Source organism: Haemaphysalis longicornis, unplaced genomic scaffold (genome assembly GCF_048455015.1).
Source record: "Haemaphysalis longicornis isolate Haplotype H1 unplaced genomic scaffold, Haemaphysalis longicornis Haplotype H1 scaffold_4, whole genome shotgun sequence".
Lineage (NCBI taxonomy): Eukaryota > Metazoa > Arthropoda > Arachnida > Ixodida > Ixodidae > Haemaphysalis > Haemaphysalis longicornis.
In genome coordinates this window covers 121,459,671-121,603,849 of record NW_027526361.1, presented here as the reverse complement: position 1 = coordinate 121,603,849, position 144,179 = coordinate 121,459,671, and the positions used below count along the sequence as shown (strand labels likewise).

At 47.4% G+C, this 144,179-nt stretch overlaps 3 protein-coding genes across 5 annotated transcripts; 1 reads left to right on the top strand and 2 right to left on the bottom strand.

The window, feature by feature from the left end:
* Positions 1–8,875: 8,875 nt before the first annotated feature.
* Positions 8,876–20,481, bottom strand: LOC144179978 (facilitated trehalose transporter Tret1-like). Its single transcript, XM_077708392.1, has 3 exons — positions 20,111–20,481; positions 11,752–12,428; positions 8,876–9,715 (listed from the first exon to the last, which is right to left on the bottom strand). Exons 1-3 carry the CDS (start codon positions 20,334–20,336, stop codon positions 9,215–9,217), a joined length of 1,404 nt encoding a protein of 467 aa, XP_077564518.1. The 5' UTR covers positions 20,337–20,481; the 3' UTR covers positions 8,876–9,214.
* Positions 20,482–29,800: 9,319 nt separating this feature from the next.
* LOC144179352 (uncharacterized) lies at positions 29,801–121,739 on the top strand. Of its 3 annotated transcripts, none has more exons than XM_077707672.1 (6): positions 29,801–29,960; positions 114,451–114,534; positions 114,822–114,922; positions 116,712–116,807; positions 118,210–118,383; positions 119,437–121,739. In XM_077707672.1, the coding sequence occupies exons 1-6, from the start codon at positions 29,910–29,912 to the stop codon at positions 120,020–120,022; spliced, it is 1,092 nt and encodes a 363-aa protein (XP_077563798.1). In that variant the 5' UTR covers positions 29,801–29,909; the 3' UTR covers positions 120,023–121,739. The 3 variants fall into 3 exon arrangements, with proteins under 3 accessions (XP_077563798.1, XP_077563799.1, XP_077563797.1); XM_077707673.1 differs by lacking the exon at positions 29,801–29,960 and adding an exon at positions 81,489–81,988; XM_077707671.1 differs by lacking the exon at positions 29,801–29,960 and adding an exon at positions 110,495–111,133.
* A 14,352-nt stretch (positions 121,740–136,091) lies between these two features.
* Positions 136,092–141,104, bottom strand: LOC144179977 (endothelin-converting enzyme 1-like). Its single transcript, XM_077708391.1, has 4 exons — positions 140,925–141,104; positions 139,173–139,985; positions 138,088–138,989; positions 136,092–136,239 (listed from the first exon to the last, which is right to left on the bottom strand). Exons 1-4 carry the CDS (start codon positions 141,102–141,104, stop codon positions 136,092–136,094), a joined length of 2,043 nt encoding a protein of 680 aa, XP_077564517.1.
* Positions 141,105–144,179: the final 3,075 nt, after the last annotated feature.

Genomic DNA, 144,179 nt, shown 5'->3' with positions numbered 1-144,179 from the left:
ATCTTGAGCCCACTTGCTTCATTGTGCCGTATTTGCGCGCCACATATCAAGAATTTAAGCTTTGGCCATTACACGCTTCTGTGGCGCCCCATTGCTCGCGACGGAACCTTGTCGGCTTATGCCGCTGTCGTTTGCTAGATTGCGACAGTGTGTGGCTGCAATTTTTTTAGACTACCACATTTACGTTTGCTGCTTCCAAATGCCCTTTTACATGAACCTTATCTTTTCGAGTGTCAGGAATTGAGATATCTCTGTCTAGCTCTTGCGGTAAACAGTTTAATGCTAAGGCCGTAGGACAACGTTGTCATTGCGAATGTCTATAACCAAAAAATGAGGACAGACCGCGCACTAAGTTGCCAGGATCACTGCAAGGGGAGAGGGTGGGGGGAATCACACGCAAAAAGATTAGCCCAGCTTAACTGACTTAACGTTTCGAACGCTGTTATTACCGTATTTACTCGCGTAATGATCGCACTTTTTTTTTCAAAAATATGATGCAAAGTTAGGGATGCGATCATTACGCGAGGTAAATTTTTCGGGAAAAAGTTTCAGCGCAGAAAATGCAAGTTGCAGGTCAGAACGTTTACGAAAAGTCTCATGAACATCATAAACATAACAAATAAAAACATAATAATAACTCCACTGACCACCGAATGACCACTGAGTGATGCAAAATGCAGTTTTTTCATTACGACACGCGCCAGAATTACGGAATTACGGAACACGCCGGAACGAGTTTGCTGTGCAGTGAGAACAGGTCGACCAATAAGTGGTTTCTGCAGTCACAGTGTGGGACATCAAGACACTGCTGCCCACGCAGCAAGCTGAGCGCGTTTTTTTAATGTTTTGTGAGTACATTAAAGGGACACTGAAGTGAATTTGTCATGCTCCCGTTTTTGCTTGCACTACGTAGACTGGCTCAAATTAGCACACTTTTCATCGTTTATCCGGTTGAAAAATCGGTAATTATTTTACAAAGCGCGAAAGAAGAAAAACTACAATGCGCGGTTTGCGGCGGCCGCACCAACTAAGGCTCTGACGTTGGGAGGAGGGGGCACCGTGATTGGACGATGCCCAAGGTTAGCAATCAAACAAGTTTCGGTTTCGGTTCAGTAAAACACAACCAATGGCGTTGTTGGATGGGCATTTTCAATATCTCAGTAATCATCGTACCGCGCTTCTGCCATGTTGTCGGCTGTAAAATGCATAAGATAAGCCTCCCAGGACGGCTTGGAATCGTAGCATTCACTAGCCGAGGCCTACGCAGTGCATGAGCGCCCTCCGCGTCCCCGCAGACGTTCAAATGCCATGCGCTTTTCCCCTATATTTGGAGCTTGCCTCGCTCATGCCTGTATCGTAAAAAGCGTGTTCGCACCAGGCCAAGGGTCTGTTGATTCTGGCCTGTGCCCACTGCCCGCAAGCTGTCGGTGCTTATGGAAACGGCACGCCAACGAGAACTCGCTAGGGCGCCAGTGCCAGCCTGCGTGCGTTCTGTGAACTAGTTCGTGGAGCAATGAACGTTGCGGCCCCAAAAAAAAGGTGAACTCAGTATAGAAAACATCGGCGGAAAACAAAAAAGTTAACTGATAAAAAAAAAAGTACGTACCCGCGGGGATTCGAACTTGTGACTTGCAAAACACTTGCGCTGACATACCTAGCGTTCTAAACAACTCGTCCACGGCCCCTTTTTTTTTTCTTTAATGCATGGAAATGTTAGAAAACTTCAAAAGACGAGACACTTAACACACAATTTAAGCACTAACAGACAGTCGAACAAAGATCAAAACTCAGGCAAGCAAACGCACGCATCCAAAAGAGGCAGCCACTCTGGTGGATCACTCTGCGCAGCATAAACGCTCCGCACCAACGCCGCCCGTTCCCGAAAAATGCACTTGGTCGGCCTAAGGGGTTCCGCATGCCGATCAGTCATACGGCACTTCCACAAGCTAAACAATCCTAGGAGAACGAAAACGTCATATGGCACCCGATTAACATCTTCCAATGGCAGGAAGCGAATGGTGTACGGGGTGATGTCGATGTCCACGGCCCCGCGATGCCGACCTTGGAAATATAAGGTATATAATGTAAAACCAGTTTACACTTTTATTTAGTTTTAACATTCCAAGATGCTTAGGTGAATATTTGTTGTTTTGCGCTCGTGCAGTAATCATCCCCCAAGTTTCCACAATGTCTCGCGTCTAGCAATTGCATTTCTTAGACGGAAAAGCGTTCGCAGATGCGTAGTCGTGCTGCTGGCCGCTGTGCTTGTTCGCCCAGCGCAAAAAAGTGCTTCCCGCACCGTAGTTTTACGCTGTACGGTAAAAATATCGGTTGATTTTATTTCCTTAGTACATATATATTGACTTCGCTGACTTTTCTCCCGCCTTCAAGAGGCCTTATATTTTCCTACTGTCGTACCAGTCAGCAAAGTGTCGCATGTGCGCTTGTGCAGCGCTTGTGTGACGCGACCTTGACTTGAAGCTAGATACAATGTACAAACTAAGTAAGTAAATAAAGGCACATTCTTCCATTCCCAAAGTTGTCCTGGCTTCGTTTCAACTGAGCGAACGAATTGCGACGACCCGTCGGCGGCCAGCGGACGAAACGCTGGGCCGACTGACTTTGTCTGAAAGCCGGGGAGCCGTGCAGTAGAGCAGCCAATTGCGAGCTCGGCTTCTCCCGACGTCACACGAAAACGCCACAGAAAATGGGCGAGCGTAAAGAGAGGAGGACAGGATTTTCGAATTAATTTTTCTACTAAATAAAATCGCGTAAACACGCCCAGAGTGGTCGAAACATGGCCTGGGAACTCCGGACTACAATTTGCGATAGTAATCCCGCACTGTTTACATGTCACTTCAGTGTCCCTTTACGTGCATTTAGTGAGAGTTTCTTCCGCACCAATAATGAGCTCATGCACGCTTTCCGAAATCGCTAATATCATCACGTCCGCGGCAATAACGTAGCCATGTCCGCTTTGAAAGAGGAGGAAACTAACGTAAGCAGGACCATCGTCGTTTACACTTGGCACACAACGACATATGGCTGCGGCAAGTTTAGGGTGCGATCATTGCGGGGGAAATAAAAAAAGTTCATATTTCGACGATGAACTTCAAAGGTACGGTCATTACGTGAGTGCGATCATTATGCGAGTTAATACGGTAACAGCGAAGCCACCTGGCCCTCCGTAATCGCAAGGCTAAGCGTCACAGAACTTCTCAAGCTAGCCGATAGAATGCTGTTCACGCCAATTCATTTTTGCGGTGTCCCACTGCTCGCGCCCTCTATGGGAACATTTTGTTACTTTGGAACTTGCAAACCTGCCACGAGGAGGCGCCGTGAGCTCATTTTCTTTTTTGTTACGGCATATTTTTTTCCTGCCGCAAAAATCAGGCATCCATGTGTTTTAGATGCAGAGCATCTGATTCACTCGCGTTGTCCCTCCGGCGTCGTCGTCATCGTCGTCGGCGTTGACCCCCCCTCCCCCATTCTCCTCGCCGCGCCAGCTGCGCTCTCCGCCGCTCACCCCCTCTCCTCTCCGATAGCGAACACTCTCTCGCGAGGGGCATTGGATTGGATTCGATTAGATTGGCTTGGATTGGAATGAATTGGATTGGATTGGCTTGGATTGGATTGGATTGGATTAAAGTGGATTTTGTTGGATTGTGTTGCGTCATAGCCGCGGCATGTTGCGTCATAGCAGCGGCAGACGCGCTGGGGCCGCCGCATGTGCAGTACTCTCTCTTCCGCGGTTTCCTCTCCTTCGGGCGCACTGCGCATATAACCGGTGTGCCGTTCTCCGGCGAAGCAACATCCACGCTTGGCTCAAACACCTAGAGTCCACGCCGCTTTACAAGTACGCCAACGTCGTCATCGACTAGGACCGGCTTACGCAGTTCCCTCAACGTTATGCGCGCTATAAAACGCGGTCCCTTCGCCGCTCCGCCTATGCGTCGCATCCACACAGGGGTTCCCGCGAGGGGAGGTGGGAGTTTTTTTCATTAAAGGGACAATGCAAATATCTCTTATGTATTTGATGTCTTGCCTCAGATAAGGTTAGTGTTTTTTTTTTGCCCAACAATTTTCACAAATGGAAACATTCCCACAAGATTTAGTAGTTCAGAAAAACTTTGCCTATACACGCATCTTGTTCCCGAATTCTTGAACTAGCTGCATGTGTTCTTCGCGCTTCCTTTTCGGCTCGCTGGCACAAGCTCTCTCCACATCACTCTAACAGCGTTACCACATTTGGTCCCATGGAAGCCTCTACCAAGAACAGCTTCGCTTGGCCCCAGGCAGCGCCTCCTCCTATGATTATCTGATGGCACGCGCCCTTATCTATGTCCGCTAACTATTTGCACCACTCCACTAAGAACTAACAAGCGATTAGATGCTTTCACTCTGCGCAAGCGCACGTGTCGTTGGCTTCATTTTGCATGCGCTTGAAAGTCAGATTGGCCACCTAGCTGAAAGTAAGCTAACCGTTTTCTACATTTGTACACATTGCGTCCGCTTTAAAAATGGCTACCAACGCTACGCTGTTACTGCAAACTATTCGTCACTTCCTCGACCACTACTAAGTTTCACATGAGTACGCGCCAAAAGACTGATGACGCAAATACCAACGTTCCTCATCAACTTCACACCTTCACTACTACGCACGAGGAACAATTGCCACCGCCTCGTACGTATTAGGATGCTAACATATTTAGCATTCCGCAATTATATAAAGTTTCATTTTTATTATATAAAGCACAAACGATGCAATGTACTGTGTCATCGTTTCCAATGAGTGGCAAGTTCAGTTGGCCTTTTTTGTTGTCATTCTTTTCCTAGCTGAAGAAGAAAGCCTGGAAAATATCGATCCATGAAGCTACTTAGAAAACCAAACATCCAAACAGGCGAGGTAGTGTTTTTGTGCATCGTAAGTGGAGTAATTATATAGATCACGAAGCCTGAAATTAATGTTTTATATTGTTCTACATCATTTCGACTCTTCCTTCCACCAGTCGCTACATTACTAGGGGCGCAATTACTGATCCTTGTGGAGCCACCGCAGACGAAGAGTTCAGAATAAGATTAAGTAGGATTCCCCAAAAGACGTTCAATCTCCTCGAGGTTGCGTGTTTTTAGTTTAAGGTACAAACACAAGTATAAGGTTAAAGCCGAATGTGAGGTTAACGCTGTGGTCTCTCTACCTCAGAAAGTGCATAACCGACGCATTACACGAGGAATGCATTCATGCACACTGCGAGGAACCAACGTGGGGTCAAACTATTTGAACACGCTAATGAGACGTGACCGTTGCCATCGTGCCAACTCAACACCGCCTCTATTAGGAAGGTGGAGTAGGGAGCAACCGAGGAATATGCCCAGGGTACGCAGGGAAGACTTTTGTCCCATTTACATGGTTTACATTTACGTACTTCCCTTTAGGTGGAAGGGGTCATAAGGTGCCGCGCAGAGCCAGTGGGCTCAGCGGTCAGGGCAAAATCCGGGGCGGGGCACACCATTGTGTGCGAGCGTATCGCCGTGATGGTTAGATCGGCTCGCAGCAGCGAGGCAGACGCGGTCCGTCTGCTCACAGGCGAGTATACCGCATGGCGTGATCGTCAAATGTTATAACAACACTTGCTGCTGAGTTAGTTGTTACCTGTTTACAAAAAAGCAGAAAACGTGGCGCAAACTAGACGTGGACGAGAGAAGGTACAGAGATACAGGCGCCAGTATCTGTCGTATCTTCTCTCGTCCACGTCTAGTTTGCGCCACGTTTTCTGCTTTTTTGTCAAATGTTAGGTACGGCATATATGTGAGCGTAGGGACGAAGGAGCAACCTAAGGCACGGGCTTATCCGGCGCAACAGAACTGCGACCGGGAAGGTAAGACACCGTGACGTACCTCAGGCGTCCTGAAGGGCGTCTCCCCGAACAGCCCCTCGAGCAGAGCGCGAGTCCCCGGTCCCGGCAAGAGGGAGTTCGGATGCCGTTCAAGATAGCCAAGTAGTTCTAGTAATATGAAACTTTATTTAGCCGTAAATTAGGAGTGGTTCCCTAGTCCGGGAATCCCAGTTATGACCGAGCGAGAGATGCCCGGGATGCTAGAAGTTGCTGGACGTTCAGGTGGTCTCTGGTAATCAGGTTCTCGCACAGCTCAGGGAGGGTGAGGTGGGAAGGAAAGGGTGGGAGTGTCGGGGTTAGATGCGCACTAATAAAATGTGGGCTAGTGTGCCAGGCTTAGAGCAAAAGGTGCAATGGGCGGTAAATTTAGTGGAAAACGTGTTGTTTAATCGAATGGATGGACAAGGGTATTCGCTTGAATGAGGTGAGGTTAACCACGAACGAGGGCAGAGCGGCCGTCAAGCTGACAGTGCTTTATCGCCAGAACGGTCGCTACAGCCTGCACCTCAGGCAGGAGTTCGAGAAGTTGGCTCGGCGCCGAAACGAGCCGGAATTTTGGGGAGAGAGGGGAAAACCGCTGCGCAACGGCACAAACCTATCGATCGCGCAGTTGCTCGGACGCCAGGATCCCCACAACGCTGAACTTCCACTGGTGCACGGCGTGCGACTCTTATTACCACCCAGTAAGCTTGCGTTCTGACCCCTGCTTTCCTTTCGCGTTTTGTAATGCTTGAGAATTTCTATTTGCACTCAACCAATAAACCTGTCCTTCCGTTTTTTAACTCTCGGCTTTTCACAATTTTGCTGCGTAGGAAAATGCTCACGTAATACAACTAAGCTCTTGATGAGAAGTAAATCAGGTGGTTATTAACGAAAATTCACTTACTTGAGATTAGTAGTGTAGTGGGCATGCACCTTGCCCACTACACTATTGGTTCGCTGTCGTAAGGCGCGCAAAGAAAGTCTGGGTCTATCTCGGTGATTAAAAACGTTGTCACGATGTTAAAGCTCCCGACCACAGTCTCCAGCGACGACACTGAGTTACGCACAAGCATGTTGCACTAGATTACCAGGGTATTGGCTGATCCAAGACCAGCCGAGCGCTGTCTGAGACTGTGTCGCTTGGGGCATCGCTTAATCCACACAGCGTGACCTAATTTCGGACGTTCCCTTCTCCCCCCACTAGTGCGAACAGTTATAAATGGCTCCTGACAGTACGAGCTACGCGGTACCGGATGCCGTTGTGCACCACACTATCCACTACCAACGCCGAGAGAAATCGAGCATTTCGGCTGCAAAAGAAACTACGACAAAACGCCAAGGTGGCACGCTGGTACCACCACTGACGGAGGAAAGGGGGACAAAGGGGGTGTTCTAATGCAGCCATACAGTGACGGTACATGGTAAGACGAAATTGGCAACATACACGAGAAGTATAAGCGTGTGATACTGAATTTCACCGTGAGCAAAGAGTCCGCTTGCACGAGAATCAAGCACGACAAATTCCAGTGCGGAATACCAAACGTCTTCAATTGCAAAAAGCTAATTTGATGATGAAGAATTACAGGTAAAACTAAAAAAAAGCCCTATAGTGGTACCGTCAGCAACATACCAACCCCCGTTATCATAAACAACACCCTGAGTACCCGAGTACTAGACGAGCACCCGAGCACCCGAGCACCCGAGTAGTACTACATCAGTACTACTTTAGAGAAACATTTGCGAAGACTTATTCGGAAACTCGGGTAAACTCCGCGACCTGCTTTACCCGAGTCTTTCAGTCCGACGTCACCTAAGCTAATCGAACCGCTTTAACCCGCATCGTCAAGCATTTCCCTACCGAAATCTCCGTAACTTTCTGTGCCCTCCATGTCGGAAGGTTCCGTGTGCGACCACAAAAGTCTGAACTTTTCTCGAAGCAGCAGATTTCTATACCTGCTGCGGTTAGCGCATATCCCGCTCTTAAAAGAAATCAGCGAACGACTTATTCATCTTCGAATCACTTCATTTTTCCTTAGGTGTTATTGCAATGTGGGCATCTCGGTGTTGCCGGCGGTACCGGTGACGCCCCAGATCTCGCTGTAGGTCTTTCCACGACGAATCTCTCGAAAATGAGTGTCGCAAGGCAAGTTCCTGTAGCGAATCCCTTAGCCTTGAGGGGGATCAGCTCGCCAAAGAGCACCCATGGCAGCGGGCTTGGCTTGGCTTGTTCCGGGGACGCTGGGTGGTCACCACGAGGCACGCACCGACGAGCGCTCGGCATTTGCTTGATTTTTCTAACTGCTGGGCGGCCGCTGCAATCTTGGCCAATCTCCTTAAGTGGATATTGTTGGCTTGAAAAACGTGCGCAAGGGACGCTGGGCGGTCGTAGCGAGGCACGCGCACACGGGTGCTATAGGCATTTTCTACGTTTTGTTAACTGCGTGGCGGCCACAGCGAGGACCACGCTGCAGGGTACGAGCTCGTAAATTACTTGGTATTTTTGACTGCGGTCACAAAAAATTACGATTGGCTGAACAGCTTCGCTATTAAAAAGCATTGTTGCTGAGCTTGCTGGTTCACGTCTCCTTAGCGCCCTATTCTTTTTTTCACTGTATATAGTAGAGCTTGTTCAGTATAATTCACGGTGCCTAAGGTTGAAATCACATTCGAGATGTGTCGTCGTGCACTCACTCGCTACGAAAACGTAAGCCTTGAATTTTTCAGTCATCTGTACAGCATAGCATCACAATATGTTCTATTGGCGATACTTGCGTCTACGTTAAGACGCTTCATACGCGCTTCAGTGAAATATTCGTCAAATGACTTTACGCTGAACTCTGTATGCTGACACAAGGCTTCTAGATTTTCTTTAGGTTTGCGTGAAAATACTTATGAAGAAATGCATAATGTTTATCCTGGCGTCCATAGTTATATTGCGATGCAAGCGGGAGAGTACCTAAATGTATGTGTTGTTAGTGGGAAAACTTAGCCTGGGTAATGCAGTTGTTCAACGCTGTTGAGTGCTCTGGATCGCCAAGAAAACACAACGGTGTAGTAGTATCAGTGTTTCTATTGAGTAACAAGGTAAATGTTGCCCCTTCAGTTCTTTAGTTTCTAACCACCTTAGAAAAACAATCGCAAAGATAAATTGTTCCTAAAATTTAATAGATCAATTCGAATGCAACAGAAACTGCTAAGAAGCAACTACCATTCGATGAGAAACAATATAAATGATCAAATGTTCAAGCTGCGTACAGGTTCTGCATCCCTCCGAGTCTTGAACGCCAGCCACTACTTTGAAAGGGCCGAGATTATTATCCTTCTGTTGCAGCACCCTAGACGGGAGAACACCTGGAAGGCGGTTTCCCGAAAAGATATTCAATCTCGTCGAGGTCCCGTCCTTTAGTCTCAGGTACAAACAGCAGGGTAAGAATGAATCCGAGTGCCAGGCTAGCGCTGTACATCCAGTAAGTGGCCGCTGTGCCGATGGCGGCTGTGAGCTCGTTGTATGTCTTCGCCACCACGAAACCCTCGCCAAAAAGCATAGCGGTGCAAATTCCCGTGGCAAATCCTTTGACCTTGAGGGGGATCATCTCGCCCAAGAGCACCCAGGGCAGCGGGCCCAGGCCCATAGAGTAGACGATTATGTAACTGCAGAGGGCGGCGAGTGGCAGCCAGCCGAAGGAATCGGTGAACGTTGCACCGGCGGTTGCCTTCAGGTGAAAGGAGAGACCAAGCACGCCGAGGCTCGCACAAGTCCCCAACGACGAAAACAGTAGGAGGGGCTTGCGCCCTAAGCGGTCGCAAAGTACCGCAGTCAGGCCCACCATGACCACCTAAACAGACGAAATACAAAGAGTATAACGAGACAATGGCAGTTACAACAGTGCCCGAGTGAGATTATACAAGCTGTAATGGTACCACGGGCAATCTTTTTTTTGTTGTTGTTCATCGCTGTTAACATGAGGTCCATTGAAACTTAATCTGTACTACATCTGTTTGAGAAACGAAAGCTTCAGAAAATCGAACAAAACACCAAGACGTTAGGCTATGTTCAGACTACCGGCGCAAAAGCCATATGGTGATCTATGGAAGTAAAAAAAACGGCATGTTACACAGTTCGGTTGGCTGCGACGTGAAATGACGTCATTCTTTAACGTTATTACGACAATTGCAGCAACACTCTGAACCCGGCCTTAGTCTCACTTACGGCTGTAGGCGTTTATCAGCCCTAGACGGTAGTTTGCCATGGGAGATTTGTGTGTTCAGGCCCCAGCAAGCCAAACCAGTAACAATTTTCGGTATGTAACCAAGGCGAAAATACAAAACAGAGTTAGACAGGCAGGCAGAGCCAAAGCTTGCAGACTCCGCGCTTTACGGTGCACTTGCGACCAGAGTTCACTATGTAAAAGAAAATTTCACATCCACTTGAAATTCGGCTACAAAGAAAAAACTAGTAGCTTTTTCAGACTCAGACTCGAACACTGGGCCACCTCCTATCTACGGCAGCCATTCTACCAACTGTGCTATAACCGGGAGGCTAGACGCTTGTAGCGCGAGACCAAATTTATCAACAGCTCGAAGTGCAGACAGATGTTATTCGTCCAGATTTGGGGGAAATCCTCAAGATAGAGTAAGTTCCTGTGAAGGAAACTTTGACATCCACCTGGCACGACCGCATTTCAGGTGGGTGTCAGATTTCCTGTCGCAGAAACTTACTTCATCTTGAGGAGTTTCACGTATATCTGGTCAATCAACAGGATTCATTATGTCTGAAGATATAATTGAAATAAAACAAGTTTCTAGGTGCGTTTGCGAAACTTATTGGCTCGAGAGGACATGCTGTGGTGTCAGACAGGGCGAACCACGGATATTTCTTTTTACGTTATGCTACTTAAAATAGGATGTAGATTAATTCCTGTGAACACCGTAACAAAGGGCAGTAATGAACTAATAATACAGCCCAGAGTAACCACGTAACACGTGTGATAATGTACCTGTGTTCTTATTAACATGGAAACCTGGGCGTCTTGGTACATAATCTGTGCAATACAGTGCGAAAAAAAACACAAGGAGAGATAGAGATACACGACAGGGATTGCGCTGACAGGGACAGCGCAGTCCCTGCCGTGTCTCTCTCTGTCCTTGTCTTTTTTTCTGCGCTGTTTTGCCTAGATTGTGTTCTTATTCCGCGAGCAGTATAGCACGATGCGTGGCGCACCAACACATTGATGACACGTTATAAAGTGTTCTTGCCCATCGGTTATTCGGCATTACTGATAACTACACCGCATTTGCGCTGGCTGCCGCATTAGCGCATGTGATAGCGAATAAGCTGTTATCTGCCTCTGTTCCATTCCACCAATTATTCTATAACACACGGTGCGCCCACGACATCTGAGCGACCTCCCATGGCTGCACCATTTCCTCCATGCCCGTACCCGACCCCACACATTAAAGCGTGGCCGCAGATCTCGCGGCTGGCTTTTGGCTGCAACCCTGCTCCGGTTGCGGCACGCCAAATAAAAGCGAGTCACTCATAGGCCAACTGCCGCGTAGCGGTTGCTGTCTTTTTTCCCCTTATTCCCAGGCTTGCTCTTGAGCCAATAAAATTTTTTACAGAGTGCCCATGTATCCTTTCGAACGGCGGAAATGTCGCCAACCCGACCAGAGCGGACGTCGTCGCTATAGGAGGAGGTTTTGGCATTGTCAAAGAATCGATGTTCCGGAGCCATGGCTACACGCGTGGGTTCTCTGTCACTTGTAAACTCCGAAATATATTCCCCGTACGTGCATGTGTGCATGCGCGCGCGTGTTTATGTGCATCTTTTCAGTGGTGCAGCTCACCACCCAGTAAAACTGCGTTTCTTGCCTGGATCGCGGAGAAAGTAATCGCAGCGTAGTCCGCCGATATGGTCGTGCCGGCCTCCTCGAAGATGTCATGGGCGTATGCGAGGATAGCGTTGATGGCTGACATCTGCTGCATCGTGACGGCCAGCAGAACGCACAACGTGGGTCGGTAGATGTGTGGTAAGGTCAGGTCACGTGCCGTGAAGCCGCCCGCCGCTGCAGGGTCCAACCCGGGCGAAACAACCCTCTCCAGGGAGGCCAAATGGGCTTCGGCGCCAGGGCCCCCGTAGAAGTACAACGCCCTGCTGGCCCGTTGGTGGTGCCCCTTCTTGAGCAGCCAGCGTGGCGACTCATGGCACCAAAACAACGCCACCGTCATGATGGCCGCCGGAATGAGGCAGACGATGGCCAAGCTCCAGAAGTTGAGAAACTTCCCCAGGATGTAGACTAAGAAGATGCCGGATTTGAGGACCAGGTTGGCGCCCGTGTTGAGAAAACCCCGCAGCTCGGGGGGCGATATCTCCGAGATGAAGACACTGACGGCCAGAGCAGCCGTTCCGGTGCCGACGCCAGTCAGCACTCGGCCTAGGAATAGCACCTCCTTCAAAGCGCCAATGGCGAGGCAGAACCAGCCGGTGAGGAACCAGAGCGCCGCGACAATCAGGGCGCCACGCCGCCCGATCGTGTTCAGCACTCGACCTGCACAAAAAGCAAGCGACAGACATTGGGAAATAAGCTTCGTTGCATGGCTCGGTAAAAACTCTAACTGGCATGCCCGCGCGACAAGACGCGATTTACTAGGGGAGTACTTGAAACGCCAGGAGGATTGCGCGGAACGACGACACAAAGAGGAGACAACAGGACGAGCGCAACTAACAACTAATTTATTCAAGGGCTTACGCCCCCAAATATAAGTATTTACCAAATATAAGTACATACCTCCAGGGGAGATGTATGCATAAATTTCACTTTTCATTTATGGCGCATGGCAACACAATATCTCGTGACAAATTTCTTGACAGCAAACTTTCCAGAAATATTAAAAAAAGTTATTAGGAATATTTACAGCCACCAACCCACCCAAAACTTGTTCTGGCCAAGCAAGCCGACGTAACCTATAAATAATAAACTGAACAAGATTAACTTATAAACATTCAGCCGCACTTCACGCTTCATCTGTTTTGATCAAGTATTAGATGACTGCATCAATAACATCTTACTATACATGTATAGGTGCTGTTGGGAATGACGATCCCACCGCTGGCACCACTGTTGGGAAATGACTATCCCAGGGCGGTCGCCTAGGTTGTGACTCGCATCCAGCTCGTCACCGATGGTGGGAATCAGCCATCCCGACGCTGTCTCCGCTGTTGCGACTGGCCACCCGAGCGCAGTCACCGGTGTAGCGATGTTGCCTTGCTCCGTCCGCTATCGACGCGGCGCAGAGCAGAGCGACGAAGTCCTCGAGCCGACGAAGAGTTGAAGTAACATTTATATACAGTATATACAGGGTAAGCAAAAGTTACATCATTCGCACAAAGGCGACAGCACCCTTTCACTCGGTGCTTCCGAAGAGACTGGTGCCGGAGAGAAGCCGCCGAGGAAAGCCGACGATGAGAGCCTCCGGGCTTCTTTTATAGCCTTGGAGTTCGTTGTGGCCCCAAGAAGTTCGAAATGCTCCAATCAGGGCTCTCGCTGCCTGAAGTTTGAATTCCGACGAATGGTAGCGAAGCGGTGAGTCAGCTGCGCCGCCAATGGGGAAAGGGAGAGCGATGCCGCCGCCGTCTCCGTGACCTCGCCTCCGGGCGTAGCGACATGCCCTTGTTTGGGTCGTTCTCCGCTGAGGGATTCAGCCGCGCCGCAGCGTTTCGAGATGCAGGAGTCGGCCGCGCCGCAGCGTTTCGAGATGCAGGAGTCGGCCGCGCCGCAGCGTTTCGAGATGCAGGATTCGGCCGCGCCGCAGCGACAAAGGGAGAGGCGTGACTCAGCCTCGCTGTCGGCGCGTCGCCTCGTGCAACGCCTTTGGGCCAGGCGCTCTGGCACAACAGCACCCCCGCCGCCAGACAATGCGCCGTGAAGACGAGCTGCCTCCACGTGGCTCGGATGCCGGGCGCGCTCGTTCGCCAGGCTCATCCAGGTACACCTCCAGTGCCCCAGGAAAAGGGCGGCTCCACCAAGTTCCTCTCCATGAACGGGTACCGCCCGCCAGGTCCGGATCACAGGTACCTCGCCGTGCTGCCCAGGTGTCTCCACCAGCTTCGTCCGGCTCTTCCTGTCTGTCCTCAGCACCGGTTGCTCATCGTTCTGGAGCTTGCAAAGAACCGACCGACAACAGGCACCACCCAGCGCAAGCAAGCACCCTCTGTCCTCCGTCAGAACACCAGACTCCAAAGCGTGACAAACTCTCCTAGCTAAGTGTCTATCCCCAATTTGGACCCTTTACACCAAGAGGCCCATGCGGGACGTAAAACTCTTAAAAGAAGAACTCGCACTAAGTGTCAAACGTAACACACGAACTTAAATGATAACTAAGGTGGATTGCTTGAAATCACGCAGTGCGGAAATAATCAACTGAGGCAGCAAATGAGGGCAATAATTTTGCTCCCATCTACCTGCTACGCTAAAATCTGCTCACGAAGAAACGAAACGAAAGACACGGGGAGGACGAACGCAGCCTTACTTAGAACGCACGGCTTAGTGCGTCTGAGTTAGCGGTTCCGGCTACATAGCATGCAAACTTCTGCACTGCTCACACGACGCAGCCACATTCCTTTACGGAAGTACTGTAAGCCTCTTCCCGACAAGTTAGCTTGCGACTTACAAACTGGTCGTTCCCGGCCGTTCGCATCCTCGGGGCATAGTACAGCTTCCATGCCACGATCGCTCGATCGCACTGAATAACGAACCTTTCGAAAAGTCGGGGACCGTTAGAACTGGCTCCTCGCTCAGGCTCGTTACAGCGCTTAAAACGCGTCCTCCTACTTTGTGTCCTTTCCACCTTAACTGGCTGACTCGTTGTAAGAGCATCACTAACGGACTAGCCAGTGTGGAGTAATCTTTAACTTAAGTCTAGCCCTATCCAGTCAAACTCTAGAAGTCCTTACCTCTGACTTAGTCGTTGGTCAGCGATAGCTTACGACTGCGGCCACTTAACGACTGACGGTCTTCGTCGGCCGCGCTACCACAACCACCTGCCTTAGTTACGTCACTTCGGCGCAACCTATGTGACACTGACTGTTTGACTGATAGTCCTGCTTCTTTGCGTCTGCTCAGCACGACTCGTGAGTGCTCTACTTGCTCCTACCCAGCGCGTACTAGAAAAGCTGGCGCCATCGTCGAGGTAATGGAGCGCGCACTACGACAGGCCACAAAACACCCTATGCGTTAGTTTCAAAAAGCAATACGGCTCGTGTTTAGTCCAAAACTGAACATAACGGGACGGACTGTCCGATCGGGGAAACGAAGAACGCAGCGTTACAACTAGCTCTTCCCCACGGGCTAGTTTCGTTATTCGAAACGCGTTCTCTTTCCGCGGTCATATACAAGCCTCGCAAAGCTGACACCCGTAATCTCGCGCGGAGCTGATTTCAAGGCCAACATAGCGGCCGGCACGCATGCCTCCCAATCGCGTTTCCGCTCAAAGCAGAAAGCTCTCAACTCCCGCTTTCGCCCTGAGCGCCTTCGTTCCACTGGCTTGGAATGCGGGTGAAAGTGCCCCACCTTGCTTTCAAGCAAGCCATCGAGAACTGGGGACAACGGAGAGTTCGCCTCGCAACGCGCGGCCACCAGGGTTTCCCCGCCGATGGGGATGGCGCAACCCGCTTCGGCCGACGGCGGCTCGACTAAGCTACTGCCGGAGCTTTCGGTCCGCTCGCCGCTCGGCCTTCGTTGCTCGCGCGTCTCTCGTGTCCCGTTCGCAGGCTTTGCCACAACATCGCCCGAGTTAGAGCTCGCACCCGAAAGAACACCTTCTGTTTCCGGGGGCTCTAGCGGCTTCGTCTGGCTAGCCTCGCCGTCCAAAGTTTCTTGCGAAACCTCGCCATTTCGCGCACTGTGCGCGATCCTGTTGGAAGCCGTCTCTGAGGCCTCCTTTGATTCTGAGCGTTCTGCCGAGATCGTTGAACCCGAGACCGACACATTAACGCGATCAGCGGACCCGCACGGCCCTCTATCGGACGTCTCAGCAAGTGCGTTATCTACTCCAGGTGCGCCATTGCTCTCCGAGACGGCGGTACAGTCTCTGTCAACTTCATTCGCTACGAGTCGACTGGATTTCTCTCTCGGCAGCGCTTCGACCTTGAGCTCGTCTTCGCGTAACGGCTGATCGGAAAACCGTGGTAACGTACTCTCCGTGTCGCCCGGCTGCGTTTCTCCACCGAAGGGTTTCACGCAACCCGCCTCAGCCGCTGGCGGTTCGACTAACCTACCGCGAGAGTTTTCGTTCGGCTCGCAGTTCGAGCTACGTTGCTCGGCGTCCTTTCGCGTCTCGCTCGCTGGGGAAGAGTCAACACTCTCCGAGAGCTTCCCCGCTTGCGAACTCGCAAGTGCCATGCACTGGCCACTGCTCGCGGACTGCGCGCGCGTTTCGAAATCTTTATTTCGAAGCGGCTTCTCTGCCTCCGCGCCGTTCTCGCTTTCCTGGCTCGCTTCTCTGTCCAAGAATACGAGTGCGGTCGCTTCGCGTTTGCCCTCGGACGCTCCGTCTTCCGGCCCTGACATCTGAACAACGAACGGCGGCCGTTGGTCGTGACTTCTCGGACCGCTCGCCTGAAACGTTGGACAAGTCACGCTAGGCGCCGGCGAACCCTGCCGGAACTCCGACTCTAGCCTCATCAACTCGAGCCACTCGAGCTGCCTTTTGGCTTCCCGTTCCTGCCTTTCAGCTTCCTCCCTCCGTTCCTGCCTTTCGGCTTGCTCTCTCCGTTTCTGCCTTTCGGCATCCTCGCGCTCACGGCGCTCTTTCTTTTCGGCGTCCTCGCGCTCACGGCGCTCTTTCTTTTCGGCCTCCTCGCGCTCACGGCGCGTTTTGATTTCAGCCCTGGCCTCATTGACCTCCTCAGCCGTTACGTTCTCCTTCCGCATGATCTCAAGGATCGCATGCTTTCGTTTCGCACGGCCTAAGTCAAGGCCCAGCTCCTCGCAAATTTCGATGAGTTCCTTCACTTTAAGGTCCTCCATCGTTTGCACAGGCCTCTTGCTGCTTACCCGCGTTAGAATTCCCTTGCCGCTCCTATACTATCGAGCTACTAGTAAGGCACGCGCAAGTAATTCTCTACGCTCCTTTGTTTACCTCTCGGCACTAGCTCTGGTTTCAAAACACTTGCTCTAGGCTTGAAACACTCAAAGCTATACACAGTGCTTCACCCAGCCCTTCTCTAAACTACCATAACCTGTGCTAGAGAAGTCTGGTGAACTGAGAGAAAACGTCGAGCGCTTACCACATCAGGTAGTAGCCGTTGCCGGTCGATCCCGCAGCTGCCATCCAATGTTGGGAATGACCATCCCAGGGCCGTTGCCAGGTTGTGACTCGCATCCAGCTCGTCACCGAAGTTGGAAATCGGCCATCCCACCGCTGCCACCACTGTTGGGAATGACGATCCCACCGCTGGCACCACTGTTGGGAAATGACTATCCCAGGGCGGTCGCCTAGGTTGTGACTCGCATCCAGCTCGTCACCGATGGTGGGAATCAGCCATCCCGACGCTGTCTCCGCTGTTGCGACTGGCCACCCGAGCGCAGTCACCGGTGTAGCGATGTTGCCTTGCTCCGTCCGCTATCGACGCGGCGCAGAGCAGAGCGACGAAGTCCTCGAGCCGACGAAGAGTTGAAGTAACATTTATATACAGTATATACAGGGTAAGCAAAAGTTACATCATTCGCACAAAGGCGACAGCACCCTTTCACTCGGTGCTTCCGAAGAGACTGGTGCCGGAGAGAAGCCGCCGAGGAAAGCCGACGATGAGAGCCTCCGGGCTTCTTTTATAGCCTTGGAGTTCGTTGTGGCCCCAAGAAGTTCGAAATGCTCCAATCAGGGCTCTCGCTGCCTGAAGTTTGAATTCCGACGAATGGTAGCGAAGCGGTGAGTCAGCTGCGCCGCCAATGGGGAAAGGGAGAGCGATGCCGCCGCCGTCTCCGTGACCTCGCCTCCGGGCGTAGCGACATGCCCTTGTTTGGGTCGTTCTCCGCTGAGGGATTCAGCCGCGCCGCAGCGTTTCGAGATGCAGGAGTCGGCCGCGCCGCAGCGTTTCGAGATGCAGGAGTCGGCCGCGCCGCAGCGTTTCGAGATGCAGGATTCGGCCGCGCCGCAGCGACAAAGGGAGAGGCGTGACTCAGCCTCGCTGTCGGCGCGTCGCCTCGTGCAACGCCTTTGGGCCAGGCGCTCTGGCACAACAGTGCATGATCGTTCAAAATTAACCCCAGTAGTCGCTGACCTTTCCCTCTGCATCAAGGCGAATGGTATACACAAGGTCCATTTATTACTAACGCTGCAGAATTAACAAACTTTCTGGAAATAACTGGACATAACCTTGGAGCAGGGCAAAATTAAATTATTTACGGGATTTAAATCCCATTTTGTAGGTTTTGTACCTGAAATACTGTCGCATTCCTATAACTGGTTTGCTCTTTTGATTTTTTTTATTTATGTAGTGATATCTACGTTGTCCCTTGCACTGTATATAGCAGAGTACTACGAACAGATCGACAATGTTGCTTTAACCCTTTCGTATTACACACAGCTCTGTCTCGCCCGTGTATTGCCTTAAATTTTAAAAGGCGAGTCTTTTATTTGTCTGAGTTCCAATTACAAGGCTGTAGCGTAAAAACAGAATTCTCAAGTATTTTTATTTCACGTGGAACAATATTGTTACTTGGAATCGAATACTGTTTTCTTTATCTCCTTTTCTACAAAAACTCAGTTACATAACCCTTCTAACCTCCCTACAAATTCCTCAGGAGAATTAATTGTTGTCCAACATATTTGAATATTCGTTGGCGAGCAAATGTTTTTGGTGACCCCGAACATGAAATGAAGTAAACTGAGATTCAATTGTCTGGTATCTCCCGCCCTGCCCAATGAAAGGCAGCTCTGGAAAATGCCACCATTGTTGCGAAATCTGAAATTTCAAGCAACTGCTGTGCATAAAAATGTACATCGGTCTGTGTTAAAATACAGCACTCGAGAGGTTTTAGACTGCTTTGTTTTACTCTACTTTGTAGGCCGAACATTGTCAAAAATACATCGAGTTAGGCGGGACTGTGAATATCGAAGGATATAGACCCATAAGGTCGGAGCATTCGTTTAGGGTACGAACGTATGGTACGATAAGACAGCTTTCAAATTTTACAGAAACATCCCGTATGAATTTCAAACTACTATAGGTTTTTTTGAGGGAGTATTCTGACTGAAAAATATAAAAAGCATCGAAGTCACTCGGTTGGTCGCCAACAGCATGAACAGATATCGCATCCGGATTAGTGTGAAAATCAACTTGCAGCTCCATAGTTTCCTCAAATGCAGTAGATTCTTCGACACTACCTAATAATGCCCACCAAAAGGTAGCAAAAGAAGCCTGACGACGTTTAAGAACTACTTAGAAATTCAGTATGCGAAAGCGCTAATGTCCATTTGAACACCAGAGACCTTCCCTTCAGCCCCGAGTTTTCGAAAGGCCTCGTCCGCTTCGCGACCTTCCTCCCCTTAAGTTGTCGACCAAAACCACACCAGACCAGATTGACCAGAGCGTATTCCAGACGATTTCTGGAAAGAAAAGCCGCTGTTTTTTGCCATTTTGCTTATTTCTATTGTAATTTGCTGAGGAGGGTTCCTTATTTGTATTAAATCCTACATATATAGTAAGCAATAATATGTGTTGGAATAAAAATTTGCCCTGTTATGTAGGCGTGTGGGCAGTCCGCCGACATTTCATTCTTTTTCAGCAATTCGAATAAAACAGGATTTACAGTTGTCTTCTGCAACTACATTTTTCCGGCACTAGCCCATGTACAGACACCAGACAGGAAATCCGGAGTGTCTGCAACATCGTGCGAGCATAATTATTAGAATTAAATGAAATGTCACGCGCTTTGTGCACTCAAAACGTAACGTGTTATTTGATTTTAATCACTTGTTACATTCAGTACAAGTAAATATAGTCGTCTTAGCCTCATTCCAGGTTGCATTTTCGTGAATACACGTGCATCAGATTGAGAGCCGCAGAGCATTGTACAAAAATTCGGTTGAGCCGCGAGGCGTTGGGTGTGTACGGAGGGCGGACCGGATTGAGCTATTATAAGGTAGTGGTGTAAAACTTCACTACGAAAGCAAGCTGCAAAATTTGGCGAATGAAAAAGAAAGACACTCCAGCGGTAGATCACCTTACCTCCCGTCAAACCGCCGACTATGGCCCCCAGCGGGACGAGGGAGGCGAACCAGCCACTGTCGCTCTTGCTGAACGCCATGGATTTCCGTAAACCCGGCAAAGCTGGTGCACTGTAACCCAGGGCAAATCCAAATGACAAAGACGCCAAGTAAGTTATCGCCACTGCCACGTAGAGCCGCTTGTGGGCATCCGCCACGGTTCCACACTGCTGTAGTGCGGGGAGCATCGCAATTTCAGCTTCTGCCGGTTCCGGGGCTGGAGACACCGTATTCGCGCGTGTGGCGCCCTTGGGAGAAGATTCCGTCAGTCCCGGGGTCTTGCCTTCCGCCCCTTCTGCGGTTGCGTTCACTTTTATGTTCGCAGAGCTGTTATCCTGAGCACCGTCCATCACTTTCATGAGTGAAGGCCCAGGCGTGGGGACGTCGTCGGATATTGGCTTTAGCAGCATGGAGTCCACGGTAGCACTACTCGCCGCACTCGCCGAGTTATTGGGAAGGGTTCCAGCCAGACCTTCGTTGCGTGCACTTGCCGACGCAACCTCGACTAGGGTATTCCTGTTGTTCGTCGAACCGTTTACGTCCTGGCAGTAGGCCGCCTTGGGGTCACCTTCGTGGTTATCCATTGCGTAAACGTAAATGGCGTCCAGGACGGGTTAAGGTAGTTTAATCGCGCCGCTGACAAGTGCTAAGTCAGTTTTGAAGGCTGCTTCTGGCACTGAGGTAGTATTGGGTTCGTAGGCAGAACCGTCTTTCCCGGTGGTTTCCCGGTTTTTAGACACTGGTTTCGGCAGGGTAACAGCTGCAGCTGCGGCACAACGACCAATGCGCATTCACGTGTTAAGCATCGGTCACTGTCAAAAGCAATAAAGCGGGCGCTGCCAAAGCTATGCATCTGCAACTTTAATTCTCCACGGTGGAAATGTTCCAAGCATGCAATGGTAAAGAAAACCATGCTCGCAAATTCTTAACACCCCTCAATGTATTCGCACAACAAAGTCCCACTTACCTACACAAAGGTTGCTGTGAGGACTGAGACATCAGGGAATCGTGAAAGGCGCAGGGCACGGGATCTTACCTGTGTGTTTTGCCTTCCGGAACTCCAACGTAGCCCGACAGAGGAGGTGCAGTGCCTTCTAGCAGGTGCAACTAATGGCCCCGGATTGTGCCCGGTGGGGAGGTTCTGTTTCCATGCCCTGGTGGGAAACGTGAGTATGGCGCCCCGCAACTGTGTAATACAATTTTGCAGCGGTTCCTTCCCGCCTCACCCCAAGGGAAAGCTAAAGCGCCTGAGTAGTCCACAATTGACGATTATGATGATGGGCCATGGGTAACGGCACATACCCACTGAGGGAGATTGCCAAAGAAGAATTGGTTTAATCAGTGAATACAATTAGACAAGAAGAAAACAGGACAGCGGAATAAAAGCTTTAGTCCGATTAGTAAAGAAAAATAAAAGAACAGGCTCGGGAATGGAAGAAAACAAAAGCCAGCCTGACTGGAATAGCTCTAGGACAGCGCATGAGTCATCTCCGAAATGAATGAGTTGGTGGCGTGGCCAGTCATCCTGGGCCATGGCAGTGGCCCAGCTTTGTGCTTAGAAGTGCAAAAGCGCGGAAAGAGACAATGACAATCCCAGGGGCCGCACAGTAGTCTCCAGCGGTTTTCTTAGTGGAGTAGGTAAACGGAGGCAGTAAAGGAAGAAATTTTCATAGGATTCAATTTCTCGGCATAAGTGGCACAAGAATGGCTTGTCGGACTACCGATGCAGATATATATTACGGGAAAGGACAAACGCCACAGAAAAGTAGGACACGGCACCCAAGTGCACTTGACAGCAACTTTTCTTCCAGCAACACATGAGGTGCTCATACTCAGGACACCTGTGCAAGCCGTGATCGAAGGCATCTTGGGCAAGCACGTATTAGTAACAACGGACCAGCAGCACACAAGGCAAAAGAGGAAATAATTGAATACCGATAGCGCAAATGGCATTCTAGCCAGAGTATCAGCAGCCTAATTAAAGGGACAATTAGCTATGTTCAAGCAGACGTGCAAGCCGAATTTCTTCGCACATGAGGGACGTTAGAATAAGAGTTTTTGAGCACAGGAGAAGCTTTCACGGAAACAGCCATGCACACGGAAAAACGAGCCCTGAGAAGATACGCCAAGAGCTGCGCTAAGTCAAGTTTCCGAATGACAAAAGAAGAGCACTAAATTCGGCGCATAAAACGCGGACATAATCTTGTAGACGCAAAAAAGACCAATTCAATTCCAGAGATAAGATACCCACTCTTATTTTCTTATCCTTTCGCGAGGCCTTGGTTGCAGTGACCACATGGGATCGCTATCCATTCCGATGCGCTAGGGGAATCCCGGGAACAGTGCAGCAGTGGCAGATATCTTTTTTTTACGTTTTTTGCCCTTCAGGGCATTGCGCGAAGACAGCAGATCCCCGTAATTCTTCAACAAATGGCCCATTAACACATGGGACAGCACCCATGGGTAGAGGTTATGCGCACTACGCGCGCCTGATTTGCGCACCAGTCCGTACCCCGCCGTGGTACTTTGAAGTCTCAAGCATCTACATCCATGGCGGCCACAACGTCGTCAGCATCGAAAGGTGGCTGTTCGTGCCAATACACTGAAATAAATCTAGTAAACATTTCTCCAAAGTTGGAGGAGAACTCAGCAGAGTTCATTTCGACAACCCTGCTGTCACGTTCACAACTCATAAAAACTACTCACGTGTTGTCTGATTTTTGTGAGGATAACTGGAGTCTGTCGTGCAAACTTGCCTTTTAACACAAACTGACAGGGGCACGACATTGGTTTCAGAGCCATCTTACACACCTCATCAAACGCTTATGGGGAATTGGTTTTGGTCAAGACTGTTATGGCACAGTAGCAAAATTTCTTGCTTATTAGTAGCATGGCATTTCAAGTAGCAAGGCACCATAATTAGCGAAGCATTGTAAGTAGCAAATTTGTTCCTTATTTTGAGTTCTTTTCTGCTTCTCTACTGAAGAAACTTTTGTTTACTGCACAGAGAACTCCAAACGTGTCAGTGTAAATCCCTAATGACCACAATAAACGGTTGTCAAACGGCTTATTTGTTTAGTAGCGCGACCATTAATGCATGTAGACAGTTTCATCAGCGCTTCCTTGAAAGGAGATGAGAGCGATACCGAAAGAGGATAAAAAGTAACAAAGCAAATAAAAAAGAAAAGACCGAAGCCGAAAACACGGACAGTTCCAACTTCAATATATATCGCTCCAAAATGCTGTGAGCGCGCTCTACATCAGCTCTCGATCGTTCTATTTATTTTTTTGTTTTTCTAAGGAACATTGCGAAATGTTTGATTATGGGAGTGAAAGCAGCATGGCAGCAGTAGCAGCTTGGCATGTAGCTTGCGGCTGCAAAATATTTATCAGCGCTCTTTGTTTATGATAAGTAGCTGCTGTTTAAGATAGCTGCTATTTGAACAAAAGTAGCTGCAGAGAAGGCGAGGAGGGCTGATATCCGAAAGATTTCACGGCGTCCGCCGGTTCCTTCGGCGTTCGCGTGCCCCGGCGAGCTGATCAGCTGCTATTTGAACGGGAGTCGTGGCGGAGAAGGCGAGGCGCAGCAGAGGAGAATGAGTAAGCATAGCGGGCTCCTTGGAGAATCCAAGATGGCGGAGCGCGGCTTCCCAAAACGTGAAGCCAGGGCCTCTCCTCGGTGTTATTATTTCCCCCTTGCTGCCGACAACTAAGGTTCATTCCTCTGGAGGCGGTCGTGGGCAAATGAGACGTCGGTGATGGTTGTCTAAGCAATCTTTACCGAGGCTGGAACTTACGGTCATCAGCTTCTGGATTGCGTGAAAGGAGCGTGGACTTTCGTTGAACTACATCGCCTTTAACAATTGAAATGCCGAGAGGCACCCGTCCGCGCAGTCAACGACCAGTTTCTAAAGCGAAAGCCTTCGAAACCGTTTCATATCACGAGGCGCTGTTCTGTTGCGCGAGCTGCAAAGTCGACAGCAACGATAAGAACCTCTGAAGAGAGAGAGAGAGAAATCTTTCACTGCCCCAAGGGAAAATTCAAGGGGGGTGGGAGGGAGGGTTATCGAGGAAGGAAGGCCCCCGGTGACATTGGCCGTTCTTACACCGCCGAATCCGAGCTTCTCAAAGCCCTCGCCCAGTGCTCATCATCTCGATATGGGGGGAACGGGTTATGGGGGCGTTGCCAGAAGAGGTGATCCATGCTTTGGACCACCCCACAAGCGGCGCAGCGGGGTGAGGAGTACAGAGCGAGGCACATGCGGGGCTGAACCTCCTCCGGAAGCGTTCCACAGCACTGGCCCTACGCGTTCTCTAGTGCCAGCTTGAACTCGACAGTTGCGAGAGGTCCACGTCATTAAACCGCAGATGTAGAGAACGGAAGAAGGCAGCCGAATGAGAGAATAGAGAAGCTCACCATCGTCGTCAACTCTCCAATACGCGGGGGCAGAAACGAGCAGTGGCGCGACACGTTGGAGACAAATCGAAGCCATTCGAAAGCATTAAGGCGGGACTTCAACGAGAAGTGACTGGAGCGGCAAGATCACAAAGCGCTTCGACAACGTGAAGTGAAAGCACGGCCGCCCAGGCATTCAACTGGACATTTATGCTTTTGCATTCACATCTCATGAGAAGTGCTTAGGTGTCCTCGGAGTTTTAACCGATGCCACTTTTAGGTTGGTTGGTTGGAAAACGTTCATTCAGAAAAAGGGAGAGAGGAGGGGAAAGAAAGAGTTAGGAGCGGTGGGTGGCCATCCTATTCCGGTAGGCCACGCAGGGTCGCCGGCTCATTTTATTTTCTGTGGGTGATAGCCGCCCGCTATCAGCCACGCTCACCAAGATTCTGGGGAAATATGTTATCGCTGCCAACCGGAAACTACGACAGTGGCAGCCAGGTGCGTTGGTTCCCCTGAATGTGGAATACGGCGCAGGGAAACTGGAGTGTGGGAAGGAGCATAGAGTTTCTTACAATATACTCTAGAGAGGAATCTGGCGCTACCGTCTATGCGGCTGACATCAAGGCGGTCATGAACCGCCATTGTATCATGCGCTCGCCTTGGTTTCATCATTGGCTTCGATTGAGAATTTTTAGTGACCGAAAATTTAAACAAAGTGCCACCAAAACGCGAAGAATAGTGTGCAACTATGTATGAGGAAAATAAAAACAAGCTGTATTAAAACTAAGTAAAAAGGAAGTAAAGCGTATTTTTACCGGAACGGTTGTTCCTGCTATGCCGCACGCCAAGGTTGTAGCTACGAACAATGTTAATATTTGGGGGGGAAACTCATTTAAGCCTCTCATTATATTATTTTGCCATTATTTCAAATAATAAGTTGTTTGAAGAGTTTGGAAAGTTTTTGAGAGTGCCTATGAAAACGTCGCCTTCGTGGTGAACCGGTGAACCAACCGCCAGCTACATTTTAACAAAACTTGCTGCTGAGCAAGTTGGTTTCTACGTGAGGAAAAAGAAAACGTGGCTCTAAACAGTCGTCGACGATGGCAAGATAGGACGGATACAGACGCCCGTATCTGTCGAATCTGGTATTCGTCGAAATACTTTTAAGGTGCGGAGCACCGTAGGACCGCACAATGTCCGTCCGCATCCGTGCGCATAGCATTTACAATCGCAAAAAATCACACAGGCACCGGCAGGATTCTAGCCTGTGTCTCGTAGACCAGACAGAGTAGGTGTCAGTCGTCTTACCCATTGTGCTAAACCCAAGCCAAAAAGGGGGGTCTTCCCATGAACCCCCACGACGACATGGCTTACGAGGCGCAGCTTCCTCTCTAGTTTACTTACTAAGAAACTCTATGGGAACGAGGACAATGATAGACGGCCGAGACGAACGAAATGATACGTGATCTCAGCAGGTGCCGCGCATACGCTATGAAGATCGTTGTACTCCCTGTCGGTAGTAGCATTCGCGGCAGACAAGGTGGTCAGCCGTGCCCGCAAGGGACGGCATCTCAGCAACGTTTTTCTCCCAGCGGAACTGATACCGGCCTTGTGTCGCCTAGGGGGACAAAAGATTAACGATAGTCTCTCAAAAACCAATAACGGCCTGGAACATTACCAGGCAATAACTCAATATGTCCTAATAAGAAATACATCCCAATGTGTACCCTGTAATTTAACGCTATATTTTTAAAAGCAATTTTCAAATTACTTTTGGACTTTCCCGCGGCTTTTTCACCTCCGCAAGCTCTGTCTGTCCAACGATGGATAAAAATCAGGATGTCATACCAGGGAACATTCGCGTAAGAATTCTCAGCATGGCTTAGCAAGAAGCGGCACAGACGATCTAACAATCGCCAAAATACAGAAAACGTTTTACCAGTTGGTGCCACCTTGTAAAATGCCTAACCAGGGGTAGAGCAGGAATAAGAGATGAAGAAGCGATAAATTTCATGCAGACACTGGTCACAAGCCATAGATACCAAAGTCTGCTGCCCCACTAACTTACTGGCACTGAAGAAAACCAAACGAACGCCATCACCATAACGGCATATGACGCAGCCCTCAACATTCCATACTTAGGCTAACGGAAAAGGTCCTCAAATTGGGTCTTTATATATATATATATATATATATATATATATATATATATATATATATATATATATATATATATATATATATATATATATATATATATATATATATATATATATATATATATATATATATATATATATATATTTATATATATATATATATACTAACACCTTCGAAGAATTCCGTGACGCCACTCTCTAAGCAAAAACCAAACTGCTGGGAAGAAAATCGCGGCTGGCCATCATATGGAAGATAAGCACCCCTCCGAAACAAAAACGACTGGATGGATATGTCACCGATCCAGAGACCGCCCATGAAAACTCTCCCCTACCGATAAACACGGATCGAAATTTACACAAAGAATGGCGACAGAGCCAAGTGAAATTCCTTCGAGGAAAGTTGCAAAATTAAAAAACAGTGCACACCGACACCGGAATGTGCAAATGTACGAAGACAACTGTCGTAGTGAGCTACCTTGGCAATCTTTGTGATCCCAACAACTCCCTAAACAGGAACTGGTGAAGATGAAAATGGGGGCTCTTTCTTGACAATCCAACTAGCTGAACTATCAAAGGAACCACAAAAAGTCACTCCAGACAGTCAAAGGGCCCTTATACTGTTGGCTGCAGGTAGAATGCCGAGACGCTTGGGAAAATTCTCTCATGCACTATGGAGAAAGTTCACAACATCACACATACTGGGCCTGGAAGGGAACGAGGAACTCGACCAACAACCACACGACCTACATACGTTCTCCTTACGACCACGCCTATCGTACTCTCTTCCTCGAAAAATATGAAAAATGTTTCCTCTTCCATTGCCAAGGAACACGATCCGTCCCCGTGCCAAAACGCCGAAGGACCCTGAACCCTGCGCAGGAACCAACACATATATCCACAAATCTATATGGGTGAACTTGTTAGGTGAGCAAGATAACACATTAACTTCAAACTGTGCTAAATTTAGGAACACTACACCTTCTTTACACATCCTGACCATGTCCAGGGATGGGCTCAAAGGAGAACAACTCAACTCTCCATATTACACGTCTGTCCAGACATGGGAGGAAGCTTTGACCCGCTCGTTACCTCGAGATCAGCGTGAGCTCAATGAGAGGGCAAAGGAAGGAGTTGCTTCCTCGAGGGCCATGGACTTAAGGTCCCGTCTTTGACCTTTCTACCATCATTTTTCTTTTTTTCACACATTTTCTGTATTTCTTATTTATCAAAAGTCCTCGCTTCCTCTCTATCTTAGTATACAACTGAAATGTTCTGTCCGGTCCCGACATTAAAGAACACACACCTTCTCGATCAAACTGACCAACACCACGCAACCGAAGCCTTTCAAGCCTACACCTTAAAGAACGCAAACGTACATGGCCCCTGTTTTCTTGGTGCCATGGAGCTTAAAACATTTGCGGCTGATAGTGCTCCCTCCGCGAACGTTCAGTGTTTAAAAAGACTAAATCGCGAATGCAGGAACTCTCTTCCACAACGCTTTGTCGCCATCGATGCAACGCAATCGCATCGTACATCCTAAGACCTGAGCATAAGTGTTATCCGCAACTCTTTGTTTAATGTTGCTGTTATAGCTCTTCGAAGTTCACACGTATCGTTCTTTCGCGAGCCTATGCTTCTATCTATATATTATTCTAACATTTGAAGTATCCATTCAACACCTACGCTTTGGTTGGAATGCGACAAATGGTTCGGCGAGTTTGGACGATGCATTACACTACGGCGTTATCTGTGTTGGGGCGCAGTATGTGACCAAGGTGTACAAATATTACGCTGTTAAAAACAACTTTAAATACCCAGACCCTGTTTTAAACTCTCACTGTTGTTCGCGGATATTAAGGGCTTGTTATTTTCCCTCGGTTATACTCTTTCCTGGGAATCCTTACGGCAGTAGCGTTCAAACGGCAGCAATTGCATTCGGAACCGCTGCGGTGGCTCAGTGGCTATGGTATTGTGCGGCTGAGTCCAAAGACGCAGGTTTGATTCCGGCCGGGGTGGATGCATCTCTCAGGGTGGCGAAAAGCGAAAACACCCGTCTGTCGATATTTCCGTGCGCGTTAAAGATCCCCAGGTGGTTAAATTAATTTAGAGCTCTCCACTGTAGCGTGCCTCATTGCCTAGATGTGGCTTCGGCGTATCAGTGCCCCAAATCAATCAAATAAACCAATTGGATTTGGATCATATGCAAAAAGGTGTTTTCAGAGCAAATAAACTCCATGCACAAGCCTAATTCTTCCGCACTGTTCTCCGAGAGTGTATATGATAACCATTTACAATTGCAGGGTGATGAAAAGCATCTGTTGCATGACCTTCCGTGCCCGCTATAACAGCGTGTCTTCTCCAGGCATTTCTAAATTTCCCATAAGGTCACTGCAAGTCGTTATGATTGATTTGATTGATTGATTGTGGGTTTTAACGCGCCGACGCAACGCAGGCGATGAGGCGCGCCGTAGTGGAGGGCTCCGGATTAATTTTGACCACCTGGGGATCTTTAACGTGCGCCGAAATCTCGTACACACGGGCGTTTTTGCTTTTCGCCTCCATCAGAAAAGCGGCCGCCGCGGCCGGGAATCGAACCCGCGACCTCGTGCTCAGCAGCGCAACGCCTTAGCCACTGAGCCACCGCGGCGGGTTGCAAGTCGTTATGCGAACCAACTTACAAGCATGTGGACTCCGACTATCTATCGCATCGATCATTCTGAAACGAACGACCCCAAAATGCTGGATATCTAGGAAACTCAACGCACGTGACCCGTAACTTTGGAATCCCGTGAGGCACCCAGCCGAGTCGTTGACAATCACTTTTTTTTTTTTATCTTTCTAAGTACTCGATTTAGGCGATAAGTGGTCCCGCCCTCAAGTCGGTCAGCCGCGATTACACTCTCCCGCGCGCATTGTTCACTGCGACGCACGCCCCTACGCCGTATCAACTGTCACCCCGGAGACACAGTCGCAGTTAGTTTCACGCTGACGTAAGCACTCGCGACCAGCTGCTCGGTCACGCGGTCTGACAAACGCTGTCCTTTTCTTTCTGCTACTGTCCCTCTATCTCTCTCTCTATCCGGAGCTGCTCGAACCCTCTGCCACCCAGAAGCGTAGCGCGTTTCCCTTATTTTGTGCGCCACGGTGTACTCCGCGGACATTCAACCGCGAACTTTGGTAAACAAGCTAAGCGGAGTGAAAAGAAATGTTGTTCGAGGCTTCCGGACTTCACAGCTGCGATGCGCTGGGAGAAACTGTAAGTGCTTTGATTTTGTAAGTTATCGCTTTTCGAACTTGATTCGGTTCGTAGGTTTCACGCGGAATTTGTGGCACGTGCCTGGCTTGAAAGTGTCCTAGCGGCGAGCGATTTTCCTGCGGAATACTGTCCTGCGCGTGTTATGCTGTTGAGCACTCGTTTTAACGTGATAAGTGGCGTGATCGTGCATTTTTGTCGATTCGGCCTTCAAAGGACCGTGACGTTTGGAAGCCAGCAGTACATTTGGTAGCTTTCGCGAGATTTTAAGATCACGTTTAAGCGGATTGCCCACGCGGCCCTGTTAAAAGCCTACGTACAAAGAAACCTTCCATTACGAAAACATCTCCAACTGAAAAGATTGATAGTCTTGTGAGAAATTAATAAAACACCAGAGCTCGAAGGCTATTGTGAAGGCACCTTTAAGCATAAGTAATATATTTTTAAGGAAATAATCGCTTTACGAACAATTGTCGTACATAGTTTGTCTGCTGTTACTATGTAAATGTTAAATAATTGCATCTTTTCGTCCCTTCGCATGTTAACCACAATTGCATGACGGTGTCGGACAGTCTCGGTGAATGAATGGGCAGCGCGCACGCACACGTGCATAGCGACCGCATCATTAGTGAAATCATTCAGAAACTGCGCATTATATTTCAGGCATTTCAAATCCAAAGTCAATGAAACAGGATGTGAGTCAGCATCCTGTTTGATTCTCCAAAGCTCAATTCAAATAAAGGCTTGCCCTTGAGTTGCAAGCTCGTTTCGGTGGTCTTTCCGATGTGATCCCTTAAAATGGATACATCTTTCAGCTTACCTGTGTGTATATGCAGGGATTGCGAAGAAAGACCAGGCGGGTTTGAATTATTTTCGGCAATACAAGAAGCGGTAAAATGACATCTCAAGCATCTTTGCCGCGATTTTCTTTATGTTTGATGTCGTAGTTTATTAGTCGTTGCATTTGATTTTTGAGAACACCATGTGCTACCTCGTTTAAAATTTTGATTTTTCGGTTTTGGGCTGGTATTTTAATCATCAATGAATACTTTTTTTTTTGTTTTCACCAAGCAATTTGCTTCTTACTTTAGATATGTGCAAACGATACTGTAAAACGGCCAGATTCTTCTTGCTTCGAATACAAAGTGCTGCAACATTATGGCATGTGAGCAACATTTTAATCTACAAGAATGCCGCTTTGATGCTGTGTTGAAGTGGCATATCATGCCCAAAGAATGTTCTTTTATCCGGAGTATTATCATGTGTGAACCAGCGGATTTAAAAGGTCCTAATAATAAACGGAATACCCGGGAACGCTGGAGGTGCCATAAGCACGTACCATGACACCCAAAATGACACAATCACAAGACGTTTGGTGCATCGTTGTTTATGTTATTTATTGACCTTACAAAAACTAGAAAGAACGGCTCAAAGTGAGCAGGCTATTTATGAAAATATAATAATAATAATATTAATAATAATAATGGGATTTTATCTGTTTCTAGAAATGCAGACACAAAAAAGTAACTGCGGAAAAAGTTGTCGAAGACGTACAGCTTGAAAATGCCGCAACACCCTTTCTGCTCATGAGCAGCGTAGCGACAATTCGAACACAATCATAACAAAAACAACCAGAAGAACAAGTATCGCTAAACAAACAGAACCAACGTATCAGCTGTACTCTCACGTGCAGAAAAACTGAAGTGTTCGCGTGTACGCAAAGCACAGAAGCCCAAACCAAAACCCTGCCGCAAACACAACCGCGAGAACAGTAGAATTGGTGCGGCGCTAAGACATCAATGTCAATAATGTCATACAGCTGATCAGTTGCCAGGGCAACCAGGCTTCAAAAGTGAGCAAGTCGGGGCGAATTCTTACGCAAACAGTGAAATGTAACATCATGGGAGGAAAGAACGTGCTACCACTGAAGCAACGCTGATCCAAAGACAGCCATACTTTGCGCGGGAATTTTGGCTACAAACGTGTTCAGGCTGCTTCTCGCGCATTTCGGGAAGGTAGCCTCCCCTCCCCCGAAAAAGAAAACGCAGCGTTGCTCAAGCCTTTCATGCTGATTGAGTGGTCGCGGGGAGAAAAGGTTAGCTGACAAGGAAGGTGGCGGAACCCGACGGGTATGAGGGCTGCTCAATGCTGATTGGTCAATGGCTTCTCCTATGGATTAGACGTCACCTGTCGGAGCTCGCTGCTGATTTCGTAAGTTATAAAACAGGTGGTTCGGTGTGACGCCACTTATACGAGGTGAGGTATGACTATCTGGGCGCCGCGACATTCCATTACTGGTGAAGCAAAGGTCACATGCCATGTGCAAACAGATAAGGAATGCCTCGAGCATCAACGCCAAGCCACGAAGGAGATATGGGCTACACAGCGAGCGTCCATAGAGTTGTGTCCGTGCTTGGTGTACTTCCCGCTCGTAAAAAAAACAGCAATCGCATTTGAATGAAATGCCGTCGGCGTCTTTGTTCAGTCACGAGTGGGTTGACACTTGGTTGGGGTGTTGCAAGGTACAAATCATTCTCGCGCGCGACGCCACTGCCCAGCCAGTTGCCATACATTTTTTTCCCTCATTTCGTTTTCCAAAACTTTAAGTCTTCTGTTAAGTCAACGGTGAAGGGACCACCCTTACGTATTTGACATATCAAAGCCTCTAGTCCTTGATAACTCGGTCAACTCGCGTTCAAACCACAAAGGGTGTGGTTTTCAATTCCCAAAATATCCCAGACACTGAAAAACTGTCAAATTTCCAGCCTCACGATGTCAGCAGTTATGTCATGGCGGAGGCACTAGAAGAAAGTAATCTGTTCATTAAACTTACGCTATCCTTCAAGAGGTGCGATCAAACGGAGCCAACGCGCAATCATGTTTACCTGCGGTATCTTTCTTCGGTGTCCTACAATTGCATACACTGCTTCCTGTGAGACCAAAGCGGCACTACGGAAAAACCACGATGAAATTGCCATGCTCTCATCGGCTTTCAATTTTACCTAGCTGAATTGTTCGAAGTTTCCAGTAAAGTTTACGCGATTGTTATTCGTAAGTGACATTTCAAATGTGGCAAGCTACTAAGTTATCTCTATGTTCTCTTTATGCAACGAGGTGAGGCCCTTTTTGTTTCGCGGATGCGTCCGCACGCTGAATTTTCTGCTACTTCCGAGGCTACAATCAAGCGCTACGCTGAGGCAATATTTGTACAGCTCCACGAGGTCGTCTTACAGAGTACGTTGTGCGAGAAGTCTAGAGCCTGTAGGACGAACAGGGCACGCCGTAGTAAAGCTACCCAGGAGGATTTTCTAAACAGTGCCGCCATCACATCAGAGAGGCTTGACGTCATTTCGTGTACAGAAGCTCCTCTTAAATCGGACTTCTGAGACAAACCCCCCATATTTTGTGTAAAAAACGTCGTGAACTGCTTTCAGACAACGCGGGTTACTGGTTTTGCGCGAAATTGGCGTTTCCTGCGAAATCATTCGGCTGAAATTTTATTTATCACCCACTATGACAGCATCCATTGACCTCGTGTGAACCCTAATAACATCCGGAAAGTCACATGGTCCGACCCTTATTAACAGCACCTTCGAGTGTTTGATGTGTTTACCGAGGCAATGATTTTTTTTTTCTAGCTTCATGTATTCCGTTCCAAAGCGGTTAAAATAAGCTTAGGTCCAAAATAGAAATTGAAGGGCAAATATAAACTTAGGGCAGTACAATAAAAAAGCTAACTTTATCGAGTGAGCTGTAAAAACTCAAGTGGCACTGTAATGGCTGCCCGTTGGTTATGGTGTTCGGTTGATCCAGTATAGCGCCAGTGGTTCGTTTGCTACCTACGGTAGCTGTTCCTGTTTGGAAAGATGAAAGCAAAAATGACAATGTGTGCGACATTTCGGCGAACGTTAAACGAAATCAGGCTCTCTCAAATATAAGGCACCATTTCTGTGTCCACGTGTTTCTAAGGCGCATCAACCCTGATTTCAAATCTTGGAGGAGAAACTTCTTCAGTAAAGTTCTCTATTGGGCGGAGATAAAAACCTACGAATCAAGTTTTCTGACTTGTACTAGTGACCTAAAGAGGCTCTACTACTACGCCCTTTGTGATGAAACTGGCAGATATGACTCGTATCTTAAAATGTCATTCAGCACAAATGCGACCATTATGCTGCTACACTATATTTTTTCATAGCCTTCGGCTCAAATATCTATCGAACCGAACCATCGTCGCGGAGTGCACTAGAGCGTGTTAAAATCAAGTGCCTTGAGCGACGAATTTGCGAACGCGCGCCCCAAAGTTTTCACGTTACTTTCCTAAACCTGAATATCTGGAACAAAGTACAGTAAAATTTTGTTAATGCGAACTCGGGCAATTCGAACATACAGTTAATGCGAACTGGTGCACTCGTCCGGGCACAGCCCTGTATATGTCAATGGGGGAAAACTTCAATAATTCGAGCGCGTCGCTATCCAGAACGGTTAATTCGAACTGGAATCCTCTGGTTTCCATCGCTCCTCGCAGAACAAGTCGGCCCAGATTGATTACAGTGTGTTGCAAATCCAAAACAAAGCAAATTTACAAATGATGCAAAGCAGCGAAACAAAAAAACAAAGGCGTAGCGCGCGCTACGCTGCTGCGACAGCTTATTTTTCGCTTCCGCAGCGGGCGCCACACAGCCGGCGCCGGTACTCCTGCCACAAACGTCCCACAAACCAGCCACAAACGTGTATTCGCGATAACGAGTCCAGAGGTGGCTCCTTTGTGTTCTGCCCGCGCAGTGTGGTGTGATGTCCATTCATTCTAGCGCCAGCCTGCTAATTCGAACTCCGCTGAATTCGAACAATTTTATGGTCCCCTTCGAGTTCGAACTAAGGAGCTTTTGCTGTGTAGAGGTACTATAAACAATTTTTCTACAAGTGTATCCGGTAAGTTTTAACGTCGTTGCAAGATTTATTGACAATCTCGATCCTTGAAATTTGGAGAGCAAACATTTTGAGAGCGATTCGCGACATGTAAGAAGACGACGTCGGGGACGCCTAATCAGCACCGAGTGTCAGTTGCAAGTGCGAAAACATAGATGTCCAATTTAATGCCGCAGAAGTCAACTGCGTAAGTCGACGTTGCAGCAGGATTGGAATTGTGAAATCGGTTGCGATACTCTGCTGAGAGCTGTTCATTATCCGATTCTCCTAGTGTTGGTATGGAAGTGTTGGGGGTGGGTATGCTGACATTGCGGTCAAATGTGAATTGATAAAACCGTCGTGCGCTTCTGGAGGCTGCTGGCATCGTTATTGCGCAATCCACCTGAATGTGTATATTGTGATGCTCATATTCATCATTAACGGGTGGTCAGTACGACTGTTGAGCCCGCCGACTTGCCAAGCAAGTCGAACTCATTGTACGTGGAGACGAGTTTCACAATTTTCGGCGTTTTCGACGCCGAAGACCACAACACATTCACTATGTCCACTTTTCACCGGCTAAGCCACGAAATCGTCGTTGTTCCGGAGTACGTGCTCGACCTGAATTCCGTAGACCCTTCGTTCGACTCCCATCCAACTAAAATTTTCCTAATTTCCGGTTCCACTCAATTAGTTTACTTTTGCTCTCCTTGCGCCGTCGTCCATTATCGTAGCAGTTTGGACGCTACGGACGCCTGCTTACGGCTTTTTTACTCAAACGACCACATATTTTTTTCTGTGTATTCAATACCGCAAACGTATGCTCCAAACAAATTCCAATTATAAAAGCCAATGGTTGCATTACAGATATTACCTCTGGTTTCAAAGGTCGACCAACAGTACGGAACACATTCCTCTGTGCAAATTTAAGGTTAAAGCCTGGCAATACCTATTAACAACTTCTTTACTGATACACTGTAGTTGCGTTTCTTCGTCTTTTGGCGCGATTCAACCGGCTTCGATTGACTTCGAATGGTTTCTTTTGTGCTTCGCCGTGTATGCGTCTCCTTTATCGCTTTCATTTCTTCGTCGTACGGCGGGAATAATGTCAGCAAGCGGAATGGCACACGCCACAGCTTTTGTAGAATCAGGGATCTTCATGGCTGGTGCGCCCCTGTTCTACTCACTTGCACTCACGTTCAGATGTCAAGGGACACGCACTTTTCTACAACTTTTACGTCCCCAACTTATAGTTTCGTTATTTCTGGGGAACGGGTAAATTACCCCTCAAACCTCTAGATTTCTTGCCAGTAGCCCAGCTGGGTATGTGGCACGAAGAATGGAACAACAGCTTTTGTTCTGTCGCTGTCGACGAAGCTTTTAGGGCTAGTTTTAGGTGCAATAAAGAAAAAAGGCGCGGAGGTAGCGCAACGGGTTGCCACTGTGGAGATCAAAGTTCGATTCTCATTGCATCTCGCAGGAGTTTTTTATTTAATTTTCACAGCGAAGGCCATTTTCTTGACCGGAAAACAACAACACCGTTTTTTTTTTTCTTCTCAGAATGGAACACTTAACGCTTTCCCCTTAACACAACTTGATGGCAGCATCGCCATCGCAGCATTACGAATGTATGTTCTGCCACCGAATTATCTTGGAACACGGTGGATTCCACATTTCATTCGAAGCTCCGCATTCTATTCCAATGAAATACGGTTCGAATGCGCTAAAATAGCACTGGAGCATGGGTGGATAGTGGAGCACGGATATTAGTTTTACGAGGCTCGTGCCTCTGCGTGGCCAAAGACGCGATTAACGGCATCCGGGGCATAATAGAAGCGTATGGCTTGGCTTCGCGTGCGTTCACAATGTCCACATCAAGCTAAATACCACTCAAACATGGTGTCTCCCCAATATGGCTCACCTATAGTTCATCTCAACGAGGGCTGCATTGTTCCAAACAACCCACCCGCAACAGCGCGTCTAACCATGTCATTCTACGATGGCCGACCGAAGAAAAATGACACTACGCAGTGTGACCAAGTCGTTACAAAGATGCCACCGTTCGTTTTTGCGAGATTTCATGCGGCAACCGATGTTCCTCCTGACATTTATATGCAGTAGTTTTAGCACACACAAGATACGTGTTCCTCGACTATGCATATTTCGAACCTGTGAATTGTTCACTTTTACTTCAGTGTTTACACTTACTTGACACTTTTCTAAAGCGAAAGCTTTCCCAGTGGCAACAAAGGCGTTCTGTCAGAAAACTAATACATTTCCCCATAGACCGGCTGGTCGACCGAAAATCTCTGATAAGATCTCCGGACACACGGCACGTGCGTGGAACCGGGCTTTTACTGTGTCGGAACGGCTGCTTGAAAATCTCGACGGAAGCGAAACGGCTATCGGTAAGACAATACATGCATCCAGGTCACGGGTTCGATTCCCGGCCGCGGCGGCCGCTTTTCTGGTGGAGGCGAAAAGCAAAAATGCCCGTGTGTTCGAGATTTCAGCGTACGTTAAAGATCCCAGGTGGTCAAAATTAATCGGGAGCTCTCCACTATACGGCGTGCCTCATCGCCTGCGTTGCGTCGGTACGATAAACCCTTACAATCAATCACATCAATCAATACATTCATCGATAACGAAGATGGACTACAATAGTATACCTTTATCTCATAAACCACGCATCCGTATAGATTTAGAGCGTTTGTAGGTGCGCCTGCTTAGTGCGCGAAAATCGTCGCATGGGTTCGTTCTACGTTTGCGATTGGGGTCTTTGAAGTTTTGGCGATCGATTGGATGCACCGTCAGAGAAGGTTTTGGCGTACTTTTATCGAAGGTTCTGGTGCCTTTTTGACGCAGTTTTGATTTCAGGAAGCTTCCGTGCTTCCCTCAACTTTCTTTAGGAAGGGATGGTAAAGTTTTCGCCCAGTTCGGAATTTTTTTGCCTGACTAGTATCGCTGTCAGTGCAACTCGGGAACGGTCAATAACCTGCGTCCTGTTTGCGCAGACTGGGAAACGCGTAGTTCGCTTGAATTTGTTCAATTCATTAATTTAACCGCCCTCGCGCAAAACTTATTCGATAAACTGAGCAAATCGCAACTGCTTCGTTGGTTTCTAAATGAGGCTTTTATTATTTTTTTTTTAATTTTTAAAATGTCGGCTAAATTGAAGAACGTTGCTGTATGCATGGAGGAAGAAAAAGTTATGAGATGGCTCCACTTCAGAAGCGTGAAGCCTAGTCATGAAAAGTAAAATCAAAGCCAGCCCAGACGTCACTATACCACGTGAACCTGCCGCGTGACCGCGTGCGGTACGATGTATTCACCTCCGCACGCTTGGCGCACTGCTAAGCTGAACGCGCATGCTGGTCTCTGGGAGAAAGTACCTGATCCTGAACCACTTTGGCCAGTAATCATTTCTCCTTTATCCTCTTTTGTGAACCAGGTAAAATATATCGCAAACCGCGCATACGCCCGCACGCAGGCACGCGCGCACAAGAAAGCGCCGAGCAGGCGAATACAAAGAGGTCTGTAAAACCTACCTCCAACCAACCAGCACCAGACATGAAGGTACAAGAAAAAAAAAAGAAATTGGCGCAGCTTGCACTAATCGTGCAAGGCTGCGGAAACAGCAGAGATGGCGTCTCTCGTTCCTTCGTCGGAGACCCGGCTGTTGCGCCTCACATGGATTTCCGAACTTGCCGCTGGACGTTCTCCATGACTGACAGGCCAGGATCGTTTTGTATGCGGGATTTCACATATCTCCAAAAGTTGACCGCTTTAGCACGCGCTAGAACCCGCGACAACCGGCTTCGCGAACTCGGTGTCTGTAGCTCGAACTCAGCGTCTGTGATCCCCACTTCAGGCGTGAACGCACGTGAACTGGCGAGGATAACAGCGCGGGAGAGATGGCGCCACGAAACGCAATCGCATAGAACCCTGTTTCACAACGCGAGGGACGCAGGTTATATCCCGACCACGGGAAGCGTTTTTCTCCTGGTTCGTCTCTTTTTGTTCCATGCGGCGGCGGTGGTCTATTCATTCTCTTCTGCTGTGCTTAATTTGCCGGGCTATGTTAACACTGTTTTCGCTATCTTTTTATTTCTTTCCAACCTCCCAAACGCATTGGTGCATCTCCCTTCCCGCCCTGTAGTGAGGCGGCCTGCGAAGGCGAGATGGAATGGTTTTTGCACGATATGGGTGCCGAAATTCATTGTGAGCTCTATTTAGTCTTTTTCGCTTCTAAATTAACCCATTTGGCTTCACTACTTGTATAATTTTACATATGGCCTTTTTCCTTGTATAGGTGTTGCGCACTGCGTGTATGCCAACACAACCTTTTTTTTCTTTCTTTCCGATTGGCTGCACATGTTATTGTTGAGACGCCGCTGCTAACCCCGTACTTCTCGGGCCTTTGTGGTTGCCCATTGGTTCGCTTGCCGGTTTTGTGACGTAAAGGTCTTGGGTGCGTTTCCCGGGTCCTCCCTAACCACATTTTTTTTTCTCGAGGCGCGCACTCCCAACACCTGCTCGTGGGCTCCTTGCCTCCTCGCCACTTTCGCTCAGACTTCTTGTCCCAGCATTCTCACCCTCTCCGCTTCCCAGATGATGATAGCTTTCTGGTAACGCTCTTTGGCGGAACTAAAACCTTAAAAAGCTCTATTGTTTAAAAAATATTATGGGTCACGTGCTGGGCCCGCTCAGGCGGCTCTGGAAAGGGAAACAGTCGATGTAATGGTTTTAACATACGTGAGCTTGCGAAGGCTGACTGCGTGACGTCATTTCATCACCTTACTTTTTTCTTCCATCTAGTGCCATCTAAATGCCATCTAAAAGGGCTCCCACCATGATGGCCAGGATGTTGTGGAAGATTGTAACGTGCCCCTATACGAATAACATATGCCCAACAGCGCTTTTATGTTTTGAGGAGGGTGTCGAACCGGAACCGCATCGAACCGAAAACCGGAACCGAAACGCTATTTTTGCCGGAACTGAACCCGAACGCGCACCGTTGTTTTTCAAACACGCTCAACCCAAACTCGAAAGTTTGCTTTGAAATTGCAGCACTTGTCACTGGGAAGCAGCAGCATTTCGAATTCTTGTTTGTATTTTTATTTGACTGTAGTTTTAAAATACGATTTTTTTTTCTCATTTAACTGATAATGCAACCCACCGACCCGGTTCGCGAACCGGTGCAAGGTTCCGAACCGTTTCGCAAACCGTTTCGGTGCGTGATTTCGTCAAACCGGAACTAAACCGCAACGAAATTTAATGAATTTGACTGAACCCTAACGGTAAACGAACCAGAATTTTGTTCGGCTCCACACACTGGTTTTGAGGGTGACAAGAATAACCCGATTCTATGTTTCTTCGGTGAGCCTAAATTGTGATGCACGCTCAAAAACAGTGGTTGGTAATTTAGGTTAAAGTTTTACTTCAATATCGTTGAATGGGGCTAAATGTTGAAACCTTAATAGTTGTCTTAATCGGTTTCCTTTTACCTTTTTTACATTCTGTATTTCCACCAAAAATCTACATTGCAGTTATGGCGTAGCATATATTTTTGAGATTTGTGGAACCCAAAATTCGATACTGGCATTCCGGGGCCTCCAACGCGTTTAGAGCCTGTTTAAGCGAATTATAGTGATAGCAGCGAATTATAGCAGCGTATTATAATGATTGCGGCGCAATGATTTGTAAGCAGCTAAACGTGGATACGAAGCTTTCAAACAATGTAACGCCAGCTATCGCCCACGGGACGAAGTAGGCGTTGTTCACGTCGCTATCGACAGGTGGCACCGGTGTACAACGCGAAAGCATCCGCGCGGGCTCTAAATGAGAAATGTGGCTCAGTCTTCCGGGCGAGGGTCACATGCAGAACCGTTGCTGACATAGTCGTTCTTGGCCTAGTTTAAAGTAATTGGTCACTGACTGTCTGTCTACAGGCGGCACTTTTATGTTTATTCTATAGCTCTTTACCTTTCTGTCTGTCTATCACTCACATCAGTCGGAACTGTCACAAGTGGATGGTATGTGGGTCACTGGCTCACTGACAACTGGGATGGTGAAGGTTAACTAACCGCCACTCTATCTGACCAGTGACTCACTACCTGAGTCACTACCAGCGGGTGACGTCATTTACTAGTGGGTCAGAGATAAGTAACCTGTGACACACAAATTACTAGTGGCCCTACAATGACCAACGAGTGACATACGCAGTGGCTTACGTGTTCACGGGGCGACGCGATTCATTGTTGGGCCACTTGACGGGTAAGGAGGTGAAGGCGAGAGGAGCGGTGGGTGTATGAGGAAGTGGAGGGTTGGAGTGGGAGGGTAGGAGAGGGGGTTAGAAGAAAGTAGGAGTATGTAGGAGGTGTTGAGGGTAGCGTAAGGGAGGATGTAATAAGAGAAAATGCAGAAGGGAAAATGTGAATAGGTAGGGAAATTGTAGGATGCAGACGGGGTGTGCGGGAAAGGGGGGGGGGGGGGGCGGTGGAAGTGGAGGAGAGGGAGGGGCATTACCTGGAAGAGCAAGCAAAAACCACTACCGTCCTATGAAGTTGTTTGCAGCTGACCAAGCATATGTGCGTTCAGTTTTTCAGAGTGGGTTAGCTCGTTAGCATTGATTATTATTATTATTATTATTATTATTATAACTCCTTTCGTTTATCCTATCCTTTCGTTTTTTTTTTGTATTTTGTATTTTATTTTGTATTTGAAAGATGTGTACATTATGTTTCGTGTGTTTCTGTTTCCGTGCGCCAGCACAAAGGCCGACCCCGGCTGTTCCTGGGCACGCAAATAAATGATTGATTGATTGATTGATTATTATTATTATTATTATTATTATTATTATTATTATTATTATTATTATTATTATTATTATTATTATTATTATTATTATTATTATATTTAAGTCTGGTGATAAGTCAGCCGTTACCAACTATCGCCCAATCTCACTCCTTTGTGTCGCCTCAAAACTCTTTGAGTCAGCTCTGCACAACGTTCTTGCTGCCTGCGTCAAGAACGTTGTGATACCAAATCAGCACGGCTTTTTCTCGGGTCGATCGACGGTTACAAATCTTGCAAGCTTCATGACTCAGGCTTCGGCTGCAGTTTGTGAAAACGGCCAGTTGGATGTTATTTATTTTGACCTCAGTAAGGCGTTTGATGTAGTGAACCATAAATTATTAATTAACAAGCTTACTATGTCCGGTGTTGATGCAAGTCTTGTTGCCTTGTTGTCCAACTATCTCCTTGACCGGTCCTTTTACGTAGATGTAAACTTCAAAAGGTCTAGTGTTTACACTGCAACGAGTGGTGTACCTCAGGGTTCTGTGCTGGGTCCACTATTGTTTTCTATCTTTATCAATGATGTGTCAACAGTGTTAACAAAATCTTCATTTCTTCTCTATGCTGATGATGTCAAGCTATTTAGGCACATTAGCAGTTTTCAGGACTGCTGTGCCTTGCAGAGGGATGTGTCGGAATTATCGGTCTGGTGCAGCAAGAACTGTCTAATTTTAAATCCAGCTAAAACAAAGGTTGTCACGTACAGCCAGAAAACCCATCGTCTACTGTTTTCCTACAGTATAGCGGGAGCTCCTTTGCAAAGGGTTGAGGAGATTAGGGACCTCGGGGTTCTTTTCGACAGTACCCTCTCTTTTTCTTCTCATATTAGGCTCATCACCCGGCGAGCGCTCCGAAGTCTTGGAAATGTGTGTCGGATTACAAAGGAATTCTCTTCTCCAGATGCATTTCTAATGCTATACAATGCAATATGTATCCCCCAGTTAGAATATGCTTCTGTTGCCTGGAACGGCATCTCCAAATCTAGTAGTGAATTAATAGAACGTGTGCAGAAGAAGTTTTTATCCATATTTAAGCACCGTCATCACAATCACAGTTTTCATCCTGATTCTGACTTACCCATAGTTACTTCCATCCCTTCGTTGACCTGCAGACGTATGCGTGCAGACCTTACATTTCTTCACAAAATTGTTCATGGTGACTTTTCTTGCGCAGACCTGCTTAACTGTTTAGAGTTTAGTGTTCCACAGAGGCCCACCAGGTCGCATCGCCCTTTCTTGACCGCTGCGCGCAACTCCAATCATTCTCCAGTGCGCAGAATACAGAATTGCTACAACCGCTTCTCTGAACGCCTTGACATCTTTCAAAGCTCCTTTACGATTTACCGTAGTGCGCTGTTGAACACAGTATGTTAAACATCTATGATATCTCTGTCGTTCGTTTTTCTTTTTATTATTGCTGAAATTTGGTTTCTCTGTGGTTTTGTTTAACCAATATAGTTGCCTGTTTTTGAAACTGTTTACTTATCATGCTTGTCTTATCATTTGTCTCTATACTCTTGTCATTGTTTTTGTCGTCTTACTGTTAAACTTTGTTCTCTGCTTGTTGTGTATTCATTACAATAAGCTGAGCCACAAAGGCATCTTCTTTTTCTTTTTTACCTGTACCCAGGCTCTGCCTGTACTTTATTTCTGTAATTTTCGCTACTTCAATTTGTGTTTCTTGTCGCTTGTTTGTTTCTTCCAATATGTTTCTTGTATTTGGTTTTCATGTAACTATCCGTGCGCCAGCACTCAGGCCTCTGGCTGTTCCTGGGCACGTAAATAAACATGATTGATTGATTGATTGATTGATTGATTGATTGATTGATTGATTATTATTATTATTATTATTATTGTCTTGTGCCCTGTGTGCCGACTGCAATGCACGTACAATCGGTACTCGGATTACCTTGATATATTTAATGATTGTCCTACTCTGTTTCGCAAACCTGTCTGTGAGTTTGTATTGGCGTAACTGCCAACTTTTCTTATTCTGCATTTGTCTTTTATCCTTGAGTTCATGCACTTAAATTACTTTCATTCCGTAACTTCAACATAAGCTATCCTTTCGTTTTTTTTTTTGTATTTTGTATTTTATTTTGTATTTCAAAGATGTGTACATTATGTTTCGTGTGTTTCTGTTTCCGTGCGCCAGCACAAAGGCCCCCCCGGCTGTTCCTGGGCACGCAAATAAATGATTGATTGATTGATTGATTATTATTATTAAGCGCCGAAGCCGGGCATGTGTGGGTGCGTCAGACACATCTGGACTGGTCGTCGTTTCGCAGCCGAAGCGCCCCAAAGCTATGTTTGTTTCCAAGCTTTCTCCGACCACCACCCCTGCCAGTCTCAATGCTCATCTGTCAACTTTAGGTGTCTCGCCCTTGAGCTGCCGACGACTGAAGACTAAATTCGACACCTATGCATCCTTTTATATTTCCTTGAATGAAGAGTGTTTCGAGCGCCTAAATGACCCCGCTGTTTGGCCGAAAGACTGCCTCTTTAAGGAGTTTCGAGGCATGTTTCGCGAAGGCATGCTTCACAGCTCTGAGCGCATCACGTAAGAAAAACAACCATGACTAGTTTAGATGTTTTTTATCAGAATGTGCGAGGTCTTCGAACTAAGGCGACTGAATTTTTTGGTAACGTTCTGGCTTCTTGCTTTCCGTTAATAGCTATATCTGAAACTTGGTTGTGCCCTGATATCCTATCCAGTGATTATTTTCCTCAAAATTACCATGTATATCGTAATGATCGTGCTTTAACGGGATGCAAACAAAAAGGGGGCGGGGTCCTTCTCGCCGTTGACAAATCTCTCCCGTGTGTGCTACGTAGCGATATTGATAACGCAGATGAGTCTTTATGGGTCGAAATTCATTTCTCTAAAACTGAAAAACTTCTAGTTGGTGTTTTTTACATTCCTCCTGATGTAGCTCCTGAGGCGTTCAATAAGTTAATCTCCTCCATTGAACAGGTGCTTATCACTCATGACAACCGCAAAGTCCTCCTGCTTGGAGATTTTAATGCTCCTGGCGTGGAGTGGAGCCAGCTAACTTGTTCCCACTACAACCACACATTGAACAGAAGGGTAATAGGTTGCTAGATTTTTTGGCTTTCACTTCTATGGCACAGTGTAATCGCATAAAAAATTGCAGTGGAAATATTCTGGACCTGTGCTTTTCGAACTTTGATGGCGTTAGTGTGTTGCACTCTGATTGTTCTTTAGTAATACCGGACAGATTTCATCCTCCTCTTTCTATTTCCTGTTGCCTCCCTTCATTGCTCCACCGTTCCGTAAATTCCAACAACACGCAACCTCATTACGCTTTCGCCAGGGGAGATTATGCTGGGCTGTATGGCTATTTTTCCGCTGCCCCTTGGTCGACCGTCATTGACCACACTGATGTCAATGAACAAGTCGACCGTTTCACAGAGATTGTGCTTTCGGGTATGAAGGAATACATCCCGCAATATTTACCGAGGAGGTTCAAGTTTCCACACTGGTTTTCTTCTGAATTGCGGGATGCCCTGAAACTCAAGGAACGTGCGCACAGAAAGATGAAGCGCTCTGGTGCCAACCAGTTTGCTCAGGAATTCCGGCGCCTACGTGCCCTATGTAAAATATTGCACAAACGTGATCATACTTCGTACCTGGCGTCGGTAGAAACTAAAGCAACTCACCAACCGGGAGCCTTCTGGAAATACATTCATTCTAGATCTAGTACAACTAAAGATTCTATTCGTCTTCTAGACTCCAACGGCGATGAGGTTGTCAAGGTGGCCGACTGCTTTGCTCGTCAATTTTCTTCTTTTTTTGGGGATTAGCGGTGGTAGTGACAACAGCAGCGCCCCTTGTCACCAGGGCGAGAACTCCGGTTGTTTACAACTGTACGAAAACATCATTCGGACCAGCATCAAGCGGCTCAAGCCCTCGCTTTCTTGTGGGCCAGATGGTATTCCTGCTGCAATCCTAAAAACATATGCAAATATATTCGTTCCTGTGTTCACTTCAATATTTAATAACTGTCTCCGGTCGGGAATGTTTCCTCGCTCATGGAAAATCTCTCGCGTATTCCCTGTTTTCAAGTCAGGCCTAAAAACTGATGCTATAAACTATAGGCCTGTCTCGCTGCTTTGTCCTGCCTCTAGAATTTTCGAGTTATCTCTTCATACGGTCTTGTCTTTCTCATTTAAACATGTCCTCATTCCTAATCAACATGGATTTATGCGTGGTCGTTCAACTTCCACGAACCTTGTATGCTTCATGGAGCAGGCTGTCCCAGCAATCGTTGGTAGAAGCCAACTGGATGTGGTCTACTGTGACATGAGCAAAGCCTTTGATGTTGTCAACCACTCGTTATTGCTTGCAAAGCTCACTCTGTTAGATGTACACGCTTCTTTGGTGGGTCTTATACGTTGTTATCTCAAGGAGCGATATTGTTATGTAAGTGTTAACGGTCAAACATCATTTAGGTACAAAGCAACCAGTGGTGTACCCCAAGGCTCCGTTCTGGGTCCCCTTCTTTTTTCCATTTTCATTAACGATGTTGCTTCTGCCATTCAAAATTCTTCTTTTTTGTTGTACGCTGATGATATAAAAATCTTTAGAGAAGTGCGTAGTGTTCAGGACTGTAATTCTCTTCAGGTTGATATTGTGTCATTCCATCGTTGGTGCACCAAAAACGACCTTATTTTGAACCCTTCAAAAACTAAAGTTGTCTCCTATAGTAGAAAAACTCAACAGCTGCAATACCCTTATGAAATTGCAGGCACCACACTGCCGAGGGTGACCCAAATTCAGGACTTGGGAGTACTTTTTGATTCTCCTCTGACTTTCTCTTCCCACATTGCACAAATTACCCGTCGGTCTCTTCGTTGTCTGGGTGCTGTTTGCAGGTATTCTAGAGAGTTTAAAGGTCCGCTTCCTTTCTTAAAGTTGTATTCGGCTCTCTGCTTACCTCTTCTTGAATACGGGTCTGTTGTCTGGAATGGAACTTGCAAGTCCAATAGTGACCGTATCGAAAGGGTTCAAAATAAGTTCCTTTCTATCTTTAAGCACCGCTTCCGTCATGTGCAAGACGACGCAAACGGCATCATGTCTCTTCTGAAAAGCATTCCTTCCCTTCGGTGTCGACGAATGCGAGCTGATATTATCTTTCTCTATAAACTTCTTTATGGTAATATTTTGTGTGACGATTTGGTTACACTTATCAATGTCAATTTGCCAAATAAACTTTTCAGAAAATTTCCAGCTTTTAGACCAGTTGCTTTAAATAGCCGACGCTCGTCCATCTGCCGAATACAATGTGCATATAATGAATATTCCGTTCGGCTTGATATATTCCAGAGCTCCTTTACTTTGTTCTATAATGAGTTAAAAACTGTTGTAGCTTAAGTCCTTTATGTAATTCCAAATTTATGTACCCTATGTATTATGTGCAAACTGTTCTTGCTTGCTTTTCACTTTTTCTTGTTTTGTGTTGCTTGAATATTTGTACGTTTTAGTGTCAGTGTTGGTAATGCTGAAGCTTTTCCCCCTTTTTTTTTGGAACTTCCTAATATGTTGTTAGAAAACCTTGGTTATATACGTATACTCTATGTCATGTTGATTCAATATTTGCTTGTATAGTTCCTATTTTTCACATCTACTGAACGTTTCGCTGGCCGAGTGGCATGGCTTGCAACACTAAGCCTGCCTTTTCTTTTTTGACTTTCTGTTCTTTTTTTTTTCCTTTTTTGCTTTTTTGCTTTCTAAGATTTCTGTAACTATTTTTACTTTATTGTTTATGTCATACATATAGTTTTTGTGTGTTGTCTTGTCTTAATTGTAGTGTTTTTTTTTGTATGGCGTGCCAGTACCAAGACCCTAGGGTTGTTCCTGGGCACCGAAAATAAAGGTTGATTGATTGATTGATTGATTATTATTATTATTATTATGGTTGTTGTTGTTGTTGTGTTGTTGTTATTATTATTATTATTATTATTATTATTATTCGCCGTATTCTCCCTATAAGCCATTTTGAATGTTTTCTGTAAATACATATTTCTCGAATTCATTTCTGCCGCGGTCGCTCGCGACTTATTTTAGGCAAGTGGCCGTGTGCTGCGTCGCCTTAAGTCATCAAAATAATTTCGAAACACGCATGCAAGTTGCAACCCCGAGAGAATTTTTGGTCCTTTCAACGTCACCAAATGTCATTTGCAGATAGTATTGCTGCAAATTGCGTGTGTACCTCGTGTCACGTAATGTTCAAGGACACCCACAGGCATAAATAGTGCGAAATCATTTATGTCCCACGATGCGAAAAACCCGACGCTGTGAGCGGAGAATTAGACTAGCCCTCCACGTTCCCTCAGTATTTAATAGTAATAAAAATAAATCCGCCCTTCCACTCACTGAAGGTCCAGCAGCGAAACTGTGGGACGTCTTACCAAAACCGACATATCTATGCACGAAAAAAAAACACATTTCTTTGTAATTTGCTATTGACCATACTTCCTAGTTAATTAGCTGTGTGAAAGTTGGAAATATTGTAGATGTATTCTAGCGGATAAACATGGGGCTGTTCATTTCCCTCCTTTGGAAGCCCGTGCATTAGAGCAAACGGGAATTCCACAACATTTACGACTTCGCTGTGAAGTATGCAAATATTAAAACTGAATGAAACTTGAAGTTTTGTTAGTTTTCTCAGCGGCTATTCGTCAATTTATCTATTTCGGGATGTTCGATTCCCGGCCGCGGCGGCCTCTTTTCTGATGGAGGCGAAAAGCGAAAACGCCCGTGTGTTCGAGATTTCGGCGCACGTTTAGAGATCCCCGCGTAGTAAAATTAATCCGGAGCCCTCCACTACGGCGCTCCTCGTCGTCTGTGTAGCTTCGGCGCGTTAAACCCCACAATCAATCAATGACTCAATCAATCAATCAATTTCTTTGGGAATAGTTTTGACAAAACAAGAGTTACAGTCGCTTTCGGCACCCATACTTCCTCCGTAGACGGCCATGCAGCGACAGCTAACGGCGAATCAGTAACGTCTGCAACTTCCCTGTTAACTAATTATGACAAATAAATGACAACCGGCGTAATTGGTCGTCTAAGCTGGCAATTTGAATATTACATTTTTCCAGGATACCTACATTATATTGCAGGCTACATGGCATTCGAGAGAAACCGCATAAAGCGGAAGGGAGCTGTGTCCAGACAATAGGCCTAGTTCGGGCCGGTGTGCTTCACACGACGGCCAGGATGTATAGACTCCTAACGGCGTTTTCGGCCCTCTGGACGTGCCACTGCTGAATGTTGGGGTCCTCGTTGTGCAACAGACGAAAGCTTTTTAGTGTGGACAAGGTGCATAGACGCATAGGCGGATGGACATCGAACATCACCGGAGAGTATCTATAAACAGCTTCGCTGCAAAAAAGTAAAGGAAACAATCGTGAACACGAATGACCTATGTTAGTGGCGACCCATCGTCGGCCAATGGCCGTGGGCCTGTGAAGTCGACTTTGTGAAAGATTGCCTCTTCTTACATGGTGTTAGCTCCGTACGAATGTAGGCGTCCCGTGCAGTTGTCTTCCACTTGCGTTCTGTTGTAGTTTCACCCAGTGCATATCCAGATGAAGGAGCACCTACTAGCCCAATTTGCATCCTTTTAAACATAAATGTAGATGGTCTTTTATTACCTCTGACCTTGGTGGTGTCGCGATCGTTCTCGACAACAATGACGTCAGTGGTGTCAGCCGAAACAATAAAAAAACAACCTTCACAAGACCATGTGACGAGGGCTCCGCGTCTTATCCTCGGCTTTCGTCGGCACCAACGGAGAGGTGCCGACGTTTATTAAATACGGCAGGAAAACAAGGCGATACTTATATAACTCTAGAGAAGGTGCTGTAAGAAGTGCCGTTGCATAAGCGCGCGCGAGGGGCAACATTAGAAGAACAATACGAGCTGTGTAGGTTAAACAGTATGTTCTCAGATTCTCTAGACACCGCAAAGCAGAGGTCATTATGTTTACTTGGCCGCTGTGCACGTACTGGTAAGGTAATAGGTGCGGCTTAAGGGAAACAAGGGAGAGCCCGTCTTCTGTCTGCTCTTTCATTGGGCCGTTCTCGTCTGTTATACGCTCTAGTCCCGAATAAAAAGCGGATAACGGTGCGACTCGCCGATGCGATAATTTACATGCGGTGGAGATGTTGGCAATAAGCGTTAACGAAGGGAGCACTTCCACCCTCCTAGTTCTTCCCACCCTAACAGAGATTTGATGGCTAGTCCTTGAAGTTAAATGTGGATTGCAATTTTGCGAGTGGAACAGAGACCCACCGCGTTGGCTCAGTGGCTAAGGCGATGTGCTAGTGAGCCCAAGGACGCGGGTTCGATATCCGGCGGCAGCGGTCTTTTTTGTGAAGTTGGCGAAAAGAAAAAAACGCCCGTCTCGCCCTAGGTGCCACTCGATGACTTGACACCATGTTATTCACGGCTATGTGTAAACCGCCTGACAGCCGGGCCAGCCGAATGTATACATATCGACAAAGTGAAACAAAGTCGCATTGTGTGTTTATTTGTTACACTCTCGCTTGTATCCGGGCAGCGCGCCCTTTCTAGTGGAGGGCTGCCTACTACACAGGGGAATCGAAGTTGGTCCGACACAACAGTCTTGAACCTCGTTCGATTGAACACAACAGAGGTTTGGTAGCACTGACAGATGATGACAACACGAGTGGACACACACAGGGTGCTACCGCTCTGTCTGTCTTTATACGCTTGGCCCTTGTCTGTGTTAGCGCTACCAAACTTTTGTAATGTCCTACCAACAGGCCTAAACCAGCACTGATTAAACATCCCTTTTGCAATGTCATGTCTTCGCAAAGAAAGCGTATGTGTTCTTTATTAAAACTTCGAAAGACACATATGACGAAATACTGAGTGCAGTGTGCATTATGTAGGGGAATGTAACGGGTGGAGGGTAGCATTTTGTTTTGAGGACAAAAAAACATGTATTATGTGAGTGTTTTTTGCAGAAAAGACTCAGGGCTCCGAGAACAGTGGAACATCCGTAAATCAAAAAGTTTAAATCCGCCCATCTAGCTTTCCCTTGGCACTGTCTTTTACTTCGTTGTTTGTGGGCTGAAATTACCGCTTGAAAGTAATGTATATCATACACGAACACTGCGGTTTCCCCTAAGAAATAAGCCACCGCTTTTGCTTGGAATAGGGACCTCGTGCTAACAATGGTTGAATCAAACAAAGCTCATCAAGCTATAGTTTCTATGGTATTCCCCCAGACAACAACGTCGCGCCTTTTATGGCTAGTTCGTGGTAATATCGTTCTAGTCCTTAAACTAAGCCTAATAAAACGGTCCCGTCCTTTCTTTTACCTCTATCGCGTCTCCTCTTCTCACTTCTCCAAAGTTCGCTTTGAAGCTGATAGCAGCTGAGGTTATCGTCTTCGCTAGAACCGACAACCTTGTTTTAACTTATCAGCGATGGCCTGCGGCAGGCCGCGTGATGTAAGTGGGTGCACGCGGAAACTGTTACGGAAGCCTTCCATGGGAAGTACACCATGCACGCTAAGCACCCCGAAACATATAGTTTCTCACTGTATATACACTAGATAGGAATCTGGCGCTAGCGTCTATGCGGCTCACGTCAAGGACATCTGTGTCGACATGGGCCGCCATTATAACATGCGCTCGCCTTAGTTTTGTCCTTGACTTGAATTGAAACGTTTTAGTGACCGTATATTTGATCAAAAGGCCACAAAAACGCAAAGAATGGGGTATTATTATATAAGTGGAAAATAAAACAGGCTTTTTTAGAGCTAAGGAAAAAGGAAGTAAAGCGTATTTTTGCCGGAACGGTTTTGCCTGCTATTTTGCAGGTCGAGCTGCTAGTTAACAACAATTTGTTAATATTTTAAGAGATGCTCATTAGAGACTCTCATTTTATTACTTTTACCATTATTTCAAATAATAAGTTGTTTGAAAAGCGTGGAAATGTTTTTGAGCGTGCCTAATAAACATCGCCTTCGTGGTGAACCGGTGCACGTACCGTCAACTGCAGTTTAACAAAACGTGTTGCTGAGCGAGTTGGTTTATACTTGATGAAAAAGGAAAACGTGGTGTTAAACAGCCGTGAGCGAAGACAAGATATGCACGGCCGCAGGCGCCCGTATCTGTCGTATCTGGTCTTCGTCGAAGTACATTTGGTTTCTGTGTTTTTTTTTTTGTCAGCTACAACTTTCGCGGCGGCATGTTACCCGCTCAGTCATACCTTCCTTCGACTCCGGCATGACCAACGTAAGGTATACGATCACACATTGCCTCCTCTTTCACCGAACGTGCAGTTGCCACGGCTCACGGCCACCATAGAACAGGGCGTACTTCGGCTACCTCGTAGCTCGTAGACGTGTTAATGCATAGTAAAAAAAGCAATTCCAAAAAACCGCTGATGAATCCAGTTGTCATGCCAAACCCAAGCGAGAAGCGGGGGTCTTCCCATAACCCCCCACGACGACATGGATTCCCAGGTGCCGTTTCCCCTCTAGTATACTTACTAAGAAACTCTATAACCCGAGAGGTCGATGCCGTGAAATGTGCCCGATCTTGCAGGGCACGTAAAGTTTTCTCCAGTGTATGCACCTCAAAAGTGACAGAAGTTTCCATATGCACAGTGACTGTTTTCATTAAATGACATCTCAACAACGTAGTGGTGTGACCAATTGACATTATGGCAGATCGTTTACTTACCAGAGCTCACTGCGTTTGGCAAAGAAAGATGGGAACTTTCACGTTCAGTGGCAAGAAGGGGTGCATTACAAAGGTAGCTGAAGGGCCATTAAATGTAACAAAACGATGTCTCGTCTTTTTTTCTCGAGCCACCCCTACGCTCTAACCTCTACGCTCTAACTCGGCTAGAACAACTTCCGTGGAGCGTTTGCCGTATACCATCTGTTCATTCGCTGATGATCATTATTCTGGGGTTTAATACGCCCAAGCTACACCTTGGCTACGATGTGTGCAGTAGTGGAGGACTTTGGATTAATTTTGACTTTGACCCTCTGGGTTCTTTAACTTGCGACAAAAACTTGACACGTGGGCGTTTTCGCTCTTCCCCTGTATCACAAAAGCGGCCGCCCGGGCAGGGATCAAACCCGCGTCTTTGGGCTGAGCAGCCCAACGTCTTAGCAACTAAGCCACCGCGGCGGGCAGCTGTCCATTCGCACCCGAACCACACAAAGCAGTCTGCTCCCTCTCACTTTCTCTCGTCCTCTCACTCTTTTCTCTATATCGCTCAATCACTCCCTCTTTACGAGTCTCACGATCTCTGTCCCCCCTATTCCCTGCGTACTGGCACAGGGAAAAACCCAATAACGACAATTCTTCCCTGTGTTTCGTTCGCCGAGAATAACATGTCATTTACGTATGTCTAGCAAGTTATTCAGCTCTGAATACATTGTGATATTTGGCCCTTTTTATTCATAAGACGCTCAAGCAATAAAAAAGTGACGTATATATGAACCCTGCAGTTGTCTTGAAACGATAAAAACCAAATCTTCGTGTGAAAAAACAAAACTGCAATCTATTGAGCCATTCTACTTCATTAAGCTGCGCAATGTTGCAATGCTGAGGTAAATGGTGACTTCCTCCGGTACTCTAAAAACGCGTTTTTAAGTAATTAGCAAAGCCGAAAAGCTCACGTGGCTAGAGATCGCAAGTAGCCCTGTCCAGGATGAGGGTCCTACCCCAAAGGGGTCAACTAACATTTATGGGCACAGTCCCTACAGAAAGGTACCAAGGCGCATATATAACAAGAATTGTTTGGAACTCCGTTCGTAATTTCTTCTTCAAAAATTTTATCAGTTGCTGATGATTTTTTTGTAACCATTAGCCGGCTAACCAAGGCAGCTTAATATTTCTTTTTTTTTTTCTTTTTGTTAACAGCGGAGCTGTTTAGCAAATCGTACTTTTTCTTGTCTGCAGTTAACAATACCAAGAAAATGCCGAGCGCGCACGTGAGCGTGGGCCTCGCGGCGACCGCCCCGCGTCCCCGGCGCACGTCTGCCAAGCCAAGCGTATCCACTTAGGCAGATTGGCCAAGATTGCGGCGACCGCTCGGCAGTTAACAAAACCAACAAAATGCCTAGTGCTCGTATTTGCGTGCCTCGCGACTACCGCCCAGCGTCCCGGGTGCATGTATTTCAAGCCTTAGCATACCCACTTAGGGATATTGGCCAAGTTTGGCAAAAAAGACTCCAGCGTTTACCGTGGTCGTGACAACACTTTTTCGGAGCTAGAAAGACGCGTCATAGCTTACGCCCGGCCAAGGTGATATCCAATGATTATCACCTCGAAAAAATGAAATGAGCTCACACTCATAGCAACACTGATGGAGTAAAGCTGGTTCCGGCAGCGAAGAAGAACGACATCGTCTGCAATCGTGGACTTGAACCCTAGTGGTGGTCGTGAAGGTTGCGCACAGCTTCGATACCTTCAAGGCTTACGCGTTAGCATGAGCTTCCTTCATTTTCTTGAACGCATTCCTCGATTCCTCATAACATTCTCCAGTAGCTTAGGGTCGCCTCCTTCTCAAAACAAGTGCATCCGACGTTCTAATTGGGGGAAACGAAAAGCTCGCCTCAAAACGCCCGCAAAGCGATATGGAACCGACGCCGAAACGCGCTACACGGAAATCGCCCATACTCCCAGCTGTTCACACACCGCCCTCGTCAGCCTAGACTCTACCGGTCACCTCGCCACTGCAGCCACCTACAAGCAACAACCAGATCCCGCAGCAGAGGCCCTCACGCCGTCACTGACACCACCACCACCCACCCAAAAACAGCCCTACTTAACAATCACCACCGACTCTCAGCAAGCGTGCCGATAGTATCAAACTGGCCTGGCACCCCGTCAAGCTCTTCCCTTTCCACACCGCCTTCCCGCAGAAACCAAAGCGAGAATCCTCTAGGCGCCGGCCCGCTCTGGTCTTGCTGGAAGCGGTTCACACCGCAGCCCGTGCTCTCCACAACCGGGAACTCTGCTCGGCAAGGCTAGAAACCGTCGGGCGTCCGGACTCCACTAGCACCGCTTTGACGCTGCTCCAATCTACCTACAGCTTCACCCTTTCCCAATACACAAACAACAGAAGACGATACCCTCCTTCCCATTCATCCCTTACCCCACATCAAGTCGGTCTATCGCTGCCTTCAGACAGACTCTATAATCACCCCTTCTCTCACACACCACCCCATCCCTTTTACCCATAACTGCGAAGCTTGTGACCTTCTCCTTACCTCCAACCACGCAGTTTTCTCCTTCCCGAATTCCCCAACCCCCCTTCACTCCCCTACCGCTGAGCAGTAGAAGTCAGCTCCGACCAGCTCGGTACTTGTGCAACAACTCGTCCTTGTGAAACGAGCACTGGGATCGGCCCGGGCTCGCGGTCTGTCGGAAATGGGAGGGTGACTATTTCCCCTTCCTATTCCCCTGAAGCTCAAGTAAAATGTTTAACCACCAATTCTTTTCATATACTGGCATTGTCGAGTCCGCTCGTCGCTTTATTCTCGTCGTATGCTCGTCCTTTCGATTCGGCTCATAAGCCGTATTTTCAAAATATGTTCTTTGTTACGTATCTGTAGATATCTCGCAAAGACATTATCATCTACCGACGGCTCCAGAAAAACACATCTCCACATGGTACATTACTACACTTCATACACCCGACTTTATACACATAGAACTGTCAATTCTGCCTTGACCATGTACTCTCTAAGAGACCACATAGTGTGACAGTGCCGCCACACACCATCCCTTTTTTCCAAATTTCAACCCCCCATTTCAGCCGTGAGAGGGTCGGTTGGCAAGCTCCAACCGGTATCTCCAAGAACACCTGGTAGAGCTAGTGAGACATAGTGAGACAGTCAGCCCACACCCAGTGCTTCCTAGACTGGCGGTCGACCCAACAACACTGACTGCTCAATTAGTTTATTCCTTTTCCTCAGTGATGTGTCGTGGCAGTCCATTTTTAGATGCAGAGCATCTGATTCCCTCGCCTTGTCCCTCCGGCGTCGTCGTCGTCGTCGGCGTTGTCCGCCCCTCCCCCATTCTCCTCGCCGCGCCAGCTGCGCTCTCCGCCGCTCACCCCCTCTCCTCTCCGATAGCGAACACTCTCGCGCGAGTGGCATTGGATTGGATTCTATTGGCTTGGATTGGATTAGATTGGCTTGGCTTGGCTTGGATTGGATTAAAGTGGATTGTGTTGCGTCATAGCCGCGGCACGTTGCGTCATAGCCGCGGCAGACGCGCTGGGACCGGCGCATGTGCAGTACTCTCTCTTCCGCGGTTTCCTCTCCTTCGGGCGCGCTGCGCATATAACCGGTGTGCCGTTCTCCGGCGAAGCAACATCCACGCTTGGCGCAAACACCTAGAGTCCACGCCGCTTTACAAGTACGCCAACGTCGTCATCGACTTTGACCGGCTTACGCAGTCCCCTCAACGTTATGCGCGCTATAAAGCGCGGTCCCTTCGCCGCTCCGCCTATGCGTCGCGGGGTTCCCGCGAAGGGAGGTGGGAGTTTTTTAAGAGAAAGCTTTTGGCAGGGGAAGAACCTATTTTTTTTTTTAGTGACACGTTGATCAAGTATACAGGTGCTCCTAGCTATGTACCAGCTAATGTTTCCCGCGAATATCAAGTTATAAATCAGGCGTTTGGTGTACGTATTGGGTTTGCAGCCATACGTTAGCTAGGAGCCACCAAAAGGGTGTCTTCATCCGGTTTGCTCCACAAATAGTCGGAAATGGCGTGATTGCGTTTGAAGGCTTCAGCTACTGCACTGAGGCCAAGTTTTCCTTCTATGCCAGTTTCGTGAAAATTCAATGGCAAACATTGTTACTAGGTGACGTATTGGGGTGGAAGGTGCTAGATGGGCGACAGCCAGTTCAAGTGATCTAGGCCAGCAGTAACAAAAAAGCTTTAGCCCAATTATTACTTAGAGTCCCCTGACGTTGGGAATTTTATCGATGCTACTGCATCAACAGCATGCTCTGCGGTCGCATGCAAGCAAGCGCCGTCTGAAACAATTCGTAACATATATCTCGCCTAACTCGGTTGCGCCGCCCCAAAGCCACCTTATTGCACGAGGAAATTATTTGTCATACTTGTCCACGCGATAGGTGGCAGGTGTATGCGAAAGACAATTATTCAAAAATATAAAAAGGGATAGGTTATGGCTTCGTCGGTGTGCTGTCTCTTCTTCAATAACTCACAGCTTATCGTCACCATTAACGCTTAAAATAGTACTATCAGTGCATTACTTTATCACGTGTGAAATACTAGAGCATAAATTACCCCATTACTTGAAAATACAGCTTCATCGTATACACCTACTGCTCTGCATATGCGACGAAAGATTGTTTGTGGGGGCTTCCGTGATAACCCTGTATAAATATTGCGCGTGGTCTGCCACAGTGAAACCTGTGGGTGGTGATTTACCGGAAGGGGCTGTGTTTCTCAAGCAGCGTTCGGCAAACTGTTTTATTTGATGCGCGAGGCGTCTCAATATTCAGCGCAGAAATTTGGGCTAGTTGGTGATGGGACTTCGACATGTTAAAAAGCGCACTAAAACGAGGACACAAGAAAAGGCCCGTGTCACCGCCTTTTCTTGTGTCCTCGTTTTAGTGCGCTTTTTAACATGTCGAAGGCCAATATTCAGCGATTCAGAGTCATCTATTCAGGTGTTACAGACGTGCGTAAAAGGCATGTCGGCGATCTCTCGGTCTCAAGCGCATCACCCATGATGATTTCACCGTTGTAGTGAATACCCTATCATCTTTTCTGACGGTGAGACGGTCATGCGGCTGCCAAATGTTACTAAAACAAAGCTATGCGATATTTTCAAACTGTGGCATCATACCGCATTAACCTGCAGTGATGAAGGGCCGGAGAATACACGAAGCCTGTTTACCCCATGGTGTAAGAACAGCCTCAGCGCGTACACCAGCTCGGAAGCTTCATCCCCTTTGTGCCACTCTTCAAGTGTACCTGGTGGCATTGATCCCTTTACTACGAACTTATCCAACCATAGCCTGAAGTGACCGACCTTTTTCGGGACCTCATAATGAGTAACACATGATGCAACAGAGGACATCAGTTTTACTAAGGGCCACTGGATCGTATCAATAGACGTGCCCTCTTCGGTAGTTAGCTGCAAGATGGATTGGAATCTGTAGACAGAGCACGCGAACTCATCTACTGTCTTTAGGTACTACCTTCCGTTGCAGACAAGAAAATACCGACCTTTTTGCCGTTGCATCCTGTAGCACACGTCGTATCAGTTTTCCGCAAGCGAATTTCAACCATCTCTCAACAGCAGATCCAGTCCACACATTGATCTCAAAGCTGCATAATTCAATTGTCGTCGTGCAGACGCGCGACAAAGTTCGCCGTCTTCTTTTATATGCATTGAATATGGTCGCTCTGCACTTAAAAGGCCCCAGAAACGATTTCACCAGGAGGGTTGCAAGCTGGACTAGTTGCAAAGACATTCTTGGATGAAACCAGCGCGAACCTAAACAAAGACGACAGAAGTGGAACACAAGGACCTTTGGGAACCTGCAAAAAAAGTTCGTGACATTTCCAAACCTTTTTCACTCATCCGCAGTGTTTTTTTATTGTTTTCTATTGTTTGTGTTAAGTATTTATATTACACTTCTTGATATTAAACTTTAGTTGTTAGACCAGCGGCTGTCCTTGAGTTCCACTTCCTTCGTCTTTGTTTAAGTTCGCGCTGTTTTCATTCTAGAAGATTTCACCACTTGACCTCGACGCACACCCGCATGCGGCCACATTCACAGTCACCCATACGCGATACACGCATGAACCCGTACTCACAAGCATAGACACATAGAGAGAGGGAGAGAGAGAAATGTAGTCTATGCCGAAACCTTGCCACGAGCCTGTGCCGACTGCAGCCTCTAAAACTTATCGTGATTCGGTTCTGTCCGACGCACTATCGGCACGCTACGCGGGGAACTCCGGTCCATGGATGCTTCTCGACCAGTCTCGAAAGTAGGTCACTGGGGCACAGGAACGGCACTCCAGTCAGCCTCTGACGTGCCCCCAACAAAGGCTGTTGTGTCATCGACGCGCTCTGCCAGTGATTAGCCACCCAGGCACCCTGAGCTTCGAGAGGTCACGGACTAAAGCAGCGATAATCTTAATGCACGAACTCTACACGAGGCACCATGACCGGAAGTAAAGGCATATGTAGATAAACGTAGAATATAGGGCAAGAGACGTACCTCTAGGCAATCAAATAATTTACTTTGGAATCGTAGAATTTTCAAGGAACTTCGATTGAACAGCGCATTTTTATTTCTTCTATCATTTCGACAGAATCAAGCTGAATATAACTTTGGATAGGTGTCAAATTTAGCTGCTAGTATGTTCCTTAAAAGAGCTCCATGCGATACACTGAACGTTTTTATTTCCTTTATTGGCTAACTACAAATAGTACTTTGACCTTTTCCCGGTGCCCTTTATGTTTGTTTAGCTCGAATTAAGGTGTTAGCGGGAAAAGGGTGTTCAGGCCAATTTTTCGGGTGTTGCGCAAATGGTGCAGTGTATTACATGCGAGCTGTAGTATCGATTCTTAAAGTTACGTACTTATACGTTAAACACTCCCAACAGACTCGCTACAAGTCCTCATTTGAAGTAAGCAAGCAAGAGCGAGTGCATATGAACGTTGCCTTGCTGAGTTCTGGCACTTCCTGCTTGCAACCAGCAGACCTTTTCTTGCTTTTGTAGCCAGCAATAACATTTATATCGCTAATTCTGATACTAGGTATGCGAAAAGTAGTAAATAAATCTGAGTACACCAGTTTGCCAGAACTGTTTAATAGAAAAGGAGAAGTTTGAATTTTGCTTGAAATAACTTTCTATCGCGTGCAACAACACGCAGCCATACCACACCATTAAGCGCCCTATAAAAATCGAAAGTTTTCTGTCAGTATATCAGCACCCACTTCGCTAGGTAGAACAACAAATAACGGCGTTGGCACCGTATTACGGCGAATTTAATAACCTTAGAACGCCCTGCTCCTGCGCATTGAACACCTTTTAGAGGCGAACCACCTTAGGACCTCGCTCTGTCCGGAGCTTGGCAGCCGTGTACACAGTGTTGCGCATGCGCGAGGAGCATTGGATTGGATTGCATTGGATTGAAGTGGATTGGATTGAATTGGATAGGACTGAAATGGATTGGATTGGATTTGATTAAATTGAATTGTATCGGGTTGGATTGCATTGGAATTGTATGTACTGTACACACGCGTTGTCACTCATTTACATGCGCCAGTGGGCTATGCCACGGGTGATTTACGGTAAGAACGATCCCCAGTGCTCTTGCCCACTCATCATGATTCCCTTCGTGGAGAGGCATGAATTTATTTTTATACAATTGAGCGTGCAAGAATAGCGACAGGGATACCTCGTTGTCCTATTTGAGACTTCACTGTGTGGTTTAACCAGAGTCTTTCAATATTTGACTATTTAGCCTGAATTTCAAGCTTCAGTACCTCTGTAATAATTGGCAGTAAATAAAAAACTATGTGCCTATCGTGACCACCCCAGCAACTACAGTAATTACGCCACATTCCTCTTCAAGTGTTGAAAAGAAAACGGTGCATTCGAAAACATTTTCCATGCTACAAATGGACGTGAATTCCACGGAACATCTCGAAACGGGGCCTATGCATTGTGTACATAATTGTGATGAGGCATTAAACAGGTTTACCAGTAGCTTTAGTGTCCATTTGAAAACTGTTCAAGACTGGCAGGCATAAGGCTGCGCTGTCTCTGATGCACGGTTGTTTGAGCAGCAGGAGGATAGCTGAAGCGCAAACGCATTTCCTGCTGGCCACTCTGAAGAAAGGGAGTCCTCTCCCTGAAACGTCAGTAAACCTATTTCTATGTTTTACGTTTTTCTCGTTTGTCTGTCTCTACTAACCTTATTTTTTTCGCGCTCTGTGTGAGTTTTTATCTTTTTAGACTATATATATATATATATATATATATATATATATATATATATATATATATATATATATATATATATATATATATATATATATATATATATATACACACGATAGAGAAGTAGATTATGTTTTTCAGTTTGACTTCTCTATCTTACACCTAACCTCATAGCCAGGAACCTTTTCTCTTAACTATATATATATATACAGGGTGTCCCAGCTATCATGCACCAAGATTTAAAAAGAGTAAAGGCGTAACTCGAAGAAAACCTAGTGCATAATGTTCGCAGTACTGTGAAGAAGCGGAGAGTAATTTTTTCGTTAACGAGACTTAATTAACTAATTGTAATTAATTATCTAACTCGAGAAATACTGTCCTAATCACTAAAGTGTCAATGAGGCACTTGTAGGTAACCACGAGGGGCATCTAACTGCGGTATTTTCAGCGATGAACTAATTGCGTACACATTTATTCTGCCTGATAAAGAAAACCCGCGAAATATGAAAAATACCACGTGACGGCGCCTCCGCGCGCACCGTAAAGCAACGCCCTCAAACAGGCTGCCTCTGAGTTAGCCAGAATGAAATAGACAAAAGAAAGAAAGAAGAAATCGCGACCGAGTTTGTTCCTTATCTGCACACGCGTCCCACGAATCTTGCTGCTGCTGCTCCTTCCATGCATGCTATTATCAAGGTGATGCGCTGTCTCTTCGGGCGGGTAACACGCCAAGCAGTTGCTTTCAATCAGCTTTGCTTGGGGACGCTGCTTCACAATGCGCGCGTAAGCGTCGTCACGTGGTATTTTTCATATTTCGCGGGTTTCCTTTATCAGTCAGAATAAATGAGTACGCAGTTAGTTCGTCGCTGAAAATAGCGCAGTTAGATGCCCCTCATGGTTACCTACAAATGCCTCATTGACACTTTAGTGATTAGGACAGTATTTTTCGAGTTAGATATTTAATTACAATTAATTAATTAAGTCTCATTAACGAAAAAATTACTCTCCGCTTCTTCACAGTACTGCAAACATTATGCACTAGGTTTTCTTCGAGTTACGCGACTTCTCTTTTTTTAAATCTTGGTGCATGATAGCTGGGACACCCTGAATATATATATATATATATATATATATATATATATATATATATATATATATATATATATATATATATATATATATACACGTTCACGACAAGCGTACCGCTTCACGTGGCACGTTCACGTTTAACAACGTTTTTAACGGACACAACACAAAATCGTTCTCTGTACCTTCGTATATTGCGTGCCTTTCCAGCAGAAGTCCTGTTTCCTTCAGGAGGCGGGAAGTGTAATTAAGAGGATTTAGATAGCCAATCGGTGTTATCTCATTTAGGTAAGAAGAGGGAAAAACTTACCTTGATTCACAAGCAACAAAAAAGTTTGGAGCGTTCATAAACCCTGGCGCGAGATGTGGTAGATAGCATTAATTTGAACCGTTCTCAACCGCATCAAAACTCCGGCACGCCGGTTTTGTTGCCCTTTTATCCGTTATATATACAGGGTCCTTTGTTAAGCAGCTCGTCAAGTAGCCCATAATGTACCAACACGATGGCTTGCCCAGTATGTGTCTCCCATAAGGCTTCAATCGTCCTTCAGAAGCTCAGTACCCGCGTTCCGGACATCTTATTGGGCGATGTCTAGGCTACACTGCGAAAGCCATTCAGCTGATTACGCTTTAATTGTTCCTTATTATCGCCCCTTTTCTTTTGCTCAGAAAATTCCTTGACAAAGAGGACGCAAAAGCAGCGGATATTCTGCTTAACCCTGTTTTGTTTGGAACGCCAATTCCAGGAGCCAAAAGAAGAACAGGCCTGTAGATTGTTCTGCTTTTACTCGTTTCGTTCGGAGTGAACCGGCTAAGACTTGTCGATGAGTCGAAACGCCAGTTTTCACTGAACTCCAAATCAGTTGCAGAGGGGTAAATCTAATCGGGGATTCCACTAACTACGATTCAGTCCTCAATGAAACAAATAAGACCGACGCCTATGGAAGTAACATAATTCTTACGATAAAGTGAATTCCTTTCAACGTGTCCTTTTTTTTTCGTTTTATGATCTCCAAGAATGTGGCACGGCACCATTCATCAGCACCGTATTTCGCTCGTTTTTATCAGTTTGTCTGGCAGGTGCGAGACCCAACTCGATCGCTGTTTGCGTCGCATCTGTCTCGTGGGCGAATCGCTACGGCATACCATCGAATATCGTGTCCGCCTTTCTCCTGGTGTTTCTGTGTGATTGTTTTTCTCGAGAACATTTTTTTTTCTAATCAAACAGAAAACAACGGCAGTCATCGCACTGTAATCGGTGCACGTGTTAAAGTTCTGCTTTTTACCTATCTCCGGCACGTGCGCGGCCTATACTAGGGCCAACAATAGGAGGAAAACAGGATTTATTGTCTCTTTTCCCTGCCTTTTCACTTCTCGCACGGTTCCCGGTAAGAGGATAGTTGAAACACTGCTTTCTTTGTTCTCATCACTATGGGGCGATGTTGAGGACATTGTATACTTGGGCGCGCTTATCCGCTCAGCGGCAGCAGCAGGCTGGCCGTTCTGCTGCACCGGCAAATTTCGTCCGTGCCGAGAGTGGGGCTTGTCGACCGGGTGGTGCCTTTTAGAGATAAAATTGCACTTATAAGTGCCTAATGCGTCATCGAACTTTCGTACGCATGTGCGCGCTCACGTGTGGGCACACTTTCGGCACATGTCGGGAAAATAAAAACACAGTCACAAGTCGTTACACGGATATCGTTTAGCGCTACCGACACAATCACCTTATCTACACCTAACCTCATCCATCTCTCAACACCAACTACGCACGCCTTTGGCGACGACTACAAACCCAGAACTACGACGACACCACAACTCTACGTAACATATCACCAACCATGTACCCCCACGGATGCGCATCCTGTAAAATCCCCAACACCACATGCCACCTTGTCTGGGCTTGCCCCTACCACCTAAATACCATCGCTTCTCCCTCCTTGGAGCAGTGAAAGCGCGAGCGGACCAGCTGCCTGCTAGAGGCGCCGGTTAGCCTTGCGTCGCGAATAAGAGCGGCTGTCAACACTCGCGGCTATCCGGACTAGGAAGGCCACCCACAATAGCATCTTCCGTTCTAATAAACGTTTATCGACATCAATAACCTGTCAGCACAAGGGATCGAACCCAATATCGAGGGGTATAAAGCGGGAAGCGTAACCGCTATACTTTTCAGATAAGAAAATAAATTCGAACGTTTTATGTGTAAGCTTTAACGCTAATGAGCTCCAGGATGCCGAATAAATTTTCCTCGCGGTGCTTGTAAAGTAACTCAACTGTAACCCATCCACCAAAAGACAGGCATTCGCAACAAAAAATGTCGGAGCAAATCTGATGTCAAAAGAAACCCGTAACCACTTATGACGCATGCCCCCGTTGGTGTTTAACATGAATATTCAGGCCGATCGATCGATGCCTCTAAGCTTGTTCTCTCGCTCAGACGGGCATCCTTCAAATCACCGACTCAACCAGGCTTGCTCCGTCAGGTGGAAAACTGATTATGTAAGTTTTTTTAAAGGAGCCACGAAGGGAAAACACAAGTTTGGTTCATTCAAAAGATTGCCTCGTTAGAACCATAACGACACCACTTATAACGCAAACTTCGCTCAAATAAGCTACATAATTAGGAAAAAAGGAAATTACCATGCGACCCACCAGCTCATTTTCCGCAACAGAACCTATGATGTCACTCGAGAATGCTCTGCGATTGGCGGAGGCCGGCAAAAGCAAACGCATGTTAGGCAGGGCTTTGCATAGCGAGCTAAATGCCCGTGAAACATACTGCACATTCTTTTTATGACAAAGAACGGTGGAGTAAACGGTTGAAGTTCCGAACGAACACGCAAGCGTGTGCGCCAATGCGTACGAAACAACCGCCTGGCCGAGCTCGACATCTCGCCGTCGCGCAGACGAATTTTCGGGTTCGAGGCGCTCTGACCTTGGAGGAAAAATGCCGTAAACACCGCGCATTGACGCTCGTATCTTTCTGGTCGAAGCAGAGAGCTCGCGCGAACGGCTTTCCATACACGACACCGGCCAACTGGCATAAGCGATACTGCTACTGAAGTTGAACTATTATTAACCGTAATAAAAATACGGCACATACGTACCAGTCTGTATTCGTCCGTGTCGACGGCGCTGACGAGGCAGCGGTGCCGACGGCAGGGCGTTCGTCTGTTGTGGCTATCGCGGAATGGTCGCTTTTCCGTCCACCGCGTATCCCACAACTCTTGCCGCTCGTGCACTTAGAAGTGTTGAGCGTTCAAGTGGTGTGAGGTTGTTAAATGCAAGCCCGAGCTCCTCGGCGAGAGTTTTGTTCTCCGGATCAGGCGATTCCATGACTAGGGCTGCGGGTGCACTAGGTTTTACTAGCATTTTTAAAATGGCGCCGTCTCGATCGACTCCCGCGTGTGGGTGCTATATGGAGTCGACATACTAAGTATCTGTTTCATGGACCGGCTCGTATGACGCCATTGTTCACGTCACGGAATGTGCACATTTAGCGGGAGATTTAAAATTTTGGCTTAAATTGCCTTATTTCTCAGTGAATAAAGCATCATTTGCTTCCGGGAAAGCGCTTGGGGTACTATGAAACACCTAATCTTTCGAATAAAACAAACTTTTGTTTTCTCTTCCTGGCTCCTTTAAATAACCGGACACGTCAGGGTCATGACAGTTGCGTTAAAGATATACCGTAAGATTCAACATTCTTCATTACGAAAACGAATGCGCATAATTGAGCTAATAGAACCTTTTACGGCAAAAAAAAAATCACGGATCGTGGAAAAAAAGTGACATTTCTCGGGCTCGAACTCAAGCGTTCACTCCGAACGAAGCACACGATTCTACCTCTAGGCTACTGAGGCCACACAGCGGAGTTCTGCTAGCAGTTTCTTAAAACAAAAGGAGTGTTATAAGAGAACTAGTAAATGGAGCTGGCAGCGCACACGCAGTGCCACGGCTTCTACCCACGAAGGAACGGAATCTCGCTACCCATTAACTGTTGTCATACTAACATTTCGTTAGTTACGCAACATAAACATCTGTGCTGCGCTGACAGATCTGGACCTTCTTATTTCTGTTTAGGCGGCGCAAGGCATGGTACAGGAACCTGTATAATGCCCCAAAAATCATTGTTCACAAAAACATTCATATCTTTCGGCATTAACGCAAAGCTCCTGTTGTCAGATATTCGCGCTGCAAGCAAAACCGCTCGTACACAACTTCGAGTCAATATTGACTGGCGCGACATTTCTGTTGCATTTAAAAGATGGCTGGGTGCAACCTTTGGCGAAACTTTCCAGCGCCTGTTCGTGAAATTGCGTCTTCGTCAGCTCCTGCCATCGCTGTCTTTCACCGCAGATTGAAACTGATTTGTCATCGCAAAAGGAGGCGGGGTAGCAGCTCAAATGTTGGTGTACTTCATCTCTGTCCTGCAAAGCGTGTGGGTTGATAATATAGGAATAAATTCGCAACTCCAGACCACCTCCCATTTAATGCCATTATTCATACAATATTTTTGAAACCTCATTATCTTGGTAAACTTCTAGCTCACAATAGTTCGTTCTTAAAGTGGCTCTGCAACACTTGCAATAGCGCTTTCACTCTTTCCTTCGCGTCTGGAAGCATTGTCAAATCTATATTTACCATCACCACGGAGCGGCGCTGCGTGGTTTGCTCGTTGCAATAGAACTATCCGCGTCCCGTTTCTGCATGCTTATTGTCGTTTTTTTCTCAAGTGGGTTTTTAATGCGTTTATGGCTGCAACAGACAGAAAGATGCCAATAGCCGCTACGTTGCTGTAATTACGTAATTCGAGCGTTTAGAAAACTTTAAACATCGGAAAAGAAAAAAAATCTTTTGTGCAGTTTTCATGGTATTTGATGGGCATACAGGAGTAATTTTTGGCTGAGGTACTTTGTGGCCATTATTCTAAGTACTGGACATGGTTGTTGACTGTGTTTTCGAAAGCATTTAACAATAAGCAAAAAAATGAACGAAAGTGTTGCAGAGTCCACATCGGATACTGTGACATTCTGATCTTTCCCAACACACGTTCATTTTGACCATTTATTTATTAACGCTCCGCGATGGATCACTGGTGCATAACATTACTTTTATTACAAACAGCATCTTTCCTCGGTGCATCAAAAGACAGTTTTAACACTTGACAGCATTTTTGAAAAGGGGTTCAAAATGTGCGTCCAAATTGCTCATTAGAATGCGCAAATACGCCAATCGTTTGCTTCGCCCGATAACGACTGTTTCGCGGCGTAGGCAGTCCGAAATCAGCAGAGAACACGATTTCTGCCGATAAAACAAATACTACTAAACACCAGTGCATTTATTGTTACACAGGAAAACATTCCGGAAAAAGGAAATCCTCATGGACAATGCACTGCCTTCCGGGGTCTGCCTTATTTATCAGCGCTTACCGCGTGCTTCCTTTTCGGTGACTGGGACAAAAGCAGGCGCACTGCTAGCGACTCCATTCTGCGTGGAATACCCGTACAAATATCACACAATTGGGCTTGGGTCTAAAATCTTGCCCCGTAGTTTAGGACACCTTCAGCAAATAATAAAAAGCTGGCCGACGCCAACGCCCAAGGCTAGACCTCAGTTACATACCTTGGTCTTCAGACCAGAGCCAAGTAAAGCTATCTATACTCGGTGACAACTTAAGAACGGCACCGGAAGTTGCCGCTGTGCCGTATCACCGTAGCCGGATGTTTCTCCGCGCGGCGCAAGTAGGGAGTTACTGGGAATATTTTGAACATGGCCTGAGCCGTTCCCGTGATTTTTTGGGCTTAATATGCTTATAAACGACTCCAGTGACGACAAAAAAACTGCGTGAGACAAGGCAGACGACCTCACGCATTCATAGCAAAGCCCTTTCAAAACGCGCGCGCACTGACGTCACGAGTCCGGCGCTTTGGCGGAGTGATACACTACATGAGGTGGTGCCGTTCTTGAGTTGTAACCGAGTATAGCAGCCTTACACATTCCGGTACTAGTATTGACGCCTAGCATGTGGTTTCAGATATGGAATCAGAATTCATAAGTTTCCATGCAAAAATCTTTAGACGACCCTTGCACCAATCCAACTCTTCGTTCGCCCTGTGACTTTATTGGGCTTTGAAAAGTCATCAGAAGCATCTAAAGCCGTCTGCACGAAGCAAGCTTCTAGTCATCGCTGCCTTTACTCGTCGTGATTGTCGGCTTTCTGGCCAAGGTTCGGGATATTCCCCATTGTATTGTGGCCTCGGCTTATCACTGATGGCACTTCTCAGCGCACGTCACGAGAACCACTCACAAGCCCAACTTATCATTGTCGAGTGATGCTCCGTGTTCGAGGGGGGCAGTGCACCGTTTTCATTGCGGGACCCGCAGATCTCAATACGCCGAGTTTAAAAAGAATGAAATCATCCTTATCGTCATCATCAGAAGAGGCGACCCCCCTAGATTCCTGATGCGCTGTAGTGAATAAAATATTCCACACATCACTGTGGTGAAAATATTAAAACAATTTTTCCGAGACCTCACACCATCGGGAAGGGCATTAAACCAATCGAAGTTACATGCAACGTTCAATGATAGCAATAATTCTAACTGCAAAACTATGCTCGCCTAATTGTACTGGTGAAACTATACCCCCACGCGATCCACGCTTCCCTGTGGAAACAATGCGCCCCCTTGTGTTAGTTGGGAATCGGTAGCGTGTTTGAAATATTTTCTGCTCCCACGTACTTGCTACAGACGTATTTATAACTTGTTATGACCGCACTGATTTCCGACAATTTCTTTAAATTACTACCTATGCGAGTGCCGGGAAGCTTGCAAGTATATTTCGACTTTATGTTGATTTTTAACTTTCTCGGGCGCAGCTTGTCATGCACCATCCCGCAGGATGAAAATCGTTAACAAGCTGCGCATAACAAGGAGATGCCCGCTTAAACCCTTTACCTCTATCCTCCCGCGCTATATTAATCCAACTATTAAACCCGGAGGCAGGGCTCACCCAAGAGAGACCGTAATGTCCCTGTGGACTTTCGCTTGTACCACGAGAATACCCAAGAGAATGTAGACGCTATCACCTTCTTTACCGCCTTCCTCATACCTGACTAGAACTTGAGTCTTCCCTTCCGAATAAGGAATTATAATAATAATACCCCAACTATCGGTGAACTGTAAAGCTGATGCACGAGCTCGTCTATGACAGGATCAACGAATTAGTTAAATGTAAACAGACGAATGAACAAATATTTTGTTTAATTGTGCGGGATAATTCAATGAATCGATCAGTTATAAGTAAACAGGCAAATTTAAGTTAAGGGAAGATACATTTGCGGACAGTTAAGAATGCGTGGGCCGCTAGTTCCTCTCCCTCGCGAGCTTGAGGCTCGGCTCAATGCGCACTCCTTGCTCCGGCTTCGCAAGTCGTTGCGTCATTGTGTTCGAGTGGTCAAATTCCTTCGTGTGTCCTGTCTGATTGTGCGTACCGGGTAACCTAAAGCGCATGCTAAAATAAGCGCTCTCTTCTTACTACTCTATTGTGGCAAGTCCCAGTCGCTACTTAATCCTTCAAAGAACCTGTGCTTTCCTGACAAACGCATACATGCTGTGACGGGGGTCCAGGGTGCTCTAGACGGCGGCTTAGCTTAGCGGGTGACCGGCGCGTTGGTAGATGCAGGTGGAGAGACGCGCATCGAATGGATGTCTTCATAGCAACATCGGCAGCACTATAAGGCAGCGCCACAACAATCACGCGCTCCTTTGATCTGTGTTCTGCTGCCGCTCGCTCTGTCGATGGATCGACGCGAAAATATTCGCCCACATGCACCACCTATTGCCGTCACAATAATAGATAAACAGGCTCGATCCGCTTATTTTGCACCTAACCGTAAGCTAGACAAATCACAAGATCTGTGACCGAAGCAATGATAAATAAAATTGTCCAATCAACCTATGTTGTCTCCAACAAGACGGCCAGACAGATGAGAAAATGTGTGACCAAAGCAATTTTTATCCCTCCTTCAGAACCCGCATTTTTTTAGATCTGTACTCAGTTAGCCACATGTTGTTTGGACCGAGGTCAAAGTCCTGCTGTGCACCCGACGCGAAGCTTCCCGGTGCTTTCCATTGATTGGATCGGTGGCTACTCCGGGCGACCTGCCAGAAGCCGATCACGGGAACTCCGCATGTGAAGCCCTATCTTCAGCGCATCGAGCGGTGTTGACACTCCTCGCACGGCAGGAGTGTACCCCGAAGTCCGGTGACGCGCAGCCGTTCCTTTGTCCAAGCAGCACTCCCCCCTTTTTCACTCCAAGGCTGGCGCCATTTGGTCCCTTCTACTGATTTCCGTCTTGAAACTCTGCCCGGCATCTAGTGCGCAAATTTAGCGTCGCCACCCGCCCCCACCCCCTTCCGCGTGGGACAACACTATGGCACGCATTGCTGTGGAAAGTTACTCGTAAAGGCTCATGCCGGTCAACTTTGCAAGGCTGTCTTTATATGACTGCAGGCTATAAAATGATGAAGGCAGTTTGTAAGTAACTATAGTTCATACCACAAGCTAGGTGCAGCACTGTGGAGGCTACATTGTTCTCAACAGTGCGCCCACTGAGGGCGCCTAACTCGCCGTGAAGGGGGTACTGAAAGGACATTCCCTTCTCCCCTCTCGGAAAGTGGAACCACAAGGCCCCGGCGCCTTTTGTCGCTTCCTTCGCGGTGGGTTAGGCGCCCGGAGGGGGACAACAATGTAGCCTCCACAGTGCTGCCCCTAGCTTGTGGAATGAACTATAGACTGAGCTTAACGATGGCATATATGACGACTGGCTATAAAATGATGAAGGCAGTTTGTAAGTAACTAGGAACTCGGATGAGGACAGAAGTGGTGGTCCGTCCCAGAGGTCACCCCGAATGGTCCTTCCATTCTATGAGGGGCTAAGCCCATAGGGGCTGGGGCTTTTGGCGTCTCCTGTCATCGCCGTCGTCATAATCGTCATTCGTCTCATGTAGTCACGGTACTAAAACACCGGAAAAATCGTTTACGCCTCGCGCTAGATCGTAACGCGTACTAAAAAAAACACCGGGACACTCGCTTACGCCTCGCTTTAGAACGCTTCGTAACGCGTACTAAAAGAAAAACACCGAGACACTCGTTTACTCTTCACGCTGGAGAACTTCGTGCTTCAAAGACAAGAGACGTTTAGAGCCTAGCTGTGTACCTCTACCCTCAAACGGTTTCTTCTCCGTTGGAAAAAACGCCAAGGCGCCAAGAATACACTTACTCACTGGATCTTTGGAGATGGCCCGGGATTTTTTTTAACGACCAGCCCATTGTCGCTTAAATAGTGACATATTTTTCTCACCGCAGAAGAGGAGGTAGAATAAATAAATAAATAAATAAATAAATAAATAAATAAATAAATAAATAAATATGCAAAAAACGTATCTATATGCACGTTCAAACGTGCTTCACAGCGTTCGGTGCTATCATCATCATCACAGTGAGGACCATGTATTGCCCCACCCCCCTATCTGTTCAAAGGTTAACATTTTAAGAAAATAATGCGCCCAGTCTTTTCGTAATTTTGTGACACGTCAATTCTGCCGAATAATTTCATGTTGTAAATGTGACCGTGGAGTTGCGGGTGACTACCGAGGCCGATTGATCGCCTGTAGTTCAGTGCAATAGGGAGGGACGTGAGTAAGGGAATAGGCCTAGCACAGAGCAAACTGTGGCAGTGGGTTTCAATGCCGAGTATACAGACAGGCCTAAACACCGCATACGACATAGTGTGAAGAAGCACGTCTATATATACAAACGCACAGTTTACCAATCTCCGTCTATCTAGAGAGACCCACTGTAGATACGCGCAATAAATGTACTCGTCACCACAATTTGTGCCTTTGTCAATTAATTTTAAAAAGAACCAAGGCGAAATATTTCAGAGAGACCCTGCAATATTTTTTCAACTTTTGCTTTGACATCTTCAATTCTCTCAGAACGTAGTCAACCACACATCCAGGGGTCGTGAAGTACCTCAGCCAAACATTCCTGCTCCATATATGGCCATCAGATAACTTGGAAACTTGCGCAAAAGATTTTTCACTCCCGATATTGGCATTCTTCCACTGCTGGAATTACGTCATTACATGGATGTAGCGGCTATTGGCCACCTTTCGTTCAGTTGCAGCAATGATCGCATTTGATAGTCACTTTAAAAAGAAAGCCACAAAAGCAAAGCTGAAACGGGAAGCGTATCCGCTGCGACGAGCAAACCACGCGGTGCCGCTCCGTGTTGACAACAACTACAGCTGTCGCAGGGCTTCAGAAGCGAAAAAAAAAATTGGAAGCATTTATCGGAATCGCTGCCGAGTGCATTTAATAAATTTTGAGAAATCCAATACTCCTTTTCGTTCCTTGTTTGTTCGCTTACGTTTGATGCCTGCCCATCAACCTGTATCCATGTTGTCCTAACAATTGTGAAAAGAACATCTTGAGATCACTTTGTGTACTAACTGCTTGCAGAACAGGATCAAGGGACATTCCTTCAATTCTGTCATTTTGTTGAGAGCGCCTCCGTGATGAGCTCGAAGTTGAGCAGCGCTTACCGTAACTCCTGTTACCACGTGCTCTTTCTGAAAAGGGATTAGATTTCGGACATCTTCAGATACCTTTCACAACTGGAGACGGCCTTTCGCAAGCGACAATCCTCGCGCGTCAACAAAAGGCTGAAATTGTGCAATAGGGGAGTACATCCGCAGGCTCTGTATCCGAGGTTTTGCTGAAATCTCATGCTCGTGGTCGTTGCATTGAGCATGTTGAATCCAGACGGTGCTGGCCTCACTGATGTCGTCTGCTGTTAGAGGTTTCGGAACCCTTTCTGTGTTAGCGGCAGTTTCTCACAAACATCAACACCTCAGCCGTTTCACTTCTCAGACATGTGTAACTGCTATTTTTTTTGTGCTTAATGCAAAAGGGTCGTCGTATTGGTTGCTCCTGTAAGCAGCTTTGCTGTGTTTACTCGTTTCATCGTAAGCTTCATTGTCAACTTATTTTTGTGGTCGAAATTGAGAACTTTGTTGCAGCTAACGGACGTTTTCCAACAAAGTAGGTTGACCCTGAGCGATTTAGAACCACACCGCTCGTGTTAGGCAGGTGGTGGTGATTATCGGTGCCTGGGCAGTGCCTATGACTTTGTGAGCTGCTTATAAACTACGTCAGCCACTCCAGTATTTACAAACTGTTTGGGTTGTTTGGCTCTGCTTTTGAGCTAACAGAGGGCGATGATGAAGACTGCCCAAAACGCATTGCAGTTATTTGATTAAAACCAGTATGCACGTCAAATACTTAGTAATGAGCACTCCAGTCAGGACCGCTCAGACTGGAACAAAGAAAACTTTCAACGGAGCTTCTTTGGACACTCCGGAGATATGGTTGGAGTTGACCCCTTCGCTGCCACCTTGCGTTCGTATGTACGCAATGTTGCCGTAAGCTTTTGGGATAGCATCGCTAAATATGAGCATCTGTCAGGTAGCCTCGTAGTTCGCCCGCTACGGGGGAAAAAGTTGTTTAAATTAAGTTAGTCCCATTTTGGCAATAGCTATATCATCTTGCTTAAAGATCATCTGGTAGTCGTTCATCGCAGCCACCTCCTCTGCGCCAATTAAGGGAGCTGAAAAACCACTGGCTCGAATTACGGAAAGTGCCACTAATCCCAACAGGCGGAAGACACTCGCTGATGCCTGCAGCACCACGCGTTTCGTGATGACTCCTGTACATGCGGTGATGAAAACGGCATCAGCTGGCATGACCATCTCGCCTTCGGAGGGCGCCCACAGAAGCTCAGCACACCCTGCGTCGTATATGAAGCGTTGCTTTCTTGACCGCAGAACGTCTTCCAAACTTCGTCTGAACTGGAGGACCATTTCCTTATGACCATTCTAGCCCCTGTAAATATTTTTTTCCGCTTTAGCGGCTATCTTCATGGATTCGTCTGCGGTGTTCCGTCCTTTAACCAAGTCGTCGACTTAGCAATGGGGCTTGAGTGTGATCGCACTATTTTGAAACCGTTGCCCTTGTTCCGCAGTTGCTGGAAACGAATAGCGTTTAACAGACATGAAATTGCTGTAGTACCAAGTGCATTCTCCATTCTTCATATCTGGCAAATTCTTCTGGTTATAGGGCAACTCACTGTACCAAAGGGACCTTAGAGCAACACTGTACTCCGGTGACACGCAGCTCTGCAGTAAAGCTTTCTGGACGTTCACCGCGAGCGTAATCAGTGTAGGTGAAAACGCTGCAGAATCCTTAGCGTTTACACACAGAGAAAGGGCTTTGGCCATTTCTCCGTGTGTACGCTGAGTGACGACTGTTGTGGTACATTAAAATAGGCGTCCAACACTATGCGTAATTCAGGTGCCGTTGACTGAGTTGGGATGACCGGGACGTGGCCAAGATAAGTTTGGCGTCCACCAGTGATGTTGAGCTCGTGAGGCATGTAATATATACATGTTCGGACGACACCTAATTTCTTCCCTTACCGCGCGTCCTTCGCTCATGTAGTTTCTGATAGCAGTGTCGTATTCCTCCCCAAGTTCTTTGTTTCGGTATAACCCCTTTGCAACACTTTGAGCCGTTTCGTGACATTTTTCGGTTCCTATTGATTTGCATAGATGTTTCCACGGAAGCGACACTTCATAGCGATGTCCTTTCTGTGCTGCAAAGAGTAGATAAGTTCTCTTGGCGTTTTATACTATCCTCATCGGATACCGATGACGTGCAGCTCCCAAAGCTTTTGCAGTATAGTTTGCCCTTTGACTTCGGTTTTCAGATTAATTTTTGAAATTCCATCATGCATTGCCATGGTGAGAGTGCCGTTGACGCTGAACGGACGTGGAATTTCCTAGAAAACTTTGTTTCGATAGCTGCCAAGCCATTGTTCTTTCCGCAGCGGCAATGTTGCCCTCACAGGAATTTCCAGAAACGGGCGGCTCGCATCAGCAGCGCAATTCCTGGACCAGCCGGTGTTTCTAGATAAATGAGGCTGTCGTTGATAAGCGCTCTATTGTCCCACTTGGCTACACGAAGTCAAGGTCAACTGGAACTGCTACTACGACTTTTCTTATGAAAAGAACCTTAACGGCCTTTATGGTCCTTTCGGCGTCGCTGTACGGGATCCGTAAGCGCAGTTTAATTCGTAGCGTTTCCGCCACGAAGCTATCATTCCGAACATGTAAAGTTGAAGTCCTTCGTCCCCAAAACCCGCACGTTAAGAGCTTTAGAGACGTATTTCCGAATGCGTGTCTTTCAACTACCTCACTCTAGTACATTACTCCTAGTACATCTCATTTTTTGTCGCCGACGATTCAAGCGCGAGAAATGCCCACAGCCACTTCACTTTTTCTTGCTTTATTACTGACTGCGTCTTTATCATTGACTGCGTGCACACGTTAGTTGTAACTTCTTTTACAACTTCTTTCGGACAATCATGATTTGTTATGTCCACGTCGGGTTTAGGAGGAACAAGGCACAGCATCCGCTGAAGTTAATGCACTTCACGTTTCTTTAGCATGGTAAGGTGAGGTAAGGTAAGGTAAGGTAAGTAATTTATTGAAGTAGAAACTGGAAATTACTGGACTGGAGATATTTTGAACTCATTCAGGAGTTCACCACGCATGGCTCGGTCGGGGCCAATTTGTTCGTCTTTTCTTCTGGCTGATAGAGAGATGATAAAGGTGGTGTCTCGTGTTTCATTAACTCGACTGCATCGCCTCGAGTGCTCCGGATTTGCGTGGAATATGAGGTGACGGCGTGAGGTACGGCGTCCTTCGCGTGCGTGTCTGTTTATTTTCTCCTCTGCTCAGTTGTGCTTTGCGCTTCTGCGCATCTTTCTATTCTCTCAATCAACGAGAAATTCTGCTACGTCGGTCGGCTTGCTGGATATATACCCGTCACGCCAGAGAGAGAAACAGAGAGAGATAAAGCTTCCCAATAGTTTCAACTATCCCCAAACGGTCGGCGGCCGAGTCCAGAGAGCGGCTATTGATTTGTGTCGTGTGACGACCTATTTGTAAGCGTTACAGCTCTGCTGGCTCGTCTTAGCGTTTTTGTGCAAATCTACACCACTTCTTTGGGAGATCCGAAGGCATAATGTCGCAGAGAATTACCAAATATAATGGCATACTGGTTCCAGATTATTTAAGAGCTTAAGCTTGAGAGCTCCTCCCAGCGTATGTTCGTGGGAAGAAGTACACGGGCTAGGCCGCTTGTATGATAAAATGCAATTGCATTTTATCATACAAGCGTATCATAAATTACATATATTGCATACATCATAAAATGCAATTGCATTTTATCATACAAGCGGCCTAGCCCGTGTACTTCTTCCCACGAACATACGCTGTGAGGAGCTCTCAAGTTTGTCTCGTGGTATTGTTGTATTCTTTCTTTGTCCCCAAATATTCGCAGCAGTATCATCACATCGTATTTGTAGCATGCCTCAGGCGCCTGCAGCCTCGTTTATTTATTGAGAGCCCTTCGCTGTCGTGCTGCGTTTCGGTGTAGCGTTCTCAGAAGGTTTGCGATACGGACAGCTCACTATTCAGACTTGGCAGTGATGAAATTACAGAAATTAAATTACAGTAAATAAAATACTTTCTGCTGTAATGAATATTGTAATGAATTACTTTTGAGTGTTGGTAATTTACTAATGTAATAAATTACTTCGGGCCAGTAATATTATGAAATTTCTAATTACTTTCTCAATTACTTCTGACTACTATATAGGCTGTCCACTTCTCTTACGGCATAAAAAGTTGACCAAGAAAAGTTGCCCGAGTAGAGTGCCAATGCCCAGGGAGTCTCTGGGCATTACTACTCTACTAACGCGAATAAAAAATCGCTTCGATGAGAGCTCTGCCTGCTTTCTCGTACCTCTTCGTTCCCTTTTCATGCGTTTCAAAGGAATTTCAAAGTAGTTTCATTACCCTTGAAACGTTTTGTTATGTAATGTCATTACTTTCGGCCACCTGTAATTTCTAATGTAATTTAATTACATTTTAGAACATTCTGGGAAAGTAATGAGTAGTATAATTTAATTACTTTTTAGACGTAATTTTGCCATCTTTGTGACACTATTGAACCAACCCGCCGCGGTGACTAAGTGGCTATGGCGTTGCGCTGCTGAGCCGAAGGACGCGGGTTCGATTCCCGGCCGCGGCGGCTGATTTTTTTATGGAAGCGAAAACGCCCGTGTGTTCAAGTTTTCCGCGCACGTTAAAGATCCACAGCAGGTGAAAATTAATCCGGAGCCCTCCACTATGGCGCGCCTCATCGCCTGTGTAGCGTCGGCATGTTAAACCCCAAAAGCATCATCATCATTATCATTCTCATCACTATTGAAGAGCTCTAGATGCAACCTTGGCAGCTTTACTGTCTCTCCGTGGTCGAGGCTGGCCTTGTAGCTAAGGATGTGGCGTTGTGACGCTGCTTGAAGGGATGGCCGTCGCAATATCTGCAGCAATCATCGCCGCGATTCCGCCGACTGCTTGGTTCGCACTGTCGGAGCATGAACGGCTTACTCCTCTTCTTCTTCGGAGGCGTCCTGTTGCAGGAAGTCCTCTGCATTAGGGTTGATTTTTTGGAGGTCTGCAGTGCTGACCTGCAGCCACTGCGAAAGAGCGCTTAGGTGTGCAACGCCGGCACTTTGCACCACCGCTCTGCCGTCGTAGTGTAATGACAAAACTTGTCCAATAACTGCCGCTACGGTAGCATAATTATCGGCGGTGAAGAAGTCATGACGTCAAAGAAGTTTTAAGGTTAACCGGTTTACTTTACTGATGACATTGTCTGATACTTAACACTTACAAATTTGAAGAATACACTTAGTACACAAAGTGACAAAGACAGAAAAGAGTACAGGAGTACATAGCGGGACCTGGCTGACTGGTTTGCGGTCTGCCGACGAAAGGGCCCGACGACGGGCGGCAGCGTTTCTCGAATCAGTCCCCAGTGCAGGCCGCCCGCCCCTTTAACCGGGCCGAGAGGTTTTATATTCGCTTCAAGCGGACTCGTGGGAAAAAAGTGCATCCTGGCCCCACTTTCTGCAGCCAATCGGTGAGACGCTTGTAAACACCAATCAGCCATGTTCCGGCCAAAGAGAAAATGACCATTCACACACAGACACAACGTTTGAACTCGAAAACGCGCGTTTGGAGAATTATTGACGTAAAGAAAGTAGTTCACACATAACACGCTAAAGTACACAGTGGAAAAGACAGAAAGGTCGTTTGAGCTACACCGAGGGCCCGGAGCAGGAAAACGGCCCGCCGCTGCCGCGCTGTAACCCAAGCTGGGCCGATGGCTCCCCGTAACAGCCGCGCCTTCCGTTCGGTCAGCGCGCAAAGACGCAGGCTGCATGCCTTTCTTATAAAAAACGGGGCTTGGCAACTGAAGAACGATGCTACAAAATAGAAATAGAAAAACGAAAAATAGAAAATAGAAAAACGGGGTATTCGCGACAGTAGAGTGCGTCACTTTATCTTGAGGTTCTCCATCGCATTTGTACTTTGCCCGTGCTGCCGATCTTTGTAACCTCCCTCTTTGGTCCTTGATCTTGGGTCTGGAGCTACATTATGTTAAAAATGCATAATTGGCCAAGCTAACATTTTTAGCCGTTATATTAGCATTAATAGGCATGATTGGTAAAACAATCCCTTAGAAAAAAAAGTAAAAAATAAAAAAGAAGAAATAAAAGACGATATACGCGAACTTAGGAAATCGAAATTCTGCTTCTTGTATGTCTCCCCAACAAAAGATCCCGGAGAAGAACGATAAATATAAACATCGTGAAAACGAACCAACTGAGCACTGCTCCCGTAAAAATGCACAAAAGGCGGAGTTAGTACAACATTGGCGAGAAGGAACACAGGAAAACTATAAAGAAATAAAGTAATCCGACGTACTCGGCTACTCGGCCAAACTTGGCTATACAGAATTCACAAGGAAGACATGAGGCGTAAGAAAGCTACTTACGTATTCATCAACAATTCCCATAATTTACGCATAATTTGTTGAGCTTTTGATTTCTCGTACGCTTGTGCTGTTGGTTACGGCAGCAGTAGGCTCTGCGGCATTCATGGAAATACATTTCCGTCCGCCCATTGTATTTTATTGTAAGTAGCTGCAGCTAACACGAAAGAAGAGAGAGAGATAGAGAGAGAGAGAGAGAGAGAGAGACAGACAGACAGAGAGAGCAAAGTGTCGGCACCAAACGGAGTTCGAGTCAGCCTTCCTGTTTCAGAAATTGATTGATTGATTGATTGATTGATTGATTGATTGATTGATTGATTGATTGATTGATTGATTGATTGATTGATTGATTGATTGATTGTAGGGTTTAACGCGCCGACGCTACACAGGGAATGAGGCGCGCCGTAGTGGAGGGCTCCGGATTAATTTTGACCACCTGGGGATCTTTAACGTGCGCCGAAATCTCGTACACACGGGCTTTTTTGCTTTTCGCCTCCATCAGAAAAGCGGCCGCCGCGGCCAGGAATCGAACCCGTGACCTCGTGCTCAGCATTGTTTCATAAATTACGTGAAGCGGCTGGATCCAGTCAGCCGACACCTATGGCGATCGCCGCAAGCGCCTTCAAAGGAGCCGTCGTGGTGGTTCAGTAGGGCCCCGTTCGAGGGATCGCCTGTTGCCCCGAAGACGCCACGGCGCAGTGTTTATTTATGTGCTTTGACGTGCGGGGTCATTGTGTGTGTGTGTGTGTGTGTGTGTGTGTGCGTGTGTGTGTGCGTGTGTGTGTGCGCGCGCGTGTGCGCGTGTGTGTGTGCGTGTGTGCGTGCGCGTGTGCGCGTGTGTGCGTGTATGTTTGTGTGTGTGTGTGCGTGTGTGTGTGCGTGTGTGTGCGTGTGTGTGCGTGTGCGTGTGTGTATGTTTGTGTGTGCGTGTGTGTGTGTATGTTTGTGTGTGTGTGCGTGTGTGTGTGTGTGTGTGTGCGCGTGTGCGCGTGTGCGCGTGTGCGCGCGTGTGTGTGTGTGTACGTGTGCGTGTGCGCGTGTGTGTGTGTGCGTGTGCGCGCGCGTGTGTGTGTGTGTACGTGTGCGTGTGTATGTTTGTGTGTGTGTGTGTGCGTGTGCGTGTGTGCGCGTGCGTGTGCGCGTGTGTGCACGTGTGTGCGCGTGTGCGCAGAGTGCGCCCGCTAGAGATAAACGTTTACATTGTCGAGGATGCCTGCTGCAACCCTCCCCATTGCTTTCTCATGTACGTTCTTTTTACGTCTCTAGTCTGAAAACTCAACCCAAAGCTGGAGAAGAATCTTCTGTTTTAGGGATCCTGCACGCGTGGCCTTGACGCCCCTAATGATACGTGCAGCAGAGTTGTAGCTCGTTTACGAAAATGAGTACGCCCCTAAACAATTTATCCGCAAGCTCGTAATTCAAAGAGCTTAGAAAGAACTACAAAAGAGCGATAACAATACGCCCGCTGCGTGTCCCTGGCCCGAGGCTGCACTTACTTAATTACCTTACTGTTTACTTATTTTAATTTTTCCGTCTTTACTTCTAGAACCCTACTTAACCTCTACGCCGCAGTCTCCTGCGCCGACTCTCTGAAACAACGTAGCTGCATCGGTTTTCCTTTTCGTTTCATTCTCGTAACATCCTGTTCTTGATGATCGCTATCGCTTGTGGTACATTTAAGAAGAGCATCAGAAGACGGGAGCGTGATGCGGAGAGAGGGGGGGGGGGGTGTTTACTTCTTTGCCTAGTAGCCTTGCCCACTCAGGCGTCTCATTTCTTGGCGTTTCGCGACCTCTACGCTCTACGCATCCGAAAAGGGAAAGGTAATTTTCTTGTGATTCGCTTGTGATGCGTTCTAAACGGCTCTCGAATGCCGTTATTGCTGCAACTCAACGGGAGCCCGCCAACGACTGCGATACGGCCGCCGCACCGAGAATTCCCAGAATTTGCCAAACGCCTGGAAAGGACGAGCCTTTAAAGCGTGTCTCGAGGCTGACCGATGTCCTTACTTCTATAAATTTTTCTTTATAGAAACCGTTACCACCAACGCAAATCTAAGTAATGAGTGCCTTTGCAACACAGACCTACGCGCATATCCAACGAAATATCCGCGTGCAAACCCGGCCCATGTTGAGTACCGCGGTGGTCTAAAACTTATTCCGCATCCCTACACTGCGACGCACCTTTGAGGCGCACTTGTAGCTTCAGATCGAAATAGCCCCCAAATTGTGAGCCAACTGACCATTCGTGGAGTTGGCACCTTTTCTGCGTGGGCTGTTCACATTGCCGGAAATTGAACGCATGCCTACACTCCAACTACCATAGCGAACTTTGTGTACCCCTCTGCGCAGCGCCGGAAATTGAACACATGCCTACACTCCAACTACCATAGCGAACTTTGTGTACCCCTCTGCGCAGCCACCAAGATAAGCGCAGCTTCAGCAATGTTCGGGTTTTACCCAGATTCCTCTGCGCTGCGCAACCACGCAACAGATAACGCCGTGTTTTTTAATAACGCTGCAGTCAGCAACTGTGAAACCCCAGAACGCACAAACGGTGGCCTCGTTGAGGTCATAGAAGTCGCGATTAAACCCGAACCAAAAGTGCGGGATTCAACCAGCTGCATCACTCATCTATCAATCGCCTCGGTGCAACAATAGCACAACGAAACAGCAGGCCCTGCCGAACACGTTGGCTAACCCGGCACCCTCCTAGTGCGCATGCGCGCTGCGCGACCGTGCTGGAACGCAAGGCGAGGAAAGAAGCAGCTGGCGGCCACTCGATCGCGTACGCGTAGCTCGCACACTCGGCCCGGAGCAGCGCCCACTGCACAGCCGCCGTCCTTAACAGCAACCAACAAACATCCACGCATCTCCGGGCCTTCGTATTTCACGTTCGGAAGCCGTGCTCCGAGGGGAACCCCGGACTTCCCGCCGCGCTGTTCAAGTGGCTGTGCGACGCCTTCCTCTTATCTCGGCTTGCAGAGCGGCGGTGGTTGAACGCCGCGAGCTGACGGCAGCACGCGTTCAAACGTCGTTGTTTTGTGCGCCCCGTGGCCTGTGAACTTACAGTCCATGATCCCGACGGGTAACGACCCGGGAATCCTGGTAAACAGCGGTATGGTAAGTGAGAATTAACCGTTTCTCTACGATTCCCCGAGTTTTCAACGTAGTTCTTTATTACCACTGGACCGACTACGACGGTTAGAACTCTTTATTGGTTACGTATCGCAGGCATTCATATCGCGGCTTGTCGTGGGTTATTTGGTGTGCGGTTAGGGGGGACTGGCTTGCGCGTCTCGAAGCCTCAATTACGACATTCACGGCGGTAAAACTCGAACCATCGGCATGCCATGCGGTAAATTAGCGATGCCGGACTCTTTCGTTGGTTCTTTTCTAAATTGTAGGAAGTAGGTGTAGTCGATGAACCTTAAAATTTATTCTTTCGCAAACCTTAGCGGCGTTTAGCTACTAGCACGTTTTGACACGACCTAACAGTGCTTTTAATGTTTTGGTTCTTGTGTAAGAGGAAAGTGCTGTCGACGACAGAAACATGTTGGAGCATCAACTCGCCTCAGCTGTTTTTTTTTTTTTTTAACTGGGTTTAGTCTGCAGCTGTCAGCAAAAAAGGGCTGTATCCCGCCAGCTGGATTTTTTTCTGACGTTATTCTAACTGGGAGCAACCATCAAATAACAAGACTGTTTCCGGAAAAGCACCAAATTTTGCGTCTTTGTTTAAACTTCAGCGAACCAGGTGGCTGAAATTTCTCTGTATTTAACCCCTCGTTGTACGCATGTCCGCTTTCGCGTGGCGGCCTTTTAGTCTTGCTGCTTGTCACTGCAAAGGTACTACAGTCGAAAGCTTTGACAGTAAACACGGGAGCGCGTGCCGCTCAATACATGCAGAGAGCTCTGGTGAGGGGCTGGCGTGCTCTCGCAGTTTATGCGGTTGGCGGCCGCACTCCCTGAAAGCGCTTTATCGCGCGGCTGCCTGCTGCAGTAGTTACGTCACGGAGTATCATTTTTTATCTCCCACTCGGGCAGCGAAAAGGAAACTTTTTAATGCGTTCGCTCCGTTTCGCGCTTGATAAAAAAAATCACGCCATATCCACGGAATGAATGATAAGTGGGGCGAAGCTCGAGAGGGGGAGATCGGTAACCGTAACTCTCCCGTGAAAGTTCGCCCATTACATCATTAAGAAAGGCGTTAAGACTGTGGGCGTACATTGTACAACTCAACTTTTATTTTGTTCTTTTATTTTGTTCTTGTTCGTTTGTTGTTTCGTTTCTTCGTTTGTTCTTTTCATTTCGTCGTTGTTATGACTGGATTGCGAGGTCCCTTCATTACGACGGCTTTATGATCTGTGAAATGAAGCGAGAGAGGTTCTTGTACTGGCTGCAATGGGAAGTTTGCAAACACTAAGTCTATACACGTTCCTCGGATCGTGGTAGCCCTTACGAAAATGCCATATATGGCCCATATATAAATTATATGTGGCCATATATAGCTATATATGTGTTCATATCAGGCTATAACTTGCCATATATGGGGACAAATAGGGCCATATATGGTGTGGTCAGCCCATATATGGCGCCAAATATGGCCATATATGGCCCCACGTGGAGTCATATATGGCGCTCCAGCCCATATATGGCTTCAATTGCATTCATATATGGCGCCAAGTACAACCGTATATGACCTGGTCAACCCATATATGGTGACTTCTACATCCATATATGGCGATACGTTCTTCGTTATACAGGGTGTCCCAGCTATCGTGCACCAAGATTTAAAAAAAGAGCAATGGCGTTACTCAAAGAATACCTAGTGCACAATGTTTGCAGTACCGTGCAGAAGCAGACAGTAATTTTTTTGTTAATGATACTTAACTAATTAATTGTAATTAATTACCTAACTCCAGAATTACTGTCCTATCACTGAAGTGTCAATGAGGAACTTGCAGGTACCCACGAGGGGCATCTAACTGCGGTATTTTCACCGACGAACTAATTGCCTACTTATTTATTATGACTGACAAATAAAACCCGCGAAATATGAAAAATATCACGTGGAGGAGCTTCCGCGCGCATTGTAAAGCAGCATCCCCATATAAGCTGATTGAAAGCAACTGCTTCCCTTGTCACCTGCCCGAAGAGACAGCGCATCACCTTGATAATGGAATGCATGGAAGGAGCAACCACAGCGAGATTTGCGGGGCGCGTGTGCAGATAAGGCACAAACTCGGTCGCGATTTCTTCTTTCTTTCTTTTGTTTATTTAATTCTGGCTAACTCAGGGGCCGCCTGTTTGAGGGCGTTGCTTTACGATGCACGCGGAGGCGCCGTCACGTGCTATGTTTCGTATTTCGCGGGTTTTCTTTATCAGTCAGAATAAATGAGTACGCAATTGGTTCGCCGCTGAAAATACCGCAGTTAGATGCCCCTCGTGGGTACCTGCAAGTGCCTCATTGACACTTCAGTGATTAGGGCAGTACTTCTCGAGTTAGAAAATTAATTACAATTAATTAGCTAAGTCTCATTACCAAAAAAATGCTGCCCACTTCTTCACAGTACTGCGAACATTATGCACTAGGATTTCTTCGAGTTACGCCAGTACTCTTTTTTTAATCTTGGTGCATGATATCTGGGACACCCTGTATGGCTTGAACAACAGCTATATGACACAATCAGATTTAAGTTTTACACTAAATGCAGCCAGATATGCGGCCAGTTACTGATATATACAATTGATTAACGCAGTTCCAAAGTAATATATATGCAAATTCTCTATTTAATTAACAATCACAGCAATATGAATTCCCTGTCAATATAAATTCTCCGAAAACACTTTCTCTTTAATTACCCAGTTACGTTGCTGATAGTTTTTCTACTATACAGAGATCTTTCCTTGCGTACTTCAAAACTGCAATTATATTTAATGCAGCTGCCTTAGTTCTTCATTTGTCATATTTGCAACAGCACCACAAACAGTTTTTATTCTTTCTTTTTCAACACAGCATTTATGTACAGCATCGTCCAATAGCTGGTTATGCTTGCTGTAAAAAACATTTCGCAGCTAACAGCCTTAATTAGTTACGAGAAAAAGATATTTTCAGTATAAAAAATAAGTAGTGGTGACATTTGAAAGCTTGAAACCTGTTTATTAATCGGAGCGCTTTCGCGAGTAGGTTTAAAATTGCGTTCAGTAGACAAAGAGAATGTTCACAAATCACACTCTGGCCTAGAACTCTTCCCGTGTGTACGAGATTTCGGCGCACGTTAAAGATCCCCAGGTGGTCAAAATTAATCCGGAGCCCTCCACTACGGCGCGCATTATCGCCTGCGTTGCGTCGGCGCGTTAAACACTACAATCAATCAATCTAGAATTCTTCTGCTATCGTGATTTTTTTTCCAGTTTGGGAAAGATATGGTGTTCTTCCACATAAAATCATTGCCTCTCAATAAATATCTCTTTTAAGTAGTGATGTGTCATATTGCACTACTTTATTGCCATTGTGAAAGTATTTGTGAATTGCTTTCACAGCTAACGAGATGGCATTTGGGTAGAACCGCTCAATTTGTCTTCCATTAATGCTCCTTGCCGGTGCGCACTGCCGCGGGGCACTGTACAACGCGCCGGATTTGGGGGCAGGCCTGGTGCATGTTTATCGAGGACGCTACACAGGGACGCAACTCGATCGGTTAGCGATAGCTAAAGCACGGCGCTGAAGCGGCGGCGCCTCCTGCGCCTACCCAATATCGCGGTCGCTACCTACAGCATGACGTGCGTGGCGCGTGATTCAGATCATTCAAACAGCCCTACAGCGCATGGCACCTTGAAAGAAAATGGACCTTTTCCAGCAGCGATGTGAGCATGTGGGCTGCCGGTCCGCCATTCTTGGAAGGCGTCTCCAGCAAAGTAAACAAAGGGGCACTCCTCAGCTTTCCGCTTGGGGAGCGGCTATGCTGTCCAGCCTTGCACGTTTTTCTTTTTTCTCTATCGGCAGCTCGCGGTGGGGTCGTAGGGGTCGTAGGAACACCGATTGGAAAGGGAGAAAGGCTTTGTGCAGGTGCACCCTTTCCACTCGCGCTAAGCAGCCCCGCGGAGGCGATCACCCCTCTTGTCACTGCGACTTCTTGGAATCACACGTTGGGCTGCAGGATGCCCCCTCTGCACCACACATTCCGCATTCCCCAGCGTGTCTTTTTCCATGTGCGCGTCTTCGCCGTCCAGTCGCTCGTTTTCTGTGTGTTTCTGTGCGTGTTTCCGCGTCTGCAAATTTTGGCAATGTCAAAGTAAGTACGCTTAGATGCCGTGCAAGTGCTGTGTACAACGATGCCGCGGCGACTACACCGCGGACACGAAGGTACACGTGTTCACGTTCCCGAGGGAAGAAAGACTGAGAAATGCATGGATACACGCGGTGCCGCGAGAAAGCCTCACCGAGAATTCCAGGGTAAGCTTTTTTTTTTCATTTTGGTATAGAATTGCGCTTCCATTTCAAGAGGATACACGTGCACGTGTAACTGGCTCCCAAGCCGCACTTTTGTATGACAAGCACCGAAGGCTTTGCTTATTGGAGGTAATATTTTTTCTAGGTATGCGAGCTTCACTTCGCGGATGCGGATATTATCCGTGTAGCCACGCATACAGATCAAGCCACTGGCCTACGCTCTCGCGGGTACAAGTGTACTCCAACAACTGCTGTCCGAGCCTCGACCGGTATAAACACGCTAGAACCAGTAGAACCGGCGTGTGGTTCGAGAATCGCTTAACCTAGGTGGTGCGTCTGATGCGTTCTTACACTCGATGCTTTACGCTTCCGAATTCTCTCGAAAAGTTTCCGCGGCAACCCTACTTTTTTTAATAGAAGCGCTGTTTTACAGCTCACCCTCTCCGTCCCCTCCTGCGCTGAAGAAAATCGTATTAACGTAAGGGCTTCTTCTCTGAAATTTGTCGTGCGTGTACGTACGTGTTGAGGTTGCAGCTAATGCGTTTCCAAAAGTTGTAATGGTGGTAGCGCTCAGTTTTCTTCAGAGATGTTAACCTGGACACTGTGTTTCCCTGTTTTACCGCCTTTTCCTGCATCTATTTTTCAAAAACTTAGTGCGGGCCACTAGTTCGGTGGAGGTACAGTCGAATGCTTTATGTCAGTAAACACGGGAGCGCGCGCCGCTCAATACATGCACACGACTTTGTTGGGAGGCTGACGCGCCCTCGCAGTTTGTGCACTTAGTGGGCGCACTCCCTGAAACCGCTTTATCGCGCGGCTGCCTGCTGCATTAGTTACGTCGCGGAAGATAACGCATTTTTTATCACTCTGTAGGGCAGTGAAAGTAAACATTTTAATGCATTCGCTGCGTAATTGACCGGAACATGAGCACGTAAAGGAACAACAGCATAGCTTGTTTGGCAAAACAAGTTTGCGGTCTCATTTATTTGAAGGATGCGGTCTTTATCCAGTGTCTTTTCACAGCTCGGATTAGGATGAAGTTTTTCACGGTGTCCACGCACAAAAGGGCGTTTTCTACTTGTGCTGTTTCGGACATCGGTAGTTTTTTCAAGTTTCTTCAAAATAATGTCTTATCTTAATTTTTTTTTACCCGTGCTAGCCAAATATTGCTTTATTACAGCCGATATAGCACACGGCTTAATGTTTGTTTTGTTATAAAAAGAATGTGCCACTGCATTGGAGCGTGACCAAACAGAGTTCGTATTAAGTTCGCTGCAGCTGATAATTCGCTATATTAGCGTTCGTTATAGCGTCGTTCATCTGTACTCCGCTGGGCATTTAAATATAGCTTACGCGTGTTAACAAAATAATATCCACGGGGCTTTCACTTACATTTAAAAGAAAAATCGGTGAATATAAATGCATGTTAATGAAATCTTAGTAGCACTATCTCCATGTCAAATCTGCCCGAGAAATGTGCCCCTTGCATGAGCATGCTCTCCTGCTGACTGTGGTTAATGAATTTTCGCTCATTTCTGTTTGTTGTTTTCGGTATTAGCACTACAGTGGGGTTAAATAATGAGGTGCTTTTTTGCCTCGTCGCATTCTCCAGAAAGGGTTTAAAGCCAAATGTTTGCACATTCCAGCCATCCAGCAGACACCTCTCCATGCAGGAATGGATGCCATTTTGGGCCACTTTTTTTCTTATCAACATAAGCAGAAAAAATGTTCTGTGGGCTGCAATGTGCATTTACATTTGACGAAGTGAATAGCTGAAGTGCATTTGTTTAAACCTCAAGCTGAATTGTCAAAATAAGGAGTTGTCGAGGTAAACAAATCAAATTTATTTTGTAAAAGTCGCATAAAGGTTTTAACATGGCCTATGGTGACAAAATTGCAAGCAATTACCTTTCAGCATCACTAATAACAATTGCGTTCTGTATCCTGTTGTGAAGAATGTAAGGCAGAATAAAAGTATTAGCAAGGGGGAGAATTAGTTCAGGCCCTCTAATTATTTGAGGATGTGACAGTAGTTTTTACGAAATTTATTTTCAGGATTAATGAAAAAAGAACTTGGACATTGACTAATGATAACTCTATTTGTTTCATTTCATTTGCAAGATTTAGTAAAGCCACAGGTAGATACAAGAAGTAAAAATAAATAAATGCAGTGAGAAACTTGTGCTTCCATCAAAGGGGCCAAGCTGGCCAAGAAGAATGCAGCCACTGACCCATCGCCGCAACAAAGCAACCACCTTAATTCGCATGTACGCGCATCATTTTTGTAATAAAATGTGGAAGGTATGTCATGAAGTGTTTGTCAGCATTTAGGGTGCAGCATTAATTGCTGCTGTTAACTGAAGTTCATTATATAAGCTATCCACGTGGTCATAAATTCAATCCATATATAGCCATATATGATGTTAGGCCGCCATATATGGCCTACCCATGTATGGCCTCGCCCATATATGGCCACGTCAGGAATTGGGCATATAAGGCAATATATGGCCTACATCCATATATGGCCCCACCCATATATGGCCATGTCAGGAATTGGTATATATGGCACACCCATATATGGCCACATATGCCCAATTCCTGACGTGGCCATATATGGCAATTTTTATATATGGCCATATATAGCATTTTCGTAAGGGAGGGTTCATATGGATACATCTGAGTGCGTATTTGAAGAAATAACTTTTATTTAGGGCGAACTTGTGCCCGAACAAGACGAGAGGAAACGAGCAAAGGTCCTTGCGTCTCGTTCGATCTCCGAGAACGACTGCCTGCGTTCGTGGCGGGATCTCTTGCGTGATCTCCCCCTCGCAGTGCACGTGCGCTCGCGCCTCCGTTGGCGAACACAGGCAAGCTCGCGCTCCCGGTGCCGAGTTTGCGCTGCCGGTTGCAGCCGGTTCTTGCGCGTGCAACGCGGCCCACTTTGCGACATCTCCGAAAGCATGCGGCGGTCACGTACCACGAGACACAAGGGATGGACAGACCCATGGCTTTAGGAGCTTCGCCCCTAAAAGCGCTCATCAGCACATGTATTCCCTGTTCTCGTTTCCAGATATCTAACGTAACTACCGCAGCAGACAACAGCGCAATCAACCGTTGTCAGGGGGTGGATCCGCCAAATCCACGAACTGCGACAATTCCCCATCCCATCGCTAGACCGCTCCGCATGCCCTGAGTAACACGCGCTCCCGTGTTTACTGTCATAAAGCTTTCTACTGTACATAAGTCAATGTCAATCCACTGCCATGCCTTCCAAACCCGTGCGACGGGCAGCCGGAGAAGTGCAAATCAGAACGAGCGTTTATACGGCGTCTCAAAGTACGCTGTGTCGGGCTCGGGTACGAGCCTGAAGTAATACCCAAATGTATCTTACAATCTTACGGTCGCGAGCCACTTCTGTCATCCGCTCAGAAGGCGACTAAGGAACTCTTACGCTTTCTACGGGCGACGGACTTAAAACACCAGACTGCACTCAAAGCTTTAAGTGTCGATCACTGAACTTGAACGTTTGGTGCTTCAGCGCTAGGCATACCTGTCTGCTCCAACTTTTGTTCATTCTTTCCTTTCTCTTTTTTGCCTATGTGCCCTTTCCCACGTGCAGGATAGCAAACTGGGATCTAGCCAGGTTACCTTCCCTGCCTTCCTCCTACATCCTTCCTTCCTCCCTACGGTCGCGAGCCTCCCCGTGGTACCGCCTCCCCCCCTTTCCTTTCTATGGCTTATTCTCGAACCATGTCTCCGATGAACCCTGCTAGCTGCTGCCAAATTATTATCTGTGGGTGCACTTGAGGCAAAACTGGTCATAAAAACGAACCCATCACCTGCCCGTTCCCAGTCTTACTTTTAAGACTCTATAGGACGGTTGGGAAATTTTCGGCCAACGATTTCTGGCGACCTCAAAGCTGCCGCGCGTGTGAGTGCGCTTGGAAATCGGAGGGGACACGTCATGTCCAGCCTGTCATGTGCCCCACAACTGAAACTCGTTTCCTGGAGGTGTTGGGAGGCTGCAAAAAACAACGTCCGCCTGTCGTTTTATTTGCGAAATTTTCACTGACAGGCTCGTACAGGGTAGTTGTCTTCGTGATCAGGCTAAATTTGGGTATGAAGGATGAGCTTATTGTCGATGGCGGGGGGGAGGGAGGAGTTTCCAACACCTGCCTGTCCGTAGCCTCCCCAAAACAAGTCTTTGCGGATGATTTATGGACAATTCCGATCTGTACTCCCGGGTCGGTGGCGTCGTCAGGAACATGCGAGTCTCGTTTTGTCTCGCCTCGTGGACATAACTACATTCATGTATTTATGTCCGCGATAAATTGAAATGGAAAGATAGAAGAAAAAAAAACTTAAAGCACGAAACTTTAACTGTTCCTTGTTTTGCAGTGTTTATTGTATTAAGAGCAGTGGGGGCCCGTAATGGTCGTTCATTTTGTTATGTCCAACCAGATTTGCCGGTTTGCTCCGTAACGTCTACCGTCGTGAAAGAAATTATGCAGTGTAGAATCAAGAAGTCAATTCATTTGTGCTTTTCCATAGCAGTAAGTTTCTAATTGCCTTAATACAACGATCTACTGCCCAACATTGAGATGCTTTCTTTGGCTATTCTCATTAACAAAATGTTTTACGAAAATCACTTCTCATGTGTACTCGGTATATTAAAAACGTTAGCGCTATCTGCGGTACAACTCAGAACTGTGATGTCAACTTGCTTAGTCCTTCCCGTGTGACGAGATTTCGGCGCACGTGAAAGATTCGCAGGATAACGAAATTAATCCACCCGCCGCGGTGGCTCACTAAGGCGTTGGTTGCGCCGCTGAGCACGAGATCGCGGGTTCGATTCGCGGCCGCGGCGGCCGCTTTTCTGATGGAGGCGAAAAGGAAAAACGCCCGTGTGTACGAAATTTCGGCGCACGTTAAATATCCCCAGTTCGTCAAAATTAATCCGGAGTCCTCCACTACGGCGCGCCTCATCGCCTGCGTTGCGTCGGCGCGTTAACCCATACAATCAATCAATCAACGAAATTAATCCAGAGCGTTACCCTACGGTGCCGGTCATGGCGCTGGGGTAGCTTCGGCACGTAAAACATCGAAACCTTGAATTCGAATTCAGTTTTGTCAGTCCCCCTTATTCCGGTTGTCAAATTGATTGATTCAGTGATCATCGGTTTCTAATTTTTTCTAGCGGTTATAACAACCTTGTACGTTCCCGCCATTTTATCACTCGAAAGCGCTAGCAGCTTAATAGAAGATTGCCGGCCATCGGTTAGCGGCCTGGCTTGGACGCGCTTCTTTTTCGCAGCTCGACAGCTCTCAGCGCGCGGCCGGGAAAACCCCGGCGGTGGCCTCGCTTTACTCGCGTCCGCGCCGCATCGGCTCAGCGTCGTTGACACGTTGCAATCTTGCTGAAATACGAATGCAATCGCGAAAGGTCGCTCGCTCGAGAGTGTAAGTCAAGGCCCGGTATAGAAGGAAGTGATGCAGGCGGGAAGTGAGTCGTGCACTCGGAGGCAATTTATAGAGCGTTCCGGTATAGAGGTGTAACGACATGCGAAGATGGGCGCACGCACTCATACGAGGAGTCTTTACAGTGATAGAATTCGTCGCTGGACGAGCTGCTTTAAGGCCTAAAATTATAATGTAGCGCAGCAGTTCGTGGATAGAGAAAGAATAAAAGTAGGCGGGATTTTAGTATACTTTGTATTGAATTAACTAGTTTGAAGTGAGCGCTTGCCCCGTGCGCTTTAAATGACTTTATACTGACTGCCATGAAATGTAAGAATACCCATCAGTAAAGCCAAAGTCGTGGGTCTGGTAAACTGCCGGTCTTTATAATGCGAACAAAAAACAAAAACTTGAACACGAAGGAAAGGTCAACTTTTTTGAAAATGTTATCGCGTTCTCTTCAAATTGAAGAATTGGGTAATGCTCAGTCCTGCGACGGCTTCCATTTAAAGCTACTCCTGGCGCCGATGTAAACGAACGCGCGAATTATATCGTACGCACCTGGAAACCTTTCGCCCGTAAAAATACTTACACACGCAGTGGCGAGGGTACTCGGTAGCCCCGCATCGTCATTCTAGCGGCGTAATTTCACTACCATTCGATATTAGTATTATTAGGAATGCCGTGCATTTTTCCAGAGGGACTCTTCACATTCCCAGGGGTCTTGCTAATGCATGACCCACGAGCTTAACAACCACCGTGTGCCAATACGAAAAGATTTTAATGCACGAACATGATCCAAACGGCCTATTTTTGTTATGCAATATATCACTTCTTTACTCAAGTAAAATAACTCCCGCTTGCGACCAAAGCGCCATCTGGTGAAAACTGGCTAAACTACAATGCACCTATTTTTTTTATTTCACCGCAAAAGTGATATATTTCTAAAATAAACAAGCTAAGCCGTTAGTAAAATTTTTATGGATTTGAAACTACGAAATGGCGCATGATATTATTTTTAAGCTCGTGAGTCATGAATTAGCGAATCCCATGGGTATGTGATGAGGCCAGTCCTCTTAAGGGGTACTCGCTTAGGAGTCCCTCTTAAGTTTAGTGAGTCCCCTTAAGAGAGTCCCCCTTAAGGGGGACTAACCTATTTACATTCCTATGGGACTTGCTATTTCATGACCCACGGGGTTAAAAAACATCGTGCGCCAAAATGAAAAGTTTAATAAACCCATGAAAATGTTCCTAACGGACTAGTTGGCTTCTTTTAGAAATATAGCCCATATGTAATCAAACACAAAATACACAAGAAATGTATTTTAGTTTATCTCGTTTTTTAGATGGCGGTAGTAGTCAACCACGCGAGAATTTTTATTTCAGTACACAAGTGACATTTATAAAAAAAAAATAAGCAAACTAGGCCTTTGTATTTGTATTTCTATGTATTTGTACAACTTTTGTTATTGGTGCTAGATGGTTTAAGACCATCGAGCATGAAGTAGTGAGTCCCACTTAACTCTCTGCAATGGCACCTAGAACACCACACGTGGGAAATCAAATATCCGTAATTTGCCAAATTTCTTATATGCATTCCACCGTGGGTAAATTGCGAAGCATCGTGGCAAAATACAATTCCATTTGTCTTCCGAGCTTGGGCCTGTTGATTGCCGCAGCGGCAGTGGCTGCCAAATAGCCACTCACGGTGCGGAAGAGGAAGAATTAACACTAGCGTCACGTTGGGCGTGGCCGGCGTTCTTAAATACGAAGTATTCTGTGCATAAATAATTTATACTAATTCGTGATGTTACGAGCAGACTGATAAAAACGTGAACCGTTAAAAAGACACCGTCATTCTTTAGGTTTCTTTTTTTTTTTTTTTCATTCCTTTCTCAGCGGGTGCGAGCGATCTCGAAAGTGGTTCTTAAACCACTTGAGCTAAAAGGCGGCGCAAATTGATGCCCGGACACGCCGCAGTGGCTCAGTGGCTAAGGTGTTGCGCTGCTGAGCACGAGGTCGCGGGTTCGATTCCCGGCCGCGGCGGCCGCTTTTCTGGTGGAGGCGAAAAGCAAAAACGCCCGTGTGTACGAGATTCCGGCGCACGTTAGCGAACCCCAGGTGGTCAAAATTAATCCGTAGCCCTCCACTACGGCGCGCCTCATCGCCTGCGTTGCGTCGGCGCGTTAAACCCTGCAATCAAAATCAAATTGATTCCTGGTGCGGTGTTCGAAGTCGTGGACCATCGTGACGCCGCCATTTTTATAAATCCACCACTTCGTGTAAATTTGTATGAGTTCATGGTTGTGACCCCTTTGCGAAGAAGTACATGGCAATCGTTGTATCTGAGCAAATATACCCGTTTTTTCTGTTTCTAGCATACCTTTCTGGAGTAAATAGGCACTAAAGGACCAATCGTGTGTTGTCGCTGCGCCTGCATCATTGCCTTTATTAAACGCAATTGAATGATTTAATTTCTTTGAGAAATCGGGGTCTCTCGCATAGAGAACCTGGAACGGTGATATATCTAGAATGCTGCGTCTTACAGCGCACGCCCAGTTCTATCGAGACTTGGACTGTCTCCAGTGAACACTCGGAAAGTGCAGTTGCCGGTGACTTGGGATGTTCTAGAAAGCTTGAAATATTTCAGAGAATTCTTTCCTCACTCGTAAAGGAGCCGCAATTTCATCGTAGCGGATAAACGACATTCATTTACAAGATTCACGCAAATCCGAGGGCGACAAGTGGCTTTACGAAAACGTTTCGCCTTGGCCTAACCTCGAACCCGTATTGCGACAACTGCGGTTCACCAGAAACAGTCGAACACATGTTCATGGTGTGCCCTACATACAGTCAAGCAAGAAATGACCTCGCGCAGAAGATCGAGTGCCTCAACCATAGTTTCCTAACTTTAAAAGCACTTCCGCGACCATGGCCATCTGCTTCGTCTCAGCGTAAAGTGCTAACCGCATTCTTTGAATACCTCAATTACATTGGCGTCGCTGAGATGATATAGGACCAGAACATCCTTGCTCTGTGCAACCGTCTATGGACTTTCCACGTGTCGCACTGACGTTCCCAACACACACGCTACCTCCTTTTTTTCATTACTTTTATTTCCTTCTTTCTTCTCTCCCTTCCTCCTCACTTCCTATTGCAACTTCATTCCCTTTTCCCCACCCCGCAGAGTAGCATGTATAGTGTTAACATTCCGGCAGACCTCACTGCTTTCCTCTAATAAAGAGCTCTCTCTCTCTCTCTCTCTCTCTCTCTCTCTCTCTCTCTCTCTCTCTCTCTCTCTCTCTCTCTCTCTCTCTCTCTCTCTCTCTCTCTCTCTCTCTCTCTAAAGAGAAAAATGCGCACGGACGCTTCGAAATGGTTCTTTAAAGCTGGTTTCCTTTCTAGCTGTATCCGCACAGTTTTCCATTTCTTCGCAGTACTTTATTATCAGTTTTGAAATATTTAAAATTTTCGTATCACGTTTTTTGCGTGAATGGTTGGTCTGAGCAGACGAAATGGCCGTCATGTGTTCTATGTCATATTCTGATGCTGCACTGGGAAATTCAAAATCTACTCTGCATAACTCACTTTATTCGGAGGCGGATTACAGCATGGCCTCACAACTGAGAGGGGAGACGGGGGAGGGCTCATCGTTTGTGGTCAACGCCGATGGACCGCCCTATTCCGACAATGGGAGAAGCGTCCCCTTTGCCCGCCGCTTATCTGCTCCGGGGGCAGCCCATTCTTGGAGGGTTCGGATGCATGGTTATAGGTGCTGAGTTTATCTCGCACACCGCAGCAGACCCACAGTCGGTGTGCTATAGTGGGTCTGACGCCGGACAGATATAAAGAAGGTGCGAAAACAAAATAGCTCAGCCAGACGGCCTCCGATGCGTACGAACATGTTGCAAACACGTACCAGGAGTTCTACTCGTTACTTCGATATCAGCATCGGCGTTCAAGATTAATCGTCAGTATTTATCAAGCATTGATTTCTTCTGCTGGAACGTATGAATGAATCGTTCTCCAGTGTGCAAATCCACGTTTTGTTGACGGCTTCTTTTTCATTCCATCCGTGTTACGCGGCTGCGTCACCAGCTGTCGGCTCCTTCTACGCCGCAGGTATCCGATGCATAAATCCGCGCGTGCGCACTTGCTCGTCTTCGTGTACAGGGAAAGCTTTCCTTGAGTTTGCATGGACTGCAGAGCATTGGCGACGAGCGCACGTACAGCCGTTTCACGGAGATCGCCGCATTCCTGATTGCGTTTGGGTGGCGCGAATGAGTTGTGCGCGGCCTCTAATGTTATGTACGAATGACGGGTAACATAAGCTCTGCGAGGTCAACCTCGATGAAGGCAGAGCCCAAAGTTCACAAAGCACAACCGTGAATCACAAGGGATGGTGACACGTATCTCCGTCACCGAGATAAGCGGCAACGGGGACACTCTGCGCCCTCTTATCGCAGAGCCCGGGAACTTTACCCGCCGTCCAACCTAGGGCGTGCGGTTTCTAGGAAGCGCTTTTTATCACCCAAGCACGCCCTCAAATGCAGCCTTCCCCTGCACCGGGAAAGCTTCCAAAATCGAGGATTGTATAAAAGTGTGGCAATTTTTGTGCGGTTCTCTAAACCAACTTCGGCAGTCGGCTTGCCTTCTGATCGAGATGTGTGCAACCGTGGAGGTTGGACAAAGAAGTACCCTATTTTCGCGCGTATAACAGCTCGAAAAACGCGAAAATTTCAGTGGCAAAGTAGGGTGAGGATAATACGCGTTTTTTTTTCTTTAGTGCAGCTTCACGGCAATGCGCACGGTGTGACCGTGAAGCTCCTACGGCCGTATGGCAATGCCGTGAAGCTCCTACGCAGCAACGCTAAGCCAAGCCTTCCATGGCAGCAATTGCGCAAAGCTTTCAAGGACGAGCGCACTCCAATTGAATTTTATAACTGAATTGTGACTTTCGCCTTGCAGTCAGTGTATTGTACTTGGTAAATTTATTTTTACATAGCGAGTGATGTGTTTATTGAGCAGTAGCGAGCGCCGGGTGGCCGTCCAGCGTGACGTTTAGGCCGCGTCTTTTTGCCGGTCAATAAAAAACGTTGTTTCTCTCTCTCTCCTGTATCAAACGTGGGGGCGATACGCGAGGATTTTTTCCCGGCGGGCTGACAGGTTTGGGTGCGGATTATATGCAGGGGCGGGTTATACTTGCGAAAATACGGTAGTCGGGTAGCTTTCATCTGAAATTTAGCATGGTGTGTGTTTCTTTTGTATGGTGCGACCCTGTATTGAATATGAATTGCGTTATTTCCTAATACTGTTGCGTTCTGTGGCTTTAAGAGAACTGGCAGCTTGTCAGATTCATACCTCAAATAATCCTGTGCAATAATGCTGAAACAAAGCTCGTAATAAGGGCACGCTGAAAGGCACTTCTTTGATGCAAGCTACAGAAATGGCAAAATCATTATTAGGTGACGGTTTATGGCAAGGAAAATAATCAAATCCTGCGAGTGAAACATCTTTGGCAATCTCACCGCTAGCTATTCGTGGAGCTGACAAGTTGTACACGACAATGTATAATTTGCTACGACCTGTGTACTTTCGCAGAAAGTATGGGAAGGATAGTTGAGTCAACAAGTTAAAATCGAGAAAAGTTGAAAAGTGCGGACCGCACCAGCGCAGTGCACTTTTTCTGTGCTGAATGTTTACTCGCTGTGAGCGAGATATACCCGTTCGTCATGATAGCTTCTTAGGTACTTAATTTTCTTTCTGTTAACCTAAATGTGTGGGATAAACATTGCAGTCAAGATGGTGTGCCCGGTTTAGTTACTACGAAGGCTGAAGCCAAGTAAAGACCGAAGATGCTCACCTTCAAGTATAAGGTGTGCATTATTTGTCGTAATCCCTGCATGCACGCGCTTAGCTAATACGTCTGGCGAGGCTTGCAAGCAAACCGGCTGGTGTGTGTTCGAATCATGCCGGCGGACTTGATGTGGGCATTCTTTTTTTTTTTTTGCGCTAGGTGCTTTTCCTTCGATAAACTTTAGTTTCGAGCCACTGTCCGAAGTACTGCTAACCCGCCGCGGTGGCTCAGTGGCAAAGGCGTTGCGCTGCTGAGCACGAAGTTGCGGGTTCGATTCCCGGCCGCGGCGGCCGCTTTTCTGATGGAGGCGAAAAGCAAAAACGCCCGTGTGTACGAGGTTCCGGCGCGCGTTAAAGATCCCCGGGTGGTCGAAATTAATCCGGAGCCCTCCACTACGGCGCGCCTCATCGCCTGCGTTGCGTCCTACAATAAATCAAATACGTCCCTAACCTAACCTAACCTAACCTAACCTAACCTAACCTAACCCTACAATAAATCAAATACGTCCTGCAGTGGGCGTAGATAGGCTGGTGATGATGAAATACGTCCCTACAAACTGACAAATATCTGCTTGGAGCCTGGGAAGGTATTAAACTTGTGTAGTTTTCTCTTCGTTTGTATTACGAGAATACTTGCAAACAAGTATGTTTTACTTATCGACTTCACTGCACTACTGCGGTACTGTACTACTACGCCTTTACTGCACTATCGTCAGGGATGTCAATACCCCGCGTACAGGAGCGATGAACCAAAGCTTATACGTACGGTACCGTTTTCTGACTGACTTCGCTTGCCGTGTCTAAAAAGAAGGAAAAAGTACATAATAAAGCAACGAGGGTGGTTGCTGCAGGCATCCAATCGCAATACAAGTGTCCATCCGGAGCGGGCGGTGAGAAAGCGTCGTGTTCACGTTTCACAGCGTCGAGAAAAATTCAACACACGACACAACGCAACGACCTCGCAGGTCGCTGCACATTAACACCGGCGCGTCGCCGTATTCAATGTAATCCCTCATTCACAGAGCCGTTTTTCACCCCTTCACGTCACCGTCTTCCGTAATGGGCGACGGTTTCCCGGCCGATTTCTCGCCGAAAACGGTGCGACGGTGACGGGAAGCCGAGCTCTACGTTTCCGTTCCGTCAACGCGACGGGACCACGTCCCGTGCTAAACCAGCCAATCAGAAAACAAAATTTTACGGCTAAATTTAGCGACAAGTGAGCACACGTAAGAATCTAAGCCATTTTCTTCACTTTTCAGATGAAGCACGGTCAATTCTAGGCTAAGCTGATAACTATGCAGACGACCCTCTACTGCCTGTACACTGACGGAGAACTCCAGTACGAACGCTACTCCGCTTACGGCTCTATCGCGGTTTCTTGACGTGACGGTGCCGTGACGGAGAAGGTGACGGCTGTGTGAATGAGGGCTAAGAGGAACGGTTTCATAGGAGGCGCTCACTGTGGTAGTGAGGTGTCGATTGACAGTAAACAGCCTCCTCGTGTAACGCAACAAAGTGGAGGTGGTGTCCCCGTCTCCGTTTATGTATGACGCTGGTGGTTCCCTCTCCGTGTCAGTCGTGTTGGACCGCTGCTCGCAATATAATACAGCACAAGCATCATGATCTTACCAAACCGTCCACGGCATGTGTAAGCACCCCTGGTTGCCAGTCTTCTTTCTTTGTCACAAAAAGCCACCAAGGGGTCAATGACACACTAAGCATTTCTGTAATTACGTGAAACGCTTGTTACCGCTCACGTGACTTGATCTGCATGCGTGCGGGCAACTTCAGTATCACTAAAACAGTGCTGATAACTTTTAAATAAAACTTGTGGCCACGGAATTCCAAGCGAGGGCTTGGATTATCTACGATAAATGACTCTACCACTGCGAAAAATAACGCTGCCAATTCTAGCCCACGAACGTAATCTGTGTCGTTAACATTGCTTGCTGAAGTTGGCCTTTGTAAAATTTGTTAAATACTGTATGCTTTTTCAGAGAAGGCATTGTTTTTGTACTAATTACATGGATGTTCTGTTCTGAGAAGGGTTCGTATTCAGCGGCATTTGAAGCCACGGAGAAACAAAACGCTTAGCAGATAGCGATTACCGCGCATTTTAAGAGTGGCGGATGTCGGTCAAATTTTGACCGGGGGGCCTAGGGCCGTAGTAACGTCGTTCTAGCAACAGCGCCGAAGGCCAGGCCTCCGGGGCTCATCACGGCGGCTGGGCCCGGCCAAGAGTCAAGCGAGGTTGGTAAATACAAATCAGGTCTCGAGGGTTGGCAAAGCATTGGGGAAGATGGGCTCCCTATGTTGCCATGAGGGCAAAATACAACTCGTTCTATTTGAACGAAGTAGCCATCGGTAGCTCACTCAGCTTCATCTCAGGCACAAAGAACGTTTTTTTAACCACAAAAATGCAAAGAGTATCTGGGACATTTCAAATCCAGAGCTACGGAAACGTAATATGGGCAAAACTGACGTCATATGGGCCAGAACGAAAAACATTTTTATCACTGTGCAAACTGCATGCTACCATTCAATTACACTAAAATGGAACTACGGGAGCCTATATAGTCAGTCGCCCATCGATGCTTATTGGCGTGGGCTAGGTCGGCCGCCGCCCATCGCTCAAGATTCTGTGACGTCATAGAAGAACCGCCGGAAAATGGCTGCGGGGTCGCCAGTGCTTCAAATGTTCTCGTTAATATCTCGATTATTTGTTTCAAGTTGGCGCCAAAATTGGCATCGCTGTTTTGGGACAAAGCACCCTTGTTAATCAACCCAACTTTTATTTCGCCTACGTAGCCCGCTTAAGGCGGCATACCCAGCGGGCTGCCATGGCCTCTCCTAAGCATCTCTGTCCCCCCGAAATTGGGCTCATTTGCTGAAAGCTGAATACGCAAGCAAGCTATTGCTCCACATATGGCATTCCTGCGAACAGCACACGTTTGTAAACCCCGCAAAACTGCCACGATGCCACACCAACGGATCCTGGAAACTTCGGCGTCTTGCTGCGGGCAGCGGTGTATGCACTTCACTGCGAACCGCAACGCTTCGACCGTGCCTCGGGGCCGCATGTTGCCTTCAGCCATTCGTTGTTTCAGAATCAGTGACGCACCGAGGCGTCACTGTGCAATAATGCAATAATCACTCGGAATTTGCACCGCGCAGGAACAGGAAGAAAATGGGTCGAATCTGAACCTTCTGCTATAAAATCTTGTATTACTGTTTGCGTTCCCATTCTTTCAAGCATTTGTACAAATATTTCTGGCGGTTGCAGGGACGGTGAATAAGGTTTGGCCCTCCCTCCCATCCCCGTCGAAATTTGAAGATATCGGAGGGGGCAACAAGCACGGCTCATAATTCGGCTGATGATTACATAACTACTATCGATACATTACGAAAGAAGGTGTGAAAAAAGACGGTGATGCAGAATAGAACATACACGGGACGACGTGCTCCATACCGTCCACGAGTAGTCACAATGTATCAATACCAGCTCGTCCACTTTTCCATCGTCCTGTACTATGGATACATATTCGTTTCTGCCGCGTGCTGCGCACTGTGATTATGGGTTTTTAATGTTTACTATCACTGCCACGATCATTTTTAATACCCCTGGCGAAAAACCAAAACGAACAAAGTACACGGAGGGCCAAGCACTGTACGCCCACGGCATTCTTGTTTTGATTTATAGTGTTCAATCAAGCCTCATTACTGTTTTTCGTTGTTCTTTGATTCTATTCACGTTCTCCAAGTTCGTCCTCTTTTTTGGGGGACCTTACCCCGTCCCCCCCTAAGCCTGCAATAAGTTATATGCCGCTAACGAGAATATTTAACCAGAAGACTTCCGTTAGATTCACAAGCCGTGTTGGTTAATTGGTCCTTCATGGACCGTTGGGCCGAAAATTTTGCGAAAGCCCACTGTAGTGCGCCGCGGTGTCAGGAATATACTCTCCGAATTTCAAGTTATACTGTTACCACTCAGATTTCGCTGATGACGTTGCCTTGCCAAGTAAATCGGGGACGAATTGCAAAGCATGATTACCGCACTTGACAAGCAGCGTGGAATCATGGTCTTGAAAATTATGCAGAAAACTAAAGTAATGCTCAGTAGCCTCCGGAGGACAGTGGTTTGAGATAGGAGGTGAGGTAGTGGAAATGGTAAGCGAATATACCTACTTAGGTCTAAAACAATAAATTAGGTCGAAAAATGTCGATCTAAATGTTGGTCAAAAATTTCGATCCTCCGAAAAGTTTAACTTCTGCTAAGCATTTAAAAACACGCCTGACAGAAAACATGGGATCGTCAGACAGGAAAAACGCTGGGTGTAGTGGGATGTGTAGTCCGTATAGTCGTGTGGAGTGTTTCTGTCGTATTGTGTCGAGTGCCTTGCATGTGATTAGGATGTGCGATACGGATAGGCCCTCCCCACACCTGCTACACACGGGTGAGCAGGTGTGGGTTACCCACTGAGCAGGTGTCTGTGTTGCATGTGTGTGGCCTATCCGTAACTTGGCCAGAGCGACTTCCGTGTGCCTGTTGCGTGTGCCTGTAGTGTACGGTCCCAGATGTGGTTTCACTGTGTGTTTATCTGTGTGTTCACTCCAGTGTGCTTGCCGTGTTTCGCGAAGGTGTTGTCTGAGGTGTGGTCTCAGATCGGTGTAGGGTACTGATGTTATGTCCAGTGTATTGGCAAGTCCAACAGTAGCGCCCATTTTAGTGTCTGCAATCCCAGAGTGACCTGGGACCCAGCCTATGCATATACATACATAATGTTTTTTCAAGAGAATATTGACAGTGGTTCTTTCAGTATTTTTCGAAGGACAAAGTCCGCACCACACTCCGGGAATCTGTATAGATAATGGATTGTGGAATAATACTTTGAAGGATGTGATTTAAAACAAGGAGTATACCGTACGCCTCTGCTGTAAAGATACTGGTATTGCCATTCATAGTTTTACTTACACTAAAACTGGGTCCGTGCGCGGCGCAGGGCACAGAGGTGGCAGTTTTTGAGGCGTCAGTATAAAATTCTGCACATTTGTATTTCTGTTGCAGAGACACGTGCTGCAGGATCGCAAATCTTTGGAGTCTGTTTTTCTCTGTGTGAAAGATACGCCACATGATACAGGGTGAAGATGTCATGGTGCTATAAAATCCAGAAGTTTTGATGGAGTCTAAAAAGGAGGCAGCAAGCTCCGACGCTTCCTCTCTATCTCTGCAGGAGAAGGGAGTAGAAACAGATGGACGATTGAGCAGGTGTTGGGCTATGGATGTATCGTAAAAATCTGCCTTAAAAGGATGGTGAAGCATTGATGGGACTTCCAGATCAAAAAGCAGGTCTGTATGCTTGCTGACGTTGTATGTCCCTTTGTTACACTCCATATAGAGGCTTTCGACCGGGCTTGTGCGGAAGGCGCCCCATGCCAGGCGTAGCCCCAGATGAAGCACTTGGTTGCATTTTGAGGCATGTTTTACTTGCTGACCCATAGACAATGCTATCGTGGACCTATTAAGCTAGTAAAAACGCGTAAAAGAAGTTGTTTGTCAGCAACATAAGTGCGTGAGGGAACCTTTAAGACTTCAAAATTACAAATTTAAAAAATTACAGGCCTATCCGCTTATTATCAGTCGTCTACAAGGCACTTACCAAGGTAATTACTCGCTAACAATTTCTGCAACCTTAGATTTCAGTCAACCTAAAGAACAAGCTGGGTTCCGTAAAGGCCACTCAACAATGGACCATATTCACACGATCAATCAGGTGATAGAGAAGTGCGCCGAATATACTGAACCCCTATATATAGCCTTCCGGGATTATGAGAAAGCATTTGACTCGGTCGAAACCTCAGCAGTCATTCAGGCATTGTAGAATCAGGGTGTAGACGAGCATTACATAAGAATACTAGAGGATATCTACAATGGGTCCACAGATACCATCGTCCTACATAAGGAGAGCAGTAAAATACCTATAAGGAAGGGCGTCAAACAAGGGGACACAATCGCCCCAATGTTATTCACAGCATGTTTACAAGAGGTAATCAGAAAACTGGATTGAGAATAGGTGGGCGTAAGGGTTAATGGAGAATACCTCAGTAGTTTGATTTCCTGATGTCGTTGCCTTGCTACGTAACACGAGAGACGAATGGCAAGCATGATTACCGCGGTGGACAAGCAGAGTATAATCGTGGACCTCAAAATATTATGCAAAAAACTAAAGTAATACTTCATAACTTGGGGGAGCCTAGCGGTTTGAGGCAGTTGGCGAGGACAGTGGACGTGGTAAGCGAATATATCTTAGGCCAAGTAGTGACCCAGGATTCTAACCATGAGGCAGAGATAATTGGAATAAGAATTGGATGGAGTGCATTCGGCAGGTATTCCCAGATAATGAATGGCAGCCTAGCATGGTCCCTGAAGAAGTGTATGACAGCTGCACCTTATCGGTACTCACCTGCGGGGCAGAAACTTGGAGGCTCACTCAAAGGGATCAACTTAAATTGAGGGCGACTCAGCTAGCAATGGAACGGAAAATGATAGGGACAGGGAACGAGTGGAGTGGGTCAGGGAACAAACGCGTGTTAAAGACATATTGCTAGAAATTAAGAAGAAATTGGGGGTGCAGGGCGTGTAATGCGGAGGCAAGATAACCGTTGGTAATTAAGGATAACACAGTGGATCCCTGGAGAAGGCGAGCGTGGTAAGGGGCGGCAGAAAGTTAGGCGCGCAGATGAGATCAAGAATTTTGTGAGGATAAATTGGTCGCAGTTAGCACAGGACCGGTATCATTGGAGATCTATGGGAGAGGCCTTTGCCCATCAGTCGTAGATGGCTGATGATGACAATATGTAAGCTGTGCAACTTGATAAACTCATTGCCGGTTTCGACCTACCATAAAACGTCCTATTTGCGTTCTGGCACAAATATAATCATTCATTTAGTGAGTGGAGCTCCCTCGCAGTAAATTTCCATACACTTTCACTCAAGGTTGGCCCCCGGGAGTTCAGAACTTTTGATGTAGTCGTGTATAGGCCTGTTGCTGCCTCCCGTAACTGTGTTACACACGCACTCAGGTGTAGAAGGTACTAAAGTACTACGAGTCAACTTGGATGCTCCTATTTTTTATGGCCGCAGCGACAATCCCCAGCCGTCCACGCAGTCGTATCGCAAGCTCCGGTGTCCACGTGGAATCGCTCAGTAAACTGGAGTACATCGGTCGCGCTCGTGCTCACTGGTTTTCGCTGGATAAGGCCTGTTCGACTCGCCAGCAATCTTTCTGTCCATAGTGCCCCCGGTCAAGAGCACTGATTTTAGAGCAAGAGCACTACTTGGTTCATTGTGTGAAACATAGCCGTCATCAGAAAGTTGTGACAGGGTAACTGCACACAGGGAGCATGCCTGGGGAGTCTGATTTGCTGCAACGCGTTCTATAGCGCGTGCACCAGAAATAAAACAATGAGCGCTCGATACGAGGTAAAGTCTTGGCAAACGCAGAATCACCTGGGATATGGCTCGGGTTGAACACTTGTAGACCTAGTTATTGCGAGCCAAATGTCTGCTTGGCATGATTTTGGAAAGACAGCGTGGCACAGTCTTTCACGAAAGTTCCCTATTGCTTAAGATTCCTGAGCCAGCTATCTAGCTGAATCTACTGGATGATTGAATTCGGCCAGTCGCTTGCACTGACGGGCACAGACGGCCCAGCCAGCTCGCGATTCATGGCGAGACTGAGTGACCAAGCATCGGCGAAGCGGACTTCATACCCCCGCCTAGTCACAAGGCACCGCAGTGGCGAGGCTCCGAGGGCAGCTGCAACGTTTCTCCACAACGGGTCACGCCGTGTGACGTCGTACCTGCCACACTTGCGCTCCGGCGGCTCAAGGTCGTTGCGAAGCGATGAATAACGTTGCAAGGCGTGGCATAGTAAGCTTTCGCTCTTAAAGCGAAGAGGGCGGCGGCGAAGCGGCACATGTTCCGATACCATAGTTCACTGTCGGAAAACACGCCGCAGCGCCACGCAGCGAATAAACATTCATCCACCTCTCCACAATGCTGAACTCGGCGGTATAACTCAGCGGCGCATTTGGTGATGAATAACGCTCTCGCATTTTTTATTGCGATAGTATATGCCCGTTGGAATAAGTACACTATGTCGCAAGTACTGATTAACTTCCGTTTCGCGAAGAAACGCAAGGAGGGAGCGATGGTGGGGTTCTCATATCAACCGATGGAGGTCAGGTAGTCTTCCAGGGTGGAGGCCTGTTGAAATAAACACACACAGCGCGCAAAAAAAAAACAAGACGAAAGACGGAGGGATGTACAACACAAGCGCTGTGTGTGTTTCTTTCAAGATGATTTACCAACTCGCCCAACTTTCAGTGTTACTGGAGGCCTGTGCCTCGAAGGTGTCGTGTACTGGCCGCTTCCAATGAAGGACACGTCCACAGCAAATTTTCAGTGCCCGCATCTTCGGCAGGATCCGTGCAAAAGGGGCAGTTCTGTGCGAACGGGGCATGGTAGAGGACTGCCACTCCCGGGTATCAGCGGGAGAGGGCTACACCCACACGAAGTCTTCTCAGCAAGACCTCCTCCAAGCGAGCGAGTCTGCATTTGCGGAGAAGAGTTGCTTAAGTGGCCCCATTGTTTCTTTCGCAAGGCACTGTGCTTGGAAGGAATTTTTTATACCCGCAACTCCTGTTCGAACGAAAAACAACGGAGCATTTTTAAACATTTCCACGCGAACTTCACTCCACATTACTTGAATAGTTTCGCGTTAAAAGGCGATCGTGATCACCGGCGAGAGGCTAAGGGTTCCAGTGTTTTTTTTCTTCACTTGCTCTGCAGCTTTAAAAAAGTACCGCCGGCTTTAGGCCAAAAATCTAACTCACGAGATTGAGTGATCTATGAATTCTTTGCCATTCTCCAAGCTGGATAATCGGAAAGAAAACTGTTTCATGGTGGTTGCACCACGTTACTGAACGTTTTTTTACCTATAATTAGCCGGGTCAACGGTCCCCTTTGGCCTCTGAAATGCGAATTTTTGTTGATGTTCTGGAACAAAACTGCCTACCATACATTGCCACTTGCATGCCGTTTAAGTAGAGGATAGACGCAAGCAACAATGTTGGTTGCGTCTAGCCTCTACAATGCTGTTATTTACCATGTTGTCTAGCGACTCCCCAAAGTTGTTCCAGCAATCTTAAGTTAAAAACGCGGCTGGCTGTCACCAGACTGTCTGTTGACCAACGATAAACGTCGCCACAGATATGGACGTTTTGTGGGTCGTTGAACGACGCTAAAACTGCATAACTTTTCGTTATAACTGAAAGATCGCACGCTTGCTCTCCGGCTTATGTTAGGGGACCAATGATGTGCTGTAGGTTGAGGAAATAATTTAGTCTGAAATGTGTCTCTACCGTTCCTCTCCCAGTTATGGTGGCGTTAAATAACGTCACAAATCTCCCACAGCAAGCTGAGGCCTTGCTGAGCAAGCTGAGATTTCATTCACATCTTTCTGAAAGCCTATTCCGGTTGGTTTGCTCCTTTGTCACGTAGATTGAAAGCCAATCCAGCTTGTATGGCGGCTTCCCGGAAAGAACTGTCATGAAGCACAGCTTCTGTATGCCGCAACTAGCCCAGCGTTTTCGTCACGTACGGCCGCCTAGGAGAAGCCGCTGATTTTACGTGCGCAATTACCCGTGAAGTTAACGGTCATCTCGTGCTCGTAGCGCAGCCGACTGCGCTGATCTTCATTTTCCAACTGGCGTTTGCATATACATGCGTTTGTGTACGCTGTGCTCTCACAATTACCCGCAGGCACCTTTTAACTGCGCCTGTATGCAAAGTGAAACATTCCAGACATCTAAACTAAAACAACGCCTAACGCCTGTGTTCAGGCATCCTGTGTTATATAGCTTGCTGTTGAAGTTTGGCTCCTTTATAAAGCACATGATCAGAGAAAGCTCTGGCACACATTTATTTCACCCTTGCATGTCTCTGCCTCTGTATTTGCTCAGAAAAACGCTTAGGTCGTCTCCAACAACTCCGTGCTTTGCAAATCCAGATTCGGAATGTTAACAAAGTGCAGTGCACGAAGCGAATGCGACGGCGATACCTATTTTACCGCTTTGGGCATTTCTTGCGTTAATACCCTACTGCTGCTGCTCGTGGTATGTATGTATTTATGACACTCGGTTCCTCCGATATAAGCCCACTTGTATTTACATTTCAGTCACCCTCCAATTGAACTCTCGAGCCTGTCGCCCTCTCAGAAGAATCAGTACGACTTACGGTTACGCTACGTGACGAGTCAGGCATTAGTGTTCTTTCGAAGCCTTGATAGAATGGCTGGTGAGGCCCAAAAAGGCCTATAGTAACCTCTTCTCTTCAGCACGATAATTTGCGGCATGCTGCACTTGATATCTTTATTTACTATGCCCTCAACGTCAGATACGCCTTGCTACCTCGTGACACTTGGACGCGATACAATCGATCGCTGCAAGGGCAAATGCGTATCATCCGATAACCATGGGCGGTGGCATGCGCTTCCAGAATTTTCGAGGCGCGACTAAAACGTTCGCAAGTTATTGCACGGGTTGCAAGTCTGCAAACGAACAAGTAGCTCGTATCCAGTTCTAAGTGCCTGTTTCGTATGGAGGAAGGCGAAAATGAAAACGCCTGTGTCGAGATTCCAGCGCGTCAAACGTCCCAGGGGGTCGAAATTAATCCGGAACGCTCCACTACGATGTGCCTTTTAGAGCAGGTGTAGCTTCGGCGCACTAAACTGCCAATTGCCCGTGTGCATAAGCGCTGAAGTGCAGGTGCATGCGAATGGTTATGCATGTGCGCATATGCCGACTCTTATTGAGTGAACCAAGATTAATTCTATTTCATTCTTTAAGCCTAACACTTTTTAGAGGAGTCGCTAGGAATAATGATACAGCTCTACATAACTCTGTTTCAATTTGCCACTTAAATAGGGCATCGAAACACTGACCCTACTTTCGACCGTTTCTGTAGCCTAGCTGATGATTAATATCCAAGTGAAAAGTCTGAGCGCACACGCCTGTGTTTGTGTGTGTTCGTGCGTGCGTGCGTTTGTTCCTGGAGAGAGAACTTTGGACAAGGGGCAGGCCACGTCCGCCGTCAATGTTTGGCAATAGGACTTCACGACGAGCAGGGGTCATCCTTGCCGTGCCTTATTATTTGGAGTAACAACCCTTCAGATACAGAGAGAGATAGGGCTAAGAGTGTGTAAAAGTGGTTGTGTTCGAGAAGAGAGTGAAAATGGCTATTTTCTGAGGGGGAATGAATGCCTTGGTGGGGAAGGACACGCAGGGAGGGAATGATCGAAGAGAGATCACAGTTCCAGGATGGCAAGTTAGGCGAGTTGGTACGGATTCATAATGAAAAGAAAATCTGCTGATTTCTGCTTAATTTTGAGCCAAATTTTAATGATTTCTGCTGATTTTTCAAGCAAAAACTCGATTTTGTAGAATTCAAATTTGGCGCCCTTCGAAGACCACCTCATAGTCTCTACAATGGCAAAAAGAGGGCGCCAGGAGTCCGCTAGAAGTAGGAGTTCCTGTATAAACATCCCCCTCGCGAGGGGCACGATCAAATGCAGAGCATTTCCGGGGGCGCACGACGTTAAGTATTTTGCGTTACGTTAATGTAGTTGCACTTGCGGCAACTGCTGACGAGAGAGCGCTCGTCAGCAGTAATTTGAATGAGTCAACGATATAAGGCGCGTTCATAGCGTCCCGTTCTGTGTCTGCTTTGTGGCGCAGTCGGTAGAGCACCATGCACATTGCGTTCCGCCCGCAGGGTCGAGGGATCGAAACCTGGCGCCGGATAGTATTTTCTTTTATATAGTGTAGGGGGAGGGGTGCGGACAAGGACGGTGCGGACTACGACGGGACAACGCGGGTGACATCGTGAGTTAGTGAAATGCTCTGCATTTAAAACAACCAGCGCAAGAAAGAAGAGGACGGGGAAGGCTGCAAACACATATCACAGTTCAAGGCTATGCGGTCCGTTCAAGGTTCGTGAGATCACAGGTCACTTGAATCGGTCGTGATAATTTCGTAGTGTGTGGGTTCCGGGAAGAACATTTAATGATTCTTTGGTGGCCAGTAGAAACAGGTGCGCAATAAAGGTTATGAAATACGTCGGGCTGCAGATCGTCTTTTTTTTGCAAATGCAGGGTAGCGGTAACTGAGAAGGTATTCAAAAGCGACGCGGCATGTCCGCGATCGAGCCAGGCTTTAGGGGACGTCACAAGGACAGGTGATCACCGGAATCAGTCGAGAAACATTCCAACCAACGAAGCCACACTTTTGGCTTCCTGTCGCGACAGAAGTCATGCTAGACAGACATGACTGCTTTCCGTCTACGTACTTCCATAATTTCTGTCCTTGAAAGTGAGCTCGCATATTCATCTTTTTTGAGAACACATCCATCATTTCTTTGCTTCACAGGCTTAAAAGTGAGCTTTAATATCCACCAAACCAACCTTTCTGAGAGAAAATCTGTTTCTGGTTTCAAAGGGGATGGCGACCTTTCTGAAAAAAGCCACGCGCCTAACCCCGCTCCTTCTCCATATCGCCAAGGTGTTGGGAGCGCTGTAGAGCTCGTGACGTCCTTCCAAAACAATGGAGATCTGCCTCCTGGATTATCTCGCCGCGATTGTAGATCTTTGTTATCCTTCTCCCGCTTCGTCCTTTGTTCACAAGGATAAACCGTGGGCCGCTCATCCTCTCCCGTCCACGTCTTCGACCACCGTAAAAGGCCGCGCACTCCAGACCCAAGCTTCAGACGGCCGGTGACAGACCACCAGCGTGCGCCTTGTTTCAAGTATAGAGCGTGGAAGCCCGTTGGGCCCGGTATACTTAGCTAGTTTGAAAGTTACAAAGTGGCTGCGTGAGTTTACTGGCAGCCAATACCTTTCATTGCGAAACTCTTCATTGAGGGTTTAGGTCTCCTCCTCAAGTTGTGGGTGAACCTGACGGCAGCGTTGAGCTGGACGCCCAGCAACTACTTGTGTCCAGGGTGGACACAGTCAAACCGTACCTCGGGCTCCTGGACTAAGGAACCACGCCCATATCTCAGCAAGATAAAGGTCGCTGGTGCTACTACTGCTTCGATAAAAACGGAAGAACTGCCTCGAGCTAGTGAACTTGACCGCACATCGTCGGCAAGAGGCGTACTTGGTCATTAACGTGTCCACTCGGAAAGAAAAGTTGCATCAAAAATGCATGTGCCCACGCCGCTGTGCATGCGCGAGGCGTCGACGCCGTCCGCATCTCGTCGCAAGTCAATCCTCAAGCCTTCGCGTCGTTCTTCAACCGAGTTCACTGACAGCAGTACCAGCAGCAGCACAAGCAGCAGCAGGCACAGCAGCCTGAGCGAACTCAGCCTTGCATCTAGCAGTGGAAGCGAAGCAAGTGTTTCGTCCCGGCGACATTCTTTCAGCTTCGTGTCTTGCGGAGGACAGGTACGCGGATGGGCTTTCTGAATGGAAAATTGCGCTGGAGTTGGGCTAGATGAATAATCGACAGATGTACTTGCACGAAAGTTTACCTTTCTTGTACGGGGCATTGACCCATCATGGCTGCATACCTCTTCCTACGTTTGCATGCTTTCTTGGGATTTAACAAGTAGAGGAACTACTTGTGTTCAATGGATTAAATTTTAATTTTCCTATTTACCAGAAAATAAGAAGCAATTCTCAATTTGTAATTGCATTTCAGCAGGCGCCAGGCGTTCGCCGAAATTCTCTTCATAATGGGACAGCTTGAAAATGCTGGCATTCTTGGTTCTGCACCGTATACGGTATTCTTAACCACGGCTTAAGATGGCAGAACTTCCGAACTCTCTCCTGAACCATAATAATGCGGACTTTGTTGCGATGAATGCTCTCCGCAATATTTTCTTTCGAGGACAGAATGCTTTCACGTTGTGAAAGCGGGGGGAGAGGGTGGACAATGCATTCTTAACTATAAAATGCGAGAATTCTGCACTGCCATGTGGCACCAGTTTGAGAAAAACCGCAGACATGCGCATGGAGGGGTGCAATAATTACGCACGACGTGTCTCGGGGTGTGGGCTGTGTTCGTTTGATCTGCTGAGTTTACGCAAAGCTTCAGGCGGTAGGTTTAGCAATTTTTTTCTCCAAAAAACCAGAAACAGTCAATAATGCCCAAAAATATATTTACAGTAGCTTTTTTAGCTGCTGAGCTTAAATTCAAACCCAGGCATGGTTTCATATTTGTGCTACTATTCTCTTCATTTGATGACGTTTGCATTGATCGCAAAACGCTCTCCGCGTGTACCAGCTTTGAATTCTGCCTTAGTCCCAAATTATTAGACGCTCTTACCAATCCTCTTAGTTTTCCTATCTTAGATCTTCATATACACTTACAAATTTTAATCTCGAGACAACGGAAATGGAATCGCTCCCAGACACTGGCATCGCGGCTATGTATCCGTTAATGGTTACGCACACAGAAGGAAATACGATCCGGGCTTGAGTAATCGCCTTCAGCACGCCAGCACACTCCGATCGACGCCGTTTGCACATCCTCGTACTGTCCTGGGAGGAGGCTGCGGAAAAACTTTATTGTGAGCCGGGTGATGTGGGAGTGGCTCCTCAGTCCAGGAGACCATGGGACGACCTTGCTGTCTCAGCCCTGGACACCAGGAGTTGCTGTGCATCCAAGCCGGCGCTGGCCGTCAGGTTCTCCGACAGCTCAGTGAGGGGAAGGGAAGTGAGTAAAGGTGGGAGGGCTGGGTTGTGTGCGCACCCCAATATCATGGGTATGAGGGTACATGGGTTAGGGCAGAATTTACATGTGGCAGGGTATTGGGTGGGGTACATCCGATGTAGCCAAGTTGGGTGAGGAAAGGTGTTTGTTTGAAGCCTCCGGAGTATTACTTCTTCTGTTTTAGTAAGCTGTGGGTGAGGAGGGGGAAAATGTTGTCTTGATTTGCGGTAATGTTGGGTGATGTCTTGAAATGTGAGCAGGGGAACGAGACTTGGTGTTTCCTCAGAGGCCTGGGAGGAGAGTTCGCAGGTTTGTCTATGGGCAAAATTATTGCCCGTTAGTGAGGAGTGTCCTGGGATCCACACAATGGCGATCGTCCTGTTGGGGGCGTGTTGAGCCAGGAGGTTCCACGTACTTGAAGCCACGTAACCTGATAAAAAGCTTCGCGTACTGTCCGATGATTTCAGGAGGTTTCGCATTGTGCAAAAGAGGCCGGTGGAGAGTTAAATAAAATAAACTTGGAGACCCGGCTGCTCCGAGGTAATATTTTCGGCCGCTCCTGAGCTGATGTGCAGTGCGACGACTCATTTATAACAAACTCGCTCCAGTTAAGCGGCTGTAGTGATGACAGCAGCATGTTTGAAGCTGGTAGTAATCGTCTTTCAACCAATCAAACACGCCTGGTTGCCTAATTTCTTCGGATAATTACTGTATACACTGAATGGGTTACCATGACATAGATGGTGCGTTGTGCTGTAAGAATGTGGCAGGGTTGTTAGGGAAACATTACACTGGGAACAACTATCACACTACCTTTCTGAAGAATATGCGATAATGAGCGTATCTTTTTTCAATATTTATTTACTTAACATATTCGAACTAGTGTGTTTTTTAGGGAATATCCTCTCATTGAACTGATGTGCATGTTTTTATATCAGTATGTCAGTGGCCTAGTACATGAGGTGCTATGCAGTTACCTTATAGTTGCATGAGGTCGCGTCTGCGGCTGCCTGCTGTCATGGTGGCATTTCTGGCGGAAACAATACGTAAAAGGCCGTGTGCGGGATTCCGGCGCGAAAAATATCCAAATGGTCCGAATCCAAACCATTTAAATAAGCTTACATCAATCATTACCAAACGACTCTCATATACTTGCAAGCGTTAAGTCTTGGGTAAGCCGGCGGCCGTGGTTGTCACCTTCTTCTTGTGTTTTGTCTGTGTTGCGCTGTTCCCCTATTTGTAGACTCTCATACAGCAGCTAGTTTTATTGTTTAAACGTACATGCAACGATGTACGTATGCGAGAATCCGCAATCACTCTAAATAGCAGTGAAATGCCGATGTCCCTATACAATGTAAATGATACTCTAGCCAGTCAAGGCACCTTTTTTTTGAGTATGACTTACCTTTACTCGCGGATACGTGGATGGCATTTACCTGGTTGGCTACTTAGCAGTTTTCCCTCTATCGTCACTTGTGCCGCTACCCATTAGCCTTGGAAGGTACCAGCCGGAGGGTGGGGGGGGGAGGGGGTTGTACATGCGCGTACGTGAGCATGCGCTTGGAGCCCGTTAATAAATCTGGTAAAAGAGCAAATGCCCTTTGTAGAGTGCTGTACTTTATCTTGTGTTTTGCGGCTGTAGCGCAGTTCTTTTGTTATGGCAATTTGTCATCGCATGCGGAATACTCATCGCAATTCGAGAAAATCACAGAACCATTCGCAATTTCCCGTCTTGGAACCCATATCACCATAACAATCAGAACTTCCTGGTTGTAATTCATTTGCTGTTGTGTGCATACACGAACGTAGCGCATCAGACTCAATTCAGAAGCAAAACGCCGATGTTTAAACCCTAAATGAATGATTCGCCCAGTGCGTTATCGCTATAAGCAGTGGACTCAACTGAGCCTATGCATGCTATGCGTGAATGTCCAGAAATCTAGTTGAATGCTACCTAGAAGAAAATGGAGCTGTGAATCTGACGTACGCTAGTTAACAGTATTGGCGGTCGAGTTCGTGCCTGACGCTCACTTTGTTTTCCTTTCAGACTTTCCTCGACGTGAACGTGAGGGATCCTATCATGCACGACGTCAACGGAGATCATTACACATCTTACAACATCTCCATTGAGGTAAGACTAGCTTTGGCTGGACTAGATTCAATTTACCTAAATGCTGTCTAAGTGGCATATTAATGATTCTCTAATAGTGGAATGCCTAACTCTTACCACAAAAAAAGGAAAGAGCACACCTTCAATGCATTTTTCGCACATCACCAGTTTCCTTCTCCAAATGGTTGTATTCACAACTGGCAGGAGCAGAGTCACACCACATGGTTTCATTTTCAAGCTAAACGTGCACGTTCCCAGCTTTCATGCGTTTCTGGCGCGGAGATTCAAATGTTCTATTTTTGTTGCAGACGAACAACAGCAGCTTTACGATGCCTCGGTCAGCCGTTCGCAGGAGGTTCTCAGAGTTCATCCACCTGAGAAGCCTTCTCAAGGAGCTGCAGCCTTCATTGTGAGTTGGCGCCACATTTTTTGAGCGCGTGTTGGTCAGCTGCCGTTGAGGCGTACCGACAGTTCCACATTGCATAATGTCCGTGTTTCTTGTTTTTGTTTTGCTTTTGCGGTGAACGGAGTAGATTATGCCTATTATTTCTGGTTCTACCTCATATAAAAAGGCAGCGCTAAGGGTACTTTGTCTCAATGTCACCAGCTCTGTTCCCTATCTTGAAGTTGCACAACTTCTGTAATACTTTAGACACAATATAACAAAAACGCATATAAAAATTGAAACTTGATCATTTTGGCCAATAGTAAGAAGATCCGCTCGGCTGAAGCCCGATGAATTTTTATACCCGTGAGGCGATAGTTGTTCCCGGGTGTATCTGCTCTCATTCATTACTTCTTGTGGTTAATTTTTGTAACAACTGCCCTTGATCGCCCTTTAAAAACTACAATCATCCACGTCTCGCTGCTTTCTGGCGTACAGCCGCGTATCGTTACAGATCTGCAATTAGTTTTAATTCACCAGCAATACAAATTACGTCCTTGGTACCAAAAACGTGCTTTTTGTACTCTCAACTGAACGCAATAAATACTGCTAATCGTGGTTTAAATTCCTGTGGGATGGTTTCTGGAAGCATATACTCTTCTTAGTGCATTTAATTCAAGGTCAGCGCAGCGTTTTTGAATAGGAGCATGATTCCAATCTGGAGCGCACACAAAATATTCCCAATGTTTGGGAAGTCTATGTTGACATGAGACAGTCTTATTGGGCTTATTACAATTGAAATGTCTTCAAATAGAATGCTAAAACGGTGTTCATTGTGGCTTGGCTAATGTCATGGTGCTGAGTGCCGATTATCTGTTCTGGACACGCCCATGCAAGCAATAGTGCTGCGAAGGTTCGCGATAACATGTTAAACTGGCACGGCCTTGTAGATTCGCTGTAGTCGAAACAAAGGACATAAGTGATCACAAGTTAAAAAAAAACATTGACCCCTCCGTCTAACAACGGTGGTTAAACTCGAAGCTTTCTCGTGATGGTCTTTTTGGGTGTGCTAGAGTAGTGTGTGCTACTCTCGTGGTACGAACCACTTTTTTCGAATGCCCAGAGCCACTCTCGGGTGTGCACTCCGTAGGCCTAACGTTTGGGTTTGGGGTGTGCGGCGCGAATCCGTACCCTATGTTTGGCGGTCGCTTAGACCATGTCGAAATGGATCTATCGGATAGACGCCTGCTTCATAACTCGAGAGACCCAGGTTCCATTCCGGCCACGAGAAGCGTTTTTTTTTTCTTTCACTAACCCACGATAATTTATCATCATCGTCAGAAAGTGGTGGCTTCGCTGCATGGTTTATTTATGTACAAAGGTATGAGTGAGGACACTACAGCTTCGCTTTAAAATTTTTGCGTGACAGGACCGAAATGCACTCCAACCCGCCGCGGTTGCTCAGTGTGCTAAGGTGTTCTTCTGCTGAGCACGAGGTCGCGGGTTCGATTCCCGGCCGCGGCGGCCGCTTTCCTGATGGCGGCGAAAAGCAAAAACGCCCGTGTGTACGAGATTTCGGCGCACGTGAAAGATCCCCAGGTGGTCAAAATTAATCCGGAGCCCTCCACTAAGGCGCGCCTCATCGCCTGCGTTGCGTCGACGCGTTATACCCTACAATCAATCAATCAATCAATCAATCAATCGAGATGCACTCCACATGTGTTCAACAGTCATACAAACTTCTCTCCTGATTTTGTTAACGTAAGCAAACCGTTACGTGACCCGTTATATGCAACTTCTACATTTCATGCAGGACTCCACCTCGGTTACCGTCGAGGACAATCATGAAAAGATTCGACGACAAGTTCATCGAGGAACGGCGCTCGGGACTGGAGTCTTTCTTACGAGAGTGAGTTTTGTTTATATTTTGTTAGTGGTACGCCTTCTCCACTGCGTCTGCGAACTCATCAGGCTGAAAATTAACTTCATGAGCTCAATTTCCCAAAAACCAATTGCACTGGGCAAAACATTGGCATGGAATGCGCCTGCGTCTATTGACACAGACAATATACATTTCATACCTGCTTCCAGAAAGGTCTCAATTTGTTACCTTAAGGGTACTTCAAATTTACAATCGTGCAAATGCAAAGTGAGCACTCTTGTCATCTTAAGATTGGTATATGAGCACGACGTAGACCGCAATGAATGTACGGCGAAAGAGCAGAGTGTTGCGTTGAATTGTGCAGAAACGCCACACCGTTGCACAGACGTATGTACGAAATTACGTATGCACATGCGTATACCAACTATTCACCAAATTGGCTTATAATTTGTGAATGTGCATCAAATCCTGTGAGAAAACATTGAATTTCACGATTCCTTCAGAGCTAAAGCTGTGCTTATTTCTTGTCGAGTAGCATTAATTGTTTGGTCTGTTTTTCCACAGCGGTTTGCGCACTGAAAGGTTGAACGCAACATCATAATTTAAAAAAATTTCAAGAAAGGCACAAATATATTGGCGAAAAAAAACATTAAGACAACGATGGTAAAAAGAGATTTCACCATGCAAACTGAGTCGTATCAAAGTGCATAGTCCACCCTCTGAAAGTTCACAAACAAAAGTGACAGTCCTAAAGCCGGAGTCTACTTCAACTCAGCCTAAGTACACCCATCTGGCGTAGCAAGCACTGCCGCTAGCAGAGCTGACCTCTCCAGCCCACATTAGAGTTCTCTCTCTCTCTCTCTCAGCCTAAGTACAAAGCCAATGCCCGCGCTACAAACGCAAAGGAAACGCTGAGCACCCGAATGCTATGAAAGCGGAATCGGATATACGCCGGTTGCATAACGCGACTGACCCATGTTCGATTTCGACCATAGGAGGCGTTTTTTTTTTTTTTTTTTTTTGAGGCGCGCACTCCAAGCACCTGCTCGTGGGCTTTTTGCCTCCTCGCCACTTTTCCTCCCACTTTTTGGCCTAGCACTTTCTTCCTCTACATTTTGCTGTGCCGAGTTTGAGTGACGCCAGGCGCGGATAGAACGAAACCTTAAGCAGCTCTGTTTAAACAAGCTACACACAAATGAGGGATAGGCAGTATTAGTTTGATTTAAGTGTTGCCTTCTTTCTTCCTTATTTTACCTAAATAAACCTGAGCAAAGTATCCCAACAGCAAGTCTCACTTTGTGACCATAACTCATTAACGCAATGTTCAATTCTCGTTCGACAAGAATTTTGCTTCATTCGTTACCGATATGACATAAAAAGTTAAGTTTCGCGATTAATTACAATGAACTTGCTTGTCTCTCTTTTGCAGCGTGTTGATGGAGCCCCTGTACCTTTCTAACAAGGGCCTGCACCTCTTCATCCAGACCAGCCTGACAATGAAGGAGATCGAAGACGCGGTCAAGGGAACAGAAGGCACATACATGCCAGAGTCCAAGCCACCCATTGTTCTCGCGTTGCATGGCGAAGTCTTTGACGAGATTGGGTAGGTGGGATCCTTGCGTGCGTTGATGGCCAGAAAATGCGCTCTTGGGTGATTACATAGATTCTTCCCTAGATCCATAACGGGATATATGCGGAAAGCAAAGCTTGTCACTTGTTCGGCAGCTGTCGTGCGTGGGATGCGTGTTTACATGCTTTAACGTGGGTTCCATCCACGCTAGGCATTTGGGGGCAGGGGCTCTGCTTACAGCGCCCGTAGCTCGGAACATCATCTCGAGATTCAAGTTTCCTTTGTGTGAAAATATTCCGACGTCTTCCACCCTTCCAGCATCTGTACTGGCGCTGTAATTGAGTCGGACGAGGCGATTGCAATTCCAAAGGTCGCTGTTCGTCAACCATTTGTCACTAGCTGCACTTCATCATTAACTTTGACGTCACCAGCACCCACAGCTCTGTACTGCTTGCATCACTGCCGAAAACAGTATTCTCTTGTACACACCACATGTTACTCCTAAATGGGCCTAGCAAAAATCAAATAATTACAAGATTGTTTTTGGGAAGGTTGCTCGACGCTGGGTCTCAACGCTTTCGTCACTGGTGTACCGGAGTGGTTGAAATAAATGTGATGGAAATCTTTCTATTTAACTTGCCTATATCACTAGCCCCTAACGCTTGAATTACATACTCCTGCGGCTCCAGAACGGACTTCCAAAAAGGGGCAGAGCTGAGCCCAGAACGTGTGCCTGTAACTGAGCTCGGCTGTCTTGGAAGGGCGTTTTGCAATTAAGTTTGAACAGTATATATAGGAACAGGCGCACCATCCATCTAATGGAGGCGTACTCTTAACGTGCAGAGCGGCGTGCAGAAAAAACTACTTCTCCCGTAATGTTACTTCTGGAAGTGTGCTGAGGAGTTCGGTTTGCTTCTAATTTTGTCAATTCTTTAGCAAGTTCATCGCACGTGGGTGTACAAACTTGGTTTGAACCTAACCTACACCTTTCATTGTGTTCTATATAGGCGACAGCCACGACGGACAGCTGGATTCTGACGTGCTTCTAACATGGGCTTTTTCGCTTTTCTGTCTTTTGCACAACAGGGACAGCGCCTACGAGTCAGCCGCGGAGGACAGCACTGCAGCTCATGCCACGGCTACCGAAGACAGCGCCACAGCGGCTCCAAGGGGCATTACACGAAAGACCAGCAGCGTCACTATGCTTCACTCGTCCAAGTGCTGCCGCGGCGACGGCCACTTCCACCTGCGCATCGGTTCCAGCATTTGCGTCTGCACGCCCACGCTGATGCCGCCGTCTTGGGAGGGTAGCCAGGACAGGAGCAGCAGCCTGCTGCAGAGCCTGTCTTGTCCACTGCCCGCAACCAGCACTCCCATCGCAGCCAGGAATGCGACCAGCGGTGAGAGCCGGAGCATGTGCACTTCACCCGACTTTGCCGCCAACAAGGCCGCGAGGATGCGGACTAGCGTCAGTGACTCGTGCTTGGAAACCTTGGGAGGAATGAAGAAGCACGTTTCGTTCTCCAGCGCCGTGGAGATTCTGGACCGCGTGTCCGAGTGCCACGGGTGCAGCCACTTGAATCTGCCTACGCCGCCTTCGGCTTTCGACGACGACCGTTCTTCGACTTCCTCTTCCACCTCGTCACCACGGCAACTCTCGGATTCATCCTGAAACGCGGACCAATGCGAAATCTGTGAAATACGCTCGGGACCCCGGTGTAGGTCTACGTCGCCTTTGCAAACACGGGCGCCGATTGGGGATGCTGAGCTCGGCCCGGGCCAGAAGTTTCGTCTCAGGCTTTTAGTTTGTCCCACAACGCTCATTTTACTCTTTTGTGCCTCTGTTCAGGTTCGTGATCAAGCATAGACTCGAAGAAATTAACTTCTCAGGTTTGTGGTAGTAATGGTGCCATCAAAATCATATTATTCATGTGAAAATACACCTTAACATTTCCCGATCATTTCACAATGACTGAAGCTGTCGCTGAAATGTATATTGTACGCCTAAATTTATTGGCTACAATGTATACTTATTATTTTATAGGTTACAATGTATTGCCAATCAGAGCTACTGGAAATGACTAACCACAAGTTCAGTATTTGCGCAAAGTGGCACAGATTGGTGCGCTCTTTTAAATTAACGACTTAGTTTAACACATTCTGGAAACGCATGTGGCCTGGAAAATCAGTCCTTCCACCTTCAAGTATACCTCCCCATGGTATCCTATGACCCAAGCTTGAGGCGAAATCAGGCAGCGTAGGTTTTGCTCGGGCACTCGCTTCCTCAGCGCTCGCACTCGGCGTGTGTGCTCGTAAAGGCGATGTAGATCTTCACCATTGTTATGGAGCGTGGATTGTGTCGCATCTTCACACCATGGTTGTACGTTAATGGTCTCATGGGACTGCTGTTTTACGCCATGCCACATTTTAGGCATGGTTACTCCCCTCATTTGACTAAGCTGCAACTTCATTTCGACTGCCTGTGGACGGGGCCTTCAGTTCTGCAGCACCCCTGCTTCAAAGGACTCCGATATGTCAGTTCAGCGGCCTTGACAACCGACTGCTGAGGAACACGGCTTTAATAAGCTGTGTTGATCAGCAGTTGGCTACCATCGAAATGTTGTTTGCGAGTGCTCTGCTGAAAGCACTCTGCATCATATTATCACTAGATAACTTACGCGCAGGATTGCAGGCTTCAGTTATGCGAAGCATTGTTCAGTTCCTTAAACGCATCACATCATCGCTATATACTAGACGTGCACGGCTACAGGCTTTCTGTATGTGTAATTATTAGCCAGCAAAATACTCGGTGCTTTTTGGACGAACTGTGATCTGTGATGAACTGACCAAGCTTTGTCGACTTTTTTTGGGAGCAGTGTGAGCAAATGGCGCATGAAACATGGCTCGGACGCACTCTGTGATTTTATTCGTACTTGTTCTACGTCAGCTAGAACGGAGCAGTGCAAATTTTGCATGATTGTTGAAAATATCTTGGTCAATGCTTCCGTTATCATCGTGATATTTCCGGCATGGGGCAAGATTCTTCCACATTTGCCTTGCATAATGCCTCAGAAATGCCTCAGAATTTGACCGGGCAATCTTGTTCACGGGAACAGCGACGCTAATTTAAAGATTTTTGTGGGCTGTGTTTAAAGCACACTTTCTCTTAGTGATTTAAATATGTGCCCAAGGTCTTGCTTGTTTGTGCGGGTGTGCATTGTGCCCATTAACTTTTCAGGAAACTATTGGAAGCTTTTTATTTTGCAAATATTGCCAAATGTTTTTTTTTTTTTGGCACAGCTTCCTTGTAGGAGGCCTCCACGTCTTTTTAACGCCACGGAATGAACAAGGTGTTTTACTGCATGTCGGTTTTAAGTCGGGGCAGATAGCTCTAAGATGTCTCTTGTGACAAAGCAATTTTTACCCTGCCGAAAGTATTCTTAGGTCTGTGCATGTGCATGTGCTTTTTTAAATTAAAATTATTAGTGACGAGGGCGTTTCAGGTGCTACGTCGTACTCGGCGAGGTTCATTTTAGGAAGTGTGCTATATGTATTTTGCTTCGGCTATCACCTATCATACGAGACAACCGTTAGCGTATTTATTATCGATGCCATGCGCAAATAAATCCTGCCTTTATTGCAAACTTGTTTGTCCTGCACTGCGCTCTCTTCTTGTTCATCTAATTCTCACTAGGAACCTATTTAGTGTTCAGCCGAAGTTAACCCCAAGGTGGCTGTCGAGTTCCACGAAAGTCCTGACGACTTTATTTAGGCCAAACCCTTGGCTGTCTTATCGAATGAGACAACCCGCCGTAGTCATTGTTGCCGTCAACAAGAACGGTACCGAAATGGCCGCCGCTGTGAAGAGAAAACACACCTTTGGCTTCGTGTGGGATCCGAATCTGAGTCGCAAGAACAGGAGTTAAGTGCGTACCTAGAGTACTAACCTGGCACCGTAGCCGAATAGAACAGACATTGGCCTTAACTGTGACGGGTAAAAGGTTCCCATGTCGGCACGTGATAACAAAAATGTGCACGCGAAGGGGAGCTGGCTGTGGGAAAGCTTTCTTGTGAAGTTGGGACAGTCTACCAGTCCGAGTTATTCGCGTCGAAAGACTGAACTGAGAGCGAAGAGAGACTCAAACACGATATAGCAATAAAGGAGTTTATGATCGCTAGGCCTTCGCCTTCAAAGCACGTACGCAGGCTAATACCCCAGCCAAACGGCAAACGTAATGTCATTCCCATCGAATGTAGTTCGTCCGACTTAATGCCGTTCTCTTGACGCGCTGCTACACGGCCAAAATTATTGAAATTTGCAAATGTGGCAGTTGCGATGGGTAAAAACTTGCGTAGAAAACATATTTGAGTAAGCGCTTCAATATTTGCGAGAACTTAGCGAACAGAGCTTAAACATTTTTACTGCACATTTGAATGCACTTCAAGCACTGTTGCTGCAGCCTATTGAACACGATTAAACACTGGCGTCGCACCAGCATGGAGCATAGAAACCAACGTGGCCGCTGGCGCCACCACACGCCGGCTGAGGCTGGCCTGATAGAGGGACTAGCAGTTTTCTTTATAGGGCGCAGCCCTTTGTCGCCCGTTCTTGGGCTGAGCCGCGTCGCCGTCGTTGTGACCGAGCGCACGATGGCTGAACCGACGAGTGAAAGAAAGAGAACAGTGACAAAGCAAACGAGGAGACTGTCGCGGAATTGGGACGGGAGGGCGGTTTGCCGTGACGGCGTGAGCAAGCGCTCTCCGAAAGTGTGCGGTGGGGAACGAGAGGGGGCAGTACGCTGCGCCCGCACGAGGCGCTCGACGGCGCAACATTTGGCGAAAACGTGAGGGGGGGGGGGGGGGGGGGCAGCGTACGCGTGACTGTTATGTGCGTTCGCGGTCCCTTCCTGAGACGCACTCCGCGCCAGCGACGCAGAGGCTCGTCATCGCTGCCATAGAGAGAACCCACGAGTGAGCGCTGGCTCACCGCACTGCTGCTGCGCTCAAATGTCGCATTAGGAAGTATCGTAATCGCCAGCCAATTTCTGTAGAGCAAGCTACACTACGCTACCTCGGGGAATCTTCGCTGGGTGACCAGTTTTGCCATTGAAAGCTGGAGGTTAAACAACATCCCCTTCCGCAAGCGCCCGGCACGGAGCAGCGGTTCGGTAACGGGGAGAGATAGGCAAGGAGGAAACGGAGATTTGTGCGGGACGTGGCGGAGGAAGGCGAGGAGGCCGCCGCCGCAGCGATAAGCGGGCGCTACCAAGGAAGGCTACGTGCGGCGCAGAATTCTGTGCGATAGAGGCATACCAACATCCAGTTGTGGTCCTTCGTACAGCGGCGAGGCTTAAACAACGCCGTGAGGCGAAAAAGAGGAAAAACACTAGGGCTGCGTCCAGCTTCGCTAAATTCAAGTAATACGCATTAGTGTGAGCTTCCTTAATTTTTTTCTGCAACTATATTCGGCTTGTTTTATATAAATAAATAAATGATTTAAAACACACAAATGTAAATATATTTTAATGCTACTGACGCTTTAGTAATCTGTTTTGGGTGAGCCTTCCTACCGGGTCTCTGGTTTTGAGATAATACATTTGCTGGCAGAACGCAGTCGAATGGTTTCGCACTCATTAGGCCCCTAATGCCATTCTAATCGAATATGATTACATTTTCTCGTGTGACTACAAACAAATGCCATTTTGAACGAATGACATTCGAAGGGAATGGCATTAAATTTGCCGTGTTGCAGAGGTATAAATGAGCCGATGAATTTTTACCTGTACGTACACACTGAAATTTCTAAAGGTAATGTCATCTTCAAAGCCTGGTGTAGGATGCCATATTCAGCCTCAACTCACGCTTACCCTTTCTTTTAACGGGAGGTGAGGCACGCCAAATTAGAAACTGAGGCGACACCTGAGAACTACGTATGATGTAGTTATTCTGGAATCATTAGGGTCCAATTACAGGACGGGTTCTGATTATCATTATTCTTTTTCTTCTGCGTCTTCTTAGGTTATACTATAGCTCATAACTCTTCCAGGGCACTATCATCATCCTCGGGGGAGGATAGAACCGAGGTCCAGGAAAAGGAGTTTCCGAAGAGGTTAAGCTAGTTTTAGCAGTTGATCAAGGCGATGGCGGCAGTTTTCTAAGCTGACCACTAAACGGCTGCGCATTAGCCCTCATTCATAAGAAGAATCCCGTCATCATCACAGATTCTCAAGAAGCCTGCAGAAGCTTCCTAGCCGGTAGGGTGGCCCGCTCAACTTTGAAACTACTGTCGCAGCATCAACTCTGCCGGAAAGTACACCATCATTTGGACTCCTGGCCATTCCTCACTGACGGGCAATTAGTTTGCTCACCAGCAAGCCTGCGCCCTGTCCCTTTAGGCTACTGAGGGTACCACACCGTTGGTCTCTCTACTGAGTTTTCAAGATATTACACAATATTACCGGTTCGAACGACAGCACTTCCCTCCTCCACATCCTAAGCTCTGAAAAGAAGAATCCCTACTTCCCCGACTGTAGAGCAAAACGTTCCCTCACCCAGTCCGCCTCCATCGCATGTTTCAAACGCAATTTCCGGCTGAATGCAAGTTCTGCTTACAACTTGGTACTCTTCCTCACATCATATTAGAGTGCCAGCACAATCTTAACCTCTCCCCCTTTCCATCCCCCTTCCCACCCCTGAGCTGTGGGAGAGCCTTCTGACCAGCAACGATCTGGATGTCCAGGCACTTTTCGCCTCGAAAGCGCAGGCTGCCCGCTCATCACATGGCTTCCTGGAATAGGGAACCACACCCACTTCCCCGGCTCAATAAAACGTTAACTGACTCACTCACTCCCATGGTAGCAGCAATATAGATTTGCTTAATTTGATTGCATTTTCCTGCAATGATGGTTACTATCATCATGGCTAGCAGCTCCTTCTTTGTACTGTGGTGTTCGTTGTCCCCAACAAAATGTTGTTGTTGATGATGATGATGATTAGAGGCCCTCCCTTTGTATCGGCAGTAAAGTGCGTTGTTGGACTAGTTGCTCGATCATATTTAGGAGATGTATAGCGCAAAAAAAGACGAAGGGCATAGAATGCACGAGGACAAAGTGATAACTTCCAACTACTGGTTTATTGAAAGAAGCACACATTTATAACAACAGCGTACATGGTAAAAGACAACCTACACCCCCCAAACCAAAAACAAGGAGAAATAAATTTGATACCCCACTACGCAATCTTCTCGCCCCCTTCCTGAGCCACGGGCTTCCAAATAGGCAATCTCTTTTGCCGATAAAGCAACTGATGCTTGTCTAATGCATCCGTCTCCGGCTTTCCGGCTTGACTAATGCATCCGGCTTTGAATGCCGGAGACGGATGCATTAGTCAAGCCGGAAAGCCGGAGACAGATGCATTAGTCTAGCATCAATTGCTTTATCGGCAACACAGATTGCTTATTTGGAAATCCGTGGCTCGGGAAGGGGGCGATAAGACTGCGTAGTGGGGTATCAATTTTATTTTTCCTTGTTTTTGGTTTGTGCCATGGGATGTATACAGGTTGTCTTTTATCATGTACACTTTTGTTATAAATGTGTGTTTCTTTCAATAAACCAGTAGTTGCAAGTTAGCGCTTTGTCCTTGTGCATTCTTTGTCCTTCGTCTTTTTTAAAGACGATAGTCTTGCTTGGGCTACTTAAACCCACAAATTTTGGTCTGTCTCTGTCTGTCTGTCTGTGACTCGATTCAGCCACTCGGCCAAAGTAAAACAATGCCTGCTCAATAGTCTTATATAGTCACAGCTAAATCTACCCGTCCAGGTCCGGTGTAATGGTCATACTTGTCAACATTGTTTAGAAGAAAAAGACATTACGCAAATATAAGACAAAACATTAATACATAAGTGATATTTGCAGTGTTTCTTTATAAAAAAATCATACATGCTTGATTTTTGCGAAATTAAATACTTCAACTGCAGAAAAAAAATTCACTCCGCCGTCGCCTCCTGTCACCCGCGCCACTATAGCTTCTGGCGCCATTTTAAGAAATCCACCGGCAACACTTGAAAGGTTCCACTAGATTGGTTCCACGTTCTGTTTGGAAAGCATGTGGAGTAGGGCAACGTGGTTCTATCAACGTTGAAGTAGGGCGCCTCCATTCACGCGCGTCTCCGTCGTGGCAGCGTTGGCATCGAGACACCCGGCCATGGAGCAGGGGAAGGCGGCAAATTTAAAATGATTTAAGCAAACCTTTGGCGCCTTTACCTTGGTAGGAGCGCGACGCAAAAGGAACAACATGAGAGGTGAGCGGGAAAGCGAATGAAGGCATTTACTTGACAAAATTTAATAAATACTATCGTCTTTTGTCGACATTTGCAAAGAAAGGAGCAGATACGCGTCCAATTTTTTGCGCTATTTATCTCTTAGATATGTATCGGCACATCGTTTGTCAGCAACCTACTTGCTTGTGTTATTCCACTTATTTGTCTTACCTTAAACTAACCTAATTGCTTTGCCCCCCCCCCCCTATCTCCCCCTCCATCCACGGTTTTAAACCCCCTTGCTCCCCCCTTCCATCCTTTGCACACTTGTTCCCTCCCCTCTTCTGTTCTAAAATCTCGTTCGCTATAATACTCTCCCTACATCCCACTCTCTTCCCTATTGTTCTTCCACCACCACTCAATCGCCTCTTCATCACCTCTATGGCCGTGAAGTTGAGGCTCCCCCTCGCCCCAAACCCCAAAGCCTCCGCCAGCGTCGTTTCCCCATCATCCTGTGGTGGTCGTATCTCTGTGCAGCCCCTGCCAATATGGTCTATACTCTCCCGATCACTGCCGCAGCATGCACATGTTTAATCCTGCTGCCTGTAGATACCCGTGTATGCCCGGGTTCTCAGGCACCCCCCCCCCCCGTGTTTCGAAGAGCAATGTACTGCCTCTCGTATTGACATAGAATCCTTCCTTCTTAATTTCCAGTCTCTCTGTCCTATAAGTCTCCGGGGTTTTTTTCCCTTCCATTCCATACTGATGATGATGATGATTAGTGGCTTTCCCTTTGAATCGAGGCGTCGGTTGTACGTTTACTTGCCCTACTCCCAGCTAACCTATAGATTTGCTTCCTCCCTCCCATCCCTCTTTCTTTTCTGTTTTAAGCTCATCGCCAACTGATGATGATGATTAGTGGCTTTCCCTTTGAATCGGGGCGTCGGTTGTCAGCAACCGACTTGCCTGTTTTATTACGTTTACTTGCCCTACTCCCAGCTAACCTATAGATTTGCTTCCTCCCTCCCATCTCTGATGATGATGATGATGATGATGATGATGCCGTGGTGCCTTTTTCACTGGTGGCGCGCCATCTGTTGGGGCCTTTTGTTAGTGTTTGACTTGCCGCCCGAGCCAGAAACTCCAGCCTTGCGTGCTGGCGTTTGTGGTATTTTGTGATTAAAATATTGTTTACAAAACGTTTTCTTGTGCTTGCTATCGCAAAAAAATGGCGCAGCTCGAGCTACTGGTGCAAGACTAAAGAAACAGCAGGGTGGCGGTAGACCTAGCCTCTCCCCGCACTGACAGCGGATTCCAGTAGGGAGGAGCAGCCGGACCCCAGCAGTGCAAAGCCGTTTCGGACGGAACTGTAATGCAAATGCCATTGAAGTATGTACAGTGTGTTGTTCAGTAGCAATCGTCGTCATCCCTTTCTTCGTCGTATTCCGACGGCAGAGCCGCGCAGGGAAATCCTCCTGCACGGCGTCCTCTCCACGGTAGGCCTCCATTTCTTCGTCAACTGGTCCGTTGGCCGCCTCCGCGTGTGGATGTTGTTGTTGTTGTTGTTGCGCCTTTAAGTATGGCACATACCCAATCAGGGGATCGGCCAATCAACAGAGGATGGTTAAAATGAATGGAAATCTTATCTAATCACGAGACGTTTAAGAAAGATAATTTAGACCGGTTGGAAAAAGTTTTGAGAAAAAAAAATCCTGAAAAATCAAAGCCAGGGTGACCAATCGCAATCATAAAGAGAATCGTTTTGAATTTTCAATGTAGCGCAGGAGGGCAGAGCATACATCCCGGCGGCAGAACCCCGTTTCGGATGCCCCGAACAATAGTATAGCCGGCACTGTTAGGGATATCCCCAAACTGTAAAGCGGCACCTCCAGGGACTGACGTCTCAGTCGGGAAAAACGTCGGCATGTCAAAAGGTAGTGTTTGACAGACTCGTCTTCGTTGCAATAGCTGCACAGATCTGTTGGCGCCAGACGAGACCTGTGTAAGTACCTATTTAACTGGGGTACTCGACAACGTAAGGCTGTAATAACCACCTCTAAGTTGCGTGAAGGGCAGCATACAGGTTTCCATGAGAATTTAAGATGATTAAAATCTATTAGTGATAATAAAACCGATTCTTGCTGTTCTTGGAGTTTCAGCATCCTACGGTACCTAGCTGCTGTTATTAAAGGTGTCGGCTCTACGACGTCTACTACAGTCCCAGAAAGTGCTATCCTTGCTGGACATTCGTCGCGTCCTCGGCGCGACGGACCCGTGGCGCGCCGGTCGCACATGACGACGACGACGAAGGCGGGAGCCTCATGTGGCATAAGCCCACGTGCAAGCCTGGACGGCGCGAGGCATGCGCTCACGTGCGCTCATTTTTTAGATGCGGAACATCTCATTCACTCGCCTTGTCCCTCCGGCGTCGTCGTCGTTGTCCGCCCCTCCCCCATTCTCCTCGCCGCGCCAGCTGCGCTCTCCGTCGCTCACCCCCTCTCCTCTCCGATAGCGAACACTCTCTCGCGAGGGGCATTGGATTGGATTCGATTGGATTGGATGGGATTTGGATTGGAATGGATTAAAGTGGATTGTGTTGGATTGTGTTGCGTCATAGCCGCGGCAGACGCGCTGGGGCCGGCGCATGTGCAGTACTCTCTCTTCCGCGGCTTCCTCTCCTTCGGGCGCGCTGCGCCTATAACCGGTGTGCCGTTCTCCGGCGAAGCAACATCCACGCTTGGCTCAAACACCTAGAGTCCACGCCGCTTTACAAGTACGCCAACGTCGTCATCGACTGGGACCGGCTTACGCAGTCCCCTCAACGTTATGCGCGCTATAAAACGCGGTCCCTTCGTCGCTCCGCCTATGCGTCGCATCTACACAGGGGTTCCCGCGAGGGGAGGTGGGAGTTTTTGTAGCGAAAGCCACAGTACGCTACCTCGGAAAGTCTTCGCGGGGTGACTAGTGCCACTAGTTTTAACCTTGAGAGCTAGAGGTCAAACACACCCCCTTCCGCAAGCGCCCGGATTGGAGCAGCGCCTGATGGCGGGGAGAGATAGGCGAGGAGGGAACGGAGAAGCGCACGGGACCCGTGCCGCCACCTGGCGGAGGAAGGCGGGAACGCCGCAGCTGCAGCGATAAGAGCGCGCGACGAAGGAAGGCGACGTGCGCGCAGAACCGTGTGCGAGGGAGTAGGACGAATATCCAGGTGTGGTCGCTCGTAAAGCGGCGACGCTTAAACAACGCCGTGAGGCGTAAAAGAGGAAACACTACTGTTGCGTCCAGCTATGCTACCTTAAAGGAGTACTGACACGAAATTTCAAAGCTGTGATAACTATGTAAAACGCTTCCTTTTTTTCAGGAGATATCTCCCAGCAAGTTTCATCAGCAACAGTTCAGCAAAACATATTTAAAATTCATTTAATCTTCGCCCGCACGAGAAAGCCCAGAGCGGGCCGACATGACATTATGTGCTACTTGCCCCAAACTGCCGACGTCGGGGCTCCCGTGACAAAGCCGACGCGCTTGCTGTGGTTGCCGCGCGCTGTTCGGGCGTGTGTACACGTCATGGTTTTGGGACTGACGTCATGCTGCCCGGGCCTGTGGGGACGGCGAAGACCTCGGCCGGTCTGGACGCGCGCGTGCGCTCGCTCGCGCGCGCTTCCAGAGAGGCAGCGATGCGGCAAGAATGGTGACGTCATGTGATACATCCTGTTATGGCGGCCGCTCGGCGTTTTTTAGTCGAAACCGAAACTGGCACGAATAAACGACGCCGTAAATGAATGTTTACGCTGCGCTCGACCATCTAATCTGTCATTCTATGATTAGTGGGCTGGTAGGCACGCACAGCAGCGAAAAAAACGTGACACGAAAATTTCGTCTCAGTACTCCTTTAAAGTCTTACGCGTTTGCGTGAGATTCCTTCATTTTTTTTCCTAAGGCCCATGCGCGAAGGTCGCGACCGGCACCTCGCGCTGACGACGCCGGGCGGTCACGGCGAGGCACGCGCTCACGTGCGCTCGGGGTTTTCTGTCTACGCCGGGCGGAATTGTGTCGATATAAACAGCCCATTGGTGATATAAAGAACAGTGTTAGTAACTTGTTTATTTTTCCTGACATTTGCCTGATGTTTTCGTTTTGCTGAGCACTGTTGACAAGTACAAGCTGTGCTACTGGATTTAGCACTTCGGAAATGTTTTGCCTATGTAAACACCTCGTTCAAAAACTGTCTTAACTTTTGGTCGGGTGGCTGAATTAAGGGACCGACAGTAAAGGGGCATAGGCACCTACCGGTACCACGTCATCATGACGGGTGGACGAGCAAACCAAAATGTTTGCGTTGAAGTGACCGAAGGAAACCTCTAGTCTTTAACAAACGAATGCCTTCAGGCAATGCGAGGGAAAAATTCTTGGAAAGCGTCGGACGATACGTCTCCACCGGTATGTGCGGCTCTGCGGGCAAAGGCACTGTGCGAGTTTTGGAATTCGCTAAAAAACAAATTTATCAGAGGGCGTTCCTGGGAGTATCGCACATTTTGGGCTTAAAAAAAGGTATTGCCGTAACGGCGATGAGCGTACCGATTGGCCAAGCAACGCCCAATTCGGTCCACGTCTAGCTGCGGGAACCTGTAACATTGTTAGAGTTCTAAGCATAACGTTAGGCCTAACGTTAGTAAATCTTGAAAAAGCTCTTGTGTTGCTTTATGGGTATGTTACAATGAATGAGCTCTTCTTCAGATACGGAAGCCCCGAGAAAACCCGATCAACTAGAAGCTAACCGCTTCTCTCTAGCCATGTTATACGAGCAGGGAGACAGGGAATACATCTTTATTTGTATAGCAGATGTTACATACCAACAAACTTCTTTTCAAACACACGGAACTCGCACCGGGAACAAAAGGCTTTCTAAGAAATGTTTTTACAAGTGTTATTCACAACAAGAAATGCTCCACCGATCGAGGCCATCCCTTTTTCTTCCAGGCATTCCCAAGTGAGCATTCACAAGAAAAACATTCGCCAGCACCAGTGGCACACTGGGAGCTGAGTCAGAAAATATAGAATACCTAAGTTTGCCCCCTGTCACGTCAATTCATCATGCGGATTAGACACACAGAAAAAATGGTTTAATCGATGGCGACGGTATTAAAGCACTAGACAAAACGGTAAAGAGTCATGGAAGCGTTCTGGCGGTTTGAGTTCGCGTTTAAAACTTCGAGTGTGACGTAGCCTCACGTTACAGTCGATGCGTCTCGTCGCGTCCCGTAGACAATTGCAGGGACTGGGCCCAGCCGACGCCGCCAACAGCCAAGGGAGCGTAGCCCTAGTTGCGTTGTGGAGCTGGCGTCGCAGCGTAGCCCGGACGTCCCAGCCCGGTAGCTTAGTTGGTAACCTGGAGCCGCCGACGGTGCGCTGCCGCGGGGTCTCCCTCCAGGATCGCAGCCTGGAGCTCCAGTCAGTAGGCCTGAGGCGTCATCAGGCCCCGATCACGTTGGGGTTGGTTCCAGGAGCGTCGCCTGGTCTTCTTCCTTCTCTAAACGCTTGCCCCTTTTTCCTCTTCCTCTTCTGGTATCGATGTCCATTTTTCTGTTTCCACACTTCTTACCTTCTCCACTGGCACATACTCCTTGGGAGGTTTCAGCGCATACATCGGGGTTTCGGCACATACCCATTCGGGGGGTTACTCATGACAATATACCTCCCCCTTTTAAGCGTTTTTTCCTAAAAAACGGCTCGCTTCCTCAACCAGTCATGTCCCCTTTGTTGATTTGCAGAGGCTATTGGTTCGAATGCAGTGTCTCCCTAAAGTCCCGGTCACACCACAAAGTCATAATCCAGTATAACTTAAACAGTTCACAAACACCCTTCACTGTTCCGTTCAAAGTTTCCAAGTGTCCACATTTCTCAGACCTAAAATATCCACCTGAACACAGCACTGTACAATTCACACGACATGCTAAACACCACCACTAATAAGCAGTGCTAGTCCCGCCGTAATTGTTCCTGAAAACGTGACACCTTCGTGCTCTGTATCGTCCCCTCTTCGTAATCTTGCTGTACTCCGACAGCCGCTCAGGGACCAGCTCTCCTCGATCCGTGTTCCTTGGGCTAACAGGGCCTTTGGAAAAAACTTGCTTGCAAACCTTGCAGGACTTGACGTATCTCCTTGCGTCACTTTGTATGCCTGGCCAAAAGAAATCTTCAGCAATTCTCCTGATGGTTTCACACATCCCACGATGGCCTGCCACGATGTTTTTGTGCGCTAAAGCCAAGAGCTCCTGCCGTATATCTTGCGGTGCGACAAGCCGCATAACTACTCGTCCGGAGCCGTATATGCATCTCCGGTAAAGAAGTTCATTCTGAACTATAAACATGTAAACGGCACGATGTCCTCTCCATTCCACCCCTACTTGCTGATAACAGCCCTGCAGTGTCCGATCTTGCATCTGGTGCTTGGCTAACTCACGAGAGTTTAGCGCAAGGGGTTGATTGAGTGAAGCTTCTGGAGTGGTCTGCTTCTCCCCCACCTTGACGGTTGCGTCAACGGCTGCTGCCATTTCCAGTTGGACATACTCTATATGCGGATAATCACCATCTGTCTTGTGCAGCTTCTGTGATCCAATGCGGCTACTCCCTTTCTGTTCGATTTCTGCCTTGCAAATCCATTGGGGGTCGGGAGTGTTTACATCTCGAACACCTGGAACATTCCCCAATATCAGGTCGTATAAAGGGTTCTCTAGGCATTTTGCACTAACGCTCCCAGAATAATAGGGTGTTGAGATCTCTATGATGGCTTCCGGTAACCACTTGATGGTATTGTCAACGAAAATAACTGGTGACGTCTTTCCTGTCAGATCTTCATCACGTACCAAACTCCTTCTAACCAGCACCGTGTTCGCACCACTATCCCTCAATACCGTGATCTTCTTCCCTCCGACTACTCCCTCACTGATTGGCATTCTGTCCATATTGTTCATCTCCGTCATACATGCTCCTACTGTTCCGACTTCATCTCCTTTTGCTTGAGCATCATTCGGCCCTTGCGCTGGTTTTGAATGTGGAGACACCATGCTCGCAAGTATGTCTCGAGTCTTAAAGCGACAGGCCTCAGTCCTGTGTCCCCTCCTATCGCAGACTTGGCAAATCAGGTCAGATTTGGTGCCTTCAAAGTTAATGCGGCAATCCGCGGCTAAATGACCGATGCCATCACAGAGGAAGCATCTCCTACGACCCTGTTTGGTGATGCGAGCTTCCTCAATTCTGGCGCGTTTCCTCCACTTGCCGGCTGTTCTTGTTCATCCGTCACCTTACCAAAGTTTTTAAAGGCCTGCGCCTCCAGGAACCCGTCAGTCGACTCGGCCAGGTCGTCGAGAGCATGCAGTCGCTTTTCTTTAAGAAACACGACTAACTTGGGATTACAACAATTTAAAAATTGCTCTGCGACAACACGATTTCTGATCGCTGCATAAGTTTTCTCAGTTCCAGAGAGCTCCATCCACCGATCGAAGTAATTACTGATTCGTGCTGCGAACTGTCGACCGGTTTCAGCGTCTTCTGGTTGGCAACACCTAAACTTTTCTCTGAAACCTTCAGCAGTCAAGCGAAACCTCTCCAGTAGCGCAATCTTCACCTTGTCGTAGTCGTGTGAGTCGGATGGTGGCATTCGGCCGAAAACACTTAATGCTTCGCCTGCCAAACACAAGCTCAAAGCCGTAGCCCATTCGGACTTTTCCCAGCCCTGGCCAGTGGCTATCCTCTCAAAACGTTGCAGGTAGGCATCCAAGTCGTCTCTCTTTTCATCGAAAGGTGCCATCAACTTTTTGGGACAGATCTTTGGTGCTCGAGGTGATACGGAACCTGATGCTTCTCCAGTCCACACTACTGCCCCCTGCGAAGCATATTCAGCGAGCTGCAGTTTAAGTTCTAGTATTTTCTGTTCCCTCTCTGCTCTTTCCTGCTCTCGTTCGGCTCTCTTCTGCTCCTCCTGGGCTGCTCTTTCATACATTGCCAACGCCTCCTCTTTTGTCAACCCTAGTGCCTCAGTAAGGGCTACCAGTTTTTCCGGGTCCATGATCCACCTGGCTGAATTGACAGTGACAATGAAAATTGATGGATCCTGGCAGGCTCGCCAAAATTGTCACGTCAATTCATCATGCGGATTGGACACACAGAAAAAATGGTTTAATCGATGGCGACGGTATTAAAGCACAAGACAAAACGTTAAAGAGTCATGGAAGCGTTCTGGCGGTTTGAGTTCGCGTTTAAATCTTCGAGTGTGACGTAGCCTCACGTTACAGTCGATGCGTCTCGTCGCGTCCCGTAGACAATTGCAGGGACTGGGCCCAGCCGACGCCGCCAACAGCCAAGGGAGCGTAGCCCTAGTTGCGTTGTGGAGCTGGCGTCGCAGCGTAGCCCGGACGTCCCAGCCCGGTAGCTTAGTTGGTAACCTGGAGCCGCCGACGGTGCGCTGCCGCGGGGTCTCCCTCCAGGATCGCAGCCTGGAGCTCCAGTCAGTAGGCCTGAGGCGTCATCAGGCCCCGATCACGCTGGGGTTGGTTCCAGGAGCGTCGCCTGGTCTTCTTCCTTCTCTAAACGCTTGCCCCTTTTTCCTCTTCCTCTTCTGGTATCGATGTCCATTTTTCTGTTTCCACACTTCTTACCTTCTCCACTGGCACATACTCCTTGGGAGGTTTCAGCGCATACATCGGGGTTTCGGCACATACCCATTCGGGGGGTTACTCATGACACCCCCCTAACATGCTGTAAAAAAAGCGGGTCGTCCCGTGCGTTCTTTTGTACCTGTGGTATTTTTCGTGCTTATTCCCATATAGTATAACGAACTCGCCCAACTTTGCATTCAGCTAAAGGCAGCGCATGCCAGATGCAGGAAGAGTTGTCGGGCCTTTGGTCCTATACACAGATCTTTAAATTCCCTTAGTCATCGATGTCCTCACTGCGCAACCCAACAAAACAGGAGCCCCATCCAGGCATAGATAACTGCAAGCCTCTCTCTAGAATGTTTGTATGCACACAGTAATTAGTCATTCAAGTCACCGATGTCCAACGCAGAAAGATTTTCTCAAGGGCGCATGTCTTCGTCAAGGTATGTGAATAAAATTATTGCTCTACAGCGCGGGGCAGTGAAAAGTTCGTATGCGTAAACATCAGTCGGTCGCGTAGCTTTTGTGCCGTAACTGGTAACAAAACGTAATATTACGGACAGACTGCATGACAAAGAATAGAATGTACTCGAAACAAGCTCGTATTCCTTCATTCTGCTATCAGTCATTGTCAAAGCTGCAACAATGGGTATTAGTGGTATACAAATGCGCTAACATGGTGTCAACTCACATAAAATCAGCTCTAAACAAAAGCTTCTACCTTCAGCTTCCTACCAAAATGGCGTTAAGTCTCTTCTCGCGGACGTTGACAACCTGAATTCAGGCATCGGCTCCTCGAAGGCAACCACTCCGCTGATGACAAATGTTCAGGAAAAAAGTTGGCATTTCTCTGGAGGGTTCATGGGAGAGCCGAGAGGGCACTCGAATTCCTGGGAGAACTCCACCGAGTGCCGCAGGATGTCGTCACAGTCGAAGGTGTCCTTGGCAGTTGGATGGCTTCGACTGCCGGCACATCTGGAAAACCAACGCAGGGCGAATGAACATAAGCGTGCGGGGTTGTAAGCGTCTGTACGGCCACGATGAGATGAAGTGCAAGCACACATATCAACCTCTTCACGATGGGACAGCGAAGGAACGTGGAAGTGCATTTTCATGTTTTATCAAAAGGTCTAAAAAAAGGCGTCATTCGCGTTCAAGACAGAAACAGAACCAGAACCAGAAAGCAAAAAGCGACACAACAGGTGCATTTCAGGTGATGTTTAACTGCTTGCTCTGTTTGCTTCTTCGTTTGGAAATGCTTATTTTCGTTTATCGCGCACTCGACGCACTTATTAGAGAATGCGCAACTGACAACCATGTACTCAACCAGTCACTTTCACTGCAATTCGCGGTGAAATATAAGGTGACCTCTTCGTGCGGAGCTATTTATGGCTGGGGTTGCCCGCTTTATTCACAACAAGAAATGCTCCACCGATCGAGGCCATCCCTTTTTCTTCCAGGCATTCCCAACCTAACCTAAGCTAACCTAACCTAACCTAACCTATCCTATTGTTTCACGTCAACAGAAACAGTGTGCTTCGTCTGCGCTGCAATCAGTTGCGGGGCTAGTTTCCTCTGACTCTCCCCGGGGTGGAATTAAGGATCCAATCCTGCATCAAAAGCTCCGAAATATTTCTTTCTCTATCGTCCACTCTAGAGCACAATCACAAGGCTCCACGCCTCTGCGAAGCGTGAAACATTCGTGAGTGTGCCATTGTTTGTTTGTTGGCTTGCTTGCTTGCTTGTAGGCGGCGAATATCTGCCCCATCGGGGTAGAGTAACAATATTAGTTACAGCAAAGTATACGTACAAACGAAAAAAAATAAGCTATATATAAAACTGGAAATAGTTAATGTGTGTCGGTTTTGGATGGTGACGACGCGCACTGCATAGCTTCGCTGGTCATCGTCCTTCATAACGGCAAAAGTACCGATTTTTCATCTGCAACATCGAGGGTGTTTCAATTCATTGACAAAGCACATGATGACTACTGTATATGAGGCACGCCATTTTTACCTCCTCGCGAAGAAGGCGCAAGGTTTGTGCACACAAGTGGTCATAAAACTGGAAGACAAAATAAGATAACATATCTTTCTCCTTTCATTCACTCCTGAAGCGCTGCGTAAGCTACGCAATCGATGGCACAAAGTGATGCCTATCCGAAGACGCTTAGACCTAACGTTTTGGCTTGTTAGCTGACGACACTGGCAGGTGCCAGTAGGTTTACGTGCAATAAGCACATTGGATACCTTCATTTACCGATTGGTAAAGAAAGCTTGATGAAAACGGACTTCAAATCGTGACACTAGGTACATATATGTATATTAAGTCCTGCGTTTTGGTTTGCCGTAAGGTAACAGCCCCGTTGAGCCTTAAAATAGGCTAATCAACGTCATATTCAGCGTATGTATAGCTTCGATTGCATGTTGACAACATCAGACCTCAAATAGTAGCGTCGACAGGCCTAACAGGCGTAGGGGAAATCATTTCACTCTCATACGAACTCCGATATGTTTCTTGTTTACTCTTTACGGTGGCTGCATCTTTCTCTACAGCGGCGGTTTTCCTCTATAGATGATTTAAGGCTGTTTTAACCTTAAAAGGCGTAAGGCGTAGCGTGTTCATACACATACGGCGATGGGCCGATCAAGGAACATGCCTAAGCCAGTGACCGCTTTCTCATGTTATCATAGCATCATTTTCACTCGCCTTCCGTCGCGTGATCTTTGAGCAACTTTTTTCGCCCTACGCGACATAAAAAAGGAATGCACTGTAATAAGCGTGTGGATCCTCACCCGGCCCTTCAGGCTGGCGTGCACATACCTGGCGTAGCAGAAAGCCAAGAAGAACAACCGCAGGGGTGAATAGCCCTCGTAACCGATGAGGTACTCCACATGTCGCGGCTGGTCATGTTGAAATGCGTCGACAAGAGGTTTCAATGCCAGCACCTCTAAAACGTCCGGTTCTGGCTTCGGGTTCCGCCCAGCATAGCGCTCGAACCGTACACACCTCACGAAAGCGGTTAAGGGTTGCGTACCACCGCCATCGACGTCGCTGTCGTAGTAGGATCCGTAGATGGCCTCGCTTAATGCGTAGGCCAGCTGATTTCCCACACCGGCATAGTTGACGGTGTTGGTCGTGCCGTAAAGCGGGAACTCGAACGCGTACGGCAGAAGCGCAACGTCATAACTGACTCGCGCGTACGAATCGAGGCCTTCGAGGGCAGCTACCACAAACGACGACCACGGCAGAGGAATTCCGGTGACTGCTTCAAGTGGTGGAACAGTAGCGTTTAGCCAGTTTTCCAAGAACGAATCGGACATGTTTGTCCTCCCTGTGACGCTGTCTTGCGGAAGCCGTAGGTCGTCTGGAGACTTCAAAAAGCCTGTGAAGACGTCGGTTGAGTTCCAGTTGGCAACCATGGACGAGTTGGAATTCCAGTGTTTCCAAAGCATCAGGTGGTGAAGAAAGGTTTGACGCACCGACAGAGCCAAAGGCTCGAACTTGGCGCGCATGCTTTCAACCTGTAGCCCCTTGAGGTAGGCCGAGAGGGCTGCAGCTCCAAAGAGCCGGTATGTTCGGCTCAGGCAGAATCCACCGTGACCCAGCCGCGCTTCATCTGGAGTGCCGTAAAAGTTGCCCACAAGACCCTGGCTTGCAAACAGAGCGGCTATCTGAACCGTGTACCACGACAGGAAAAGGTGCATCGTATCATCGCCATGCCTCTGCCAGATGTCAAAGAACTCTTTTAAGTACTTAGGAGAGTGAGTTTGAAACCGCACGCTACCGTCTGTACCTACACCCAATGCACCGAGAGCCTCTTTCCACCTCAGTTTTGAAAGTCGGCTGTGGTTGGCAACATTAACAGCTTCGAAGTCGAAAGCATGGGCGGGCCACAAATTACTGACCATGATGTCTTCTACTTCGTCGTTGAACCCAAAGTCGACAAGCTGTCCTTCGTCCTGAACATCGGCGGTTGCCGCCACCCCTGTAGTTGCTTCCAGCGTCGTACCTGAAAATTGCTTACTAAGAAACTCGAAATAGGCCTTGCTTTCGCGTGAAGCCTTCTTTTTGCGCAACAAATACTTTCCAGCGATCATGCGAAAGTCTCCAGACGCTGTCAGCGTCACAACCACGGAACTAGCGCCCCCGATGCCGGTACGGCCAGCATTTGTTTCGACCTGCACGTTCAGTGCTGCATTCCAACGAAGCTTAAGCGAAGCGTACAGAAGCGTTCTCAAGACGTCCGCTTCCTTTTTCCGTCGAGGCCACGTAATGCCGGCGTTCAGAAGGGCAGCCTTCACCTCTGCCACGTGCTCCTTTTCTCCAGTACGTACTCGGTCGCAGCTCCTGTAGAACACGCTTGCCAAGTGCGGGCCTTTCCTATCGTGCTTGGGCGAAGACGTTTCGTTCGCCGTTAGCGCGATGCGGTTGAGTGCCGCGAGCAGGGTGTGATGGCGCACCGAAAGACTAGAGTTCGCTCGCCAACCATCGCAAACGAAGCGCGTGAAGCTGTGGCATGGATCAGCGGAGGTGTTCATGGACAGCTTAAGAAGGCGCGAGTACTTGCTGCACGCGTCCGTGGTACACACGGGACTCAGTGGATGATTCGGGATCAGCACGAACAGCAGCACCAGCAGAAGCACACTTGCGATGAGCAACATGAGCGCTGTGCCAACAGTGCAGTTCTGGGTGATGCTCCGCCGATCCCAGGTAGTCTCCTGCGTGGAAAGTGCGAGTCCCCTCTTGTACTCGCTTTGTTTCAAGGTAACTGCTGCTGGTTATCTCGATGTTTTAAGTCCGCCGGTGCCCAGTGCGCCAACTGTTATAGGTTGAAATTGCTGGATAGCACAGAAAACCTCCATCCTGAAAGTGGTAATCTTAGATGCAGCAATAACCATTCCACTCTGAAAGTTTGCAGATAATTTGGTTGCTATAGGCGTTGCGCCCTCGTTTCTTACAAATTGAATTACAAGAAGCGGAACTAATATAACAAACGCAAGTACAGATGATGTAACTCATTTTCGTGGTCAGAAATCGGAGAGTATACAAAGCGGCAGCATGCTCCATGGTACGGATTCAGCCGATGAATAAATAATCTAGCCAAAAAATCTTGGCGGTTACAGACGCGACGACTTGAAGCCTTTTTTTCACGCACTATGCATGTTACTGGCTGGAAGAGTTCTTTATCGCGGCTGAAGGAGGTAGGTACGCACACAACATAAGGTAACCATCGGACACTTTTAAAGCGTTATCGAAACTTGTAAGCTAATCACAACCGATGGGTAATCGGTAGTTAATTAAGAACACATCTTTTAGCACTCGCGCACATTATTCCCTCAATCGCTAGATTTCTCAGCAACACTCCAACTTTATTCAACCAGATTTGGTGAAGTTTCCAAAAGGGAGCAAGTTTCTACAATGAAAAATTTGGCATCCACCTGAAATGCCAAAGTTCCAACCCGGTGGTCTCGGGTACAATCGTAGGCAAGGACGAATTTTTATCTCCGAAATTTCTGAACAAACTACAGTCGTTCTTTGTAGCCGTATGAGGCTGGTTTTCAGGTGAATGCAAATTTTCCCTCGCAATAATAACCCAGCCTCACTCCGCTTTCTTGGGTTTTACTCGAGGCGCGCATCTTCGTTATCGGGCCGCTCACCTGTCCGGGAGGGTAGCAGGGCGGTGGCTTGCGTGGTGCGGAGCACGAGAAGCCGTAGGCCGGGCTCGAGAACCCGAGCACGTTGCTCGAAGCGCCCTGGGGCAGCACGTTCACAGTGCTGTGAAAGCTATGCGACGAGCCCGTCCCACTAATCGCTGTGAACGTGTGCATTGTCGACATGGTGACGTCGCTATTGAGCGGGTGATGACCCTTCCAGGAGCTCGCTGGCAGCGATGCCCTGGGCCCCGACTGCTGACCGACCGGTGGGGCGGCTACGGACAGCGGAGGCCTGTCCCCTCGCTGGCGCACATGTTTGGGGCTGCCTTGTACCTGGTGTTTCAGAGCCGAGCTCTGGCCTGGACGGGCTTCTATGGCGCCTCCGGGCTTGACTCGGTGGAACGCCGGTGAGCCTGATAGTGCAGGGCTATCGGGGTAACCGAAAGTCGAGAACGGACCTGTCCCGTCGGCCTGTGCAACAGGTTTCTGGTTGTCGTCTTGGTTGGCAAGCTGTTCTTGAGCCGCGGTGCCTCCTGTGGCCGTTGGGGGGTGGTGCTCGATCCCGAAACTTGGGGTGTGATCCGCAGCCCAATCGTCCACTCGAGTTCGATGACGCCTGAGAGGCCGCTCTCCGGCTTGCTTCGTGGAGGATTCGAAATCTTCTGAGGAGCTTTCGCTGCGGTCGTTTCGGCCTTCTCTATTCTGGGCTTTCGTGGTCGCTGCGCCAGCTTCCGACCGCACGGGGTCACACTTGGGGCTGGGAAACGAGTGTCTTCCGCGAGCTCTGTCATCATCCGCATCTCGAGTGGCGGTGTTGCGTCGGGACCTTCTGCGGCTACTCCTCGGCGTTGCCCCGTGACTGGAGCTCCTGCCGTGATGCGGGCGCTTGATCCGAGCTCGGTCGTCTTCGGAAGCCTCGGCGGTCGTTAGCGTTGAGCTCGTTTCCGAGTCGGTGGGAGCGCTGTCCTTCCTGCGTTGCCTGTGGTCTGCACCGGCACGCGCTTGGCCCTTCGGCGCCGTCTGGGAACCGGGTCTGAGCGGATCGGGAAAGACGTAATTGTAAACTTTTCGCCGCAAACAGTTGTCAGCGGTCTGTCACCTTATCTCATGATTTCCTAACAGATTACTAATTTTATCATGCGGCATTTTGCCGTTTGAGAAAAAGAGTGGCAGCGAATGTTCCGGAACATTTAAGCAACTGATGTATAATGATGATTGCGAGTGTACAGGGCCAAACACATGTGCGAAGAGCGACGCGCATTTGCGCGCGCGTTTGTTCTTCCTCTCCTAAAAGGGTGCTGCAGCCTTCACGCGTGTTCCTTGAGAAACACGTGCGAAATAGAGATGTAAGCTTTCATAAAATTTTAACGGGATTTAAAAATACAGGGTTTTTCATGCTTTTTTTTTCAGAAAAATATAAAAATAGAAAAACGACAATTCCGAAGAATTTTATAAAATTTTCGACATACTCCTTTAGGCGGAACCCTTGGATGTCTGATCAAACGCAAGAAGTGACCGCAGTTGCTGGCAACTACACGAAGGAAACCAAATTAAGGGCACTGTAAAGAGAAAATAAGTATATATCATATAGATATAAACTTATTTGAGTTCGAATGGAATTTGAACCCGGGTCGCCAAGAGCTGCGGCCAAGTACGGTAACTACGGCACTAACCCTGCACCATGCCAGGATGGAACAAGAATTTTTTGGAACAAGAACGTGACAGCAGCGCAAGCACGATGCGGCAGTGAAGTGGTCTTCGATAATCGCTGGCTTTCGCCTTAAAATCACTTTAAAAACCCAAGTGCCCGGTGGATCTTTCCGTTTAAACCAAAAAGAATTTGATTGTTTCATGGCGCAGCACAAAAGCCACACCAGAGGTTCCACTCTGAAAATCTGCGCACGTACGATTCCGTCGTTGATTTCAGAAGGCGTTTCCCTCACTGCAGATTGGTGGCATCACAACAAATTTCCCCGGAGAATCTTTTTTTTTGTCAACTTTAAACTGGTTTAAAAAATGAAAAAAGACTGCTAAAAAAATTAATCGGCGCTAAAACAGGGACGAAGAAGAAACACGTAGCACACAACACGGTGCCGGTGGTGTGTTACGTGTTTCTTCTTCGTCCCTGTTTTAGCGCCGATTAATTTTTTCGGCACCGTGTTGTGTGCTACGTGTTTCTTCTTCGTCCCTGTTTTAGCGCCGATTAATTTTTTTAGCAGTATGTACCAACTCGCCCACATCAAGCTTTAGAAAAAAAACTGTTTCTTTTTCTCTTTTTCTAATACTTTTTTTTTGTTTTTCAACCGCTGACATCTCCAGTGCGGAAACGCGTCACTCTCCGCACGTCTGCTTGCGCCTTAAAGGGACAGAAAACCAATTTTTAATGCGTAGCACTCTCTGCCGAGAACCCCACAGCCAGGACTGTGTAACGCCCTGCACTGCTTCGGCAAAAATGCTGATTTGGCGAAAGTAACACCTCTAATCGTGATTATAGCGTAAATGGGGATAAATGGCCTGACGTAACTTTGAAACCCCCCCCCCCCCCCAAAAAAAAAAGGACAAATAGAAAAATAAAGTTTTCTCAAAAATGATCTGGCAAGATGAAAATTATGCATCTTGTACATCTCGTCATGAAAACCTAAGAACAGATAAAAAAAGACCGCAAAGAACGTACAAAATACGAACAAAGCACATCGAAAATAGCGAACGGTGTAGTGCCATGCATTTGCACAAAAATGCAGATTTGGCAATAGTAACACCTGAAATCGTTACAGTAGATAATTGGCCGGACAGAATTGGGAAAAACCAAGAAAATATGAAAATGAGAGGAAATAAAATTTTCAAAAAATTACCTGACCAAATCATAAATTTACACTCTATGCACTACCACCAAAAACCAAAGAATACAAAAATGTCTGGAAAAGAACGCTAGGAATATGTATAAAAATAGCCTAAATGGACCAACTCTCCAGTAGGCCTTGCACTTCCGGAAAAAAGAAAACTTATTAGCGAAGTAAAGGTATACTTTATCCCTATAATAGTATATATTTACATCGTCGGCGAAAAGAAACAAAACAAAACTTAAAAGAATAAAACAATCCCATGCCTTTTGCTACTCGTAGCCATATTCTGCTGCAAAGAACTCACACTCTTGGCAAGCGGCAAAAGAATGCTACGCAAATTAGAATAATTCTCTGAATTTCTGCAGATTTTTTGTGTAGTACACCCCTCTAGCTCATATGAAAGCCAGCGGTTCAC

Bases quoted from the DNA above. Each gene is read 5' to 3' on its own strand.
- LOC144179352 (XM_077707671.1), top strand. From the start codon at position 110,891: ATGCATGTGCCCACGCCGCTGTGCATGCGCGAGGCGTCGACGCCGTCC. The intron at 111,134-114,450 runs GTACGCGGATGG...TTTTCCTTTCAG, and splicing joins TCGTGTCTTGCGGAGGACAG to ACTTTCCTCGACGTGAACGT. The intron at 118,384-119,436 runs GTAGGTGGGATC...TTTGCACAACAG, and splicing joins GAAGTCTTTGACGAGATTGG to GGACAGCGCCTACGAGTCAG.
- LOC144179978 (XM_077708392.1), bottom strand. From the start codon at position 20,336: ATGCTCCCCGCACTACAGCAGTGTGGAACCGTGGCGGATGCCCACAAG. The intron at 12,429-20,110 runs GTAAGGTGATCT...CTTTTTGTGCAG, and splicing joins AGTCGGCGGTTTGACGGGAG to GTCGAGTGCTGAACACGATC. The intron at 9,716-11,751 runs GCAAGAAACGCA...TCGTCTGTTTAG, and splicing joins TTACTTTCTCCGCGATCCAG to GTGGTCATGGTGGGCCTGAC.
- LOC144179977 (XM_077708391.1), bottom strand. From the start codon at position 141,104: ATGTCGACAATGCACACGTTCACAGCGATTAGTGGGACGGGCTCGTCG. The intron at 139,986-140,924 runs GTGAGCGGCCCG...CTTTCCACGCAG, and splicing joins CCTGCTACCCTCCCGGACAG to GAGACTACCTGGGATCGGCG. The intron at 136,240-138,087 runs GTATGTGCACGC...TTGGTTTTCCAG, and splicing joins TTGGCTTTCTGCTACGCCAG to ATGTGCCGGCAGTCGAAGCC.